General features: G+C 37.4%; 1 protein-coding gene across 2 annotated transcripts; it reads left to right on the forward strand.

The window, feature by feature from the left end:
* The first annotated feature begins 13,883 nt into the window (after window positions 1-13,883).
* On the forward strand, window positions 13,884-74,806 carry LOC149802307 (peroxidasin-like). 2 transcript variants are annotated; one of them, XM_089956733.1, is made up of 10 exons: window positions 13,884-14,011; window positions 15,735-15,861; window positions 16,698-16,867; window positions 23,850-24,059; window positions 27,939-28,037; window positions 28,469-28,744; window positions 45,187-45,382; window positions 48,827-48,862; window positions 53,523-53,555; window positions 74,108-74,806. In XM_089956733.1, exons 1-10 carry the CDS (start codon window positions 13,930-13,932, stop codon window positions 74,166-74,168), a joined length of 1,290 nt encoding a protein of 429 aa, XP_089812859.1. In that variant the 5' UTR covers window positions 13,884-13,929; the 3' UTR covers window positions 74,169-74,806. The 2 variants fall into 2 exon arrangements, with proteins under 2 accessions (XP_089812859.1, XP_089812860.1); XM_089956734.1 differs by having other exon boundaries at window positions 27,942-28,037.
* The last annotated feature ends 69,373 nt before the right edge of the window (window positions 74,807-144,179 follow it).

The following is a 144,179-nucleotide window of genomic DNA, read 5'->3' on the forward strand; positions in this document are numbered from 1 at the left end:
TTTTAAGTTGTATACAGTGCTATTAATAAAAACATGTATGCAGATGACATCACTAGCATCCATTAGCAGTGGCATGCAAAACACCCTTCACAAACTTAATTCATATCTAAACAGGTGGTTTTGTAACTGTAAATACCATTGAAACTTAAACAGTCATAATCAGTAAAGATTGTACACTTACAAGTGGCAATTTACAATAGAAAAAAATACATTGAGATTACCAGAGGTTTAAGTACCTTGGTATAACCATTAAAAGCACAGGTTAAATTTGTGAACTCTATTATTAGATATATTGCAAGTTATGGTTATTAAATTGCATCTTGCAAATTTCACAAGCTTTGTATGGTGTATGACATGTATCAGTCACTTTGAGGTGAGTTTGGGGAATATCCCCTAGACATATGCATCATCATGCAGACAATACAATACTGGCTGCTTGTATTAGAAAAAGCCCATCCCAGACTCTCTAGCATACAAATGTTTACAAGAAAACCGAGTGACACTTCCCTATTGGTCAAGGCACTCTAAAAACATATTCAAATAATTAGGATTGAACATGTTTTGGAAAACTAGAGTGTATTATCAAAAGATAAACAAATGTAAGCGCTAAAGTAAATGCAAGCTGGAACATCAGGACTATGTGTCCTGGATTGATCGCTGACCTACAGCAGATCGACGACGCACGGAAGACTGCCGTCATTGACAGAGAACTCTCCCGACTGATCATCGACACTGCCTGCCTCCAGTAGGCCCGACTGGCTGACAACGGCATCATCAGGGAAGCCAACTAGACCTTCGTTTGGCAAGGGATGCCCTCGGATGAACCTAGGAAGCACGATGTCGGCTTTGCTGAAAAGAACACACTAGTCGCCTTCATGGAACCTCCTTCATCAGGTACAGTCAACATCTTCAGCGTGTATTTCCCAACCCTCTGCTTCACCCACGAGGAGAAAGACAAGTTCTATGAGGCTCTGGATCAGGCAATATCCAGTATCCCCAACACTGAAGGCCTCAACTTACTAGGAGACGTCAATGATAAAGTAGAAGTTGACCACGAGGCATGATCCACCTGTCTCGGCTCTCATGGAAGGGGAAGATCAACGAGAATGGGCAGCGACTGCTGAAGATGTGCTGCTCTCACAGCCTATTTGTGACCAACACTTTCTTCAAATGCAAGATCCGCCAGGTGTCATGGAGACACCCAAGTTCACGCCACTGGCATCACCTAGACTTCGTCATCACCGGGCGTGCGGAACATACCAGTGTCCTCCACGTCCGCAGCTACCTCAGTGCTGATTGCGTCACGGAACATTCCCTCGTGGTCAGCAAGGTGCGAATAATACACAAGAAGCTGGACCATGCCAAGAAGAAGGGTCTCCCACACATTAACACCTGCTGTGCAAGCAACCCAGAGAAAACACAGCAGTTCGTCAGCAAACTCCAGGAAGCTCTCACGAATGCGACACCTGATGACTCCATCTACTCCAAGTGGTCCACATCCCTGACTCTTGTGTACAATTCAGTCATCACTGCTTACGGGAAGAAGAAGGGTGAAAAATGCCGACTGGTATGAGGCCAACTGGGAGGAGATTGATCCTCTGAGGCAAAGAGGAAAGCCCTTCTGGCATACAAGGCTGCACCTAGCCCCAGTACACTACAAACCCTCAGGACTGCAGGGAACAACACCCATGAGACCGCAGCTGTGCCAATACCTACTGGCTAAACATCTGCACCAGTATACAGACAGAAGCTGACACCGGGGAGGCAAGAAGATTGTATGATTGTATGAAGAACGCGAAAGGCCCCAACCTCCAAAACCGCCCCCTCAAGTCTAAGACGGGCGAAGTCATCACAGACCAGTGGAAACAACTGCAGCGATGGATCGAGCACTATCTCGAGCTGTATGCAACCCAAAACATCGTCACCGACAACTCCCTGGACGCCATCCCAGACCTGCTAGTCATGGAAGAAATAGGCACACCTCCCACCCTGGAAGAGCTCGGAAAAGCCATCGATTGCCTTGCCTGTGGGAAGGCACCTTGAGGCGACGGCATTCCGCCTGAAGTCCTCAAGAGCGGGGAATCAGCACTACTCCAGCCTCTACACATACTCCTCTGTCTCTGGTGGGAACAGGGATACATCCCTCAGGACATGCGTGACGCTAACATCATAATAATAATAATGAGGACTTTGTATAGCGCCTAATCTTTAGAAGCTCTAAGCGCTTTACAACATTAGACAACACCTATAAGATAAAAAACATAATGATATGATTACAAAAACAAACACCATGAAATTAGGAAAAATTAAAAAAAATATGCTGATAATATTTAAGGTAGGAAACATTATTAGGTCTTTAAGTTTGTTCTTGCAGTTGAAATAAGTGAGCTTTGAGAGACCTCTTGAATGTGATCACTGTGACTTTGTGTCTAAGTTCAGTGGGCAATTCATTCCACGTTGCTGGGCCCTGGTATGCAAAAGAACGCTGTCCATATGACTTTGTTTTCATACTTGGAATAATGAGTATACGATTGTCAGAAGAGGAGCGTAAGTATCTTGCTGGTTTGTACACATGGGTGAGGTCGGATAGGTATGTTGGACTAGAGTCTGACGGTGAAACGTAGCACAGAGAACAAATTTTGTGTTTGATTCTGGATTGAATGGATAGCCAGTATAGGGTACAGAGAAACGGGGAGGTGTGCTCTGATCGTGGTACTCTAAGTATGATCCGAGCAGCTGTGTTTTGAACTTTTTGAAATTTCTGGAGCAGATATTGAGATCAACCCGACATAACTGAGTTAAAATAGTCCAGTCTTGAAAGTACTAATGAACACACAATTGTTTTAGTGGCATCAACTGAAAGATATTTGCGAATTGAGCTGATGCGTCTCAGCTCAAGATATGCAGCCTTGCCTATGTTCATGACATGTTGGTGCAATGTGAGAGCACTGTCCAGAGTAACACCTAGGTCTCGTACTGATTGTGTGAATTTAATGTTGATGTTGCTGATATTTATTGTTTGAGGTAAAGGATGTGAATGAGAAAGTCTTTGTGTTGTGATCAGAATGGCCTCAGTTTTATCATCATTCATCTACAGCTTGTTACATGTCATCCATGATTTCACATGAGAAATGCACCTCTCTACACCTTGGATGGTAGCATCAACTGCAGTTGGGTGGCTAGATTTGTATATTTGGGTGTCATCAGCGTACAATTGGTGAGACATTTGATGATGATCTATGACACATGAGAGCGACTGAGTGTGCAGAATGAAGAGAACAGGTCCAAGAACAGACCCTTGTGGAACACCACAACATATATCAACTGGGCTGGAGTGTATTCCATTTGCAGATACAATTTGTGTCCTGTTGACCAAGTAGGACTTGAACTACAGTAAGGCTGTATCATGAATGCCAAATACATGCTGCAGACGGTGAAGTAATATATCATGGTCTATTGTGTCAAATGCTGCAGACAAAAATATGGCAAGGGCGATATGCATATTGTACATTGCAAATAAGACTGTTTGAATTTAGATGAGATACAAGCTGGGATAGAGCAACCTTTTTCTAAGATTTTTTTTTTATATGAATGGGAGATTAGAAACTGGGCTTTAGTTTTTTTTAAATCGTTATGGTTTAGTGCTGGTTTTTTCAGCAGAGGCTTTACAATGGCAGTTTTGAAAAATGATGGGAATTCCCCGGATGAGAGAGAGGTATTAATAACATCAGTTAGTGAAGGCAATACTGGATCTAAGCACTCAAGCAGCAGTGATGTTGGAATTGGATTAAGTTCACATGACTTTGGTGCACTCTTCATCAGGATTGTACCTACGAAATCCATAGAGACAGGTTCAAATGCTGCTAATGGTTGCCGCTAAAATTCTGTATCCCAACTGTATGGTGACGACGAGTCAATTGAAATTGTGGTGTCAAACTTATCTCTAATGGTTTGTACTTTGTCACGGAAGAAATTTGCAAAACATGTCCGGAAGGTCGACTGGAGAAAAGGTAGTTGGAAGAGATGTAGATTTGTTCCTTGACATTAGCTTGTTAGTAATCTCGAAGAGCTCTTTGCAGCTGAAACTTTCCATGATCTTAGTAGTGTAGTGGGCTGATTTCGCTGCATGGACTATATTTGTGACATTCTTCTTAGCGACTTCATAGATTTGCTTATGATTAGTGAGTCTGGTGGAAAGCCAGAGCCTCTCAGCTTTACGGCGGTCTCTTTTAGCAGTGCGAAGCTGGTCCCTTACACTGCTATACCATGGAGCACACTTTTGAATTGATACTCTGTACTTGGTAGCTGGTGCATGTTTGTCAAGCAATGAACGCAGACAGTTATCAAGTTGTTCTGCGGTAGGAGGTAAGCAAGTTGTTAGGTTATCTTGGATGTCGTGCATTAGTTTGGTTCTATTTATCATACGGAGGTTTCTCTTAGTAGCAGATACAGGTGGAGGGTTAGGGACTGATACGTCAAGATGGCATATAATGCAGGGGTGATCTGCTGCAAGGTTATGGGTTACCAGGGAGGACCGTAGAATGTTATCATCAGGTCTATGAAGAATCTAGTCTAAAATGAAACATGTTTATGGGTGGGATGGTTAACTGACTGTTTGAGGTTGAAAACATTAATGGAATCTATGAGTTTTGATGTATTTGAGTTTCCGGGACAGTCAAAGTGAAAGTTGAAATCTCCAAGAATAATCAGGTTGCCACCTATCGAATTTCCATAGTCCAGGAGATTCGGAAACTGCTCCAAAAAGAGAGATTCAGCCAGCTTGTTTTTTCTACTAGGAGGAGGGCGGTATAGGCAGAAAAAATGGACGGACCTTTGCTCCAGTGTGAGTGTGGTTTGGACTAGTTCAAACGATGTGTGGTTGAAATTGAATGTTGTGGTGTGGTTAAGACGTTTTATCATGGAGTTCTTTGTGATGATAGCAATTCCACCTCCGCGAGAATTACGGGGGAACGACTTGATGGAGTAACCAGTGGGTGTTAGATCCACATACTTGGGCTCATCGCCTGATGTTTTTAGCCATGTGTCTTTCAGGAAATAATGTCAATATTCTGGTCGTTGATAAAATTAACTATTTCTGTGCGCTTTTCCGGTGGTCCTATTGAATGGCATTGAATAATGCAATACGCTGAGGTATCTCTTGGACAGTTGACACAAAGGTTGACGAATTAATTGGGATTTGAATTAAGTTACCTAAATTAACGGTCGAACTTTTTTTAATTTGTTGAGCCGAAATAAGGGAGATAACTGGAATTCTTCAGCTTTGAAACAACGTTTCTTTTTCCGCTTCTGTTTACATTTAGGTAATGATGAATGTAGTCCTAGTTCGTTTAGTCTAGAGCACAATGTAGTGTGGAGAGCCAAGGAGTGATTATTTAAAGCAAATAATGAGGGTCCATCGTAGCAAAAACGGGTTGACTGGTGAGTATCACGTAAATGCGGTTTGTTCAAAAACAGTGGAGCAAGACAGCTGAGAAAAAGTCTAATTGTTCTCATTTCCAAAACAAGGAGATGAAGAAGCACATACGAATTTAACAGCCAATACATAATGAACACAATAACATAGATGAAAACAGGCAACAAGCACAGATATCATGAAAACGACACTAAAAAACGGAAGAGATGCTTCAAGCCAGTTGAGCGATAACATCCATCTTGTTTAAAAATAAAAAAGAAAAAAAGAAAAAGAAAAGAAAAACATGCACAGCACAGTGTGCTTTAATGGCGCAACATCGCAGGCTTTCCCAGTCATCAGCGGAGTCAAACAAGGCCGTGTCCTTGCTCAGACGGTCTTTGCCATCCTCTTCTCCGTGCTTCTCCAGTACACCTTCAAGGACTGCAGCGAGGGAGTATACATCCATACCAGGGCTGACAGCAAGCTGTTGAACATCGCCCGTCTCCGTACGAAGAGTAAAGTCAATGAGGTCCTCATCCGTGAACTGATCTTCGCCGACGTTGCAGCCTTGACATCACAAACGGAAGATGGACTTCAGCCGCTGGTATGCCGACTCTCCCATGCCAGTAAGAAGTTTAGACTGACCATCAGTTTGAAGAAAACGAACGTCTTGGCGCTGGACGCAGACTCCCCTCCCTCCGTCACCATCGATGGGTACAACTTCGAAGTTGTTGAGAACTTCACATACCTATGGTCCACCATCTCCAGCTTACTATCCATTGATTCTGAGGCGAACGACAGGATTGCCAAGGCATCAACAGTGATAGAAAGACTGAACCAGATAGTCTGGAAGAACCCGAACCTCACTGAGAAAACCAAACAACGCGTCTACCAGCACACTCCTCTACAACAGCGAAGCATGGGCCACCTATGCGAGACACGAGAGGAAACTCAACAGCGTCAACCTGAGATGCATGCATCGCAGTCTGCATATCCAGTGGCAGGACAAAGTATCCAGTACAGAGGTTTTGGAACGCGCCAACATGAACAGCATGTATTCAGTTCTCAGCGAGAGGCGCCTTAGCTGGCTGGGCCACGTCAAGAGAATGGATCTATGCCGCATTCCCAAGGACCTGTTATACGGGGAGTTAGCAGAAGGAACACGATCGACTGGACGACCACGTCTGCACTACAAAGATGTTTGCACGTAGGACATGAAAACGGCCAACATCAATGTCAACGACTGGGATAGCGGTGCTAACGACCGTTCGACATGGCGTCTAGATGTTAGACAGGGCGTTCAAAAAGCCGAGAAAAACAGGAACATAAAGCAAGCTGGAAAGAGAGGTAGAAAGAAGGAGAAACAACTTACTATGGAGCTACACCATTGTCTCCCGTAGACGGGCGGATGCCAAGAAACTCGTAACACTATTTAATCAGTCTCGATGCATGGAAGGTAATATTTAAAACTTACAGTCCTATATGTTTAATGTGGCATTCGATATAGCTGTTCAGTTCGTATTTCTGTATCACGTACCCAGATTAGAACTACGTAGGTGCCTTCCTTTTAATGATTGCACATAAATAGTTTTAGAGACAGTGAATCAAATGTTTAAAACACAAAGTTCGTTTTGAATTTCATTCATATGCAAAAATAAAATATTTAAATAGCGTAAAAGTGGTATGTAATAAATGCATAACTGCACCCATTTTTTGTACCGAGTCATGGGAAAGAAGTTGTTTGATACGGCACATGAACACGCCCAGGTCTGACTGCCTCAGCATATCTCGGTGTTATATCAAATTAGTTCTTACTACTGTCCCAGAACAAAACATGTATGCACTTTACTCTATATTTATTTATACCACATACTGTAAAAATAACACACATTTCAAAGTACTGGTATAAGCAATTTGATATACCAGTACTATTGGTATATCAAATTGTGATCCGCCCAATGCGCAATAATACGCATATCGCATATATAAACATTCTTGTGACCGTGTGCAAGTGATTCTAGATCAGTGATGAATTTCCACACATCAATCATTAGTGACGTATGAAAATTACGACAACAAGTATTAATAATCCCTATTTTCTAAATGAATTCAATATGGTACACATTTTCATCGTAATGCTTTCTGTTCTTCCCGCTCCCCTCTATGCATAACGGACAAACTACGCATAAATGTTGATTGAAAGATAAAAAGAATTTGGGCTGGATTAAAACCTTGAAAAAGAAATTACACTAAGTATCCTACAATACACTTTTCTTGGTATATGTCTAGTATTTATCAATGATACAAAGTTGCAAACATGTCGACATTACACGATAGATTTCTCAGTTAGGTGGTACACATACTGTAATGTATTGTATCTTTTGTTGTTCTTACTGTTTCCTTATCATATTATAATGTTCTAAAAATCAATTATTAGTAACTAAATATGAAAATGTTCAACCCTCCCTCTCTCTCTGTCTCTCTATCTGTCTGTCTGTCTCTTTTTCCAGAGTGAGTCTGGACCGTCGTAGCAAGATGCGGATAAAATTCATGAAATGATGAGCGAAGAGGATTTTCATTTTTCTTATCCCTCGATGTATCTGGACTTACGAATGATGGTACAAGTTAAACCAAATCGACCAGAGGATGTGCGTGTGTGTCTGCAAGAGAGAGAGAGAGAGAGAGAGAGAGAGAGAGATAGGTATGGTCGGTGGTACTGTTTAATTACCTCTTGATCGTTTGTCATTTCGCTTTGTTTCTATTCCATATTAATTTCCATGCGCCGGCACGTGAATGGCCTAGCGTTCATATGAATGGCATAGCTAACCATGTGCTTGCAGTGCTCTGAAACCATCTTTTACGTTTAAATCATAAGTGTGCATTATATTGATTTTATCAATATGAAGACAAATGGAAACTGAAAAAAAGAAAACAATCAACTTACCAATACTCAAAGGTGATTGTGAATAGCTACAGAAGGCACATAACTGCATTTTGTAGCGGAAAGACTCGGGGATGTGAGTTCATTCACTCCGTCAATACACAGCTGCCTGTAGTAAATCTTAATTTCGTTCAAAGGGCAAGTATATGTATTTGTATGTAATATAAATAAAATATATGTATAGTATGTACGCTGTATCAATGATATACCACTCGTATAAATTTTTCATTAGAACGAAACTAGGCAAGCCTCGTTTTCTTGTAATGAAATATTTATACAACGAAGTGGTATATCATTGATATATATGTTACATTTTAAAAACAATAATGTACTTTTAAAAACCTACCATAAATCAATGTCAAATAGTTAAAGCAGAGTTAAAACTATTGCAGTTTCCTTCAACATTAAAAGACGTCATCCGTTTCTTTCAAAACATTTCGTGCCTGAAGAAGCATAGATTAAATGCGAAACTAGTTGCACAGAATTTTCGGCGTTTGTGTTGTTTTTTTTTATCACAATTCTTCAACATTATGGGAATTTAGAGGGAGTGGCATTCTTCTAGGCAAAAACAGATGTTTGGAAATCGTGATAGGACAAATTGGGCATCAAATCTGTAGTCGTTTAATTACACTCAACTTTACTTGAAGTGTCCATGAAATACTTTCGAATGGGTTGAATTCAAAACTTGAAAGAAATTTATTACTATCATCATTAAGTTGGAACTTGTTATTCTCATGGTAGAGTACTTGGCTTAAGGATGCATGTTAATTTGCTTTTAATTCTGACTCTCACCCTCCTATGTATATTTCAACTAAGATTATTTTAATTACATATTTGTAATCAAATTATGTCAAATTTTCAAAGAGTTATGCATATGTCATATAATAAATATTTATTTAACATAAATTATATGAAATATGATAGTATCATTATAAGACAGCACGGATAATCGCTGTGAAGTTCGTGGATATATTGCGGATATCTTCTTTGATACCTCCAAAACGACCAAAAAAGTGAGCCAAAATCCCCTTTGATCTTCTTTGATATCTGAGATAGAACCTCCCTTGATACTATAAACATTAAGCCAGAACCCCCTTCGATCTTCTTTGATGCCATGTAAACACAACCAAACGTGAGCCAGAACCCCCTCTGATCTACCAAAACATGTGAGCCAGAAACCCCTATGATCTTCTTTGATACAATCAACACTGAGCCAGAAACCCCTTTTCACTGCATTGATACCCCAAAACTGAGCCAAATCACGTTCATCATTTAAACAAGTTTCAAAAAATCACTCTTCGATAACTCCAAAACAGCTGATGCAGAACCCACTTTTCTATACTACTTTGTATGGTTGTGCATTTGTCGACTTCATCTACGATACGCTTGAAGTCTTCTTTTGTGATCGGTTTGTCGCGTAGCAACTTTTGCACGTGGTCTGTGGTTGCTTTTTCTGTTATTCAGCCCAAGACACCGATTTATCACGTCCTTTAGCTTTCACGGATAGGCGGTGTCTAATAAAATTCCAATTACAGAAAACAGACCACTCCTAAGGTTGCGATCTCCAGGGCAATCACAATGGCAACAGAAGTAATTTTTATCAATATTCCAATCCCGATTCAAGTGGTTTAAAGTGCTTGCCTTTACAGATGACTCAAATCTCACCTCTCTGTGTGCTGACAAATGGTGCTAAAACCAAACCAATCTCTTCCACACTGGCGTTCGAGACACCGATGTAAATGAGCTGTCAGTCCTAGTAACCGCGTTTATTGCGCACTTATATGTTTTGTACAGAGCACGCCACTGTTTAGTCTCTGTCTAAAGGAAGGTTAAACCTCGCCTTTTTAAGCGAAAGGCATGCTGATCTTGGAGTTCTGAATAGTGTGACATTATACTTTCTCAATATGCAGGGCGATATCAATTTTAACTCATCTGGAGAGGTGATAGTGATGGAGGTGGTAGGGGGTTTGGCAGTTACACTGCGGAAACGCACCTCTAACCTGTTGCCGTGATGTACTGGTATGATGGCAGATATGTCAAAGAAGACATCACTATCCTTGAACTCACATGATTTGAAAACAGCAATCTTCAATCGCCTGCCAACACACTCAGCAAGAATAACAAATTACCATGCCTTCTGTTTGCAGATTCTACTACCGTTTTTGGCCGCTTGCTGAGAGGCAACAGAGTGCCTCTTTTTCGAGTATAACTCTGTTTATTTTTCTTCCGGTGAGACAATTGATAGTGACAGACCGAAAAAAATTGCCTGGGGCATTTTTGGCAAGTACCCCTTTGTCATTGTAGCAGCTATTACGCCCAAGTCTTCCTGAGGGAATTCATTTTGGCTGTTGTTCCAGAAACACAATCACAATTAAGACTTTGTTTGCGGGTTAGCTTCAGATTGTCTGGGTAGTCCCAGTGCTCGATGCCAAACTGCTTTGCATCCTCGTTCCACCCCAATCTGAACTGGTACATATAAAAAAAGCATTTGCAGATATTTTCACACCAGGAGTTTGTATTATTGTTCAATATCGTGCACTTTTGGTGTGCGCTATACTGCGTCGTCTATCTCTGAACTGGGAAGAGGCAATATTGATTTGAATTATTTGTCTATATCTGGTCGCTATCTGGTCGCTTCCACATGACATTATTTTCTTGCTTTAAGCTAAGCATAACAATAGTACTAACTGCGAAATCTGAAGATGGTTTGAACGGCCGAGAAACCCTACTGTTGTGTTTTGAGCACCTCAAACTGGATTGTGTCTCTAGTGGCAAATATAAGCGCAAAGCTAGTTGCAAAGTTTTCATGTGAGATGACATGTCATATTAACTATTGCAGTCATTATGTGCTTGTACAACCCAGTTTAAACGAAATGAAAGCGTTGCCCACGTTCCGTTACAACGATTGCCATGTAGGTTAACGAAGTAAAATCCTTTTCCCGGAATAGTGATAGCACCGTTGTTGTTGCAGTGGGTAATTCCCTTTACCAGAAATTGCTTTCAAACACAAAATTAAAGCTAGATGATGTTATTGGTTGCGTCCTCTGTATGATTACAAGCGACATAGAACTTTTTAAATAGGATGTTACTTTCCTGGGCTATCCAGCAAAATTGTTAATGCAAAATCAATATGCCTCTGGGTATTAATGTCAAGAAAAATGCAAAGCATAAAGAGGCTGCCTTTGACCATGCCTCCCCCCATGACACATCAAGTACAGCCTGAGCTCATGTACAGCAGGTCACAGAGCGAAAGCGCAGTCTCTGTCTACTAGTTAACACGCCAAGGACAGTAAGAGCTTTTCTGGATAGTCTTGCAGATTTGCTGCTTAGTAGATTTCGGCTTAACCTTGTCCCAGTTAGCTGGTGACTCATCGATACACTCGAGATGAGACAGGCAGTCCAAGATCAAATACACCAGGTTGGACCATTATTGGTAGTCATGAACAATCCAAACCTTTCGCCGGTTTTTTATGGGGATCCCCTGGGAGCTGTGAACAGTAATTTCATAGCCAACGCTCAGTTCTGTGTTTTATCAGAACGAGATGCTAAAAGCAAGATGGACAAGCGTGCCATGAGAGTGCTTTATGCGTTGCTCACATAAGAGTTGTTGGTCCCTTATCTCTATGCAAGAGCCCACGAGCGTATCAGATGGCTTCTACTGCTCATAGAACACCCAGCATCTGCCCTGTTGGAAGCATATTGCAATATATAAGACATATTACGAAGATACAACCAATTTTAGACAAAACCGTTTCCATTCAGAGGTCAGCTCTGATTTTGGCTAGGGCAAGTGGTACATCTGTAAGAAAGAATGATCAACTATTTTAACAACTAACACTCTTTGATAAGATTTGAAGAAATCGAGTATTGAGTACAAACAAAACTGGCATTTAAGTCGAAAAAATAAATCTAACAGGAAACAGTATGCAAGTTTATTGTGCACGAAAGGCTAACCATCAATATATAATGAAAATGCATATAGCATAAATTCAATAATTTAATGTCTGCATCACAGCATACATTTAGCATTGCCATGATGTAAGACACATTCTCCAATAATTTTACAGATTGTCCTTTGATTACTAACTTTGGAATTTTCAACAGACCGATGTAGAACATTTTATTACATTTCTTATTACAGAATAAATACATGATATGCGAATCTTTTACGTCAACGTTACAATGCGTTGAGGGTAGAAAGCAATTCGATGAACTAACATTTTTAATCTCTTCTCCACAAATATGGCTCCCCACGATGCCATAGCCATCACTATTTGTCAGACTGTTCCTTTGGTGGCATTCAACATTCATAACAGTACGTTGATTCATGATTTCTTTGAAGTGTATCTGTTCCTATGAAATAAAATTACTGTGAAGAGAATATGTGACATGTTATGAATTGTTTTAATGTCTGTAATTATATACGAATAATTTTCAATGGAATAGGAGCGCAGAGCTTGATACCTACTTAAAAATCAAGAAAATACATTACAATTCCGTTATTGTATCATCTCTTGGAAGGTGAACATAAAAATATGTTACTTCGTCCTGAGGTTAATAGTTATAACTTGGGGGTAGTAGAAGCAGTTCCTTCCTCTGTAACACGCGTCTCCCATGGAGCATCGTGTTGGATATGGGAGAAAGACAAAGGACGCAACTATATTGACTGTAACGCATACCTATCAATTATACACATACAAAGAAAAAGGAAATCACATCAGACGTGGATGACTGCAGCATTTCATAAATATTAGTTTTGTATAAGGGCGCAAGGTAGACTTTTTAAAAACAAATTTGGTATCACATGCCTGATATAAAAACTCGTAAAACTAGCCTACACAAGTGAAGTAAAAGGTCGACACTTTTGGATAGCAATAATAAATCAAAATATAATATCATTCATTTGACCTGATAAGTCAATGTAATCTCATAGCAAATAAGTTTATGCCTCAACTTTAACTTGATACATGCTTTTCATGTTCGAGATCGTTTTTGACACACACCGATGATCACATGGCCCATTCACTATGTGATAATTTTGAAAACCCCTGCGCACTAAATAGCTTGATGTAATTCAGAATAGTTCCCATCCAGGCCGTCCTGAGATATTATACTTGCCTTAACCCAAACGTGTCTGCGCTATGGGTGGCTAGCTCTGCTTCAAAGCCGACTATTGGTATTTCACTGTCTAGGTAATGTCTAGTAATTATGTGAGGCAGTGCTGTCCATCCTCTATGACGCCATGGGCCGCTGAAAAATGATATATAGCTGCTCGAGCTCTGGCGGGTCATTTCAAATCAACCAGCGGGCCGCGGGTTGGACAGTACTGATGTGAGGTGTAATACCTAACATAAATGTCAAAACAGTATGAGCCCAAAACACCGAATTCCGAATTCAAAATATACTCCTATCTATTAAAAGGGTATTAAACATTAATAGCTAAAAGGTCACATCATAGCCTTAAGTTAAAATATCTTACATGAGCCAATTTACGAATTATTCCCTGCCACTATGAAATATAGACGGAGTAAACTCCCTTTATTAAGACATACGCTCAAGTTTACAATTGGTAAAAATGGATCATATACGGTGTTTGAGAATTCTGAAGACTTTGTTTGTATATCTTCTCTCTAACCTGGTCGTCCTTATTACACAAGGTACGTCGTTATGCCAAGGGTATATAGATACATAGCTTGTATATATTTACATTAATGATCTTAATGAGGTGTGATTACGACAAAAACCGAACTGTATAAATCTGTACAACTTTCCACTAGTAAGGTAAGGCAGGGTAGCTACATGTACTTAAGGTCGGAGCAGTTGTCATTGTTTATTTTGTTAGATTTCGAGCTGAAAAGATCGTGATAATGTGCTTTCCTACACTACAAAGACACCCAAATTCAGGTAATATTTTTGGGTTGTTTTACTTTCACTTTCATTTTTTTAAAAAATTTCTTCAATGCTTTTATGTCTTCTTGAACTGGGAGTACTCGCACGCATGTATATGTGTATGTGCGTGTATGTGTGTCTGTGTGTGTATCTGCATACTTGAGTGGGATGCCCACAAGCTGGTGTCTGGGGAGTGGGTGCCTTTTTAAAAACCTGTCTGTACATGTTGAAGCGTTTCAAAACATTCCAGGTATAGATTTGTCATTACCATTGAATTAAGCATATGATTATACACATTAATTCACACAATATACCCGACATGGGCAATTCATTGCCAGAAATAACACGGGGCGTACATATAAGCGACGTGTATGGTGGGTGACTTTCTTAACTTGTTGGTATTCAAGAACCACACAGTGATAGTGGGAGTGGTTATTGATCTCGGTCGGTCGATACCATTATTTTTTAGACTCAATAACACTAAAGCCAACACAGGCAGTACAGTAGTAAGAATGATGAACGTACCTACAAAATGTTGCAATCACTTTCTTGGCCTATTCATAAAACCCAAACCTACTAAGATAGTCAGGATCCTCAATATAGAAAGGAGAACTTTATTTGCATTTACAAATACAATAACACTGAGATATTGTGAGACGCACACACACGCACGTAAACATCCATACCTGCATTCATGTGTACTCTCTCTCTCTCTCTGTGTTACTGTATCTCAGTACTCCTTGTAGTCAAAATTGTGTGAGAAATTTCTATATAATATTGCTTTATTAGATTCACTGATTTGTGATTGCCAGTTCTAGAGGAACTGGCCAGATATCGGTTGTTTAACTAAATATAAGACAATCGTTATGTTCCCAAAGCTTAATTTATCCACACTTCCCCAGGCTCAGACTGTTCAATAAATTCAGGACTAACGATGCCCAGTTGTTCTTTCCATTATGAATTTCTATGTCAGGAAAAGTTAGGTTATACATTACAGATATATTTTTTTCTATTATCTATTAGTCCAGTATTTCCAGTATTTCAGCATGCCGTAATATCTATTGATCTGTTGGTTAACTGGAGAATTATGTAACATCCCCTCCCAACACAGACACTCTTTGGTAAAAGTTTTATTAATTTATACAGTGTTTTCATTTTAAAGGTAAAACCGTTTTGAAAGTCTGGTTATTATTAATTTGGCACTAGTATAGATAAAACTTCATGCTCTTGTACAAACATATTGTCTTGTATTGACTTGACAACTATTAACATTAAGATTGATTTTGGTACATCTGTATAAAGTCTTGTGACTTGTACGTTATTAATAGTTATAAGAAGTTTAATTGACTACGCTACATGGCTGGGTACTTTTTAGGACGTCTTGTCTACACGTCCCAATCCAGAACATATCGAGTATCGGGGGATATGGGGTCAGAGTACTGAACAACTTATGTAAACGTTAGTGCATTTGTCTCTTTGTTGTTTCTTTAGGCTCCGATCTGTATCTCTCTCCGTCCCCTCCGGGAGAAGAATTAATACTACCGGTTGGCAGCAGTTTAACACTTGAATGTTTGGTCAATAGTTCCAATATAATCACTAAGGATCTGGTTTTCACAAGGTACGCAATCCGATCTGTATTATATACTGCACAGAACCCTATTCTTGCTTGAGTTTTTATGTCTCGCTATCTCTCTTCTTAACTAAAAAACTATCATATGTATGTAAACTATCATATGTATGTATGTATGTATGTATGTGTGTATGTATGTGTGCGTGTGTGCGTGCGTGTGTGTGTGTGCCCGTATGTATGTATGTACCCATGCATGCATATATGTATGTATGTATGTATGTGTGTATGTGTGTGTGTACCCATGAATGTATGTATGTATGTATGTATGTATGTATGTATGTGTGTGTGTGTGTGTGTATGTATGTATGTATGTATGTATGTATGTATGTATGTATGTATGTATGTATGTATGTAATTGTCAAATGAAAGTAACGAAAGCTGCTAATGGAACTTTAAATCAAGGTATACTAAAATTATCAACAGATGTTAATATAGGTTGGGCGGAAATAGCAAGTAAATAAACAGACACATATATATGTGTGGCTATTTTGCAGATCTTGAAAATGGTAGCACTGATTCCTGCATTAATTTACTCGCACATAAAAATATGTAAATATGACAACATTCAGGATTGGTTGTGTATTGTATCAAGGTACGATTATTTTATTAGATCAGTTTGGTTTTAGTCGGGCAAATATATAATGCATTCTTAAATACTATATGCAAAGTAATTCATCTGGGGTATATTACCATAAAAATCGTCTTTTTTTATTTTAAAAGAGAGAAAGAAAGAAAATAGATATGCTAACTGAGAGGTGTTGCTATTTAGAAGCAATTTCCAATAAAGTGCAAACATTGTTGCTATGTAAATTTGATTAATACAGGGATGGCGTTCAGCTGGACTCTGAATTTAAAATGTCGCACAGCATGAGTCCAGACGGATCAAGCAAGACTTTAACTGTACACAAGACAAATGTCACGTGCTCTGATGGCGGGACGTATCTTTGTACACTGGACACAATGTCGAAAAGAATCAACGTTACTATAGTAAACGGTATCTATTTTTGCCTATTGTTATGTTATGATGAAGAGAACTCATTAGTCATTACTATAGATTGATGTAAGTCTGTCGTGCATTATTCGACGAAATTTATATCATATTGTTCAGCCTGAGATCGGGAACCCGAATGAGATCGGGAACCTGGGGAGGATAAACATCACGGCGAGAGAACAAGGTTCGTATGTCCATAGTATTTTACTTCTGTTCATTTCTTCTCTTCAGAATCTTGAAAATTCTTTGCAAAGAGAATATAGATTATACGCACAGGTTTTCAGGTAGGTACTATAAGGCAGAATTAAATAACGAAAACATGAAACGGCTTTCACGTATTTTCATCACCACTTTGGGATTCGAAACATGATATTGATAACGTGGGTGCAAACTCTGATCCTCTAATGAACAACACACACAATCTCTGTTAGGTAAACATGTCTAACTGCAGGCAATATTTCAGTGTGCGAAGGGTTAAAGTTTTGAATCTAAATATTTACTATATCATCTTTCTGTCATCGGGAACACCTTTAAAAACTATTGGGAAGTCAAGTAAAATTGTCTTTATTTGCGTAATATTTTTAGAACAAATATACTTAATTTTCATGAAACCGTTTACCTTATGCCTATAATGTCTGAAGCAGATGACTTTTAGTTGTTTGAAAATCGTAATGCATGTGAAATCAAACTGTACAAAGAGATAATGTTCTCATTTCAACCGTCCCACGCTTTAATGCGCAAATTTATCGTAGTTGTTCTTTGTTTCAATCATTGCGACAATTTTCTTTTTTACGATACAATGTTTCTTGAAATGCCCGTCCTGAATTCAATTTTTCCTTGGCAAGGTTCTAAATTGCTGACAATGACTCTCTTCATAAATGGTTTCAGTTTATTTTTATTGAAATATTTATGTAATCACCTTTTCGAGATCAGTAAAGCGGGGTCTCCGATCGTGAAACCCTTGGAATAATTTAGTCGTTGCGATCTAAAACACTACAGAGACAGACTTCACCTTCCCACACGAGACCACTCTTTTCAGTTTATCAATTGCAGTTGACACAGTAGTAATACTCTAAGCACAAACGTCTACTATGCTGATGTTTATTTCTTTACTCTTTGGTGCTGCAGTCTTATTTAGTTAGTCATGTTTTCCAATGTCAGGCAAACGTGTATGGAAACTGTAAATGTTGTGAATATTAGTTGATCTACTGAAAAATGAAGCATAACCTTTTCTTACTTAGAGAAATAATCTCGTCATCAAGTTTTACCAATCAGAATACACCATGGATGTCGTTAATGATTGAACTTACATGAGATATGTATGATATAAGTGTAGATGCTGTGTAAAGAATTATCAAAATGCGTTCACAATAAAACTTCTAGTGTAGACGGCCTATTTCTGAAACTGACTAGGAGTAAGAAAGGAAGGTACCAGCTATTTAACATTGGACAATCAGGTGTATAAATCTTATTAATGCGTTTCAGCATTGCGTGAAATCCCAAACACTTAAAAGATCCTAAATAGCCAATCAGACGTTTGTAAGGAGCAAGTTTCTGCGATGACAGCTATGTTTGTACTGGCCTTTGATGAGGTTTTTTTCTCATTTAAAGTGGGGCTTCGACCTTTCACTAATTCTTTCAATGCGATATCAGATTACCTCATTTATAAGCGCAGATGTCACTCATAATACGTTTCATCTGAGATCTCGATGATATAAACCAGTATAGAATATTTTATCAAACCCTCTTCAAGAAACACCTCCACTGTTTTAACAAGGTTAGTCATTCAGAAGTCTGGTCATTTTGTCAATATTCGTAGATGTCGCCCATTACCAAACTCATTCGATATCTTCTTTATTAAAGCTTACATACTAGTCCTAATAAAATTATATTCCGAAATAATGCCTTTTATAGTGTAAATTACCAAACGTTAAGTACGAAACTGTAAAACGAAAACGTCGCTAGCAAAGATGTAAGCATCACGTGATTCACAAGCGCATAAACAGATTGACGGATATTAAGGCCTTATATCCGTTACATATCCGACTCGTTCTATATATCTTGTACAAATACAAATCGTTATAACAAAAATATATTTCAACTATTTCTCAAGAAATTTTCAGTAGACACTAAAATATGAACACTAATTCACACTGGACAAAGGTCAACATAAAATACTTTGATTTTATATGATATGTTATGCTAACGAGTTGGGCATGGGTATGATTGTTCTAGCGACAGGTCAGTTTTAGTTCTTTTTTAATTCTGGATGGAGCATTGATCCTTTTCAGAATCAAACGAGGATCCCATAATGGTTATTCATTCCCTAGTCAATGTATCAGTTGTAACTTGCTACTTCATACATCAAGGCTGGACATGATTAGTCATTACTTCATATACGTGGGGTGCATAAGTAAGATCTTGTATCCTAATGTCGTTTGTGATATTTCAGGTGTGTTTAAATTAACAGAATCAGCCCATGCCACAAGATATGAAAGCTGAATCATTTTTATTATTGCGTTTTCTTTTCTTTTTGGATTTATTAATTCTAGCTACTGTCTATTAAAAAAGGTTTTGTTTCCAGTTATTCCCGATTAGTGAATGCACATGTTTGTTATACATATAACAACGCAGGAGCCGAGCACACACAAAACGGGTACTATAAATATGTATTTTGTGCTATGCAGTGAAGTACTGTATTTACAGAGAGAAATAATCTTGATAATTCTCTAGAGTGAAATACGATAAATATTTTTTCACTGGGCGCTAATATAAATTGATAAGATTATGACCAAGAATTGTTTAATGATTCTCTTCTGGTCTGGTGGTAAATTTGGCCGTATCAAGAGTGGAAAATAGAAACTTCTAAACATTGAACGTAAGTCCTAGAGATAAAAAATGCCCAGAACTTAACAGAGATTTAAAACAAATGTAACTTCCTCGTATTTAAAATAAAAACTTCAATCACATCAAATTTATATATATATATATATATATATATATATATATATATATATATATATATATATATATATATATATATATATATATATATATATATATGGGATTTCTCTATAAATTGATGAGCGCCTATTTAATATTAATGTCTGTAAACTTCTCTGGACCTAGTATTTGTAGGTACTCAGAGTAATTAACCATCTGGTTACAATGCTGATGAACATAAATGTTTATAATAGCAAAACTGTGTAATCTATTTAACAAGATATGTGTGTGTGTGTGTGTGTGTGTGTGTGTGTGCGAGTTGGATTTTTACCATAACTTAAACAATTTTCCAGTCATATCGCTACGGAGTCTGCAGTGTAGCAGTTTATAGCTACGTCTAGCACTGGGGCATCATGGCGCAGGTATGTAGCATCGTGTCCCACCATGTCACATTATCCTGACACCAGGCCAACCAGTCCTAACACTAACCTCTTAATGCCGAGCGCCTAGCGAGGCAGCTGTTAGTACCATTTTTATAAGTCTTTGGTATGACTCGGCCGGGGTTCGAACCAGCGACCGCCCGCATCCGAGGCGGACGCTCTAGCTATTTGACAAGATGATGATGACAAACTAGCAACGTTCTGATCGGTTGGAGTTGACTGAAACTATAAACTAGGACTGTATCGCCATATATCTAAATAAATGACCGAGATGATCGCTACTTTCACTAGAAATAAAGACAACCTATCCTTCTACTAGACATTCGTACACTTTTTCCATGCTATGTTTACAATAGTACCCGGATCTAGCGCTATTATATCTCAAGACGATCGGTCTTATATATGTCAGTCAGATTTAGCATTTGTAATAAGAAACAAATAACAGAAACATAGAAGCTCTTATTAACATCCTATATTTCAGTTTTGTGAAAATTAACTTTGAGATATTTAGAGTGTATGGTGAATTACAAGGAGACTCGGTGATTACAAAGTCGAGGAACAGATACTTACGTTGTATTAAAATCTTTCAAGAAAGTGTGCTATTAGTTTCTGGATTTCTTGCAAAGAATAATACAATTTCGCTAAAAAGAAAGAAAGAAAGAAAGAAAGAAAGAAAGAAAGAAAGAAAGAAAGAAAGGAAGGAAGGAAGGAAGGGAGAAAGAAAGAAAGAAAGAAAGGAAGGAAGGAAGGAACACAAGTAGGGGAAAATGTAGAGAAAATAAAAAATTACCGACTAAACTGGATAAAGAAAAGAGAGAAATATACGAAAGGTAGGAGTAAATGAAACAAAAATGAAAAGAAAGGAAGAAACATACTGAACATCTTAGCATTGAGTCAGATAGAATCATCTATTTTGCTTTCTGTTATTAGTACCGATTTAACATACACTATAAAAAAAACCCCAACACTGAATATAATGATGAAAACTGTTTTATGTTTTATGTCGTGACTAGTACCACGCACAAGTTTTTTTTTTTTAACATAAATCTATTTGCTTCCAATCAGATCAAAGTTAACTTGTAATATTTAATTTTAACGTTTCAAAGTGAAGGCAATTAACGGTTGACGTTATTACTTAATTTATTGCTATGTAGGCAATTCATTGTTATGCTCCTTTTCAACAACACTGCTGTTGCTGATGATGGTAGTGATTATGGTAGTGACGATGATTCTTCTTCTTAGTAGTAGTAGTAGTAGTAGTAGTAGTAGTAAAAAACTAATTAGATGCAAATATTTAATCTTCATGCGCAAATACCAAATCGCCGGTGTTGCAGTTTCTTAATGAAGATTGAAATAGTAGCAAACATGCTTGCAATTAGACAACAGTAATATATGATATAACGTTTTGTACTGAATCATATTGTTTTAAATTTAAAGCGTTCGTATTTTGTGGTGTATTTCTCTTTGAAACGCAGAAATAGCACACACATACAAAAATAGAATCTAAAATCTGAGATGAATGGCTATAGTCTAGAATACCCGAAGAATACATGGAGAGATTTTATATATTTATTTGAAAACAATGATATTTGCTATATTTGCAAATCCATCTGTTCAGTTTTCGTGTGTTCCCGATATGTATACTTTGGCAAAGATGTATTATGAACCTTATGCTAACCATAAATAAACTGAAAATATATGAAACCTATTTGTCGGTGCTTTTATACCTAATTTGAATCCGCTTTAGCAAAAATGCACGAGAAGGCAAATGAGCTGACAGTTTAGATTTTACTGCGTAAACGGGGACGCAATTTTCAGACTGATAGACACAAAACGTTTCGTGTTGTGGGAAGTGTATATTTTTGTGCATGGTATGTTGTGAAAAATAATGTCAAGACAAACTATATACAAAACATTATTTGACTGTATGTATAATTGAAGTAATATTATTAGGCGTACAGTCGTGTAACGTTAAGCAAATTCTAAGCTAGCTTTTGTTTTTATTGTTTGTCTTGTTTATGTTTTGTAGTTGCCTCCGACAAAGACTAAGTGAGAGTCGTTAGTTGCATAATCATTGTGTACTGTTCGTTATCAGATTCGCCTCCATCTGAATATGAGAAGAACACTAACCGGTGAATCTTATTGTTGATGTTAAAAAGATAAGATAAAGTATGGGGAAAACAATTGGCGACAGACTCGTGTATGACAAGGCATTGCAGCCATTACATGGAGACTATTCGCGATCTCAAGGATCGATGATACACACTTTGGAGACCCATCCCACAATACGTTTCAATCCATTGATGTCAGTGACTCTAGTGATCGGTTGCTCCACTGTGCATGATCTTGTTGTTCAATACAGGAAATTGAAGTACACACTTTCATTAATGGAACTAATGGGCCCACAAACTGGACAATATTTAGTGGTCTTGATTCTCGAATGAGTATATTCGTAGGTCAAAAAAGCCCATCAGAAACGTTGTTTAAACGCTTTGATGACTTATTCGAGAAACAGAAATATGTATTCAGATGGCTCGAATACGCAACTTAGAGACGGCAAATCGGCTAGTTGGTTTTAATCTCAAGATTTCTCTCAATCATTTTCTCTTCGGATCGGGTATTGAGGACTTGAACCCGAACTTCGAAAACGTGACTCGTTTTTCTATCATGATAACGACAATGAACCAAAAGAGGACACTAATGCTGATGATTATCATAGATGTAGTAGTAGTGGTAGTAGTAATGCTAGCATCATCACCATCATCATTATTTTGTCCACTCCAGTCTCATGACGATGAGAAATAAAAAAGGGTCCATTCACTTTTCCGTGCGCAAGTACGTAAATAATGCAGTATCGTTATTTTATAGTTGAATTCAACCAACTCTACAGTGCAATCGCACCTCACCCACCCCACCCAAAAAAGAGGCCTCTGATGAATCAGGTTGTTGACTGAAGCTTTTTCCGATGCTCACATTTCCTACACCTTTCATTGAATCTGTTGAAATAATTGAGGGTAGTAAATATGTTGAACTCTCTAGATTTATCAGTAACTTAATGAATTAAGACTGTTTAATGACAATTATAATATGGCCTTCACCAAATTTATGTCTTTAACAAATGTACATTTAATGATCGTTTACAGTATCTGAAACCATTTATATATGGGAAAGAAATTATTGACTTGCTTAACGTATGTCAGTGTTTTCCTATTTTGATTAGTTGAGATCTCATATAAGTTTCAGCCAATGCTATATTTAAGTTCGCGTAGGAAAACAAAACTTAAATATGTAATATGAAAATGTGGATATCAAACGAAGAAATTTATGATGCTTCATTAGCAGGAAAAATTATTTTCTTAAACAGTTAAAGAGAGAGAGAGAGAGAGAGAGAGAGAGAGAGAGAGAGAGAGAGAATCCGTGCAAATGAGGTTATGTTAAAGTTTAAATAAATGTTTATTTACCAAACGTCATGTATTTTCCAGAATATCAAAAGTTCTAAAGGCGCCATGACACTGTGAAACTATCTCCTTTACTCTTTCCTGGGGACTTGACTTGCAGCAATACTATAACAAAACGTTTATGACGTCATTATATTTTTTCAGTCACTACAAGAGATTATACAATATCCAACGTCAGTAAATATGCCATTCTTGGGTGTCGTCCTGAAATTTGTAGTCCAAGTACAGCCAGGAGCAGTTCCAATCAATATCAGTTTCATGTCACGTGGATGTTTCATGATCACGAGGTTTTGTTAGGTGATGCAAGATATCAGATTGCCCCAGAGGTTGGCAACCTGTCAATTACCTATCCAGGTAAAAAAAATTATAACATTCACTTATTAAACCTTGAACATTATCGATTAAAGAAAAAACAAGGTTTTGTTGTGGCTTAGTTATCACTTAGTCGATTTAAAAACAAACAGTTCCAAGAAATAAAAGTTTGTTCTTCTTCTTCTTCTATCTATCTATCTATCTATCTATCTATCTATATATATATATATATATATATATATATATATATATATATATATATATATATATATATATATATATATATATATATATATATATATATATATATATATATATATATATATAGGACACGTTATTGTAAGTTATGAAAGCACAAATGCATCGATTGGGTTATGTAAAATAGTTACTTCTGTTAACGTCATTTGATGACACATCGTAACGGTTTTAAAGTCTAGGGTACCTTCAGGCTAACAGGAATTTCTTACAAGAAGGATAATCACTTCTCAATCAGATTTTGGCAATTTGTATTTGTTTTGCAAGTACAAGTGTATTCATTCATTCATTCATTCATTCATTCAGGAATTCAGGAATCATGAATTGTTCGCTGCAATCTCACCAAAATCGGATAATCATAAAACATAAACGCTCATATATGCTATGATCAAAAACACGCTTCATGATCGAGGGATTTAACGATTTCCTCACTCTGTCCGTCCGTCCTTTCGTTCGCTCTGATTATAAATTTAGTCCACTTGGCAAATCCGTGACTCCGTCATACAATACACAGATACGAGAGAGAGAGAGAGAGAGAGAGAGAGAGAGAGAGAGAGAGAGTCAGATGGCTGGAAGCAATCAGCAATATTCAGGGTACTAACCTACCAACAACTTATCACCACTGAACCAACAGAAAGTGGACACACACTGAGAAAGAGCTGACAACATCACTCATGTAGCTGTCTAGTGAAACTCAATACAAGAGGATAGTTGACACACCAAAGAAAACATGGAAATGTTATATTGAGGAAGAAGTAGATATGTCGGGAACCACCAGTGGAGAGGTCAAGAAGGCGGTACACGACAGAGTGCAATGGAAAAGCGTTGCTGCAACCCTTTGCTCCATGAGGAGGATTAGCGTTCTCAATTCGTTCATAAATTATATTCAGAGTTCGAAGATGATCTACCTGTCTGCATATAATAGGCATTGTTAATCAGACATTTAGCGACAGACGGATGGATGGATACAAATAACAAATGAAAATTCTCACATTGCTATCCGTGTATGACCGTGCTTTCCAATGTAGAACAATCTTTGGAAATTCATCCATCTTGATTGCCATCTTTCATCACATGCCCTTCTAACGTAATCATAGTGCATATAATATGACAAGCATTAATTGCAACGCATTTACATCCTAAACATGCAGCAGCTGAAGTTAGTGTCTCTCATGCCACCATGACCCGAAAGGCCTCAAAGACATCGACCAAATGAAGCGCATCAGTCATGAGGTAAAAGTCGTGACAGTCTCACATTGTCTTACAGCCAAAGGTATCCGATACTTTCTGGGTGTGCTGATACTGCTCGGAAGATACGCTCGTGCTGCTGCATAAAGTGTCAAAGGGGTGGGGCAGCTTTGACTCCTCAAACTGGTCCCACCCATCTATATACTCGTACGGATAGACACCCTTGGCGGTCGAAATGGGGGCATGATGTTCGTTATATAGACGGTTCATGTGGAATTATTTCTGAGGAGGATCGGTAGCCAGTTTGGCTATTTTTCACGGTAGAAACGGATAGATGTCTATAAAATAGAACTGGCTCAGGGAAAAAGGTAATATATTAGTGCGTGGGATGGGGACTTCGCTATATACTAAGAACCTTCATTTAATGCCGACGTGCCTTGAGTTGCATGCGTCTCAACCTGTCGGCCTGGTGGCCATCTCCGCATTTGATGCATATGCGAAGGAAAGAAAGAGTGCCTGTTCCACAGTCCAACAGGTCATGAGTTGGATCCCGTCTATCTCCGAGATTGATGCAAGAAAGATGGTCACACATAAGTCTCGGTGTTGTTTATGAAGACGTAAAGTGGCCACGTCAACGTTAATTTTCCTGTACCCGTGGTTCAAGAGTGCATGCATTAGCTCGAGTAAGGTTTCTGATATACCAGTTAAGAGCGATGCCTAAGCAAGACTGATTTTGTGTGAAAATGTGGGTCATTTTAGTTCAAAGAATGCCGTTTGGTTTGACTAATGAATCAGCAAGTTACCAAAGATTTCTACAATTGGCACTCCATGGGCTTCTGTGGAAAACCTGCCTTGCTTACATCGTTACTACAATAATGTTTTGAGGCAACTTTGAGGAAAACATCAAAATAATTGTGGAAATTGTGGAAAATATTTAATCAAAACGGACAAAAGCCAGTTACAGAAAACACAGTTATTACAAAAGGAATTTATCTTGTTGGATTTTATTGTTATCCAAATGGTATCGAACATCGTCTTGAAATAATATAGCAGCTTCCAAAGCCCTTTAGTGTCATTTAAATGCGCCGGTTCCTTGGTATTGGAAATTATTAAGAAATATTATCTTCTTGGTCGAATATTGTTTGTTTTCTGAGAGACCATGAGGCAGTAGTATAGCTTTTAAGTCATAAAAGAGACAAAGGTCAGAATAGCCCGTTGGTTGGAATCCTGTCCTCAAATGACTTTCAAACAGAAAATCACACTGGACAGAAACGCACGAATGCTGACTTCATGTTGAGATGCCGTCACCCATAAGACTGCAGATGCTCTGATATTAATAATCTAGAAAACCCGAAGTGTGGATTGTATAAGAAATGCAAGAAGTGGACATAAAATATGGTATTACTTTGGCTAGAATTGGACAAAATCTCTCTAATAAATTAGAGTGTTTTGCCAGTTTTGATTGTCAAAATTCATTTGACCAAAAGGAAGGGCATACCATCGGCGACCTTCCACCTTCAACTGAATGTAGAGAAGATGAGGCGAAGCATTGTTTATCATTTTATGTTATGTTTAAGTTTCCAAGGAGTGAAGCATCGATTACCTAATCTTCTGTAGAAATATCGCATCCCTTTGGAAAGATAGCCCTTTTATTGCTCTTTGTGGTTTTGTTTTATCGCTGTCTGACTGAGAGAGAGAGAGAGAGAGAGAGAGAGAGAGAGATTCAGTGAAACAAGCTACTAGGTATGCACAATACAATCTGCGTCTAGTAGCGATGAATAAAACAAAGCTTATGTACGATTAAATGTCCACCCTGAAAGCAAGTCATTTTCATATTATCTAACTGGTTATGATTTCGTACCGTTTTCTAGAGAGGCTTCCAATCAGTTATGTGCTGAGAACAAATACTACTAATACATCACTACCTGTTGCATATATCCAACGTTCAACTCTTTACGAATTGTTGGACTTTATGCGCATGAGTTAGGTGTCAGATTCGTTCATAATTCATTTGCATCATTATTACATATCTCATTGACGTAATTGTGTTAAGCCAGTTCGACACATCTAATCCCATACGACTTCATCTCAGAATTAGAACTGGACCTTACACATCGTCACTTACAACAGCTTTATCTTCTTTCCCCCGAACCCGTAGCAATTTCCCTCTGTAACCAAATTACTGATTACCATATAGACATTCTATTTAGTGTTATATGTCGAGTTACCTGGGCAAGGACCTCATATATACGACACATTAACTCTCGTTGTTTGGTTCGTATCGTATCTTTTAATCTTTATAACACTAATTTGGATGAAAATAATAAAATAGAAACAAAAATACTCGGAATAATTTAAAATAACTTCTAAAATTTGCACAAGACAGATAAAGATAGATGAATGAGGTGGGATGTGATGGGCGAGAACAACGTGAAACAAATTGTTTGATAATGTTCTTTAAATTATGTTATTTTTAAGAAGCTGACGACTATGGCATATACACATGTAAAGTCAACATAAAACGAGGAGGCATACAGCAAATGGAGACATTGCAGATAACCAAAGCACATCTTAAAGGTGATATATATATATATATATATATATATATATATATATATATATATATATATATATATATATATATATATATATATATATATATATATATAGAGAGAGAGAGAGAGAGAGAGAGAGAGAGAGAGAGAGACACACACACAGAGATCCTTGATTATGCTGATTGTGGTCATGTTTGTATGTCATTCTATATCAACACATATCAAAATCTGGTAAAATATAAAATCGGTTTTCGATATAAATTGCTTTATCGGTGCGTGTATTTTGACGCATGACAAGACAACATGTACAAATATGTCCTTTTAATTTTGCTTAAAAATTATAAGGTTAATGTTCAGATAATTTCTTAAGTTTATGTTGTGTTTTAATAGGAAGCTGTTTCTGATATTTGTTTCATTTGCATTGAATAATGAGTCATTCCTATCATAATTTAGGTCCTCCAAAGCTTAGAAAAGTGGACAGTGAAAAGAATGTATGTTTGAGTGACCACGTCACATTACTTTGCGAAGCCGCTGGATTCCCGTCGCCGCATTTGGAATGGTCTAAAAATGGTTCAGACGTGGGAACGAACAGTACAAGGATACGCTTGTTGCCAGGTGGACTTTACATTCAATCTTTCACTGCAGAAGACATAGGAGAGTACACATGTGTTGCGAAAAGCGTGGAATTTCCTGAAACAGATCGGGCCAGTATACGTGTGAATTTAAAAGGTGAGAATTACGGTGACTGAATGTATTTTTGTACGTAATTAGTATATTGATTAACATAGTGTCACGATTCTTAGGACTAGGAAATCTAGAAACCTATATATGCATTAATAAAGTCGGCTGCCTTGGTGTTTTCTTGGGAATGCATTTAAATTCCAATATCGTCAACATGATATAGCCAATAATAAGTGATGCTTAAGTCAACAGAATGTGCAAAGATATTAATTAGGCCTCTTTATACTGAGTCAACAGTCACTCGTAAAATATTGCTCTGTTATTGAATTAGAACTTATTTAAAACTTACAAACACACAGAATAAATACTATTTAAATTATTATTTTTTTTACAGTAAGCACACATTCATGTATACTGTATGTTTGAATCTCATGTGAAACCAAACGACATTAGTTCTCGTTTCTTTCACGGAACAACGGGTTATTCGGAAGGTGATAGAAGATACTTACATTCCCGTATTGTTGTCGCTACGATTGAACACCAGAACTGTGTTTTGGCTTACAAACTGCGAAAATCAAAATAGCAGACATCATCAAACTTTGTCGAATGTCTGTTTATATTACTATTCGCCCCTTGCTGGGATCAACATCTTAAATCTGGCAATGGCGCTAAAATAATGATAGATTCATTACCAGTTTGCTACTTGAACAATACAAAGCATCTTAGCTCTGTTGTTTTCTTAAAAAGGAGACATACTTATCACTATTCAGGCTGTGACAGTAGCGTGAATAATTTAACAAGTTGTTTTTATCATACCCCGTTCACTCAGGCGTATGTTGAAATTCTCTTGTACCATCATTCCTTCCATCCAGAACACAATGATCTTAACTAGTCCCACAGTTTTCGACATATTGCATGAATGTCAACAGTCACTTTGCTACATAAACATTGCAAAGAGTTATAGACCCTTTTGTAGTATATGGACACATTGTATTAGGTCAAACTGGTTCACAGTTCGACGAGATACATTTGCTATCGCACGCAACAGTTAACTGTACTATCCATGACTGTGACCCAGATCGGACAGTTACACTTGGTAAGTCTTCTCTGGTCGATCAGGCCGCTAAGCAGATATGCTCATTCCCCGGATGTGAAGGCAGATTGCAGGAACGGTGTGGACAGTAGATAACATTAGCTCAGGTGTAGTAGGACTTGGTGAGCATGGTATGCATTTGGTATCTTTTCCAGATGTTTCGTCAATGTTGCCCCACTGGATTCAGACAGAAATGGAAAGGAGAGAGAGAGAGAGAGAGAGAGAGAGAGAGAGAGAGAGAGAGAGAGAGAGAGTCAGGATGATTCGGCGCAACTTTCCGTCACTTTAATCCAATTAACGCGCAAGTTCTGATAGCATTTTCCTACCCATACCAGATACTTTGAAGTTCTGTGGCAGTGGGCGAACGGCAAAGCGGCACTATGTAACTCCAGACCAGCACACATGCAACTCAGGGTGTAGGGTCGCTTTTTACTGGATTGAAGCAGCAGTGGAACTCGGCAGTCCCTAGTATGACTAAGCGACAAGGTGTGCCATCGTATTCAGAATATACTGATTTGACCTCGACTTACCTGATGTTATAACTTTTGTCTTCGGTCTAACTTTAGATGTGAGAAATACAGCTTTGCATTAAGACAGTGAAAACTAATACCCATGTTAAGAACAAAATTATTCTATGAATTACCCATATAGTAGACGCATGCGCTTAAATATCATTACATTCTGACACAGGGCCGATTATAATCAAAAATGAGCCAGATCCTTGTAAAACGGAAGACCCAATGATAGTTTATAACAGAAAAAAATGAGAGAGAGGGAGACCAAACAGATGTAACAACTAGGTTGATCACTCCATTATAAACTGTCTGTGTATGTGAATATTTTATAAATACTTTACAAAGCATATTAAGACATATTTTGGTTGAGTGCTCTCTTTCTTACTGCGTGGTGTATATATGGGGCTATTTTGCATAAACAAACGCAGCCTAATTATTTGCCAAGTTTTCTTAATTCTGAAATCGAATAATAATCCTCACCCTTGTTACGTCAGATATCGCCTTATCGTATTCCAGCAGCAACTAAGGCTAATATAGGTCAGTTTGCAACCTTACGCTGATACACACGATCCCATTATCATCAGATGAATGTCAAACCGTAGCGGTTAGCCGCATTCCTAAATGGAACCATAACATAACTAAACATCTTAGTAAATAGTAATGCGGATTATTTTAAATGTTTTCTAATTTCATGGTGTTTGTTTTTGTAATCATATCATTATATATGTTTTTTATCTTATAGGTGTTGTCTAATGTTGTAAAGCACTTAGAGCTTCTAAAGATTAGGCGCAATACAAAGTCACCTTTATTATTATTTTTAATTTTTACTGTGAGCTATAAATCACTAACTGGACTACGACGCTCACCAGTGGTGCGATTTTCAGTTGAGAAGAAGTCACAACTTAACTACACAAAGGGATTAATGGACTTCATGTCTTGTGTTAATTACAGTACTTGCTAAGCAGCAATTCATTTCGAGAAATAGTAAACTCAATTCATAGTCCTTGATTTAAATAATTCTTGACCGATACATTCACATGTTCTTAGCATGAACTTCCTATTACATACATACGAGTAAATTTGAACAATCCCCTGAGAATTTAAGGTAATATTATATGACATTCTTAAAATACACGCGTCTGATAACATTCAAGACAAATCATTGCAACCAATTAATTTCCGAACTCAAGGAAAACTGATGGATGAATACAGACAAATTCAAAACAAATAATTACAAGCTTAAATAAATAAATATTTTATATGCAATTGAGGCCAACCTTGTGCTTTCCGAGATTCTCTTTTCCTATGCAACCAAATTTCTTTATACCTTTAAGGTTCCGTGTCACTCAACTCTTAAATACCTCTCTCTTGGACATTTTATTACGAGAAATACCTGTTATTTGGCGGAGTCAACTTCTTGGCTTCCCACAGAAACTGAGACTGAGTACTGTCGCGAGGGAAATTACGTACAACGGTATTTCGAACGGCCCAAAATTGTGACTGGATTGTCTCCACGTTGACATTTTCCTCTACTTAAAGCCCAAGTTAACATTGCGTCTATCTGTCTCACCATTATTACAGCGGATTCTAATTAAACATCAATCATGCTCCAAAAGAAGAACGTGACATCCATCGCAGGCTAACGATAGAGCCATGCATCAAAGTTAATTGTTGAGTGTCACGCTAACCGCGACAAGATTCCCTCAGTGATGTGGACATCTTCCAAAATTCCCCCTTTTGCAGTCAATACTCTGGAGAATACAAAGGGAAATGAAGAGAAATATGGAAATGTCAGTGATGTCACTGATGCTGCTTTTGAGGTCGGTGATGCCGATGATGATGCGATATTTGTTTTGCAGATGTAAATGCAGAACAAGATTCGGGCGTCGACGAAATCTATCAAGGAATTTATGCACAAAACAGAACCATGTTTGGCACACTCAGTAAAGTGCCTTCAGTGGAAAAATAAAATCACTTGATGTGAAAGATCTAAAAGATACTCAACAAGCTCTGTTTAATCTGGCAGAAAGGAAGAACCATGATTGCCCTGATGGTAGATTAGCGGCACATTTGTCGCAATCAAATAGTGCTCCTTTGACAAATATGATCTTGGAAGACACTATGTACTACTTCACTGTGAAGGAGAGAACAATTACAGTGACATGAAAATCTGCACATTCAAATGGGCTCCGAAGCGTAACAAGGAACCTATATCATACCAGAGTTTTTTTCTTATTAGTAGTGATTTCATGCTCCAAAGACTGAGAATTTCAGTCAATGATGGTGCCTTACAAAACACTGATGATTACGTTGACAGAACGAGCGAATCATTGGCTCAACTTGCACTGATGAATGAGAGGTTTGAGAAAGAAATGTCTCGGATGTAAACCTGCTAGGTGATATCACCACACGGAGAGCAAATGACTTTCAGTGACTCACGACCGATCTAAGCGGGAAAACTAAGAAAATTTAATGAGGGAAACGTGGTAACAATATGTACAAGACACAACCGTTTCAACGGAGAAAGTGGAAGAGCCTATATTTGCAACTGAAAGGAAAAAATGAAGTATCAACACGCAAAGAAAATAAATAACATCAGTCTCCTACAAATGATAAAGAAAATGTAGCATCCGTCCAAAAAGATACACGAAGAGCATGCCAGAGTTCTTACAATCAAATTGATCTATATTTTCATTGCAGGATTTTCCGACAAGTTCGCGGAATGATGTGATTAATAAAACTGAAAATGTGAATAAACAATGGCAAAAAACGCTGCAGCTCATATATATATATATATATATATATATATATATATATATATATATATATATATATATATATATATATATATATATATATATATATATATATATATATATATATATATATATATATATAAAAATCATATGGCAAATAACGGTCCTTTCAAGTGCACTTGATCTAGTAACGGATCACGTGTATAAGGGATTGATTAAGATAAATGCAATAAACTGACAACGAACAGTGTGCAAAAGTAGTATCTAGCTAGCCTGAGCGCTTGCGACTCTTAATGAGTCTTTTTCAAAGGCAAATACAAGACATAGAGAAGACAAACAAATAAGACAGAAAAACCGTTGTGTTTGCAAAACTTTACATGGCTGTTTCTACAGCAATTAAACCTTTTAATATATTATGTTTCAACTAGTTTATATCAACTTGATGAGGTTGCTGGAAAATAGGTCAATAGAAATTTTGTAAATTGAAATATAATCCTAGCAAGAGTAAAAGAATACTAGTCAATGGAAAAAGTGTATTCATCAAATGGAATTACATTGTGATTGGAGAATATGATAAGCACAACAAAGGTGAAATATGCAGAAGTAACCCTTTCCAAGACAATGAAAATTAGTCTTGAGTATCTGCGATAGGGAAAGGCTTGTAATAAAATCGCTATATTCAGCTGGATTAATTCAAACGGAATGAGCCCTATAATTCCTTTGAAAGTATGGGAGAAAGTTATAAATTGCTAATTTGCTTTGTGTGGCTCAGAACTCTGGCTTAATATGACACATAAGGAAAATGAAAGTACTACGATATTTTTCTCGAAGAGTACAAGGGTTCCCACAGAGATTGCCGTTAGGATTTACTACATCATGATTATACCATAAAACCAGACGTAATCTACCTACAGGAAACCCTCATAACACAAGAACACAAACGCCTGCCCAAACTACAAGGCTATACCCAGGGAATCTTTAAAAACAGACCCATGGGGCAGAAAGGGGGTGGACTAGCAATTTTTTTAATAGATACACTAATCTACTATGAAGTAATAGAAGTACCCCCTAACCTGAACATCAATAATAGCATCGAAATAATGTCAGTAATGATAAATATAGGAACCACAAACATTCAAATAATAAACGCATACGACCCAGGTGGTACCTTCTGCCCTACCAACCTAATCTCACTAAAGGCAATCACTAATAACAACAACAACAATCTAATGATCTGTGGCGACTTCAACGCACACAGTGAATTATGGGGAGGTAAAAAGAAAGATCAAAGAGGAAAATTGGTTGAAAAATGGATAACTGAGAACAATCTGGTCATCTTAAATGACGGGTCGAACACTAGATTAAACCCTGAGGATGGCGCTCTCTCAGCCATAGACCTAAGCATCACTACCCCAAAATTGGCTCAAATCACAAATTGGTGGGTGGATCAGGAAGATACGTTAGGAAGTGACCATTTTCCCATCACAATCAATATTCAAACAAAAATTCAACACATTCCTAACGAAACCCCACCTAAATGGAGGTACCAACAGGCAGACTGGGACCAGTTCCAATTATTACTAGCTAGAGTAAATCCAGATAACTTAGAAAGCCCAAGTATTGACATGTATTATGATAACATAACAGACACAATTATAGAAGCAGCTAGCCGATGCATACCAAAGACAACTAATATCCAAAATAAAAACCCTGTACCATGGTGGACTAAACAGTGCACTATAGCACATAAAGACAAAAAAAGGGCCTTAAATAAATATAAACGCACCAAAAATTCTATCTACTTCCAGCAATATAAAGATAAAGAAAAAGCACTAAAACAAACTATAAAAACTGCTAAAATTAATCTATGGCAAACCTTTTGCTCTAAACTGAGTCTAAAATCAAGCTCAAAACAAATATGGGACAAGATAAAAGCCATAAAACGGAAAGCAACTACCTCAGCCCCAAAAATTAAAAATGCCATAACAAATAAAGATAAGGCAGACCTCCTAGCGAAGCATTTTTCGAACACGAGTAGCAACAAAAATCACACCAAAAACTTTCAAGAACACAAAAAACTAATGGAGGGAACCCAACCTCAAATGTTTCAAGACCAAGGAACAAAAGAATCTCACCTAAATAGCGACATCACAGTACATGAATGGAAGATAGCCCTACGATCCAAAAACGAAACATTCCCTGGTAAGGATCAGTTAGGTTACGTTATCTACAAAAAGCTACCTATCAATATAACAATAGCCATAATCAAACTCTTTAATAGGATATGGGATAAAGGCCAACTACCCACCAAATGGAAACAGGCCATAGTAATACCAATCCCCAAGCTAGGTAAAGATCCCAACAACATAAATTCGTACCGACCCATCTCCCTTACAAACAATATTTGCAAAATAATGGAGACAATAATCGCAAATAGGTTAAAACACCACCTAGAAACCAATAACCTACTCTCCATAAATCAATGTGGCTTTCGGAACAAACGGTCCACAACTGACCAACTTCTCAGATTGGAAACAGACATCAAACTCGCTTTTAACGCACATAGGAAAACCGATCGCAACCTCATAGCGGTTTTTTTAGACCTAGAAAAAGCGTTCGACCTAGTATGGACCAATGGACTAATGGCCAAATTAAACCAATTTGGAATAACTGGACGCTTGTTCAACTGGATTGGCGATTTCCTCACAGGCCGGAAAATTACCACAAGAATAGGCAACACCCATTCGGAAGAATTTTCACTTGAAAATGGAACACCGCAAGGCAGTGTAATAAGTCCGTTACTATTTAACCTAATGGTAAACGACCTTGACCTCAATGTAGCCTCCACAAAAATAAACTTGTCACAATTTTCAGATGATAGTGGCATATGGAGGAATGGAAATCCTGCCAATAACACAGTAGTTAAAGAAATCCAGCAGAGCCTAGACAACATAGGGAGATGGGCGGACAAATGAGGTTTCAAAATATCTCATGAAAAAACTGTGGCAATCATATTCACCCCCAAACGAAATAACAACCTAGTCTATCCAAACTTCTATATACAAAATCAATTTATTAAATACGTAACAGTAGTAAAATTCCTAGGAATGTTCTTTGACAACCACCTCACATGGAAACAGCACATTGAACAACTCACCCAGAATTGTAACAAAGATCTCAATTTACTCAGGAACATCACAGGGACTGACTGGGGATCCAACCAGGAAACCCTCCTCACGATATATAAAAGCCTAATTAGATCAAAACTGGATTACGGTTGCCAAGCATATAACTCGCCTAAGCAGCCTGTACTACAAAAACTTGACACTATCCAGAGAAAAGCCTTGCTATTGTGCACAGGAACACTCCCCTCAACATCATTAGAAGAACTACAAACACTAACAGGAGAACTACCCTTAAAATTACGTAGGCAAGAACTGCTCCTCCGATACTCCATTAGATTAGATACCCACCCAGACAATCATCCCACCAAAATAGCTATAAATAAGTGTAAAGTTATCTTCAAACCCAAAATCATACCTATCACACCAAGTGGCAAAGTAATCCTTGAACTAAGAGAAAAGATACCTCTACTAAAAAAACAGGTAACAAACAATACAGACCAGAACAAATCACCATGGTTACAAAAACCACCAAGGATTAACATTGAAGCTACCAAATTAGGCAATAAAGAAGGACAAGAAAACTTACTAAAACCTGTACTGGTAAACGAAATCAACCAAAAATACCCGGACTATGTTAAAATATATACCGATGGATCAAAAACAAACAACCCACCAAGAACATCAGCAGCAATAATCATCCCTGAATTCAATATACAAACGGGATCCAGATTACCTGACTATTGCTCCATTTACACCACTGAATTCTGGGCTATACTTGAATCACTACAATGGATCAAAGACAACCAAATACCTAAAGCAGTCATTATAAGCGATTCCCTAAGCGTTATCAAATCGATCCAAAATCGCAATACACACTCTAGGGAACAATTCCTTGACAGAGCATGCCAATTAATCGACGATATCACCACAGCACATCAATTAGTCGAGCTCACATTGGAATCTCTGGCAACGAAACAGCAGACAAAGTTGCAAAAACCAAACTAGGAGATCAAAACTCTATCAAGCTTAACTATAGCTCTACAGAAGCAATAAGCTTCGCACAAACATATATAGACCAAACATGTCAAGATTTTTGGAACTCCTCCACAAAAGGGAAAAATCACCATGAAACCCAAAAAAACGTAGATAGGAACATACAGCTACCTAAGGGTACCTATTTAGAAAAGAAAACATAAACAGGATAATAACTGGAAAAACTAAACTAGCAATCAGTTTTGGAAGGTTTATAGGACCCAAACCAGCAACCATTAACTGCTTTAACTGCCACACCACCGAAGATCTACACCACGTATTCAATATATGCCCAAAATATCAACCCGCTCGGAAAATATTTATCAAAAACCAAAAAGAGATTGGATTACCACACACATACCCAGAGTTACTTATGGACTCTAATAAAAATAAACAATCAGCATATAAAAATATAAATCAATTCATAGACTCAGCAGGACTTAGGAAGAAAATATAATTACTATCCCCACAAAACTAAAAGACCCAGTAACTAGCTAAATAAATGTAGAAGCCACCACATAAAAAACCATAACATATCATTCAATTTTATAAAAGTATTAATAAATAATTCACTTACGAAGCACCTATAAAAAACTAAGGAAACCGCAAAATCGGATGTCCTAGATGTCCTTAACGAACCGAGTAATCAGCTAGGATTCCTGTCCTGGATGTCCTTAACGAACCGTGTAATCGACTAGGACTCCGGTCTCTTGCTAAATAAAGTATAAATAACATTCAATCTCGAAAAACATCAATTAATAAATACCTTAAAGAGGTAATATCTAAAAACTTATTAATAACATAACGTAGGAAACACACCCTAAACACCTCGACTAGTAATACCATAATAATCTTGAAAATCTCTCTTCATACATGATATCTACTAAGAACCTCTATAAACAGCATATAGAACATCCCCCCTCCTTTTAGAACATTTTGAAGAAGAAAAAAAAATCTCGAAAAAAAAAAAAAATCTCGAAAAAAAAAAAAAATCTCGAAAAAAAGAAAGAAAAAAAAAAGGCAAATGCAACAAGAAACCAGCGATGTAAAGCAAGCAGGACCGTTCCCGAGCTCTCCTTCCCACTAATGACAGCCAACCATTCAACTGTAGGGACCTTTATGGACCCACAGATTGAGGCCAAACTATCAGGGTTCCTTGAATCCGTAAAAGCCTGGGGGAGGTGGCACCATCCCCTTCCCCAGGAACAACTAGCAGGCTGCGGTGCAGTCAGAAAAAAGTGGCACATGCACAATTGTGCGAACGCTACTATAATTAAACTCAACAACAAAAAAATGATTGGGAATGATTTTATGGAAGTTCGCAAAAATTAGCAAAAACTTCTATCGTTAGGTCGTATGTACAGATCATCGGTAAACTGCACTGCCAAAAAGATTTTCCTCTGGACTGTTGGCAGTTTGATTGTTTATACCCGAAACAAAGGTATTATTCTTATGTATATGCTATCGATATTCTGACAATAAAGTATGATTGAGAAGATTGTATTGTTCATGTCTGTGTGTGATATCCATACTACACATCCAGTATTATTAGAAGATTGTATATTTGACATCTATAATATATTAATGAAGTATGATTTACAAACTTTTCTCATTGACTTTATTTTCGCTAGATGTTTCTAGATAAATTGACATGGAAAAACTTAATTGGGATAAGAATACAGGTATTAAAATTTTGAAAACTTTATCCAGAATTAAAAATGCACGATATAAATAAACTTGCTTACTCTTACTCATGTAGAACAAATGGATTATCCCACATTAATTGGTATTGGGGGAATGGAGGAAACATCAGGAATGTCGCCCTATAACACGCGATAACCGCATTTTGCGCATTTTAATGAATTATCATTAAACTTGGATAACATAAACTACATTATGGAGAAACTATTTCCATTTATCGTCCAGAGTTTTAGTCTAATTTCTGTGAGCAGTTTGATAACCATATAATGATCATGCTACTCCATGGTTTAAACCTGTTAAAACATTTGAAACGCAAGTCACGGATAAATGTGATAAGTAGAATAGTTGGACTATTTGGGGACAATGGAAATCCCAGTAAAAAGGTCGTGGAACCGTTTGGGGACAATATTTATAGGTACTATGGAAATCCCAGTCAAAATGGTCGTGGGACCTTTTGGAGACAATGGGACGTACCAGTTATATAGGAACAATGGGAATGGAAAAGATGAGGTGACGTCACGGTACTGAAGATTGGTAACAATCTTTCAACAATGCTGCAAGTGGCTGACCTCAATCGGGACCAAAGAGCGGGAAAAAACACATATAACGTTTGGCAGGACATAGACATATATAATACATACAACATACAGACATCGCTTGATGAGCAATCATCAATCACACAGACAACTATATAACCGACTAACAAACATTTTACGCAAGAAAGCAAATTTTTTCGAGGCAAATGAGTGGCTCTGAAAAGGGCCTTGGTGTTTTGTTAACATCATTCGGTTAACATTGAGGGCATTACATAGGTATTCTTCTCTTCCTCAAACTTCTTCCTACTTCTGGACCGTAGATGAGGACTTGTTTCAGACAGCCATGTTTTTTCACATAAATTGTCTCTCAAAAAGAGATATTATTCATTTTGTCAAAATCAATTAAAACTCAAAATCCCTTATTTTTGCTCCATGACGTACGTGTGTGAATTCGTGAATGTAGGTCCTTATTCTAAAAATTCAAAACCAAGAGACACTTACGTTTTCTTTCTTGTCTATTCTGGTACAAATTGTACAATCCAATTCACAACACAACACTTCAAAAAGTTCACTGACTTCTTCTGTCTTTCTTCACTCTCTCTGTTCTATGAATTTCTTCACTTTCACAATTTTTTTCCTTCTCTTCTTCTTCACTTTCTCGTCGTCTTCTTGTCTTCTCATTTTTCTCTTCTGGAAGTGTTAGGGTTCTTCTATTCGGGAGGGTACCTCTTCTTCCTGCTCTGAACCCCTCTTTTCCTCTTGCTCCTGTTGCTTTTAGGGCATTCTGAAGACCAATGTCCTTTCTCTTGACAGTGATAACAAGTATCTTAACTTTTGTCTCTTCTCACACCTGTCTTGATTTTCTGATTCAACAGTCGACGAAACAAGATCAAAAGACCCAGCACAATTTTATAACTGTTGGATCGTTTGCCTTTGTACATGTGGTTGCAAGATACGTATTTGCTGAACGGAGTGGATGTCCGCATGAGACTGAATCGTAACAGTGCACCTTTCCATTTAATAGCTGAGTCTGCCTATCACAAAACAGTCATCCAGGAAGCCAGACTCTACGTACTAGGTGTGGAAGTGGTACCAAATTGGAAAACTTAATCAGTTACGCTGTTAGCAGAACGATCGCAAAGTATCCGATACGATGCATGGAAGTGAAAACTTTTACCATTGCCGTTGGACATCAATCGATGATCGAAGATCATCTGTTCCAAGGACAGTTATCCAAACGTTTGATCATTTGTATCGTCAAAAATACAGTCTTCAATGGAGCCTTCGAGGAAATTCCTTTTGAGTTTCAGCATTACAACGCGTCCAAGATCGACGTCAGTCTTGATGGCAAAAACTTGTGTACCAGGCCTTTCGAACCTGACTTTAGTGATGAAAAGAAGAATTACTTGAGATAGTACTTGTCCTTGCACGAAGCCACGGGGCAGTTTGGAACCAACACCAGTCACGGCATTACGTACGAGGATTATACAGAAAGTTACACTTTGTGGGCATATGATTTCACTCCAGACCAAGGCAGCGACGAGGGACATTTCGAACCTATAAAATTCGGCCAAATCCGTGTGGAACTTTAGTTGGCAAAGCCAATTCCCGTAAACAACACGGTGAACGTCATCTTGTATGACGAATTCGTCAACACGATAGAAATCAACAGTTTAAGAGAAGTCATTCTAGATGATTAGAAATTATGGAAGACACTTATCCCTCTTTGAATGGTACAGAATCTATGGAAATGGAATGGGAGGATACCGTGGAAGCCAAAGCCCAAGACAAAGACGAAGTGGACATGGTGATGAGGTCCAGATGGCCAGAACAGGAACAACATTTAGTCTCCTGGTTTGCCAAACACCTGACAGAAAAAAAGTACGGAACTGATCAAGAAATATTGCTATGGTTGTCAAAACGATCATCCCAGTCAAATTCAACACGATAACTGTTTGATGATGAGTCAAGAAGAAAACTTGGACGAGTACCTGGAGGACGCATGGAGTCTCATCTTGAAAGAAGCCGTGTTGCATCAATGGTATAAAGACTTGCGTTATCGTTCCTCTCCTCAATAGATGGCTCTATAGATCCATCACAACGAAGCTCTTTCGGCTATGTGGATAGTAGATATTGTGCCTTTTTCCTTTTTCCGTGTGTGGATAGTAGATTTTGGGGTTTGTGGATATTATATAATAGTTTTTCTTCTTCCTATGTGTGGATAGTAGATTTTGGGGTTTGTAGATATTATATAATAAGTTTTCTTCTTCCGGTGTGTGAATAGTAGATTTTTGGGCTTGTTGTTTCTCCTTCCCGTGTGTGGATAGTAGATTTTTGGGTTTGTGGATAGTATATAACAGTTGTTTCTTCTTCCCGAGCGTGGATAGTAGATTTGGGGGTTTGTGGATAGTACGTAATAGTTTTTTCTTTCTTCGCATGTGTGGATAGTAGATATTGTGGTTTTTAACATTTCCTTTGTGGATAGTAGATAATATGTGAAGTTATTGTAGGGGATGTTTTCCTTTACGTCCGTGCTTGAAGTATACAAGGGGAAGCGTTCATCATTCGAGTCATTCAACATTGAATAAACCAAGATGGCTTCAAACCGCCTTGACAGAGGAGATGATTATTAAACTGGATAAGGATCGTTACTCTTATAGCCCCCATCACGTAAAGATGAAAATCAACAACTTACGAAAGTCAAATTAAATGATAAGATATCTCCTTAAATAAGATAAGGAGGAGAATGAGGATGAAAAGGACAGAATAAGAATGAGGTCATGGAATGAAAAGATAGAAAATGAAGAGGATAATGAGAAGAGGAAGAACGAGGAGGAGGAAAAGGAAAGGCAGAAAGATGAATAGAATGAAAAGAAGAAGAAAACAAAGAGTGTAGGGCAGAAATTAAGAAGCTGGTGGAGGAAAAGAAGAAACCAGATGAATAAAAAGAAGAAACCCAAAGGCCCTTTTCAGGGCCACTCATATGCCTCCAAAAGATTTGCTTTCTTGCCTAAGTAAACAACTTTTCTTCTCGGAGTAAAATAATTGGTTCTTATCAAGGACATACAGGGGCTACATGACTTTTTGTATGTAAACAAGATCAAGTGATCCTCTATTGCGCAATTAGGCATTTACAAAATTGCGCATTACTTAGTTTTAATAGTGATGCTTAGAGAGAGAGATCTCACAGTCTGGGCTTAAAAATGCTTGATGTCAAGTCGTTTCCTTCTGTTGTAGCCAGTTTTCGAGTTATATCTTTATTTTTCTTCAGATTATTTGTATTCTAAAAAATTAATTCGTTTCTCTGGAAATATTTTTATGCTCATACAGAATTCTTGATCAAAGACATTTATTAAAAATCTTATTCGGATTTCAAACACCGGATTACTTCTTGCGTTTCTACAAGGAACTGTAGACAATAACACAATACAGGATACAGCATATATCATCGCCTTCCATCTTGGATTTTTCGTCGGGACTAGAACTTGAATTCATTAGAACATTTCGTTATTAGGACTTCTAAACTTTTGTTCGTTAATTATTTTAGGATTAGTTTTGGATTTGATTTTTAAAACCGTAAGTTCTTATTTTTTCGTTTTTACAGTATTTTTCCAGGGAAATAAATTTTTTTGTTAAATTTTTCAAAGCTTTTTGTTTTCTCTCTTTCTTGTGTTACTGTTTATTCGAGCGTAAACACGTAACACTCTAAATTTGCTTAATATCCTATAATGACTAATATAACAATGAGATATCCGGGATATAATTTGCGCTTACATAAATTTACATAAAATAACAGATGTCGTTATAGCTTATCGATTTCTAGGTCAATAAAAAATATTTTCCAGAATCAGCAATAAATTAAAATAAACTAGCTGAAACATAATAAAGTTAAAGGTTTAATTACTGTAGAAACAGCCATGTAAAGTTTTGCAAACATAACCGTTTTTCTGTTTTATTTGTGCGTCTTGTCTATGTTTTGTATTTGCCTTTGAATTAGCGCCCAGGCCAGTTAGATACTAGTTTCGCACTGTTAGTTGTCAGTTTATTGCATTTATATATTTGATTGTTTTTGACTAGCATATTTTCTTGCTTTTACGTATTGCATTATATTTCTTTAAATTATCCTATAAGATTCAGTAAATGACGGAATAAAATAATCTGCCACACACACACTCCCAAAAAAGAATGAAAACAGGATAATCCGATCTTAAAATGTTTTAAGACTGCAGACCCTCTAGTATATATTTATGTAATCAATGAGGAGGTATCATCGAGAAACATCTTAAAACGAAATCATTACAGCACAATACCTGTTACACCCTACGACCTACAGTTAACATTTTTAGGAAACCTTTTCATTAAATATAGCCAAAAAAGATATTTTTTGTTGAAACGATGGAGAAATCAAAATGTATGAAAGGTGAGTGCAAAACAAAATTAAGTGACAATCAAAATTTTTGTGATACGTTTTTTACCTAACTAGACTAAGTTAATTTCAAACTCGTGACCTCTTGTTTGCCAAGCGTTCACACAGAAAGAAATACAAATGTTGGTGTTTTTATATTAGATTTCATAACTTCTTTTTATCGATGTAGTAACGCAACCGTTAATAGCATTGGCATAGAAAGGATAAACAAAGTCATACAAAGCGATGGGTTTTGGCTTATAAAATGTACAAGAAAAAGAAACTCCACGTGAAGTAGAAACATTTTGTATTGACACTAGTGGCTTTGCAACTTGTGACACTATAATGATTCTACTTCACTCGTGAAATGTTTCATTATATCGACTCCAGAAATCCTGGATATCCTCTATAAATTTACCAAAATAAGACTCAAACAGAGAATAAACCCAACGCATGAAAAATAGTTCTCAAGGCAGTCCGCTTATGTAAAATAGCCGCTATTTGCGCAGCTAGAAATTAAGTGTCATTACATTATAAAGTTACCTATGTGGTGTAGTCATTTACCTGGGTCTATCATAGCGCTTTAAACTCTGGTAGGGATTGGACTTAAATGACGTGGTTGTATCTTCTGTATATTATTAAACAATGGAGATACAATTATAACACAATTTTAATAATTGCAATAACAGTGCAATGAAAGAAAATTATGAAGTCCAGGAAAAGTATGAGGGTCACTTAAAATTTTTAATGATTTACGACCTGCTGTAAATCGGCCGCATATGATTTTTGTTGCAGCAAATTGATAGACCAGCGTATAACAGATAGGCCAAATAGGACATAATAACGCCAGACTTATACCATCTTGGGGACTTTTTCTATTCCAAACTTATAACCATCAAAGGGACTTTTTCTGTCCCAGACTTATACCCATCATATGGACTTTTTCTATTCCAGACTGTAGAGCGCAACACAAATGATTGAAATTACTCAGCCATATCCTTTTATGATTTGAATCAGTTTACTTGTATAATTTCATGTTTTAAATTTTCCACATTGATGCTAAATTTTCCTTCAAGTTTTTCCAGCCTTAAATTAAACTTTTTATGTATTTATTTGATTAATACTGAAAAACCTTTCTTTCTTTCCACTGTGTAGTACCGCTTCTTTAAATAATGGTTGATTTCAATAATTCTCCAGTGTCTTAGAATGAATGAATGAATGAATGAATGAATGAATGAATGAATTCGCAGAGCCGTTATTTTCTTTCTTTCTTTTGTATCTTTTATTTATTTATTTATTTATTTATCTATCTTTTATTTTTTTCCAGATACATCAAACTGTGTGGGTCGTTCTTATAACATTCTAATTATTGGGATTGTGGTAGGCTGTGGTGTCCTACTTCTTGTTACAGTCGTAGGAATCATTTGGAAACTGAAGCGACGAGGTCCAACACAGAGAAATTTAAACGATGACGCAACTATCTATGCAAACCTCGGGAGGAATAAACATAGAAAAAAGAAACGGTATGAAAAGGAGGCCTTGTTTGATGATATGGATATTACTAGTTAAAGGAATGATGACATCAGCAAAATATTTTTTGGCTAATACAACTTATAAATTTGACTTTTTATTTCGTTACAGTTAAATAAGACGAATAAAGACATCAGCTGAGAATTTAATAACTTCTTTAAGAATTATTTTATATGCTGTTTCAGTCTGTCTGTCTGTCTCTGTCTGTCTCAGGTAAACCAAAACTCTGCCCTCAATCATGGAGAAAAGTCAGGCAGAAAATATCAACTAAATATTTAAATCAGCATGAACATTTAAAGACATATATGACGATTGGAGTTAGAAAATTCATAAATAAAGTACTTTGTAACCTCACTTCGCAAAACATATATATATTTGCCTGCTTTAGTGTGCATCTCGATACGGAATATAACCGCAGCATTTATCAAATCCTTTTCTTACATTTAATACAAACTTATTCGTCTATTGTAAATGTTGCGATATTTCTTTGAAAATTAATGACCTTTCCAACATTTGATTTTGCATTTGAACTCGAGGAAACTGCTCAACAGCTTTCACACATTTGGTTTTATGTTTGAGAATGGGGAAACTGTTCAAGAAGCTTTCAAAAATTGGATATTACATTATAATTTGAGAATGGAGAAACTGTTCAAGAAGCTTTCAAATTTGTTATATTACATTTGAACACGAGGAAACTGTTCAACAGCTTTCAAACATTTGCTTTGATAGATTTGAGCATGGGGAAACTGTTCAACAGCTTTCAAACATTTGTTTTGATAGATTTGAGCATGGAGAAACTGTTCAACAGCTTTCAAACATTTGTTTTGATAGATTTGAGCATGGGGAAACTGTTCAAGAAGCTTTCAACATTTTGATATTGCATTTGAACATTGGGAAACTCTTCAATAGCTTTCAAACATTTAGTTTTACATGTGAACACGATGAAACCCTTCAATAGCTTTCAAACATTTAGTTTTACATTTGAACACGATGAAACCCTTCAATAGCTTTCAAACATTTAGTTTTACATTTGAACACGATGAAACCCTTCAATAGCTTTCAAACATTTAGTTTTACATTTGAACACGATGAAACCCTTCAATAGCTTTCAAACATTTAGTTTTACATTTGAACACGATGAAACCCTTCAATAGCTTTCAAACATTTAGTTTTACATTTGAACACGATGAAACCCTTCAACAGCTTTCAATCATTTGGCTTTACATTTGAGTACGAGGAAACTGTTAAATAGCTTTGAAGCATTTGAATTTACATTTGAACTCGAGGAAACTGTTCAACAGCTTTCAGACATTTGATTTTGAATATGAATACAATGAAACTGTTGAAACTTTTCAACAGCTTTCCAACATTTAATTTTACATTTGAACACGAGGAAACTGTTCAACAGCTTTCAAACATTTGGTATTATATATTTGAGCATGGGGAAACTGTTCAAGACGCTTTCAAACATTTGATATTGCATTTGAACATTGGAAAACTGTTCAATAGCTTTCAAACATTTGATTTTACATTTGAACACAAAAAAATTGTTCAGTAGCTTTCAAACATTTGAATTTGATTTTATATTTGAACACGAGGAAACTGTTCAACAGTTTTCAAACATTTGATTTTACATTTGAACACGAGGAAACTGTTCAATAGTTTTCAAGCATTTGATTTTACATTTGAACACAAGGAAACTGTTCAACAGCTCTCAAACATTTGGTATAATATTTGAGCATGGGGAAACTGTTCAAGAAGCTTTTAAAACTTTGATATTGCATTTGAACATTGGGAAACTAACTGTTCAATAGCTCTCAAACATTGATTTTGCATATTTACATGGAAAAACACTTTAATACGGTTTCAAACATTTGATATTGGATTTGAACAAGGGAAACCTGTTCAAAAAGCGTTCAGTGTGATCTTTGGTTTGAACATGGGAAACTGTTCAATAAGTGTTTAGACATAGACATGTGATATTGCATTCGAAGATAGGGAAAATGTACAGTAATCTTTTAGACATAGACGTGTGATATTGCATTCGAAGATAGGGAAAATGTACAGTAATCTTTTAGACATAGACATGTGATATTGCATTCGAAGATAGGGAAAATGTACAGTAATCTTTTAGACATAGACGTGATATTGCATTCGAAGATAGGGAAAATGTTCAGTAATCTTTTAGACATAGACATGTGATATTGCATTCGAAGATAGGGAAAATGTACAGGAAGCTTTTATACATTTCATTGTCAAATATACAGATGAAATATATTTTCTTTGGAATAAAATCTTTTGTAAAACAGGAAATATTGATATATACTAAATAATCATTATCATTTTAAGCAACTTCTTAATAGCGCTATGTGCCAAGTTGTAGCTTTAATCAAAATAAGATGTAGAGAACATCAAAAGGAAGGATGTTCAAAGGTAAACATTCTATATTAATGACCATACATTGTACAGTCTAGTATAATGTTATAGGTTACACAGAAAATGTTAAATCTGTATGCGGATTGGAATTAGATGAATGGACTGCAAACTGCATGATGTTCACGTGAAGATCATCTGTAGTGATTAACGATGTTTTTGCTGATTCGTCCAGTACAGTGTTCATAGTGATGGACAATGATAATGTTGCTTCAGCAGATTTTAAGAGTAATTACATACTTTTGTATAATACAAAATCATCACCATGTCTGTCTTTTTTTTATAAACTCCATACTGTACTTCTGTCATGACATTTGAGAAAAGGATGGATGTTTTTAAAAAAAATCTGTTTTATGTCTATAATGTAAAGGAGGGCGGTAAGCTGGTTGGTTGCCTTGCTGGTAGGTAGGTTGCTTGATTCCTTTAACAGTGTGTCCGCAAACCACTATCCGTAGAGTGCCGATCATATTTTACATTTTTTAAGATGACGCGTTAAAATGTATATCGAAGAAATGTATCTCCACCATTAACTTTGACTGGAAAAAGGATATTCCACTGCAAAGATAAAATTATTATCACTTTAGTTTCTGCATGATAGATAATGCCAACAGTGACTACTGGAGTGTACCAAAAGCTTTGTAGGGGTGAGCAATATAATCGTTGATTATATTCTGATTCCCATTTTACCTGCTCACTTCTCAAAATTGTAGATCATTTTATTGTAACCATTTATAGCATTGCGATAATTTTCGTAAAGTAGTCGTAATATTTGATTAGCCAGGTGAACATATGCCACAGGTCATCTAATTCACCTGTTGGTTAACCTTTGTATGTCTTTATGGTGGATCTATGAGAAAGATATATAAGTACGATAGTGGTAACACAGTGGCCGGGGGAACGTATTCCACTGACTTGTTAAAATTGTACGACGTAATGGAAAGGAAGGATAGATCACACATTTGTGATAGTAACACTACTGATGACGATCTGTTTCTTTCTTCCAGGGACAAGCCAGAAACAACTTCAACAAAGATACTAAAGTATGGCGTGAGACCAAGGATTGTTCTCTGTCTGTCTTTCTCTCTTTCTCTCTCTCTCTCTTTATATATATATATATATATATATATATATATATATATATATATATATATATATATATATATATATATATATATATATATATATATATATATATATATATATATATATATATATATATATAGCACGTATATTCACTGGCATGCGCTATAATCTGATTATCTGATTACGAACTGCACCTACTGAATATTAATAATTTGTAATGTTAATGAAATTGAAAATATCTCGACCTTGTAACTAAATGTATGACTCCGAAAAAATTGAACACACAAGCTACGAAAGCTAATGGTTACCTGCCCACATTAGTGGCAGATAGAGTGATCTCCCCTTGATATCGAGGTTGTGATTACTTCATTTACTACTGGGGCGGAAGGATCTAACTCGTTGGGGGAGGCTCGGAGGTTACATCCATATTATGATAGATTAAGTATTATCGAAGAAACGTATATTTACAAACAAATTGGTTTTTTCAGATACGTTGTCTGATCATAATTCTTAGTTGAATAGGTACGAAGTTGAGAGAGTTACATCTTCTTACCACGGAGAGGCCATTTCTGGTCCTCTAAGGTATGTGAGACAGCTTTTAGATAGATAACCCAGTTCATGCACTGACTTCATATGCCAATTCGCGACTTTTATGAAAGGGGAAAATACGCAGCGGAAAATCGAGCGGAGGTCGTCCTTAGTAAACTACCAGAAACGCTGCCACGACTGGCCCCGCTTGGTTTAACTGGGCCTTATAACATGAAAGGTACAGAAAAAGAAGCTTGATACTGGACTCTGCCATCCATCTCATTGTGTATAAAATGTCAGCTACAGAACAGATTATCTCTAATACACTGCTTGTTGCGAATTACCTACTACCTGAGCCGAAGTGTGTTAATTGATTTTAGATTATTTTTCGACATCTCGGAGCGGATATCCTATTTTTTCCAGGACGAAAGTACCTGCACCGAAATGTCTTCCTTTCCCGTTTGAGGCCGTAGTTTTATACCAGGATGTTGACAGAGAAAGAGAAGGACAAAACACCTGTGGACACAAACACAAGATTTCCTAGATTGATGTTCAAAAGGCAGAGTTGCTTTTTATCACTGAGAGATCTAACAAGAGCGATGAAGCTTGTGAGCATACCTTTTCATCTCTATGTGAATGGGGTGACGCTGATGCATTGTATGCAATATGAGACGAAGCAGCACAAACCTGTCTAAATTGGCGGCACACAATGCTCGCAGAACGTCATGACTAGGATACAGTTACTTTCAAACTACCATTAAGAAAGTTCTCTCTTAGAAGAAAAACACAGTGAATCCACATTCAATGTGTACTTGAACATTAAACTGAGCACCAGATGGATTGCGGCGAGAGATCCAAAGAGAGCTTGTGTGATGCGTGGTATGCAAACTGAACAAAGGTCTTCCTTATTTTGGCATAAATGGTAAGATGGACTCTGGTGATGACCTGATGCTATCTGAGATGTATGGCAGAGTCTGGTAATGACATAATTTTATCTTGAGTGATTGTTTCCCCAGTTTTGGTATTGGGACGGTTTATGGGATATTTGGTCCATAAAACCTGTCCATACTGCTATGTGCGACGTGTTATTTGAGTACGCTTGCTTTGATCTCAATCGTGTTCATATGTAGCCGAAAAAGACGATTTTCCTTCGAACCTTCTCGGTATCAGGCCTCTTGGTTAACCCGAAAAACGTTTCACAAGTTGAGTTGGTGAGGGTGGAGCATGGGCTGTTTGCTGACCGGAATAACTTGCATCGCTTCATGGCTGATAGGCCTTCCTGACTGCGAAACCCTTCGAAAAGGCAGTGACGTCAGAATTTAAGCTAATGGCATCCGCGTCGCACTATGTGCACTTAACCTTTAGCGCTCCTAGTTTTCCAGCTCACTGACATTCGGTCCAAGTAGCACATTTGACATGAATAGCAACTGGAGCAAGCAAGACCTGTTGAATGGTTCTCAACGACGTGTTGCATTTTTTGCTATATCTTGCACTTTATCCTGCCCGTTGTCTAAATATGTAAGACAAAATTAGAGGAGATAATATAGACAGGTGTAGTATGCACGCGTCTAGAGAGTGTACATATCGTGCTGCACATTATAAGAAAATTTATATGCAAGAAGGACCCACGTGGCAGACTATGCAGGAAAAGTATCGAAGTGTAGCTGTTAATACTTACGAAGTGAACATTATAGTACCAATTCTAATTAAAAAAACTTACATGTAGGAAAAACCAATTGATCGCATATGCAGGTAAAGTCATCGAAGCGTCGCTTATGATAACGACACCGTGGATGCCATGATTATGCTATGTGTAGAAAACTTACCTATATGTATCCCACCGCAGCCAATATATTTTGCGTTATCTGTAGCACACTCAATACCTGCACATAAAATAAAGCTAAACCAATGCGAAGGCACACACTAATGACCCGAGAAGATACCTACGAAGGGCGCCTATCTTGTGAGACGACAAAGTTATAATTCTGCAAAAGACAAAAATCGTCGTCGTCGAAGGAAAAATGAGAGAAAACGCATCCCTTAGAAGGAAAAATTATAGCAGCTTGCACTAACGTAGACTACTTCCACGGTATCTTGTAGGTTTAGATTGCGAGGCCTCTCGTCAGGAAAGAGCGTGCTGCTCGGCACAGGCAGTAGTGGTAACTGAAGTATTCATAGTTGGTGCTAATCCCTGCGGAAAAGGAGATGACTACAACTTCTTCCCATGTGGCCAGGGAACCTTTAGCTATGTTAGCTAAAGCGTTTAGCCTGGACGGGCTGGATTTACGAGATAGTAGTAGTTCTCCTAAGATAGTATTGTCGTGTAAAGTATTTGAAGAAAGTAGTAGAGCTGGTCCGAATATATTGTACTTTCCAAGGAAGGAATATACATTGTATATTGTGATAGGTTTCACTCAGCATGTTAATTTGTATTGTAAACGTAAATGAGGATTGTAAATATATGAGTGGACTGCCAGCTGTGTGTTTCTTATGTGAGGATTCATTTGTAGTGATTAATGAAACTTTAACTGATTCATCCGGTAAAATTTTGCTTATAGAAATGAACATTTGATAATAGGTTCTTAATCAGATTTGAATGAAAATTTAAACATCATTTCTGGTTTTTGTAAACTACCTACTGTACCTCTACCTTGATATGGGAGAAAAAAGTTGTTATGTTTTATTGTTTTATGTCTATTATGCCTTGTCACAGTTGGAAGGTAAGATGGCTGCTTCGCTGATAGGTTGATTGCTTCTTTAACAGCATGTCAGTACACTGCTAGCTATATAGTGTTGTTTTAAAGTTAAATTTTACATTTTAAAATGAGTAAATAGTAAAATGTAAAACTGCACCACCACCGCACAATTTTAATTAGAAAAGAGAGAAACCTTTTGTTGTCACGATACTATTAGTCTGAACTTATTTTCATGCATGATGATTAATGGCGACAATGGTTACTAGAGTGTGCTAAACGCTTTGTAGGGGTGAGCTACGAATGTGTGCTAAACGATGTGCAGGGGTGAGCTACTAGAGAGTGCTCAACGCTTTGTAGGGGTGAGCTTCTAGAGTATGCTAAACGCTTTGTAAGGGTGAGCTACTAAAGTGTGCAAAACACTTTGTAAGGGGTGAGCTACTAGAGTGTGATAAACGCTTTGCAGGGGTGAGCTACTAGAGTGTGGTAAACCCTTTGTACGGGTGAGCTACTAGAGTGTGCTAAATGCTTTGCAGGGTTGAGTTACTAGAGTGCTACACGCTTTGCAGGGGTGATCTACTAGAGTGTGCTAAATACTTTACATGAGTGAGCTACTACAGTGTGCTAAACGCGTTGTAGGGGTGAGCTACTTGAGTGTGATAAACGCTTTGTATGGATGAGCTTTTAGAGTGTGCTAAATGCTTTGTAGGGGTGAGTTACTAGAGTGTGCTAAACGCTTTGTATGGGTGAGTTACTATAGTGTGCTAAACGCTTTGTTGTTGTTGTTGTTGTTGTGGGGTTTAACGCCATTTTTCAGCACACGATAGGCTATACATGGCGGCCAGTATGATTGGTGGAGGAAGAACCCGGAAAACCCCGGAAAGAACCACCGACCCACGAGAAGCTACTGGCAAGCTTTCTCACATGCCCACATTGGCTGAATCTTAGACTCGAACCGCCGCAGACAGAGGTGAGATGGCAGTGATCCGTAACGAAGAGCGCTTTAGACCACTCGGCCACTCGGCCACTCGGGGCCCCGCTAAACGCTTTGTAGGGATTAGCTGCTAGAGTGTGCTAAACGCTTTGTAGGGGTGAGCTACTAAATCCTTGATTTCACTCTGATTTCCAACTCACGAACTCACTCAAAATTTCACACAACATTTTATGGTCTTTATTTTTGGCATTTATACATGGTTAGTAAAGTAGATGAGATAGCTAGATTACTTAAACTACCTGTCATCAGATTTTAAATTTTGTTTTATTTTTTGGCTTTTCCATATTAATAAATTAACAGAATAGTTGAGCCTAGTGGTCAGAGACAGATATTTCCCTGACTTGTTAAAAGGATCTATTCACATATCTATAATTCTAAGAATATATCGTCTCTTTTTTGCAGAAAGCCCGTTCCAACTCCAAGAAACACAGCGAGGTAAGGTTGGACTCTCTCTGCCTCTGGTTGTATTTCTCTGTCTTTCTCTCTCTCTCTCTCCTCTCATATATATATATATATATATATATATATATATATATATATATATATATATATACTGAATCAAGGAGAAAATAGAAATCTACATCAGGACCCTTCTGTGCGCACTATACTCTAAATACAAACCACACTTACTGAATATGAACAGATTATAATATTACTGAAATTGGAATTGTCTCCATCTTAACTAACTGCATAACTCATTAAACGCATTCTTTGTCAAAAACAGTTTATCATTTATGTGCCATTCGTGTTCATTATACATTGCTTTTTCGTCATATGACTCGAACAAACAAACTAGAAACAACGCGTTGTAAAAATTTCAAACAGATAAGTGTACCTATATTGTTATATTTACACATAGATTTATATAATTATTGTAATGTTATTGTAAAGATGAGGTTACTCGTCTGTAACATCATTTGCGACTTACGGGTAAATGCTACAGATAACACCACGAATGTATTCTGATAGCTGCCATTAACTGTCGTTAGCTGCCATTAGCTGCTGTTCAGACCACCTCAGATAATTAACTGAACAAGGGTTGACCGAGAAGTTGCAAGAGCATATACACATTTATCTTATTCGCAGCTTCTCAGTCAATAGTACGATGAATACAATTGTAGAAATAGCAGACATGGTCCCGAATCTTTCAATGTTCTTTCTTGTGAGGACATTTCCTGCGAACAAAAACATCGGAGGCATATTTGATCTTGCAGAAATAGCCGACGTGGTCCGAGTAATGTAACATCATTCACCACTATGATCTGAATAGATAAGCACAACTATGTGCTGTCATGTACATTTTTATTGGGATTGTATGAAAATAGTTTTGAAATTTTCTAGTGAAGTGCCCCTGTAATTATTCCTATTTTTATATTCTGCTTATAACAAGTAAATCTGCTTAATTCTCTTTTGCATGATCTGTGAAACTGGCTGCAGAGACTTTAGACCAGTGATGCAAATGATCATCACAGTACTCGAAAAGAAATTGTAAAATATTCTTGGAATGATTATATATATATATATATATATATATATATATATATATATATATATATATATATATATATATATATATATATATATATATATGAATCAAATCTTGATATCTGTGGTAAAACTGGTGAAAGTTCTTAAACATCTTTACAAATGTGTGCAGCAACTTTATAACATGTGGTGTAGGATTATGAGTGGTGTAACACAATACTTTGGATGTGCAATGGGTACTATTCCAGGCTGTCATTTGAGCTATCTGTTTTAATTTAAACGATGTCCTTAGAAAAAAAACGAAAACGTGAAATTTTTTAAATACCAAATGACGTATTAGAGCTATATTTTCTAAATGCCGATGTCGGCAAATTGCGAAGAAACCGTAGTACATGTAGGTTTAAAAAGGAAGAAAAAATATTTTCGAAACATGTTGTGAATCTACAAGAATGAATGGCAACCCTGATAAAACAAAGATTATTGTAGTTAGCAACTTTGATGAATTATAAGCAGTGTTCGTATAAAGATAATCCACTTTAAGTTGCATATGTTTAGGAGTAAATGGCAAGAACATCATTAATGTGAAGATATATACTTAATTTTTTACGAAGGTTGACTAAGCCTCGAATTTACTAAAATTCTCAAAATTTCTCCTCAAATTGAGGTTTTATCTTCCTTATCATACGTCAAACAATGTCAGTATATTTTAAACGTAAAGGGAGTGGAAAGGATGCAAAATCAATTATTTAGTTTTGAAATTTCACGTACCGAATCTTAAAAATGTATAAAGAAATTCCACAATTGTTTTAGGAAATCATAAACATTTCCACAGAGAAAAAGTTAGATACGTTTAACATTAACTGACCGTATTTTAATCTCCAATGCATAACAGTGTAAAAGAAATACAAGAAATTAAATTTGAGAAAGAAATTTTGAGATGATTAACGAAACCGAGGCTAGGTGTTTACAACCATTATGACACGAATTATTCAATGTCCCTTGTAAATGTATACGTCGTCCATGTATTTTGACTCGATGAAGTTGTAAAATGCTTGCAACTAATTGTTTGGAGTTTAAACTATTGTTCACCGAAATGAAATTGTAAAATGTACACGTAATTCAGACAATTTCAGACGTCTTCTATAGATGAGATAGAGCCTTTACATAAGTATTCCTCTCTGTATAACATGTATCTAAGTACAAACCACGCAATATAATATCGTCATAACTTGTGTAAAGGGGGCATTACAGATCGGGCAGCATAAATCCTTAATGTGCCGGCAGATCAATTTATAACTATATGCTAGAATTATCAGTAGAACGAACCATGTTTGTCAGCCGGTAGGCAGAAAGAAAGAATTTCATACGGCGGAGGAATGTCGAGCTGTCAGGCCGGAACGTATTTACTTACACCATATCAAACGAGTTATCCCCCACCCCACCCCGCCCTGATTCGGAACAAATCACTTCTGTAGTTTTGTATATGTTACATATCTCCTTTTTATTCATACATTCTTATTAAGTTTTTTTAATGTAAACCTTTTGAAAAATTGAATTAGGCATTGTGGCATTTTATGCAAGATATTGTACAACCCTCTGAAAATCCCCATGTAAATAACCGGGTCTAGGTCTAGATTATATAATGTGCAGCAGCAGCAGAGAGGGTGAACAGACCACTTAGGGGAATGGTCACCCTTGTGTTTTACCAAAAAAAATAGTGACCACTCATAGAGGTCAATTACCACGTCTACGATTATTGTTTGTCCCAAACAGAACCGTAGACGCCCCTCTCTGCTGCTATCAATATTGGGAATCATCATCTGAATCATGGGAATCTTCATCTGTTTCATCTTCATCTGAATCTTCGGAATTTGTTCTATGTTTCAAGTAATATTCAAGTTCTGATGGTGGTTTTTCTACTTTGGGGTTTATGTTCTTTCTGTGTTTATAATATATCATCAAACTTCGATATCGATCTCCACCGCAATTTTTGCAAATCTGATATAATCCTCTAACGCTGTTGTTACATCCAACACATCTTCGTGGACCAGCATGAGGGTTTTTCTTTATAAGATAATTATGTTTCTTGCAATATTCTCCACGGCACCTTTTGTTGCATTTATCTGTTGTTCCTTGACGCAGCCACGCACAGTTGTTCATTATATTAATGATATCTGTTTAATTAAATTTAATTTTATCATCACCCCTCTCTGCTGCTCCTCTTTTGCTGATATTAATTAAATTATTATGTTATAATAAAAATGGTACATCCAGAATCTCATACTGCAAGAACAGCTCGAGAACGATTAGAAGCAATTAAAAAATTTCTTCCTGTCAAAGACTCATTTAGAAAAAATCTACAAGCGCAACAAGAAGCAAAAGTTGAGTATGAAGAGGACACTAAAAAACTGTTTAAGCCCGTCACTGCAGCTACTGAGAAAGTTGCAACTGTCATCAAAGAAGATCTTCTTCAGGTATCAGAAAAAATAGCAAGAAGAACTAAACAGGCAAAGAAGATTTTACGAGACCTTCCAACTGACATAGCTGCAGCTCAACCTCCACCTGTTGGTGAGGAAATACTTGAAGGTATTGGAGAACTTCGTGCTGAAGTCGCCGATGTGAGAAAAAAACTTGCATCTGAACCCAAATCAGCAGAAGAGAGCTTAAGATTAATTGCAAGATTTAACGAAGGAGTTGTTGAGGAAATTAGAAAAACTGAAAGAGAGAAATTACCTGAGATGATATCAAAAAATATATCTAATAAATCTAATTTTTTAAAACCCGGTCATGAAAAAACAAATGATGATAATTTCATTAAATGGATATATCGCGTATATTACAACAGAAAACAAGCTAGAGGTCAAGAATTTAAAAGACTTAAAGAAGAAGTAGAAAGACTTAGAGGGAGACGGGAACAACCAAAACAAGGAGAGTCCTTCCAGTATCAGCTTCCTCCACCTCTGCAACAAATAGAACAACAACAACAATCTTCTTCGCCACAGCAAAGGTTGATGTCGAAAATTAAAAAGGCTAAAGAGTCACTTAAATTACCCTTCTCGAAGAAAATTTCTGCACCGAAAATGACATTTACACCGACAGGTTCACCACATGGATTTCGAGAAGGTGACTCACCCCCGGACACCACTGAAGTACTTACTCCGGAAATGCAACCACCACCTCAAGATGAACCTAAAACAGGACGTGGTTTATGTCCTGATAATATCATCAATGACGTATCACGGTTAGAAGTTCTCATAGGAGGAAAACGAGCTGGAAATAATTCACCAGAAATAACCAATGAAGCAGCTGATATTTGTCGGCGACTATTTCAAGGTGGTATCATGGATATCGGCGTTTACCGAGAACTTATTGATGAGCTCGTTGATGACTAGTTGTTAGATAAATGGTAAATAAAATAAGATGATTGTGCATGATAATCATCGTAAACCCACACAGGTTAGAGCGGTAAACTCACGATTACCAATCTATGAAGTAATTTACGGAGATGGACTTGGTGATGTCATTCGGGGATTATTCACGAGGATAGCTCCAAAAGTAGCACCTGTTGCAAAACAATTATCGATGAAGGCTATTGATATTGTTCGTGATAAAGCTCCTGGTGCAATTGTCAATGTTGCTGGTAAGGCGTTCTCGGCGATCAAAGAAAGACTAGCACGATTATTGCGACGAAAACAACAACCACCGGTGAAACTGGCAAGTACTGAGGTGATGCCTGCAGATGTCAGTAAAATAATAAATCAGGCTGCAAATCAAAAACTAGCGGCGATATCTGAAGAAGCGGAAAAAAATATAACAGCAAATTTAATAGCAGGAAGCGGTCTTCGTCGACGATGATCATCATTTGGAAAAATGGTAACTATAATAAAAATGTTCAGGCGCGAATCAGACCCAGCATTTGATATGGAGGCACCTGTCCTTAAGTACGAGTCAGTACGTGATTATCAATTTTATTCTTATGACGCAAGACTACCAAATCAGCGGGGGAGAATCGAATTACAGGTTCATGATACAAGTAGATATTTCTTGCCCGCTGAGGCGTTTATTGAAGTAGAAGGTAGACTTGTAACGGATGTTGTAGCTAATACGCCATATGCTGCTAATTTACGTGTTGGTTTTGTCAACAACGGGATTATGACATTATTTAGTGGCGCCACATATATGATTGATGGAAAAAATATTGAATCAATTCAGAATGATGTCGACGTTGCTACAACAATAATTGGTCTAGCAAGGATACAAAAAAAGGGGCGCGGTCTAAGATTACCGGGATCTCGTTGGGGGAGAGGCCTAAGGCTTCCAGGATCATTTCGTTAGACGTTCCATCATCAAATTTTGATTTACTTGATGCTGCTAAAAAATTAAAAATATCTGCCTTTAGAGGTGTTTTTATGCGAGATCAATTACCGAAACAACCAAACAAACTAGAAACAGGTATTATTAATCTTGACAAACGTTCCGGACCTGGTACTCATTGGGTATCATACGCGGTTGACCCGCGTGGAATTGTTTATTTTGATTCGTACGGGTTAGCTCCACCTGTTGAATTTATCAAGTATGTCGCACCAGTCCACGCAACAACCTCTGGTTACAAAGTTTGGTATTCAACGCTACCCACACAAACAATGACAGATCCGCCAATATGCGGCCGTGAAGTAATTAATGTACTCGACGCTATATCAAAATCATCCAAGCCGCCACATAAAGTCGTGCACGATTATACAAGCAACCGATTTGTTGCGCGTAAAGCATTTTAAACAACGGATCTTATTATAATGGTTGATATTTACGGAAGATCTTCTACTAGTAAGAAAATAAAATCCGACGTTGATCTGTCAAAGTATGCGACTAAAGATGACCTCGCTGATATCATGAACCTGGCTGGAGTTGACCCAGATGAAGTTGTTATTTTTCAAGATCGATATGGTAAACTAAAAACTAGCAATATCAGATGGAATGATATAGTCCGGCGAGTACTTGGTGCAGTTACGGATAATATTCCCGTGTTTACTGACGGTGGTAGAATCAGAGATTCAAGTATGTCACTTAAAACCATTAGAGATGAAATTGCAAAAAGTGTTGCTAATCGCGTGAGAAACACCGGTGACACGATGACAGGTGAACTCAGCATGAGCGGGAACAAAATAGTAGCTGTAACAGCTCCAAAATCTGACAACGACGTCGCAAACAAACTATACGTCGACGACGTGGATGGAAAACTATCCACGCTACGGGCCGAATATGACGTTCACACGGGCGCGTTTACAAGGCTTCGAAGAAATTTTCAAAAAACCGATGATGCCATAAATAAGTTCTTTGGAAATCCTTCCGTCATCGATATAAAACTCGTTGATATCAAAAGTAACCTAGACACGATCAAACGAACACAACTAGACATCGTAGCGGGAATTCCTGAGATTATCAATAAAATCAATCTGATTAAAATTTCAGCTGAAATATCTCCCGGGCATATCACAAACATCGTATACACGGTATCATCGGGATTCGCAACATGGTCAAAACAGAATAATACTATCGAATATACCGCAACAACCACTGGCGTGTACAGGCTGTCTGTGTTTAGTGCTGCAAAATTTGAAATATTTACAACGTTTCCATGGCGTCATTCCACCGACAGGTTTTCCGGGGTTGTATCTGTTACATTAAATATCGGATTCAAATAAATATTTATCCTGGAAGCAGATGATAAGACATTAACCGCAACATCCTTCTGGTGGTGTTTGGAATTTGTAGCTGAAACACCTCAATTGGTTACTGCATAAAAATATATATGGACGGTGCACAATACAGATACAATCAAGCGCGTGAATGGCAGGCGGCGCTAAAAGATCAAGTCGATCAATATACAGTAAAAGTAAAAAAATATCGACGACGATTGGTTATCGTTGATGTGATTGTTTATTCAGTATCCGCTGTTGTTGCTGGAACCGGTGTAATATTATCAGCGTTGACAACGATGGCACCAGTAGCTGTAACTATTTGTATTTCAGCAGCAACAACTATTGCAGGTGTGATTGGTATCATCACAAAAAAAATATGTACTTGCACGAACGAAAAATTATCCGATTACAAAATAAAATTACATACAGCGACGGTAGCATACTCGAAATTATCCTCGTTGTTATCAGCGAGTCTCAGTGATGGAATTATATCTGATTTCGAATTTTCAATGATAACCAAAATATACGATGAAGGTATCGGTATTAAAGATACAAGTATCAATAATGACAGAATTACTCCAGCAGATCGTGACCAACACAACTCCGCCAAAGATAACGATGATCTCGGTAAGTTCAACTAATCCTGAATTTAGTGTTAATTTTCCTACTGCAATTCCGGTAAAAGAAATAGCACTAGCACAATTACGAGTATATTACAGCTGGCCAAATATCAGATCAAAATCATTTCATGATACACCAGCAAATAATTCACTTGTATTTACTAACAAGAACAAACCCGATGGAACACCTGACTGGGTTGTTGTTGGAATACCAACCGGCAGTTACGAGATTGAAGAGATCAGTGAGGAATTTGCGCGTAGAATAAAATCAGTAACGGGAAAAGAATCAAAAATATCAATAAACGTTCATGAGCCGACGTTGTCCTCGACGGTTGAAATAAACTCGCCTGATTATGCCGTTGATATTTATCAATCTTCAATCAGATCAGTGCTAGGATGGCCTGAAATTCCCCCGGTGCATGAAGGACCACCAGAACCAACGAGGGGTGATTTTATCACAGATGAAGCAAAATTTATGATAGTTCCTGAATATAGAGGTAAATATCCGTGGAGCTGGGAGGGCGGCATTTACGCTTTTACAAGTGCTCCTGATGGTGAAAAAATTCCTATGATAATAGATAATGTACGTGATGGTCGTACAGGTGATAGAATATATCCACTCGTAGATGAAGAATTTATTAAATCATATTCTGATCCTGTTAATTTTGAATTTAAACAATCAATCAACAAACTACGAAATTTCTTTACTGATAGCTACAGCGATGACGTAAAACAAAAAATCATTGAGACGATAAAACATCTAAATCAGGTCATATCAGATATTAGACACGTTAATAAAACTATCATTGTGAACATGGTTAAATACGGAGATAAAATTATTGATAATTATAAAGCTAGACCATGGTTTCTCAATCATTACAAAATAACTGAACAACAATTACCAACATTTGTAATACCGGGGATTGATGCTAGAGAACTAGTAAAATTATTAAACGATCTTATCAACGAAAACTTCCCTAAAATACTCGATGCGTGGAAAAAACTAGCACCATATCCAACCATTCTCAGATATGATAATGATCCACATGGCGGTGGAAGACACGTATCTCCGGGAATCGTTAATATAACACCGACGGTCGCGGTCAATCTGGTTTGTGACGTAATCGATGGCAGCTATCAAATAGATCTCGGAAGATCAAATCAAGCTCAACAAGGATACATCCTGTACACGTTCACACCACAAGTTCCCCCTGGAAATTTAATCGTGCAAGAACCAACTAATCCCGTGTATTTGCGGTGTCACAATAATATGTTAACACGAATCAATTTTAAACTCACAGACCACCTTAATCGCTTGATTGACATACGTGAAGAAGAGCTTGTAATAAATCTTTATGTAAAGTCGTAAGACTTCCGTCGTAAGGACTTCCGTCGTAAGACTTTATCGTAGATCTTCATGTGGAGGAGGGTTTTTACACGCGAGGATTTCTTAACAGTTAGAAGAACATTTGTAACAGAGATCAGACTCAAATTCGATCAACTTAAAAAAATATTTTATTATTACTGGCACAAATTTGTGTTTGGTACAAATTAATCGGCCTAGGCAACTAAAAAAGCTAGTCGATGAAAGTAAAATTAAAATTTCTATCACAAAAAAAAATAATATTTATTAATTTTCCTGATTTTTACTGAAATTGTACAAATTACTTGATCTTGACTACCAACTACCCCCTCAGAAACATAAAAATGCACGAACTACTTGATTTTGACTACCAACTACCCCGTCAAAATCAAGAAAGTTCTAACCTTGTCAAATTGTTCCTAACAAATTTTATTTATTATAAATTAATTTTATTTATTAATAATATTATTTTTACTGAGATTTTTTTTTTTTTTTTACTAAAATACAACGAAATTGCTCAATTTTCCTGATTTTGACTACCAACTACCCCGTCAGAAATCAAGTAGTTCGTGCATTTTTCTTTGATTTTGACTACCAACTACCCCGTCAGAATCAAGTAGTTCGTGCATTTTTCTTGATTTTAGTAAAAAAAAATAAATTAATTCAGTAAATAAATAAATTAATTCAGAAATAAATAATTTGTAAAATTAAGAAATTTGTACAATTTTATGTTTTTGATGGGGTAAATGGTAGTCAAAATTAAGAAATTTGTACAATTTTATGTTTTTGATGGGGTAAATGGTACTCAAATTAAGAAATTTGTACAATTTTATGTTTTTGATGGGGTAAATGGTAGTCAAAATTAAGAAATTTGTACAAATTTGTTAAATTTCAGTAAAAAAAAACAAATTACTAACCCATCAAATTCAGAAATAATATTTCTGATCAAAGATCTCAGTCATCTTCAAAATTACTACTTTGGATCGTTTCACGATCTGACATTATTTTTCTTAATAGTCTTATGCGAGTACTAATCGTTTTCTTTGCCTCATACTCGTGGGATAATAACGACTTAATTCTTTCTACGGCGGTAGAAAGAGGAACGAACTCCTTCACATGATCATCTTCTACGGTAGCTAGCGACTGAAACATTGCCGATTGAATCCGTTTCATGAGCCTGTATTCAGATGATAGTGTGTGTGTCCCCATGGTTTTACGTTCTTGTAAAATCTCAAAGTCAGAAACTATTTTTTCAGGATTAAGTTCATCAGATATATTAATTCCATCTTTTCTTAATTTTTTAATAGCGACAATTACATCATTGATATTTTCATGGTTCATTATATAATATACAAATCTTTAAAATAAAAAAAAATATCCCAGAACACCTATCGAGTGTTTAGCGAGTTCGTCGGGATGTTTCAGGGACAGCACAACCAAGAACTCATAGCTTGCCACCGCAATCTACCAAGTTCATTAGGCAAATATTCCCTCTACGAGAGCCCCTAACCCGCCAAACAACGGTCTAGGGGCCCAAGAGGGAGGACAGCACAACCCTCATTAAACTCGTAGCTTGCCACCGCAATCTACCAAGTTTATCGGACATACACATAACATATAACTAACTAAGGACAGCACAGTCCTCATTAAACTCGTAGCTTGCCACCGCAATCTACCAAGTTTATCGGACATACATATAACATATATACAATGAATGGTTATATACAATGAATGAAGAGCCCCTATCGAGTGTATTAGCGAGCTCAGATTATGAATGAAACGGCACTAACTAAGGACAGCACAAGGACAGCACAGTCCTCATTAAACTCGTAGCTTGCCACCGCAATCTACCAAGTTTATCGGACATACATATAACATATATACAATGAATGAAGAGCCCCTATCGAGTGTATTAGCGAGCTCAGATTATGAATGAAACGGCACTAAGGACAGTACAAACATGTACGCTCAGCAAAATCACACCCACAATAATTAATCCAGTGGGTGATACGAAAATATGTATCAACCACAAGTCAATATTGTGGTTGTGAATTTGCTGAGCGGAGGGGTTCTTGCGGTTCCCCCTCACTATTATAAAAATCGCAATTATGCGCACCACCGACAAATTGTCAGCCATGGGGATTCGATCCTGGACCGCGAGCGCCACAGTCCAATACCATACTGATCGAGCTATCAAACATTGTTACGAACATATGTTTCGGAAGTTAATATATAGCTAGCTATATAGCTAAGGAACCAATATTTACACTAAACAGCGGTTTCTGAATAATAATAGTTTCTGTATTTGTAGCGGTTTCTGAATAATAATAGTTTCTGTATTTGTAGCGGTTTCTGAATAATAATAGTTTCTGTATTTGTAGCGGGTTTCCCAAGTAGACTGAGAATCAATAATAATAGTTTCTGTATTTGTAGCGGGTTTCCTAAGTAGACTGAGAATCAATAATACAGTGGCATTATTGCACCAGTCAAAGAACTTTCCAGAATGTAAGTTCAGTGAACACACAACTGCAGGTCAATTACAATGAGCAACGGTTTCTGTTTCACACACAGCTTCCTACGGATCAATAACATTATCATGTGTTGTATGATGGGAAAATATTTAAAAAACATAAATAATACTTCTCCGAGTAATTAGTTACGATGTAATTAGTTAAACTGACTAATTACGATCATAAAAAACCAACCATCTACGAAGAAAACTATATATTACAAAGTAATCTCCCCTTATATAATCAAAAATTCAGTAGTGTATGGAGGACCTACTGTGACATAAATTAAAAAAATTAATTCAATGTGGTGATGATAGTTAATAATGTGGTGATGATAGTTAATAATGTGGTGATGATAGTTAATAATGTGGTGATGATAGTTATTGATACTTAAAGATAATTTTCTGTTTATATTTTTTCGATAAAGCTGTTTTATATATATTTTCTGCGACTGTTTGTACTGATTGCGGGTGAATATCAAAATATTTCGCAGCAGAAGATATTGAACGAAACATAATTTCTTTGCCAGTTTCTATGTTTGAGGAAATTACCGCCCTCTTTCCGATTGTCTTACATCTTCCTGTATTACCGCGTGTATTATTCTCGCTGTGAGAGATAGCTTGTAAATTGGATAAATTATTGTTTTGAGTGTCCCCGTCAATATGATCAATAACAAGACCATCATTGATCACTCCGAAGAAACATTCATACGTAAATCTATGACACAGATAATGTTTCTTTTCCCCCCCGCATGTGAACATTAGATAACCAGCATTAGTAATATAACCAACTTGTTTCTTCAACTTGCAGTGTCTGATGATACCATTAATATTTGATTCATAGTTTGTTATGACAGGATGTGGGACAAATATATTTTGCTCCATTATAATAACATTATATGTTTAAATCATTGTTTGTCTGAAATCTTGATATATAATCCCTCACGGATTTTATAGCGTTTTCACCGCTATTATTTTTTTTGTCATAATATCTTCTGAGCTCTCTGAACCGTTTCCCGCCGCACTTCCCACATAATTCTGTCTTTCCTCGCACTCCAATACCACACCGTAGACATGGTATTGGTCCTAGACTTCCTCGTCGTATGTTTTGTGAGTGCATCCAACAAAATTCCTTTCTACAGGATTTGTTGCATCGATTTACTGAGCCGATCATCAACCATCTGCATTGAGACATTGTATATATATATATATATAATTTTCTTTATTTAAATATTTGTTTTAATTATATGAACGAGTTTGAGAGATTATCCCAAACTAGGCCTGTTAAGTATAAATTCAACCTTGACAGATTATCTTCTGACTTGCCAGTGCGAGATCTGGTTGATCCGAAAAATAAAAGTTTGATCTCGAAAATTCACGACGCCAAGAAAGAATTTTACACGGATGGTGCATCTCATACATGGTCAACGTTCAAGATTATACGCACTGACTCCGTCAAGGACGCTGTCACGGACGCCACAATGAACGACAAGCGAGCGGCAACTATCATTAACTACATCGCTGAATACGAGGGCAATCAAAAATATTTCTTCAGAGTAAAATTTATTGTATTAACAGAAACAGGTAGTTGGATTATCCGTGACAAATATGATCCTGTCCTTGGTAATAATAAAACTATCATATTAAGTAAAAATTCCAGACCGGGTCTATTGACAGGTATTGATAAACCGTATTATGAGCGAGCATATTCTGTAACGGCGGTTATTTATGGAATCTATGAGATAAATAAAAAACCCAACGTTGATAAACTAGCGCCGATGAAATTTTCAAGGTTAAATTGTGTAGCTGAACGAGTAATAGAACACTTTACAAACGCGATGCGTGGAAATGGATTAACTGATTTAAGGCGTGAAAAAATAAACTCGTGGGCTGATTCGGTTAAGGACACCGGTGCTACAATAAAAGATGTTGCTGGGTTAGGAAAAATATTAAAATTTCCAATAACTGTGGCGACAATAACGGGAGAAGTACTGTACCAGTCGAAATATAAATCGAAGGGAGCTCCAATAAATATTATCGATCATAACGCGCACGCATGGACTAACGCGGTAACAATATTTCCACGTGATCGAACTGTTAGATTTTACCCCACAGAATTATCTGTGGCAGATAATTCTGGGGCAGATAATTCTGTGGCAGATAGTATGTTTGATTTTATCAACGAAATAAGTAAAACCGATCCTGTATCGGTATGGTTATTCAAAAGTAATGAGGAGGGTGAATTTGATCAGTTTGTCAAACCGAACGGTGAAATATATCGCACAGAATCCCTCCATGACGAGATGAAAAATCTTGCGACGTTTTTACAGTGCAAGCACGCGGAAAATACTGACAAATTACTAACTAATTGTTTTACCGTTCCATCTGTTGCGGCTCATTTCGCCAGAGAACGAAATTCATGGAAACCAACACGATTTGATTTACTCGAGGACGTACGCGCAAGTTGCGTCGAATATGGACATGGCGGATTATGGAATACCAAATACAATTACAATGATGTTATTTCGGTTGATATGGTTGCATGTTATCCAGGAAGTTTTCTGGGATACGGAGATTGTTCTGTGTACTTTGAAAGATTTGGTCACCCTACAAACGAGATGACGCGAGTGGCAATTAATGGACCATTACCTGATTTTGATCTGACTGGATTCGCCTGTATTGAATCATTCGAGTTTAACGAAAATCTTCACAAGATTTGTTATCTTTGGTTTGGTAGACATTTTTGTGAAAAACGTTGGGCACCTATAGTTTTGTTGCGATATATGCTAGATTGTATGATACTGACATCGTTGGTGGTCAGTGAGGCAATTATATCATATCATGCACAGACCAAAGTTTGGTTGCCCATGTCAGATTCTGAAGTTATCAGCGAGTTTAAGGATATTTCCGAAGATGATATTCCTAATAGACTCAAAACCGCAAAAGATCTCGGTAGAAAAATTATAGGTAAATTTACTCAAGGTGGTGCATATGATTATAAAAGACATCACGCACGATTAATTTTAGATGATGCCGAGTACGATTTTATAATCGCTGATACAACGGCGAAAAATATATTTGTAAATCGAGAAAGTGTTTATTTGTCCGACGGAACAAAATTAGGTACGATCGTTAGTTACATAAATGACGTATCCCCGCAATATACTCATCTAAGATCTTCCATGTTGGCTTATGTTTCTATAAATTTATTATCGATGATTAATAGATTTCCTGAGACCGCAGTCAGAGTCGCAACGGACTCGTTTTATATTTCAAGTAAATATTTCGAATCTGTTATGAAATTTACAAGTAATGATGAATGATGGGGTTCGTGGAGAATAAAAAAGGAACTATTACACAATTATACAGAATCAGCAGATGTTCCAGTGAGAGATGTTTATCGTGAGGGTAATAAAATATCAGAAATGTCAAAGGCACCATCGTTGAGTGATCCAATAACTAGATATAAGACAGTATATCTCAATGGACCTGGTGGATGCGGCAAAACAACTCGAACGATTAATGTTTTTAGAAATTCAGATATAATCGTGCTGACACCCACACATAGACTTGCACGTGAGATGAAACAGCGGCAAGTACAATCGTGCACGTATCATAGTTTCTTCAGATGGCGCGGGGATACATGGACTCCTGAACGGATGGGAGAAAAATATATACCTAAAATAATTATTTGGGACGAGATATGCACGGTCTCATTGGATACATTAAAAATGTTTCTTGATTGGTTATTGACGAAAAATACCGCCATAATAATGTGTGGCGATCATGGTCAACCGCCGCCCTTTGTTGGACCATTTCCACATGATTGGTTAAAAAATTTCGTTGATTATTACGAAGAAATAGATGATGATCATAGAGCTCTTGATGCAGATTTGAAGGAGTTTAAAAAATTAATCAGATTACAATCAAACAAAATTCAGTGTGAAATATTACGTGGAGTGATCTCAGAGACATCAATGAGTGATTTTTTGAACTCATGGAGACCCACCGATTTGATCGTAGCAAGTAGAAAAATAATCAGAGACGCTTTACAACAACAGTTATTTCAACTGCATAAAGAACAATATTCAGAACTACCCGTTCCGTTATGTTATAGACCATCAGATACACGAAAACAGAATATTAATGTTGATATTCCAGGACAGACAGAGTCAAGGAAACAGAATCTCGTATTAAATGATATTGTCGCCGTTGATATCAGTGTGGTCGAAGATGCATTACGCGCTGACAAATCTCCATGGGTGTTGGGATACGCTATGACGATCCACTCGTCACAGGGATTAACTATTTCTGACACACGAGTCTGGATTGTAGACGATCGCATCGAGTGGTCAAATTTAGTTTATTTAGCGGTATCGAGGGTCAGAAATATATCTCAATTACGTAGAATCATAATTCCTGAAATCGTTGATAAATTTAACATCATCGATGATGATATAATAAGAAAAAAATTAATCGGATACAAACAATCTGACAAAATAAATAAACGCGACTTTGATCTTGATGTTGAATTTATTATTGAGTTAAAACAGCAGCAGAACAATCATTGCACCAGTTGTAATTGTATAATGTTATGGCGATATTCGAGAAATGATTCAAGACAATTTACCGTAGATAGAAAAGATAATAGTCGCGGTCATACACGAGAAAATACCATGTTAACCTGTCTTGAGTGTAATCGACGTAGAGGCGCCAGTTAAGTGATCGAAATCACCGGAGTGATCGCGGTGGTAGTTGTGTATCCGCGGGAATTATTTGTAGTTGTTCACGTGTAAATCCACGTTGAGGAGCAGCAGAATCTAATCTGTAGATTGCGGGTCTGGAAACGCCTACATTTCTTCCAGTGGATCTTGTCACGGTAGATATTTTGTGTGTGGTAACACTCCAAATAGGATCAGTTGCTCTCGCGCTACCACCTTCAAGTTCACCAGGCTCATATAAATATCTGACTGTGACATCACCTAATATTTTTTGTTTTCCAGCATCTTTCCGTTGTGTTGGTATATTTTTTTTTGTGACCGCGCTAATGGGTTTCATGTTGGTTGTTCGTGTGATCTCATTATTTAATGCAGCTATCACGATTGGTAATCTTGCAACCCATTCGCGAGATCTTTTATCCTGAATAAATTCCTTCGCGTATTGATATCCAAATAACCGTTCAGCAAGTGTTCGATTGAATCGCTCAACAATTGCCTGATCACGGTGAATTGCAGTATGACCTCGTCGTATTTTGGTATTATGTTGTTTCATCAACGATGATACTGGACCAAGAAATTCCTTACCAGGATCAACCTGTAGTAGCTGTGGCCATCGCAGACCACCTCGTGGTCCACCACCTCGTTGATAAATTCGTTCAAACGCATCGGCTACTTCAGATGATGTTTTCGCCGATAGCGGCTCTGCTTCTTTATATCTACTTGCAACATCAACTACGGTTAGCGCGTACTTGTACGTTTTTCCACGCACAGTATCATGCGGTAAAAACAGAATATCAGCTTGATGAACTTCATTAGGAACACTGACATCGAAATACGCGTACTGAATTTGTTTAGGACGTGGTAGATAAATTTGCCATATTGCTTGTTTAGATAACCACGTTTTAGCAGTAGAATGTTTAACCGATGCTGCATCAGCGAGTTTACCAATTGCTGCTTTGCCTCTCCAGTATCCTCTCGGTGAATAATAAATTGATTCCATTATTAATTACCAGCCCCAATCGCTAATTTACCTTTCATCGAGGATCTTACTAACCAATTAGCTAATGATTCTCTAATATTTTTATTTTTTATAGAATTTAATGAATGAATTAATTTTACATCTGCAATATGCCTATCTTGTAGATTTTTACTTTTATAAGCTACATCATGAGCATGACAAGCTCGATCAATAGCGTTTACTGGTTCCTCGCCTGGTTTTGGTTGATCTTGATTATCGAGCCTGATATCGAGTCGAGTACCAGGACCGCAATAATTATATCCTGGTAGATGTTTTTCTCCGCTGTATTTAGCCCATGGAGCACCTGGAAACTTTGACATCAAATTAGCAATATCACCACCGCGCTTATTAGGTAAAAATGAAAATTTCTTTCTACAGCATACAGAACATTTTCCACCGTACGCTATTTTTTTGTTTTTTGTTGTAACTGTAGCTAAATCAATAGTTGGAGTTTTAACTTTACAGCGTAAACAATATAAATTCATGTTATAATATATATGGATATAATTGATTTCTCAGCAACTCGGCAACGAGAGCCAGTTAAGCATCATCCTGCGCTACCGAACTCCATCAGAATGATTATCATAGGACCATCTGGATCGGGTAAGACGCAATTATTACTTAATCTGATAATGAGATGGTTGAAATGGGATAAGTTGTATTTAGTAGCACCATCCGTTGATGATCAGCGATGTTATGATGTACTTAAAGAGTTCAATGAAAACGCGCGATTACTGGATGAAGATAATGATGTTATAGAGTTTATAACCGATATTGATGAAGCACCATCCGTAGATTCCATAGATGGATTTATTAATAATTTAGTTGTATACGACGATGTGATGCTAGATAAACAATCAAATCCAGCCAGAATATTTTCCCGAGGGAGACATAAAAATACAGACGTGATCTATGTTACTCAACGATATACACAAATACCAAAAGTGATCAGAGACAACTGCAACATTTTAGTTGTGTTTAATGGCGTAGACACACACACGTTGCGAAATATTCATCAAACTTGGTGTGGTGGTGACATGGATATAATTAAATTCAAAAATTTCTTCTCACGAGCGCAAGCTACTCCACATGGATTTATAACAATAAATTTACATGATCCAAGAACAAGATATCGTGTGGGTATTGATAAAATATTTGGGTAACAGGGGTGATGATAAAATTAAATTGAATTAAACAGATATCATTAATATAATGAACAACTGTGCGTGGCTGCGTCAAGGAACAACAGATAAATGCAACAAAAGGTGCCGTGGAGAATATTGCAAGAAACATAATTATCTTATAAAGAAAAACCCTCATGCTGGTCCACGAAGATGTGTTGGATGTAACAACGGCGTTAGAGGATTATATCAGATTTGCAAAAATTGCGGTGGAGATCGATATCGAAGTTTGATGATATATTATAAACACAGAAAGAACATAAACCCCAAAGTAGAAAAACCACCATCAGAACTTGAATATTACTTGAAACATAGAACAAATTCCGAAGATTCAGATGAAGATGAAACAGATGAAGATTCCCATGATTCAGATGATGATTCCCAATATTGATAGCAGCAGAGAGGGGCGTCTACGGTTCTGTTTGGGACAAACAATAATCGTAGACGTGGTAATTGACCTCTATGAGTGGTCACTATTTTTTTTGGTAAAACACAAGGGTGACCATTCCCCTAAGTGGTCTGTTCACCCTCTCTGCTGCTGCAGTTTGCATCGGTCTGTCTGCATCGCTCATGTGATGATATAATCTTTACTTTTGATTTTTTTTAAAATGTTGCATAGGACATATGAATGGATTTAAACTGCAGTCATATGCAAGTGGATTTTGTTTTACTTCTCAAAAGGAACACTATTTTGAACCAGTGTGTGACCCTTTTGCTTATAGCGTAACTACTGAATACACACACTCTCCTTCCAAGCAAATTTCTGGACAAATTTCACAGACTAACAGTAAACGAATACATTCAGTTTTATACAGAACGATGATTAATTTACAGTGCTTTCAAACTATCTTCCTAATATTTCAATTAATACAGAAATGCATTCAACTTAAAGGTGATAATTTATGCGTACAGTTTTAAGAAAACGAAGACACGGTCTTTTCTAACTTGCGGACCAGACTTTTAATATGCAGTTGAATATGTTTTAAAAAGAAAATTCTAAACAATATTGGTTTTTTTTTCTTCACTTTTTTTTGCTTGAACAGTCGCAAGAATTTTAAATGTAAGCAAACATACATTTCCCTGAGTATGCACCTGTGATTGAATAGACCCATCAACATTGTAACAAGATGTAATTCTTCAAAATTTGTATCACAGACAAAACAGCTCCTGCACTCTGTGATACATCAACCTCTATGTTTCAAATGTTTGCCGATTTTATTATTAGATTTCCTAAACAAATGATATTTCTCACTAATATTAATTAAGATATTGAAAGTTCATCCACTTAAACTTGCTTATTAACAATACTATAAAAAAATATTCCGGGGACCATTTGTTGTAACTCTGAAGCTCAAATTGTGGAGTTTGGAATTTTATATGAGTTACATTGTGTAATATCTGCTCCCTTAGTCATCAGTGCTGTAGCTGGCAACGAAATCAACGGGTTCAGAAGTTTTTGTTCTTCAGTTTAGTAGACCTTTCTACTTATGGTCCTTGTGCCCAGAATTCAACATTATGCGGCAATTAGCATATTTATTTGAAGTTCAAATTTTGTAGCCGTAGTAAATGTATCTTAATTACAAGTTTGGATTTTTGAAGCTTTCAAAACAATATTTCAGCCCCTTTCTCTCTCTCTCTCTCTCTCATATGTTTGGTGTCACTTTGTACATCAGCTTCATCCGAGAACTCATTGTCAAACATTCTTGCCAAAACATTGTTGTCAGCCTCAACTAACTCTAATGTCTCATCTGTAGATTCCGTGAAAAGCCTCAAAACCGCTCATGGCTGCTTATGGTAATCCTCCATTATCCCCAGCGGCAACCAATTTGCAACCAATATGACTGAAGTTCCTAAAAGCACAAAGATGTGGTGGCATTTTATATTAATTTGAAATGTTTGCAAATACTTTATAAATGGACTATCATTAAATAATTCAAGTTGTAAAAGTAGTTCCAACATGGGTGTAATACGGAAACACATATTGAACATCTATATCTAGCGCCTGATCAACCATTTTAGATTAACTAGGATGCAATAAATTACCATCGGCGATTTTTATAGAACTTGTCCATGAATCTCGACAATGTGCGTATGCATTGGCATTTTTAAATTGATTCTCTGATTTTAAAAATCTTTCTCTATCGCATAGTTTCTTTAAATAGTGAACCGAAAGGTACACATATATCACCTAAGTGTGTAATCTGTAAGGAAGATTAAATGTTTATTTAGCTGACAAGAAGGAAATTCCAAGTACTGGACGCATCTTGTCCTATTAGTTTATAACAAAACTAAATGTTTTTTTTATATATCTATTTAAGAAAATTAGACATTAGTACTGACATCATAATTAAATAAAAGAAAGTGAAATCTTTGAGTTCTTATATGTGATTTCAGCAAGGAAAAGGAGGAAAGCCAACACCTTAGATTTCTGCTGGTTTCTCAAACCGAGACATAGTCTCATCAGACTAGGAACAAGTGTGAGAGAACAGATGATTATCTTCAGTCGCTGCAGAATAGAGAAACCAGAAAGCCAAGATTAGTAAAGCTGAATACGGGTCATTTGTATACCGATAATGATAAGAATGTAAATACTACATTTGGTGAATTATATAATCAAATTACAGAAGAAAGAGTGAAAGGGTTTATTCAAAAATTGAAAAGGAAACAAACAGTGTGGAAGTGACTTTCATTGGAATGAATATTTTTCATATGATAGAAATTGTCACCTTATACGTTGCATATGATAGAAATTCTAACAAATTATATGTTGCATATCATAGAAATTATAACACCTTATACGTTGCATATGATATAAATTATAACACCTTATACGTTGCATATTATAGAAATTATAACACCTTATACATTGCATATGATAGAAATTCTAAACATTATACGTTGCATTTGATTCAACACCTTATATTTTGTATATCTAATAGAAATTCAGACAAATTATATATCGTATATGACAGAGATTCTGATACCTTATATTACACAATTAGTTTCTTCCTCAAATCTCTGTCAGATAGTCTACTCAAAACATACATGTCATCTACGGTATTGTAACATCTTCTAAATTCCGCTTGTTCTTCACTTTGTGTATGGTTTTCTTTTACCCCTTGTGTGAGCCTTCTATTCCTAACAGGAGTAAAACAGACTTAATCCTCTGTAATTATGAGTTATTTTGGTCACCTTTTCTAAGAAATGGAACAATGGTAGCAATAAAGCAATCTTCTGGACAGTATGAGGCATTAACATTGAATGAAACATATATGTACGTAATGGGACAGTGTAATTTTGGGAGGCTTTTGAAGTTTTACAACTTATAACTTCACATACTGGAACTTTCCCCGATTTCATATTATTAATTGGTTTCCTTGCCTCTTGTTCGGTTACATACAAATCAAGATCATCCGGTATTGTATTATTCAAAGAGTACCATATATCAAATGGGCCATGGCTATGCGGATTAGAAACATCCTGAAAATGCTCTGACCATATTTTATGCAAGTCTGTTCTTGATAATGACATGATCAATATGTAATCTGTTTTTGTGAAGAGAGACTAGCCTATTTTGTGATGTAATTTCATATCTACCTCTCTTGTCTGCGGATGCCTTGTAAATATTATAAAGATTGGGATTAGTTTCCAAGGTTTGGGCAGATCTATTATACCTAAAGCTTCTTAGGGCTTTTACTACCGTTCATTTTACTCTTTCACATTACTTATCAGACCAATCCTGTGTTTGAACTGCCTGTACCGTGAAAAGGGGAATTCTTGACCTCTCTTTTCATATCAGATCTAGCTGCCGTTGATTAAATGGTTTGTACTAAAGAGTATATTTCTATACCAAAGCTCGTATTATCATTCATTTCAAAATATTGATCATAAGGGAAGAATAAAATTAAGTTATGTAAGCGTGAAGAAATCTGCGTCTCGTACTGACGTGAACACAAATTTGTATTGTTCTGACTTACAGTAGTCCTCTTTACTTTCTCACCCTGAGTTATATTTGGCATTAAGGTTTAGAGAAAGATGCAATGGCATATGTATTGATTCTCACCTCTCTGTGACATCACATTCTTTCATTACCTGCAACAAGAGATTGTCTACCAGAAAATAATGCTAGTGGCAGAATTATATACAATAACATGTATAGGATCCAACGCTTTTGTCCACTCCAGACCTTCCAATAATTATTCTCAGGATGGTGAATATAAAAACCTCTAAAAGAGCATACCTATGCTAATTGCGTTCCTTGTATCAATATTAATATTATCAAGTAATTGGAAAGCTTTATCAAAGTCTATGTAGTAATTTTTCTGTGCTGGATAAACATTAAAATCTACTCCATACAAACAATGAACATCTGGATGCAAGGATTTAAAATTTGCAACTGTAGATAAAGTTTCCCCATCCGAGTGCAGGGATGAATTTTTAGCAAGGTAGCCTATATTTGCACCGTTAAGCTTTAGCCACACCAATTATTATATTATATAGGTACGGGTTCAATTTATAATAAACCTACAAACAAAGGTATAGTAAAGCATACTATTTTACCCGAATTCCAAGTAGGATTCAGGTGTTTAGGTCTTAAGCATGCAAATATTTTGTACCGCACTATATTAAACGGATCAGTAGTGTTATTACCAAGTTTCCTTGTAAATTATTGTAACCATGCCCTCTTAGTAAGAGTGGTGGTTAATTGGGGTTGGCTGCGTTATCCAGAGGATGACCTCCCTCGATATTATAGCCCGGCGGGAGTGAAAGAAGAATAGAATTTCAACAGAGAACTGTGCAAGAATACTGGGAAGAAATAAAACGATGCGAGCCCTCTTTGACAAGAAAATAACAAATTTAATCAGGACAAATTAAAACGGTAATTCAAATTCAAGTTAGATTATATAAGTAGAATTTAACAGGTGTGTCCAATTTGGCTTTATTACATCATCATAACGAGAGGTGAAGAGAGCGCAATATCCACGATTGATTGCATCACCTTCATTCACTTTGATCGTATATCAACGTCTCCTAGTTCATCCTTCCTGAACTCTAGGTTCTGCCCCTTCATGAACTTCCTGGTCCCTTTATTCTGACCTCGTCCTTCTTTCTTTCTTTTCCCCCTATTCCTGTCTTCGGACTGTCTCTTTGTTCTCTCCGAAAGCTGTTCCTTAAAGGACAACTTTATATGTATAATTAAAAAGGTAAATTGTACAACAATTCTAGCAGCAAAACTTTCAATGAAATTGACTAAAATATATTGCATGATAACTCTAGCATCAACATATTTCCATGAAATTGAATAAAGTAAGTTGCATAACAACTCTAACAACGCATTTTCATGAATTGAATAAACGATACGTAATATAGAAACCTAGTCATAGCAAACACATTTGCATAAAACAAGCAGTCAAATAATATAATATTACGTGAAGCTAAAATTCCGTACCTCGTCGCTATAATTTCAGGACTTGTGCGTCCTAGCACTAAACATGCCTTTCTTTTTACACGACGACCAACTGGTCCCTTTCTTGTTTCACGAGGAAAGCACTAATCTTTAGGCTTCCACGGTGTTGACTAAGTTTCCTCTTCTAGAAAATTTCCAGACTAAAGAATTTACACTAGGTTCGTCACTTTAAAGTCAGATTACTCTAAAGTGTACGCCCTAATTTATTCTACCCAATCGTAGGCAAGGGTCCCTAATTATTTCTTTCATCAGATTTATACAGCTCGGAATCTGTGTACGACAGTGCGTGACAATTTTCCCTTTGAAAATATGATAAGTGGACATAGGTTCCTACCAAGCGGTTAGGGTTGGTAGCTCAAATATTTACCTTCAAAGGACCGTGTTAAGATACCCCGGTCAATTTCACTGGGTCGGAAATCTTGTTCCTTTGAAGTTTACACATGCAATGGGGGAAGGGAGAGATGAACGACGAAAGCTCTAAGTGACCTTTCACAAAGACTTATCTGGCTTAACTGTGATAAGACTTTAATTGCTAAATGCATTCAGCTTTACAATTTTCTGTAATTCAAAATTCGACACTTCACAATTATACTGTGTAAGAATTATAACAATATCACACTTATCTACGGATTTAGTATTTTGAACTAATTGTTTCCTAGTCCTGATGTATTATATATATAAGAAATTTCAACGTAGAATAGCAATTACCAATACGAAAATTATCAGCTCATATGATATAAGTGTTATTTCCACCCAGTCTGTGGTGTACTGGGCGTCAGATTGATTCCTTTCTAGAAGCTTAAATTGGACCCTATTGTCTTTCGTTATATAAAGATGCTGTAACATCTACAACAGTTGTAATTCAGTTAGAGTGGATTAACATCAATCAATTATTTATCAAAATTATTTGCTGGTAATATGAACCAAATATTAAATATTTTAGCAAACTCTTTTCATTCTGTGCCTGTAGATTATGACAAAAAGCGTTTTGTAGTGTTTACAGAAATGGAGATTGATTTTGCATTTTAGGGATGATTGTTACTTGAAAAACTTTAGTTATTCTGTGAGATTAAATAGATAGTGTAGTTGCCGTACATAGATACGTTTCGGTGACATCCAATTCGATGGAGAAGACTCCCCGATTTGTAGTGGCATAATGCACCGACTCATCGAAGTATACGCTGTTTCTTCCCTTGATCAGTTATATATATATATATATATATATATATATATATATATATATATATATATATATATTCAATTTTATGATATTGGATCCTTTGAATGTTGAAATACTATCCAAATTCTTCTGCATTCCCTGACCGTATCAAGCATTTTAAATGGCGTAAAGTCACTTCCAATGCTCCAAATGGAACAGTTTCCACGAATCTGGAGTAGATATGTTTAATTTCTTGACTTAAATCGGTAAATTCTATACAATATTCATCCAGAATTCACCATTGTCTTAGCATTTTCACTAGACCAGTTTAATTTCCATCAGGCAACACATGATACAATGTGGTTGTACGCTCAAAGTATTGCAATAATTGTTAACTCTGTCAGTATTAGGTTACATATGCAGGTTTTAATTTAAAAGTGGTTTTTTTTTGCGTTTTTTTAAAATTCATTTAAGATTGTTGCAATACATTTCCATCGCTGGTCAAAATTTGGAATTTGTGTAGTTTTATTGTGCTTCGCAATTGGAGAAACATACCAGAAACGTTCTAAATTATGTTTGAATTTATGTTGTTACATAAATGTTTCTGCTATACGCCATTTCTCTAAACTTTTCGTTTATAAGTAGAAAAATCGTGAAATGCTATAAACATTGATAGACCTTATACAAATTGCAGAACTTCGTCGCATTTCAGCACAAATCCATTTCTCTTAATGGTCGTACCTATGTTGAGGGACGCGAAAAGTAAGGCAATACTAATTATCGCTCTAAACCTACTTGCCAGATAAATATTGGTTTCGGTGCATATTAGCATTCGGCAATGTGACATTGATTTTTTGACGTATGCTTTTTAACTGGAAATACAGTTTCATTACAAATTACACTGGACAACAAATTTTTACAAAAGTCATGTTACTGAAATAAAATTAGTCAATTCTTATAAATTTTTATGTGCTGAACACGAATATGACAGTCAAATTGCAAAATTGGCTCTAGTTTTTTTGTAATCTGCAAGAAATTAATGTTTACATAACGAAATGCATTCCAATAGTAAAAGGTCAACTGTAATAGCCTACCTATAAAAAATCAAGTCATTGACTACATCTTAGATTTCTTCGCCTGTCTCTTGTACAGCTGTTCGGGAGCATCTCTGAGGAGTGTCCAGCAGTAGTCAGCCAGCATTGTAGTGGACCATTTTCCCTGGTATCTTTGTTCCATTGTTGCGATATCTTGATGAAAACGTTCGCCGTGTTCATCACTAACAATACCACAGTTGCTAGGAAAGAAATCCAAATGGGAATGAAGGAAGTGAATCTTTAGAGACATATTGCAGCCAAGTTTCTTATACTTCATCAACATGTCTTCTACTAGTTCCTTATAGTTTTCTGCCCTAACATTTCCGAGGAAGTTTGTAGAAACTAGGCGAAAAGCATTCCATGCTTGTTTCGCGTCACCTTCCAGCAAGTTGTTGAACCGGTCATCTTTGAAAAGCTCTCGAATCTGAGGACCCACAAAAACTCCCTCTTTAATCTTTGCTTCGCTGAGTCGAGGGAATTTTTCATGCAGGTATCGGAATGCTGGCAAAGTCCGGTCAATGGCTTTCACGAAGTTCTTCATCAAACCTAGTTTGATGTGAAGGGGTGGTAGCAAGATTTTCTGAGCCTCAACCAGAGCTGGGTGTTGGATATTCTTCTCTCCAATGGCTACATTCTGCCTGTGAGTCCATTCCTTCCTCATGTAGTGCATTTCCCTTGCTCGGCTATCCCACTCGCATAAGAAACACATGTATTTTGTATATCCTTGCTGCAGTCCCATTAAAAGGGCAACTACCTTCAAATTACCACAGAGGTGCCAGCTGTACTTGTTATACTCAATGGAATTCAGTAGCTGCCTTAAGTTATCGTATGTCTCTTTCATGTGGACAGCATACGCTACTGGAATAGGTGGAAGAATGTTTCCATTGTGCAAAAGCACAGCCTTGAGACTCAGTTTCGAAGAGTCCACAAATAGTCTCCATTCTTGTGGGTCATGAGTGATTTTTAAAGCATTCATGAGGCCCTCAATATCGGAACAGAATATCAGATTACTTTCCTTTCTGAAGAAAGGCTCCAATTGCTGGTGGCGCTTTCGATATGCAGTAATTGTGACATCTTCTTCTAGAAGATTCCATTGTTGGAGTCTTGATCCTAGCAATTCTGCCTTGTTCTTTGATAAGTCCAAATCACGAATCAGGTCATTTAGTTCTTCCTGTGTTATTCTGTGTGGGGTTGATGATGCACCACAGTGAAAATCTGGATCACTGCATGCTGATGGACCAGGAGAAGAACAGGTCGACTCACCTTTGTCTTCGTCAGATGAATCAAGAGAATATTCTGCTGGAGGTTCTGGAATAGGAAGTCCCTCACCATGTGGAACTGGTCTCAATGCAGACGGAATGTTTGGGTAGACTATTCTCGACTTCTTTCGCTTCGTTATTCCGCCGGAAAGAGGAGGAACCAAGCAGAAGTAACAGTCATTTAGGTGGTTGCTTGGCTCTCTCCACACCATTGGGACTGCAAACGGCATTGATGACCTTTTGCAATTCAACCACTGTGAAAGCTGTGTTGTACATGTAGCACAGCATATATGCGGAGCCCAAGGCTTGTCTTGGTCACCAACCTTGCATCCGAAGTAAAGATGATATGCCTTCTTCACTTGAGAATTGATACTTTTCTTCTGGTTGGCAAATGTCACTTCCCCACAAATATAGCAAAAATTGTCCGCGGTATTAACACACTTTCGAGGCATTACTGTTCTTTATTGTACGTAAATGGATAAAATAATAAGTTTTATGTAACAGTAGCTTGAACTGTCTCCCACAACGTCTAAAATATTTTAAATGCTGAACCTATCTGATTGGGCTTTATATAGTACACTGCTTACGTCAGCTTCAGCAGCCGCCTGGCATTAGTATAATAGGCCTACACATGTATAGTACACTGCTGACGTCAACTTACTTCAGCAGCCGCATGGCATTAGTATTGCATTGCATCAGAAAATGATGCAATCAACTGTGGATGATGTGAGCATGATGGTATTATGCAATGTTACATCATTATTCCGGATGTTGCTGCAGTCCTACTGGAGAAATTTACACAGTGAAACATAGAAAATGAGGTATATGAATATCTTCAAAACGAGAGCCAATACAAATTTTTCACGGTTATATTCGTGTTCGGCACACCAAAATACTACAGATTAGGGCCTTTTCAAGTCAGTAATGATTTCACTGTTGACCAGTGTTATATTAATTTTATTTTTCGCGAAGAAAAGTTAATTGCCTCATTAACTGTTTTGTATCTGCCGATGCAAAGTGTGAACATTGTGTGTTATTTCGATTGAGTAAATAAAGTCCGTTAATTATTTATGAGACTTGTTGAGATGTGGAGATAAATTTATTAGCATTAAATTCAAGAGTTCCAGCAGTTATTAGTAGCAGGGCTGGGGAACATACTTTTTTGAGAGAGTGGCAGGAGAGGTGATGCAATTGACCAGGTGGCGGAGAGGGAGGTGAGTTTTGAAACTATCTACTGCGTCACGCAGCGCAAACACAACAACAGGCATGTTTGAAGAAAATTCTTATCTTATGGATAGCCTTTATAAGATGTAAGGGACGGATCGCCCTCTACTTGCCTTCTTTCGACTCTATCGCGTCTATTTTTCCATAAAAAAGAACAAAAAGAAATATATTGCCCTACGAGAACAGACCTTGAAGACACTAAAAGAATTCGTCGTCGTTGTCATCAACTAGCAGTTAATACAAAGCACAAGCAATTTATTTGATGGGGGCTTTTTGTTGTGTTTTGAAGACATAGTTTAACTTTCTGTGGAATATTGTGGTATCAAGTAATGCATAATAAGCATTGTCAAAGTTCAGAATATACAAAATGATTATTTCATGCAGCTTGTTAATGTCTGTTTGCAAACTTAAACTTACGTTTTTGTCTGCGATCCACTACTTTATTACATTCATCATATGCATATTCATATTTATACACGAATAACCAAATGTTTGAACTCGGTCAAAAAGTAAACCTTTTGGACCCGGCTCTGTATACAGTTTTATTGATATAATTATCTATCCACATTTATTTATTTATTTTATTTATGTAATTATCTATCCACATCGGCACACACATTGCTTTTTTATTTTTAATAAATACACATTTAAATGAAACACAAAGCAAAATAGTGATTATTTGGCCCGTCGAACCACCCCTCGAGTCTGGTTCAGACGAGTATTCTATTTATTTTGCGCTTGTAACTATCACCCTTACTTTTGACTGTTTAATGCTGTCACAAAATCGACAGTATTTGCCTTGCTCACACTCAGTTTAAATATAAAGTGTCATGGATATTGAAAACGACAAAAGCAATGTTTTGCAATGAGTGTATCGAGTATGCATTAATCAGTTATACTTTGCAATGAGTTAGTCAGCAATAATTGTATATATGTTCAACCATTATGAAATATGGTACAATCCTGTTTGTTGATCACTATCAATGCTGGCAAGCTTATATGGAGTATCATTTGCGATAAACGATGACTTTTTACGACAAGAAGCTAATTCGGCATAGGCGGTGTGGTCTTGTTATTAACAAGAACCTAAACGCATGCTGGTGTGTACTGTGAATAGTTCTTGAAGGGTCATCAAGCTGCCGTTCCGACGATATCGTCTGGCAAAACGGCAACACAGAGCCTGGAATGAATTCTCAGCATCATATTTTGAAATGACGTCCTCGCGAACATTGGGCTTTCCCGCATGCCATGAGCTATTTGTTTGCCACTCCATTGATTATAATTGAAGTGTATGCTTTGCACGATGAAGCTCGTATTTCATTTTTCATATTTGTGTATTTGTCGACTTCAATTAGGATAAGCTTGAACTCCTATTCTGAATTGGGTCTGTCGCATACCGCTATAGATATGTGGTTCGCAATTGCGTTCAGCCTTGATTCAGCCAAGACATGTATTTCATCATGCTTTTTGATTTTCATAGATAGTCACTGGTTGATGAAATTCATAGCTACATAAGTCAGAATACTCTTGAAACTCAATGGCAATCGCAACAGGGGCAGCAATATTTGTTGACAATACGCCGATCACTGCCAGGGCCTATGATAGCGAAATGGTCTCAAGCGGTCGTCTTTGCCAATCGCTGATATCTCACCCATTGTCCACATGGGTTAGAATTTCAGTTCAACCAATGTTGGTCTGGAGGAAGGTTGCCAGAAGCTTTTCTTGGGTTGGTAGTTCTAACTGGGATCTTTCCAGGTTCTTCCTCCAACTCGTATTCTGACAGTCATGTATAGCCGATCAGTTACTGAAAAATGGCGTTAAACTCCACAAAACCAATCTAATGATCGCCACACCCATGCTATGCTCAGATATATTAATATCAGCGCGGTGTAAATGCCTTCCACGGTGTTTATTGCGCGCTTGTACGTTTTGTATTCTATTCGGCCTCTGCCCTTATGGAGGTTTCAACCGTGCTGTTATTTTAAGAGAAGAAGGTATAGGAATTTTGAATATAGCGACATTATAATTCCTCTATAAGCAGCGTGATATGAAAGTTTAATTGATATGGAAGGTGCTGGGGTGGGGATGGTTGTACCTCCCCTGCGGACACGTACCATTAACTTGTCGCTGTGAAGTACTGGTAAGATGGCGGTAATGTGAAGAAGTCATCAGTGTCCTTGAAATCAATAGATGCCCACCAAGAATCAAAATCACCATGCCATATTTTTGCAGCTTCAACGATTGTTTGGTTGTTTTGTTTTTCTTTTTTCTTTTTCATTTTTAGTTTCTGGCCTGTTTTTATGATGCGGCAGGGCGCCTGCTTTTCGAATATAACTATCTTGTTAATTTTTTGCTTTATTTCTGTCGGCGATACGAGTTATGTAGGACCCTACATATTCTGAAGGAAAGGTTATTGACAGAGGCGTTTAATACCGCGTTGTTGTTTTAAGGAACGGTTATTGCCAGAGGCGTTTAATACCATGTTGTTATTCTAAGGAAAGGTTATTGCCAGAGGCGTTTAATACCACGTTGTTATTCTACCAGCTATCGAGCTCACTACTTCGGGGGTGGGGGGGGAGGGAGGGCAGTACTTTTAACTGTTGCACCAACAATAAAATCGTAGTAGCCCTGGCTGTTCACGGGTTAGCTTAAGATGATATGTGTGTTCGCATAGGGTTTCTAAGGCGGTATCATCTAGAATCTTTATTCTGAGGCCCAAAGCATCATTTTAAGCTTTGTTGACAAATGTTGTACTTTCGCTTTGGGTACATCCAACATGAAGTGGGTCTGTTGTTGTACTGTATACTTGGATTAAACGCGAGACAATAAAGTCATCGGGAAGCGAACAGACATAGAAAAAGAGCACGAATCATTTGTGCCGCCTGCGAATCTAGAGATAGACGGTGGAGTATAGCTCACAAGAAAAGAAATACAGACCACTGTGCGAGATCTGCACCTAAATGGGGCGGTCACGTGCCGGTTAAAATTGTGTTGGATCGAGGATACAGAGCAAATAGACATGGAGCACCCGAGTAATCTGCGGTGTTATGTAATACCCCCCCCCCGCTCCAACCTACGTAGTTAAATAATCTACTGGTTGACAAATATATCACATTTGTATGAATCACTTCGTGTATAATGTCTTATAGATAACTGTTCCAATCCCTGATTAGTTCATATTTAACATTTTTTGATGAGCATAAGGAACAAGGACATCACTTCTAGTGTCATTATTCATGATCGGTTAAGTAATGTCCCAGTGAAATAATTGTATTTCTGAAGTTCACAAAACCGAACATATTCATCAAAATAATAATGTAAGTGCTAGTAATACAACTTTACATTGCATGTCACGGCTATATGAAGGAATCTCATAAAAACTGATATTTATTAATTGTGTTAAGGCAAGCCAAGATTATTGCGCACCCACAATAAAATGGACGTATATTTTAAATACAAAACTAGGTACTAAAAAAACACAGGCTGAATGGCCACAACAAAAATAAGCCTATATTCAAAAGATAGATACTTGTCTCTTTTCTAAATTATCATTTTAGCAGTTTTTCGCCAACTCCAAAAAGACACCCCCACCAAAAAAAACAAAAAAAAAAAATCTTAAGGGAGGTCTCACCCAAGCTGGATAATTGACTGTTTTGCAAACTATTCCCGAGAAAGTAACTATCTACACTCTAAATTTGTCAATCAGTCATTTAATCTTCGTGAGCAGTCCTTGGAGTTCTGAATATGTATTGACAAGAATCGTCAATCCTGCCACAAAACTCAAAATACATCTAAATCTTCATTTTTCTAATTGCTCTAAGGAAAGTCCAAAGCTTTTATTGTCGATGGACTTGAAATGTTACCTATACCTCTATAAACTTTTGTCTCACATGAACAGATTGTTGTACACAAATGGTTATGCATGGAACATGAAAAAATTTCCAAGCACAGGTCAGAAGCGCACTCATATACAAGATCATTTAGTAGATCGGGAGTACCCGCTGATTGTCTCATTAGTTTCAGCCTCAGTTTACCACACCTTTCATTCTCGTAATCAAAGTGTATTGGTGAAGGAACTTAAAAATGCCAATATCTGCATACAAATGAACAGCTGGTGCAGTATAAAGGTGGCGCTCTATAGTATCGTATTTTGCATAGGGTTAGAATTTTAAAGGAAATAATTTTCCCCCAGTTTCCTCACTGGTTATATATACTTGCTATTTAAAAAGACCTTGCATATCTTAGTTATTGTTCAAAGAACCTTTAATTCCCTTTATTTTGGAGTATGATTGATGGCTGTAATATCGAGTGTAGAGTATACAGCTTGATATATTTGTTAATTCATTCATTGCTCTTTCAGAAGCTGGTATTGTCTTGTCTGGCAAATTCATTTTCCCTATTTGAATAGCTGCGAAGGATAGTGTACTTTAGACATATTCAGGCTGATTTTTGGAGCACAAGGGAGCAATCATTTTAGTTAGCAGTGTGCTATGTCCACTTACCATTTCCAAAAGTACGAAGTGTCAGCCATGATATATCAAAGTAGCATAGAGGTATGCCAATATTCTGTCCACTGTGCATAGTTTAAATGCAAACAATATCACCTTACATACGTTACTCTCTCAAAAGTACATAATAACTGGTGAGCGCCCCCAAAGATATCATCAGTTGGTGGAAGCTTCCTAAAAGCAATTCGCTTCCCAGATTGTTTTCTTCTAAGCACATTCAGACATCCATAAATCTTACTTTCTCCAATGGGACAACTTGCAAACTGAGTTCTAGCAGCCTTTCCACTATCACTTAGTTCCGTGGTGTCTGTCAATGTTGCCATGGCTTATATCTATCTTCATCTTTCATCGTGATTATGAAGGATTATTTTCCATATCTAAATAATGCACTTACAATAGATGGTAACATAACATTGTGCTGTGGTTTTGATGAGATTCTTATAGATTATGTAGAGAGGAATGAACCTTTTGAGTGTTGCATATTTTCCTTGCTTTCCAGGCATGAAGTAAATTTCTTCGATCTCGATGGAAGAGGATAGTTAGAAGTAGAGTTAAGACGGCTATGTCTGAACTGTACAGAGCACTGACATCTGTTTCAGCCGCTGGTAATGATATGTCATAAGATTCATATTTGAGTATGCTTCTTCCTGGCTGGAATGCAAGTCAAAATGTTTACAACAAAGTGACACATTGAGTTGGAGAAGATGGTTATAGCTACCTCTTAATGTCCACCATTTACAAAAATTGACTGGTTTGCAACCAGATAATATTCAGTATTCTCTATGATGTAATGAGTATAGAACGATGAAAGATCTGACGGTGGTACCTTAAATTCACCCACACTCTATGGACACGGATGAATTATCCTTCAAAGCGTACCTCACCTGGTTGTGATTTGATGTTGTCCTCAATTTACATAACAAATTGAATATGAATTTGTGGTATGATTTCAGTACTAATGTGTCAGGTGGAATTCGTTACGTGACACAGAAAGTTCTTGGCCATATAATGGAATGTAACCTGTACAGCTGTACTGAAAACATTGTAAACCTGAATTACAGCATATCCATCGTCAATGACAGCATCTGCACAACTGGTCAGACTTGTGATTCTTTTCCAAGTTACAGCGTAACCCAGTTTATGCATGACATCTAACCTTGTGCAGGCTATCAATGTTCCATCTTCATTCGTACAGGGTATTTTCAAAGGAAAAGGTACATGCTGTCTATGGACAATTTCGAAAGAATTCACAGCTAGAAGACGAAAGTGTATCTCCTCTCCATTCATGGAGACATTCCTGGCCTTTATAGTGAAGTTTTTGTTCAACGATGAGATCAAAGGGATCTATATACATCTGAGTCCCGTTGAGCTAAACGATGCTGCTGCTCATCTCTCGATGTACAAACACCATTACATGTACTGCATCGAACGTCATAACGAGCTGTGACTGGGTATGTCAGGAACCATCTAATCAGAGCTGGACCTTTCATTATGAGGTCCATGATTACGCGTGTTCTCTTCAAGTCCGTGTTCTAAGTATTTTCAAGGCTATAGTCTAACAAAACACCCTTCAATGGGCCTATAGACAATTTGATTACAGTTTACATCCAGATAGTCACATTCATCTTTGCTCGGTAAGCGGTAGAGCAGTGGCACAGACAGATTCCTGGCATAACTTGTTCTTTTTGATGCAAAGAGTAGTGGCATGAATTCAGCTTTGGCAGATTGCTGAACTTGCCAAAAAGTGCTTAGCCTATATTTTAGGAGTGAACTATTCTATGGGTTTACCAAGAGCTTCTGTAACCATACTTTCCTTCGGCCATGTTCTTTTAGCGGCTGCAACATTTGGTTAATGTATGGAGAATAACATCTTTTCTTGTTGTACTACCATGCCACTACTGCCCCTAAGTCCCCATTGCTGATACCTCGTAAATGTGTACTCATTTGAATGTATTTACGCTCTTCTGCGGCTTCAAGAACTTTAGCGTACATGGTCTGCTTATTAGAATCACCATCAATAGCACTGACCATGCTTACGGTCATTTTATGTGGCACACGTCTCCAACAAAGCATTCACTGTTACAATCAAATATAGACTGACCTGTAAAAGGTCAAATTAGGTACGCACTAGAACCACTTGGACCACAAGCTTCCTCGCCGCTCTGCACAGCATCACTACCACCAAAATTGCAAGTTACATCTCTACGCTTTTATATGGCCTTTCGCACATGCGCAGGGCTACAATAAGGTGCTTAATAGTCTCTATGACAGTGGACAGTAACCTCACCATTTACAATGCCTGCTCATACCTCTAAATACTGAGCAGCATCGTGAAGTTTTTCTCTGCATGCTGAGAATAAAGTAGTCAATTGGGACGCATAGGAGTCACAACAGGGGATGTAGCAAATGTTTGTCTGGGAAAGAAGTATGCATTCTTGTTACATTCTGGTTTACATCTCTTCTGGGGGGGGGGGACAATATCAAATTCACATCCATTTGGGAGTCAAGGGGAAGTCAGCAAAACGCACCTTTAAAGTTGTATAGTTACGAATGCTTTATATTGAGTAAACTAGTTATACAAATAAGGACATCAAAGTAGTATTGACAAATACATGTTTGAGCGCAAATTGAGTCGAAAAAGATGTGACTTATTTCCACACGCAAAATGTCACAGATTTGGATTTTTACGATAATTATATTTACAGCTTGTTCCAAAATATGCACACGTTTTATGCAATGTCATCATCAAGAATCAAAATCTAGACAGTTAATTTGATACATAATAACTTATGTTGTACTGCCAGGTTGCTCCAAAAATATGACCCTTTTTGTCTTCTGCTACTGGGCTATAAGCATAAGTTCTAATTGCGAAAGCCGAAGATTCTTAGATTGGCCGAAAATCCCGACGTTGAGAGTCTTATACTGGATAGTGTCTATAGCGGCATACATAGACGCAACGCTGGTTGTAACGATTTTGTGTGAGATGGTATAGACTGATGACGCTGTTGATGTGTGCCTATATACAGATTGCCCACATTCACTTACCACGATTCCCAGGGAAGCTAATGAAGTGAAATCATGCCCCCGAAGTGGTGTTAGTGCTGTTGTTGTTTCTAAATGTAAAACCACCAATGTTTTGAAGTTTTGCGTTGAATCGAAGCTGTAGCAATCAGACGTATTTATTAAGGTGATTTCGCTGACCAACGTTATACTTTAGGACAGCTCCATTGCATGTACTTACACTGGCCATGTCAATGCTGCTCGCTATGTTGTCTGGGTGGCATTAAATGGGTACGTTGGTCCAAAGGTGCTTGCATCGCTGGTAGTAAAGAAGTCAGGACAGCGTAGATTCATAGTGTGCTTCTTGTTAGTGGTTCACATGCGCACTAATACAGTTTTATAATTTCAAAGGTGATAGTACATGCCAGCATATTGACCAGCGAATTTGTTCATCTAAATTATGCTGTGAGAGCTTCTGGATGCTGCCTTCACTTAGTCTGCGCTAGAGTGGTTTTCTATTTAAGACAGTTCGCGTCAGCACGTAGGACTCACCGTCAGTATGAATGACTTGTAGTAGGGTACTCTTTGTTCCATCACACAATTTCCCAGTTGCGTTTATTTGATAAATGTTGGGGCATTTGGTGCCGTGTATGTGCCACCTCCGAAAACCTGGGTTATTGTGAATCCAAACATGGGAAATAACTTTTAGAGAAAAGATACATTTCTTTTGGTCAGTAAGCAAGATTTTGACATTACCAAATGACGTGTTCGCTACCAAACCCAGCGGGATGGAGAAAGAAAAGCGCTTTTTCAAAGAGTACAATGTAGATAAAAATTCCGAAGCGACGAAAATCATCGAGAATAACGGTATTTCAAACATGGCAAATGAGGGACCAAGAGCAAAACATATTCAAAATTCTGTAATAACTTACCAGAAGTTGCTTTCAAACACAAATCAAAGTTGGATTACCTTTTTGGTGGCGGCCTCGGTATGATCCCAAGCGACACAGAACTTTTTTAAGAAGTTGTTGCTTACCTGGGCTATAAGAACAGAGTTATTATTAAAGAAATCAATATGCCGCTGCGTATCAATTTTCAAAATAATGCTGAAAAGATTCAGTCACAGTACCGACTATTCTGGCACATTACAGGGCATGACTTTAGTTTATCAAACAGATTTCAGCTACTGTAGAAAACTTTCCGACGTAAGTACAATAGAGCCGAATACTTCCATCATCACCAGTGTCAGAGTAAAATATATCATTCTGCAGAGGGAGAGGAACACTGAAGGGACGAAGTTGATCGGACTTGCATACATAATGAAAAGAAATTGGGTTCTTTCACATTTTTTTAAATATAATTTACAAAACACCTTCTGGTTGCTGAGGGACTCCTCTGACGACTTATGGATCTAGATTTTCAAGAGACATGCCAATATAAAAGCTAGTTAGGGAAGAGACGATTCGTTTATATCGTTTAAATCATGAACATAAATCCATATTCGATTTTATATACCATTTATTTTATTTTATTTTTTGTTTCTTTTGTTCAATAATATAACTATTTGAGACAACAGTGTTTGTATAATTAGCAAAATTCTTCGTACCCTAGAACAGATTTTTACTTGCTTATGGGAAATGACCAGCCTAACATCATCAAAGTGATAAGCATTTATACTTCTCACATTTTAGAAAAAGTTATATTTTGTTTATAGTTGTAACAATTATCATATCTCTAATATTATAAGTAGTAAAGTGGGGCGATGTAGGGACAATGGGACTTACCATTAAAAACAGGGTCGCGGCCCTCTGGGGACTATGTAAATTTAACATGGGAGATATTGTTGCGGCCCTCTGGGGACAATGGGAATTAACATGGGAATCTATTTTGGGTTAGTCTAGGGACAAGGGAAATTTAACATGGGAGAAAAAAGCAATTCTAGGGACAAGGGGAATTTAACATGGGATTTGTTTGTTTTTTTTAAAAAAAATAGGGTTGGCAATTGAAAGTAGATCTCTTTTCTATAAATTGGAGTGGCCCTGAAAAGGGCCTTTGGTTTATGTTAATATGCCCTTAACATAAAGGGCATCTGCGACATCTTCTTCGCCTTAAACTTCGTCTCAGTGTAGGACCGTAAACTAGCACTCTTTTGAGGCATCCTTGCCTCTCCACGTAAATCCTACGTATCCATAGGCTGGTGGTGGTCCTATGGACAACGGTCCACTTGGATCGAACATACATGGGTATGTCCGTCCTGAACATCATTGTTGACACAAGCGTAGAAGATCCAACGTCGGTCAACATCTTGAGGCGCCGAGAACAGGTGAATCAATGCAGTGAACTGCGTTTATTTATAAGGACAGAAGGGATTGAAACGGATTGAGTTCGTTGACCAATCCAAACACACGATACAAAATTCAGTCAGCCCACATCCAATCCGAAGAGAGCAGTCTGTGACGTCACGTAGTCTATATAGATTCGCTATCGCCTGTGTGCAGTCAATCCATGCGACAGTCTTTCAACATGACGGAAACTCAGAAAACGATCAATTGGGGTGCACCAACCGTGGAGACTACACAAGGGAACCCTGACTTACTTTCAGAAGAGGTGAATTGGGATTATGTGGATTTTCTTACCTCGCAAGAATTTGTTCCAGAACCTTCGTCACCTTCTACTTCATTACCACACGTGGAGAATTTTAGACAGAGACAGAAAGAAGAATTGGAGAAATTTATGCAGCAGCAAAAGGAAGCAGAACAAGCTTTTCTTCTACAGCAACAGCAGCAAGAAGAAGAAGAAGAGGTAAGAAAAAAAAAACAGCAAGAAGAAGCAGCAAAGAAACAAGAGGGTGAAAGTCAAACCATCACGGTACTGTTGGACATTTTAGCGGAGTTAAGAAGTCTGAAACAAATGTATCTGACTTATTTATCACGACCGAAGAGAATACGACCTTCCCGAGCTAAACACTCCAGCCCTGTGACTAAGCCTACCGTACCACCTTTAGTGATTTCAACCAAATCATCATCATCATCATCATCATCATCATCATCAGAAGTAGGCCTCGGCCGTGGCAAAGGCTTAAGGCAGTTAAAGTTGATTGCTTAAACTCATCCCTGCACCAAAAAAGGCCCTTTTCAGGGCCACCCACGTCTCTCGAAAAGAGATACAATTTCAATTGCCAATAACTAAAAAAAAAAAACCCAACCCATTTACCCCTATAGTACGCGTCTGTGTATGAGTGCATGAGTGTAGGTTCTTATTTTAAAATCAAAAACCCAAAGACACTTACCTTTTATAATTAATTTATTCCTTTACAAATATTAACAATTCAATTCACAACACAACACTTTAAAAAGTTCATACACTTCTTCTGTCTCATTGTTTAGTCTCTCTGTTTTTTAAATTTCTTCACCGTCACAGTCTTTTCCTCTTCTTCCTCCTCAATTTCTTCCCTTCTTCGTTTCTTTTCCTGTTTCTTTTTCTTTACCTGACTGCTTTCTTCCTCTGAAGAATCCCTCTCTTCTTCTGAAGACTCCCTCTTTTCTTCTGACTCCTCTTGTTCCTTTTTTGGGCAATCTGGAGACCAATGTCCTTTTTCTTGACAATAATAACAGGTATCTTGACTTTTGTCTTTTCTAGCCCCTTTTTTTTCTTTTTTGACGGTCTGGACACTCTGAAGACCAATGCCCTTTCTTCTGACAGATATAGCAAGTACCTTCACTTTTATCTCGCAAGGAAGGAGAGTAGTCCGACGGCTGGTCTGAAGAGAATTTTCTAATGACCCCTCGCAAAGCTCTGATGAAACGTTCGATTTGGGTAGTCTCTTCCATCGTTGTGCTCGGTTAGAGAGTGAAATGAATAGTGAAAGGACAAGACACATACCCTTTATATACGCTGGTCTGCCATGACTATAAAGTAGCCCATGGTGTTTAAACTTTAGTCATTTGACGTTTTTCACTCAAGATAAAACGATCCAATTCATTTGAGAAGAAAGAAGAAGAAAGTAAGAGGAAGAAACGTGGTCTATCGCCTCGTACCAGAGCTGAAGTCTTGGCACACATTCATGCCAGTGATTTTGAAGAGGACATGAGTGAACCAGAATCCAAACCCTCTAAACAAAGTTCACCACCCTTAGTTAACCCTGACAAATACTATTCCATTCGAGAGACAGAAAAGCGCTCCTCTAGAAAATTTAGAACCACGGCTTACAAATACACGGTGAAGTTTAAAGATTTCAAGGCCGACGTACCCTTAGAGAAAGCAGAAGGGTTCATCACCGGGGTGTGGGATTCTTTACTCACCACACTCAAGCGACAATGTGAACCCAAAGAAGACGATCGCTTGAGACTTTCCATACAACACGACAGTTTGAAATCCCCTGTTTGGATCGAGTTTAGCAGCCCTGCAGAATTGACCCCTTCCAAAGTCATGGACAAGATTCAACACGTACAACAATCCAATGACCAGTTTGACATCACCGATGGAAAAGTCACAATGGACATGACCCAAGTTTCACCTCCTCAAGGGACAGGACAACGCAATATGGTGTTATTGGTGAACGACCTTCGCATCACCAAAACGAGCCTCGTCCAAATTCACAACCCTCAAGACCAGATGTGTTTAGCCAGGGCTATCGTGGTGGGACGAACCTATGCCAACAAAAACGACACGGCAGAATGGAAAAGAGCCTGGGAGAACATTCGAAAATCGAACCGAGCCAAACAACGAAACGAAGCAGAACTCCTGTTACAACAAGCCGGCTTGCCCAAAGACACACCCTGCGGTATTCCTGAAATGCAAAAATTGCAAGATGTCCTAGCGCCACGCTACACCTTGAAAGTGCACCCTCAAGAAGTGCGCGGACCTCTGTTGTTTCGAGGGAAAGACTTTAAGGATGGAAAATACATTCACCTCTATCATCACGATGACCATTTCGATACCATTACCACTATCACCGGATTCCTGGGATATGCTTATTATTGCGAGAAATGTGACTATGGTTATAATAATCGAGAGCAACACAAGCATTGCGGATCGAAATGCTCAGGATGTTTGGCCTCTTCACCCTGTCTGAACGAAGGACAAGAACCAGTGCATTGTTCTGCTTGTCTGCGCACGTTTGTCAGCCCTGCCTGTTACCAACAACATTTGAAGACGCAAGGTTCACAGAAGAAATGTGCTTGTCAACTGCTGAGATTGTGCCCTACGTGTGGACAAGGCATGCTAACCAATAATGTCAAGGCACACGTATGTCGAGGAAAGAAAAAATGTCACATTTGTCACCACATCGTGGACTTGGAACACGAATGCTACGTGCAAAAATACCTACCCCAACCAGAGAAAGAGGATCGACACAAGAAGAAAGACAATTTCATCTTTTTCGATTTCGAATGCATGCAAGAGACCGGATTCACATTCCTAATTTCTGCGTGGCTCATCGAGCGTGCGAAAAGTGCATTCAAGAACCTATCGTGAGTCATTGCCCTCACTGCAGCAAGATTCCTGGAGGACGTGAAAAAATCTTTCGGGGACCGAACACGTAGCCGATTTTGCCCAATGGGTCTTAGATCCCATCGACAAGACGTGGAGCCAAGAGGACATCGAACGTTACGGAGATTGTCATCGTCATGCCACGGTGATGGCTCACAATTTCTCCGGATACGATGGACAGTTTCTTTTGAGGTACTATACGGAGCATGGCACCGAACGTCCTAAAGTCACTTTGAACGGAGCCAAAATCATTTTCATGCAAGTGGGACAAGTACAGTTTAAAGATTCCAAGAGTTACTTGGCCATGCCTTTGAGTCGAATGCCTCAAACGTTTGGAATGACAGAAATGGCTAAAGGGTACTTTCCACACTTTGTCAATACGGAAGCCAATCAACACGTCGTTCTACCCCATTTGCCTGAGGCTAAAGACTACGACCCCGACAACATGCGTACCGAACAACGAGAAGCTTTCTACGCTTGGTACCAAGCTCACGCCTCAGACCCTTTCGACTTTCAGGAAGAAATGCTAAAGTATTGTCGTTCCGACGTGGACATTTTACGGCATTGCTGTGGAAAATTTCGAGAACTGTTCATGGAACACGGAGGGGTCGATCCTTTGAAAGAAGCTTGCACCATTGCCAAAGCGTATTCCTTAGTGTACAGACAACAATTCATGCCGGGAAACACCGTAGCTGTCATCAGTCCTCAAACGACCGACTATGTCAAACGTCAATACTCGGTCAAAGCTCTACGCTGGTTACAGTACTTGTGCGACAAGGAAGACAACTGGATTCAGCATGCCCGCAACGGAGGGGGCGAAAAGACCATCGGAACGCATTCGGTCGATGGTTGGGACTTAGAAAACCCCAAGATCGTGTACGAGTTTAACGGTTGCTTATTTCACGGATGTCCCGTCTGTTACCATGATCGCGGCACTAAAAATCAGTTTTTGCAACGAACCATGGAAGACTTGTACCAGGTCACTTGTCAGCGACGCCTAAAGTTAGAACAGGAAGGATACCAAGTGGTGGAAATGTGGGAACACGAATACGATCACCGTTTGAAAACTGATCCGAATTTAAACCCCTCGTGGAAAGTTACCAGTTCATGGACCCCCTGAACCCAAGGGATAGTTTGTACGGAGGAAGGACCAATGCCACCTGTTTGCTGTACCAAGCCGACGAAGAGAAAGGAGAAGAAATCAAATACTTGGACGTGTGTTCGCTGTATCCCTACGTATGCAAATATTGTCGCTTTCCTGCAGGGCACCCACAATTGTTCACGGAACACATCCACCTGAAAAACATTCGACAATACGAAGGCTTGATCAAGTGCAAAGTTTTGCCTCCCAAGGACTTGTACCATCCCGTCTTACCTCACCATTGCCAAGGCAAACTGATGTTTCCTTTGTGCCGTACTTGTGCAGAAACGTGCAACCAAGATCAGCCTTGTCAACACACCCAGGAAGAACGGGCTTTGACGGGAATCTGGGTCAGCGTAGAATTGTTCAAAGCTCTGGACATGGGATACCAACTGTTAGAAGTGTACGAAATTTGTCACTTTCCCAAGACACAACAATACCACAAGGGTGACCCCACGCAGAAAGGCATTTTCGCCGACTACGTGGATGCCTTTTTGAAACTGAAACAAGAAGCCAGCGGCTATCCGTCCTGGTGTCACACTCCCGAAGACCAAAAGACATTCAAAGAGAAATACCGGGCACAAGAAGGCATCACTTTAGATCATATCGAGAAAAACGAAGGCAGGCGATCGTTTGCCAAAGTGATGTTAAATTGTTTGTGGGGTAAAATGGCACAACGACCGTGTTTACCCAAGACGGAATATTTGACAGAACCTTCTCGCTACTTCCAGATGATTCACGACAAAACTAAATTCATGAAACACGTGGACGTCGTTCGCGAAGATTTGATCTTGGTCAATTACGAAGAAGGTCCGGACTTTGTACAAGACGACCCCTTTGGAAATGTCATCATTGCGGCTTACGTGACAGCTCATGCTCGCTTAAAATTGTACGAAGCTTTAGAACTGTTAGGGGAACGCGTCCTGTACTTTGACACGGACAGTTGCATTTACATCGATCACCCGAGTCAACAACACCCTGACATCGAAGGAGACCGTTTAGGAGCCTGGACAGACGAGCACCACGACGACAAGATTCTAAGTTTCGCTAGTGGCGGTCCTAAAAATTACGGCTAAGAATACCGGGACAAACAAGGAGAAGTGCACACGAAGTGTAAAGTGAAAGGATTGACTCCAAATTATCGTACCAGTCGAGTGGTCAACTTTGGGGTATTGAAAGTAGCCTTACATTCTGGAAAAGATCAACACTTTAAAGTGACTACCTATCAACCGAACAAGATTGTACGTTTACCCACTCACCACATCGTCAGTCGACCCTTGGAAAAAGTCTATCAAATCGTTTACCAGAAGCGAGTGCGACTTCCCAACCACTTTGCTTTACCGTATGGACACGTTGGTATAAAACATTGGTTGTAAGAGGATAGTCACTCACTAGAAGAATGACTTCGCCACAACAAGAATCGAGTGAGAAACCGGATGAGAACTCCAAGTTCAAACCCCACCATTTTCCGGTCTTCTTACCTGACTATTGTTATTGTGCCCGTCGATTGGACACGTTTCAAAAAGGGCCTACGGATAGGAAAGGATTACCTTCTTCGAATGTTTTAGCTAGAACTGGATTTGTTTACTTGGGACCTGAGTCAGGATTGGGATACGAAGTACAGTGTTTCAGTTGTGGCCTGAAGTTACGAATGGATCTATGTATCTATAAAGATTCAGCTATTCTGGAACATACTCGATGGTCTCCGCACTGCCCTTACCTTTCTATGGCCTTTCCGCCCATGACACTACGGTACAATGATGACGGCACCTTAGAGACGGTACCTTCCAAAACAAGACATAAAAAAGGAACGATGTACAAGCTTGAGACTGCATTGCGACTAGTATAAAAAGGAACCCTAGGCAAGATCGATAGTTCATTGTGACTACCAAGACTAAGCGAACAAGATGAATACTTTCAGAGAAACACAAAACAAGTTCAGACAGGCACAATTCAAGTGTGGGGCTTCTGAAGTGGAATGCGATTGCGAGCCTTGCGATGGGAACGATGCTGTACGCTGTGACCTTAGCGATGCCGTAAAGCATCATGGGAACTTTGTTTTCACTACCCCTATCATGGAAAGTGATGCTGTGCGTGCCAAACCTGAGGGATGCGAAAGCGATGCCACTCGTCCTCTTGGACACTTTACTGGGTTTCATTTTAAAAGTGGATGTTCACCTTCACGTTTACCCCCCTACGGATGTCATCCAGCCTTGAGCAAACTCCTGTCCATGTCACCCAATCCTCATCGAAACGAACCTGTGAAAGACGAATATTCGTTTCCTGTGCGTTTGTCGGAATACTGCGACTTTGAAAATCGTCTTCAATCGTTCAAAGGAAAATGGCCTAAGTATCTGGGAGGACCGACCCCCGAAGAATTAGCCAGAGCCGGATTGTTCTACTTGGGCGAAGGAGATAAAGTCAAGTGCTTCAGTTGCGGTGTGTCACTTCACCACTGGGAACCACAAGATTCAGCCTACCTAGAACATGCTCGATGGTCACCGAATTGTCATTACTTACCCTTAGTGGGACCGAGACATTGAAGTAACTTACCATAATCTGTTTATGGATACTTTACAAGAGAACATTCGCGCTTTGCCTGTGGAGTTGAGAGAAAGGATTTACCGAGAGCTGGTGAAAATACAAGTGAAACGTAAAGAACAATTGCATCCGTTACGTCACCAGATGTTTAATCACTGGTACCTGAATGCTATAAAAGGACTGATTGAGTTGAAAGTGTTCCATTGGACAGACATTGATCAACAACCCCCTGGTTTTAAAAAGGATTGGTTTGCTATTGATGATTCTATATACTACAATGTAAACTTACTGCATCGAATTCCAGAGGAAGAGTTAACTAATTACCGACATCTTTTACACAATGTCAACTTAGTGACAGAGGAAACTTCTGAACGAATTGTAATGTGTAAATTAGTGACTAAACGATTTAAATTTGACACTGAAGTAAAACCATGTCTGTGCAAACGGTACATTTCTTCTGTCAGACAAAAGAGGATTTAGTATGACCTGTTTATGGATACTTTACAAGAGAACATTCGTGCTTTGCCTGTGGAGTTGAGAGAACGCATTTACCGAGAGCAGGTCAAAATACAATTCAAACGTAAAGAACAGTTGCATCCGTTACGTCACCAGATTTTTAACCACTGGTACCTGAATGGTTTAAAAGAACTGATTCTTCAGAAATTGTTTCAGTGGCCAGACCTTGTTCAATACTTCCAGGCCCCCGATGATCGACGTGTTGATCATTTTGGTTACTTCGAGATTCACCTAGTGAAACGAATTGAGTAAGACAAGTTAAAGGATTACCAACATATTTTACGAGGAATCTACTTAGCGGAAGAGGAAACATCTAAACGAACTCTGACGTTTCGGTTACAGTATGCAAGATTTAGATTCCCCATTGGAGAACGAAGATCTCTGGCTAGAAAGTACGTGGATTGTTTCCGAAACAAAGAGACTATAAAAACAGGCTGCCATGCCACGACTTATGTCACATGTGATTGAACAGATTCCGTGGAAGGAATTCAATGACCATATTCAAACCGTGGATCATTACCATCGATTATTACAAGAACTGTATCCATTCAATTTGGGTCGACACATAGTGTGTATCTTAGTGACTTGTTTTCTGGGATTTCGTTTACCAGCCGATTCCTTGTGGACTCTTTACGATCAATACTTACCACCCAATGGCCTTAAATGGTCACGAAAAAGCCTTGCGTTTTCATCTGGATACTTCTCGACCTTTACGGGAAAACATGATTCGTCAACTTTTAGCTACCCAAGACGTGTATGACGATGTGTGTGTAGCTTGTGACTTACACCCCGATTGGACAGATGTCCGTGCCTGGAAAGAATGGGATTTTGAGGCTTGGACCCAAGAAGTGGCCCAGTATGTACGAGAGTTGTTCAAGGAAAAAGTCACTTTTCAACCTGTGTTAGTAACAGTACCAGAAGAAGAACTCGTCACCCAGGACAGGACTGTCGTGGACATGCCTGAAAGATCCTTTCGGGAGGACACTTGTGTGACCTTACCCCCTATAGAACTGGTTAGAACCTTAACCAAAACGTGTTGTACAGACACTTGTTTTTATTCCACGTTGATAATTTCGATGTGCCTTTTATCGTTGTACTTAAGTCTTTGGCTTTTACGTATTTTTGTCTTTCGTATTCATGTTTAAAACATTCATTAAACGTGTCCTCAAAAAAGTATATAAACTCTTGTCTTGTTTGTTTTCGTGTCACAAGTGACATTCCTAACACTATGGCTACTTCTGCTCCCTCTTCCTCTACTGTCAAAGTCATCGACGAACACTTAGATCGTGCCAGTTGGGAGGCTTTGTATCTTCGCCATCCCTTTAACATGCTCATTGCTGGACCTAGCGGTTCAGGCAAAACCGAATTTGTCAAACGTTTGATCGAACATAAACATCATTTGATCGATCGTCCACCCCAACGCATCGTGTGGTGTTACAAAGAGTGGCAATCGGCTTACAGTCTCTTGCGAGAAAGTCAAGGCGATTCCATCGTGTTTGTGGAAGGCATTCCTAAAGAAGACGATGGCATCGTCTCTGACTCCCGTCAAACCCATTTGGTCATTTTCGACGACATGTTAGGAGAAGACGAAGAAGAAATTAGACTGTGGTTCACGCGCAAAGGGCATCATCGTAATGCCAGTGTCGTTTACATCACTCAAAATTTGTTTCAACAAAGTAAAGCCCATCGCACCATCAGTCTCAATGCGCATTACGTGGTCTTGTTTAAAAGCCCTCGAGATAAATCGCAAGTGCAAGTCTTAGCCAAACAGATAGGAACGCCTTGGCTGACTCAGGCGTACGACGATGCCACTCACACTCAACACGCCTATTTACTCGTCGATTTGAAACCTACGACTCCCGATGATTTGCGATTTCGTACCCACTTGTTTCACCACTGGTGCCAAGACGGAGGGCCTGTCCTGTACACGTCTCCGTCTTCGACTTAACTTCACTCAAAAAAATCTATAAAAACCTCAGACACTTTTCGTCTGTCTCACACAGTGTGAACATGACGTCCCTTCAATCACATCTTCCCGTCAAATTGATTCGTGCCTTGTATGGCATCAGTCGAGAAAAAATCCACAAATACGGGCTCGTGTCTTAGAAGCTAGTCTCAAAGAAGTCTTACGATGGTTCACGGTGACAGCACGTCAATTACTCCAAGGAATCATTCAGATTCCTCATCAAACCAAACGCTTTTTCGATCGAAACAAAGTCGCTTTGACCCAACTGGCCGATCCCCGCATCGACACTCAAACCAAAAAACAAATCATTTTGAAACCTGGAGGGAGCGGTACTCTAGGAGGGGTCAGCATTCCTCTCTCTTAAGATGGGATCCTAATGCTCCCAAAGTTCTCCCCAAGAAAAAAAAAAGAAGTCAAACGAAGCTCCAAGAAGAAAAAGAAAAAGACCAGGTCCCCAAAGAGACCCGTGTCTCCAAGAACTTCTCCAGTGGCGGGACCCTCCTCTTACCAGACACCACCCCGGAAAAAGAAAAGCCCCCAGAAAAAGAAACAGGGAAAAAGTCCCCAGAAAAAGAAAAGCCCACAGAAGAAAACTAGTCGCAAGAGAGGCACTTCAGCCAGGACGCAACCTTACACTCGCAAACCACGACCTGCGGTGACCGCGTCTCCGGTAGCCTCAGGTTCAGTCACTTCTCCGTTGATGTCACCAAGAACTGAACAGTACCTGGAGACGTTGATCACACCAAGAACTTCTCCGTTGATGACCCCAAGAACTTCCCCAGTGGCAGGACCCTCCCATTTAACGGCAGTGGCTGCGGCCCACAAAGTACCTGCTCCCAAAATCAAAGTCCAAGAAAGATCGGGCATGCTACAAAGTTTACTGGATTTGTCCAAGCAAGAACTGGCTCGATTTAGTCCGTTACGTACCCCTACACGACGTGTCAGCCTGTCCTCAAGTTGATACGCCGTAAAGACAATCAGTGGCGACGCGTTCCAGTATAAAAAAGGCCTGCGACCAAGGAGGGGTATCAGTGAACTTCCAAAAGATGTCACCTCCAAGAAGTCAAAAAAAGAAAGAGACAAAGGCAGACTCATCATCCGAGAAAGCGCTTAGCCAACATCGACGTTACCCTAAGAAAAGACACAGTCGTTCCAAGAAAAAGAGGCGTCAACAAAGGGGAGGATTCCTTCTCGATTTTTGAAAAAACGTTGTCACCTTTATGACCAAGTGATAATCCCCCCAAAAAAGATAAAAGGGCGTGTGTTAAGTCATCGATGTTAGTGTCTGTTTGGTGAATGTCCCGGAACCCACAAGCAAAGATGTCCCCCTCCAGAAAACATTCCTCTTCTAAACCCCAAGGAAAGAAAAGGAAAGGACTGCCTCCATGTTTAGTCAAACATGGGGACATGTTATCTGTCCTGTCCAAAGCTTCTCCACCCCTACGAAAAAAACTCATTCAAACGGCCTCCAAAGAGGTCATCGATACCGTGTGCGAATGTTGTTTGAACGTGTTGAAGGGCACGATCCCTTTGTCCAAACACCAGAAACCATGCTTAGGCAAACATCGTCACGTTCTTCGCCAAATGGTTCAAAAGAAAATCCCCCTCCGACAAAAGAAGAAGATGTTGGTCCAACGTTGAGGAATTTTACCCCTCTTGCTAGGTCCCTTACTGAAAGACGTCTTGGGAACCGTGTTGGGAGGACTGATGGGAGCAAGATAAAAAGGCCCTCTGGAGTCCCAAGATCTCAGAATCGACCTTTGACATCCCATGGAAGGACGAAAACTAGCTTTAGTACCTTACAAACGATGGATGGAATACCATCGTTGGCAAGAACAACGCACCCCGCATTTACCTCCCAATCCCAATTTGAACGAGATGTCCCAGTTACAACACGAATTGCAGTCCTTAATGGATCGCCAAGATCTGTCCGAAACAGAAAAATCGCAAAAGTACGGTCAACTCTTGCAACGACTGCAACTCTTTCACCAAAAAGCTTTAGACGAAACAGCTCTTCCCACTCTGAAAGATTTTAAGATATGGATGAAAAGTCCATCCCCCACATCATCACCACTACCAACACCACTACTACCATCCCCAAAGGTCTCCAGAGATGCTACCCCACGAAGGTCTGAGGAAGAAGAGATACGAGAACTGTTTCAAACACCGTCAGCAGCTCCCATGTCTAGTAAGATTACAGCATCCTTGTTGACCCCGTCCCCCACACCCCAACGAGAAGAAATGAAAGCTTGGGTTAAAAAGATGACGTCCACTCCTCCTTCGACAGAAGTAAAAAAGAAAGAAGGGAAACCAGAAGTGAAAAAAGAAAAGAAGACCAAAGCCATTCCATTGCCACCTCCACCACTACCTTCGACTTCTACTCTCGTAGCCCATCGGACACGTAAATCCGTTTCCAAACCAACCTTTCGTCCCACCCAAAGTAGCATCACCGAGGAGTGGGTGACTTATTAACACATACACACACAAAATGGAGAAGGTGTTAGCCAGCATTTACTACGATCCCTCCCATCCTGCAGGTTACGCAGGAGTACAAATATTGTATCGTGCTGCCAAAACTCGTCTGAAAAGTCTCCGTTTACCTCAAGTGCAACGATGGTTACAAGAAGAAGCTACTTACACGTTACACAACCCATTCGACTCAAGTTTTCCAGAAGTCGCACCCGAGTGGAAGGCATCGATCATCAATGGCAAGCCGACTTAGCCGATGTCTCTCATTTGGCTAGCTACAATCGCGGCTACAAATATTTGTTTTGTGTCATCGACGTCTTTTCCAAATTTACCTGGGTCGTGCCCTTGACTTCCAAATCGAGCAGCGATTTAGTGCGAGCCCTGCAACGAGTGTTGAAACAAAGCGGTCGTCACCCTCTTCGATGGCAAACGGACAAAGGTACCGAATTTCTGAACCAAGCTTTCCAAAAAGAATTAAAGAAACGTGACATTCATTTTTTTACCACCGAGAATCCCGAAACCAAAGCCAGCATCGTGGAACGTTTTCAACGCACTTTGAAAGAACGCATGTGGAAATATTTTACGCATCACCACACTCTGAAGTACATCGACATCTTACCACACCTGGTGCAAGCGTACAACCAATCTTACCATCGAAGCATCGGACGTGCCCCGCAAGAGGGGACTCCCGAGAACGAAGTGTTGGTGTTTGAGCGCCTGTTTGGTACGTCCCCGACGTGGGCTGTCCCCAAGAAAAGTGGAGTGTTGGCCGTAGGAGATTGGGTACGCATTGGCAAAACTAAACGCACTTTCGACTAAGGTTACTTACCTAACTGGACGACCGAATTGTTTCGTGTCACTGGACGAGTGCATGGCCGTCATCCTTGGAAGACATGAACGGAGAAGTGCTCAAAGGAACGTTTTATTTGCCCGAGTTACAACGTGTCACCAAACAAGAAGACGACGTGTACGACATCGAAAGCATTCTCGAACGCAGAACCCGTAAAGTGGGCAAACGATGTGTCAAAGAAGTCAAAGTACGCTGGAAAGGATATCCACCCAGTTTTGATTCTTGGATCGACGCTTCGCAAGTCATCGACTATAAAATGAAGTGACCATCATGCCCTTTCACACAGACGCAGCTACGTTGACCACTCCTTCACCCAGTTCTTCTCTGCAAGATTTACAAAAACAACTCTTGTGGGTGTGGTGTGGAGAACGTGTGCCTAAAATGCAAATTGTCTTTTTCTGCCAAATCTTCGTGGTGTATTGTGTCATCGGGGCAGCCATTGCCAATTTGAGTTTGCAACAAGGAGACAAACAATTTTGGACCATTTTATTGAGCAGTTGCATCGGTTACCTGCTTCCTAATCCCTCCCTGAAATTCACCTCGAACGGAAACAACGGGAACCTTGTGTCCAGTGCCAGTGCCAGTCACCACTCCAACAACAACAACAACAACCCTATTTTGGGCGGAGACACTCCTCTGACGTCCAGTAAACCCTTGGACAGCCACAGAACTCTGGAATTATGAGTCACACTAACCAATTTTACTTAACCTTACCCAGTGACAGTTCCATGGAGGTGTTTCCCCACAACACGTTGTGCTGTTACACGGCCAAATTACCTCAGGCCATCCCATTAGATCACGAAGCCCATTGTCAAGTGGCTTTAGTAGAAATCATTCACCCGACCCAAGTCCTCAGTGTCCTTCCCCATCATAATTCTTTTGAGGTGGAAGTTTATGACGAGCCATTGCAACAGTACTTGGATACCCATGGCAAATATGACAAGAAAACCACTAACTCAAAAACTCAAAAGTGGACCACCTATCAGTTGTTCATTCCCCCAGGCTATTATTTTAGTGGTCAACATTTGGTTAGCACCATAGCCTCCAGGTTTAATGTCGTGTTTCTGAAAGCTTTGGAAAGTGTCCAAAAATTATCACCCTGGAGTACTGGAGTACCACAAAGTAGCCCGTCGCCTCCTGAAGAAATTTTCTGACAGTAAAATCATGGGTTTGATATTTTGTCCTGAATTGTTTGCCATGTTGGGTGGGGACATGGAGATGAGGAAGCACGTAGAACAACAAAAAGACCAATCAGCAGTCATTTACGACAACGATTCTTTTGCCAAGTATTTTCGTACCTCGGTAGAACTGAATCAAGGACTGAATTTGATGTTTGTGTACTCCGATGTGGTGGAGTATAACGTGGTGGGACACACCTCTGTGCCGTTACTGCGTGTCATTCCTTTCAAAGTGGATTCTGTCACGGTCGCTGACGAGGAAGGTGGAAACACTTACCACGTCCACCGCGAATTTGTACATCCTCACTATTTGCCTGTCAGCAAGTCGTATTTGGACACGGTCAACATTGCTATAAAAGGAGATTTGGGACAAAATATTCCATTCACCAAAGGAAAAGTCACGGTGAAACTCCATTTTCGAAAACGGTTCACTCACGACTCGTAAGCCATGTATCCAGTGTACCGAGGGGTTGCTCGACAGCGAGGACACGGTTTAGGAGATATGTTAAAATCGGCTTTCCGTTCGGTGGCCCCCGTGTTGAAACCGATGGTGACACGCGGATTGCACGCCTTGAAAGATGCGGCACTAACACACGGTAAAGAATTTCTCCAAAATGTCATCATCGACAAACAAAACCCCAAAGAAGCTTTCTTAAGGGCAGGCAAAAATGTCTTGCTGCAAATGGGTAAAGACCTTTTGAGCCGACGAGAAACACCTATAAATGCCCTGCACGCTACCGAGTCAGGCATTCAGCAAGGACAAGGCAGAAAGAGACGACGAAGAAAATACCCTTTCACCAGACTTCACACGTCTAAAGCTAGAAAGGCAAAGAAAAGAAGAACCGTTCGAGACTTAGACGTTTTCGATTATTGAGACATAGAAAAAAATGATGCACCGAGAACCTTGCGCTTGTTGCAAGTCGGAACTGGATCTGTTTGCCATGCCCCCCACCATGATGACGATGCAAGAATCCCAGTGGGTGGAATTTCATCCCGTCTCCTCTTTGACGGATTCCGCTCCCATCGAGTTTGAAATCAAAGGACAACCCGAAGATTACATCGATCTGAATAGCAGTTACCTGTACTTGAAAGTCAAAGTAACCGAAGCGGACGGTGACGCTCTCATTGACACGTCCAGAGTAGCTCCCGTCAACAATTTCATGCGTTCCTTGTTCAGTGGAGTGGACTTGTATTTGAATAACAAACTGGTCAACAGCAGCATGGATACTTACCCTTACCGAGCGTACCTGGAAAATCTCTTGACGTACGGAAAAGAAGACAAAAACACACATCTGGATGCTTGCGTGGTATCGAAGCCTGACGCATTAGGTGTAAAGTTCGACAGCACTACAATTGATGGGGATGCTCAAAATTTATCGGGATTTATAGAACGAAGAAAGAAAATTGCACTAAGTCGTAGTTTAGAACTGATGGATCGTTTACATTTGGACATGTGGTTACAAGAAAGGAATTTGCTGAACGGAGTGGATGTCCGCTTGAGACTGAACCGTAGCAGTGCCGCTTTCCATCTGTTGTCCAATAATAACGATTACAAAACTACCATCCAAGAAGCCCGACTTTACGTACGACGCGTGGAAGTGTTACCTAAAGTGGGAAACGACATCAGTCAAACGTTGAGCAGAACGACCGCCAAGTATCCGATACGTCGTGTGGAAGTGAAAACGTTCACCATTCCTGCCGGAGAGCGATCTATGATCGAAGATCATCTGTTCCAAGGACAGTTACCCAAGCGTTTAATCCTTGGTATCGTCGAGAATACAGCCTTCAACGGAGCTGTCGATAAAAATCCTTTCAACTTTCAACCCTTTGGCGTGTCCAAGATCGAAGTCAGTCGCGATGGCAAGACCTTGTGTACCCGACCTTTCGAACCTGACTTTGGTGCCGCGAAGAATTATTTGAGGTCGTACTTGTCTCTGTACGAAGCCACCGGACAGTTAGGAACCAACACCAGTCACGGCATTACGTACGACGATTATGCAGGAGGCTATGCTTTGTGGGCTTTCGATTTCACTCCAGACCAAGGCAGCGACGAGGGACATTTCCACCCTATAAAATCCGGCCAGATTCGAGTGGAAATTCAGTTTAAAGAGCCAGTCCCTAATGTAACATTCGTTCGTTAGTTGGATTATAGTGGTTTTCGTTCTTTTGAACATGTACCACTTTTTTATTCACGCACTGCGTGATTTTTAATTACTCCTGGGAGAAGGAAAAGGAGCCTCATCCCCCAGGCTTTTATGTACTCAAAGAGTACTTTTTAATTTAGCCACTCAGGTGTAGGACTAACTAGTCCTTAACAACCTGACTGAAAGGCTAATAGACATGAGTGGGAATAGTCACACCACACACTCGTGTTTCTTAGTTAGATTGAAATGCCCCAGGTGTCAAACCAAGCAGTATGTGACTCCCGCCACGATTCGTCGGCAGCGATGACGTCACATTAGGAAACCCGGTCTTGTGGCATTGACGAAGTGGCCCGCTTTTTTGATATCATCAATTGCCTTTCCCAGTCCCATATTCCGGTAGACAGAGCCTTCCTTTTTTCCACTCTGTTTAGGTGGTGCAGGTTCATCAGCTTCATCGCCGCTGGATGATGATACTTCCAGGGCCGCTGCCAGCGTGGAAGTTTCAAATTCTTCAGTGTCGTCTGCCAACATTGCCTGGATTTGGCTGAGTATGTTAGTAGAAATAGCTGTGGAAGCTTGATTTGAAAGTTCAGCCAGATGTTGTTTAAGAGACAAGGAGACGGTTAGGAGTATTTTTTTTTTTTTTTTTTTTTTTAATTCATGAATTCCTTATTTATTTTGATTCCCTATCTTATTGGTTTGGAATGAAAACTTGTTTTATGGTTGTTTGTATGTTATTATGGAGTCCTGTTTTAATTAATTCCTATTTTCCTATTTTAATTTTTTGTGGCCTTAATTGGTTTTTATTATTCGGGGTATGAACGGCTGTGTCAGTTTGTGAACCTACGAGACCTAGCAGGCCGTCATAATTCCCAAACAGTGATTTTGTAATATTCGTCCTTAACTGGTTTTTATTATTCGGGCTATGAACGGCTGTGTCAGTCTGTGAACCCACGAGACCGAGCCGGCCGTCATAATTCCCAAACAGTGATTTGTTATATTTTTAACTGGTCTTTGATTTACTTTCTTAGATTTTTTTGAGTAGATTGGATTCGTGTATAAAACTTATGATATTTTTGAATGTTAGATTAATATTGGGGTTTGTGTTCATCAAAAATTCTGGGTATGTTGTAGGGGATCCAATTTTATGCTGTTTAACTTTAAACTTAGCCCTTTCTTTTTCAAGTGAATGGCAGTTGTTAAAAATATGCTCTATGTCTTCTGGGACCCTGCAGTGGTAACAGTTAGGGTTATGTGGTTGTGGTCCTATGTACTGTCCGAAGCTGTTAGCCAGCTTGGTTTTGCCCGTGAGTATTCTATTTATGAATTTTTGTTCACTGCCTTTTGTTTTGGGTGGTTTCCTATTTCTACATACTTCTTTAATGATGGTTTTTAGTTTCCTGCCTTGAGTGCTTGTGTTCCATAATTCCTGCCATTTATTATCAATGAGGGTTTTAGATATGCTATTGAGTTCGCATATGCTATAATCTAGGGTAACAGTGAACGTCATCTTGTATGCAGAATTTGATAATACGATAGAAATCAACAGATTGAGAGAAGTCATTCTAGACTATTAGAAGCCATGGAAGACTGTTATCCCTCTTTACCTAGTGGAGAAACTTTGGAGATGAAATGTGAGGAGACCGTGGAAGAATCCCAAGACAAAGACGAAGAAGTTCTCATGATGAGGTCGAGATGGCCAGAACAAGAAGCCCATTTAGTCTCCTGTCCAAAAAAAAATAATGTGTGAATGGAAAAAAATGTTTGGTATTTGAAAAAAAATGTTTGATGTTATATTGTTGGATTATTGTTAAAAATGTTAGAGTTGTTTGTTAGTGTTAAGTGATTTTGAATAAAAAAATGTTGTGTTTTGAAAATAATGCCTTTGTCTTTTGTTTTGGCTATAAGAATTTTGATTCATGCGCTTTGACTTCTTTCTATCTCTCTCTCTCATGACACTCATTAAACGTTCCGGCTCGAAAACGGTGTAGGGATGTTTTCCTTCACGTCCGAGCTTTGACTTTAAGAACCGGGGTAGTTTCCAGTCAAACCATTCATTGTCGACTCATCCTCCTACGAAGATGTGCTCCAAACTAGCTAAGCTAAACGAAGCCTAGGTGAATTTGCATAGGGTCAGACACAGTCTGATACCGAAAGCTGAAGAGATAGAGAATGTGAGAATGTTAAAAGTCACTGGAGACCTAATAGAAGAGCTCTTCAGAGAAGAAGTGAACAGAGAGAAGGAAGAATGGACAGAGAAGAACAGACTTCAGAGACAGCAGCAACAGCAACAACACCAGCAGCAGCAGCAGCAGCAGCAGCAGGAACCTGAACCTGACAGAGGCTTTGTCGATTGTCGTATCGACACCAAAGAGTTCTTCTTCTCTTTCCGAAGAAGCAGACCTATCGTCAGAAAGTCTATCCTCAGAGGACGTCGCATTCTTAGAAACTAAAAGATGGCCCTAGCTTCAACTTGACGCAAACAAAAAAACAGGGCTACCCCAATCTCTAGAAAAGAAATAACAATCGATTTGCCAATGTGTGTATGTAGAGTAGTGTGAATATAAACACTCATTCATTTCTGGTGTGATTGTATAGGCTAATATGCGTGAGTGATTGTAAGGGTTCAAGTAAGTTTGTCTGAATAGTAGATTATGATGATGTTTTTTTTTGTTTTTTGTTTTGCTGTTTGACGTGCGTGGATAGTAGATTTGGGGTTTGATTTGACTGCTTTGCGTTCGTGGATAGTAAATTATTGATTAAATGAAATTTTTTAGAATAGTGATGGGTTGTATAAAAAAGTCAGTGAGTGTTTCTTTTAAGTCCGCGCGTTGTTTGGTCATGATCTAGGTAATATCAATTTTGTTTTAGGGGATGTTTTCCTTCACGTCCGCGCTTTTAGTATAAATTAAAAATCGCTCGGCAGTCTAGCTGCCCTTGTTGATTGATCAACACCACCAGAATGAACACCAGATTAGCTAAACAGCTTGAACTTCATGTACACCTGGAATATGCCAGGCGTATAGTGAATGAGCTGGCTGCAGAGGCCATAGTAGAAGAGGGAAGGATGAAAGAGGAGGAGAGAAGAAACAAAGAAGAGGAGGAGAGAAGAAACAAAGAAGAGGAAGAAAAGGAGAGAGGAAATTTCAGAATCCCAGAGACAGAAGATTGGGGTTCTGAAGCCACTTTTCCCGCCTCTGCTCTCCCCCCCAAAAAAAGTGAAAGGAGACTGGGGAAGAAGATGTGTGTGTGGTGCCAGGCCTGGAAGGTGCCATCATTAACCATGTGTCATTGGAGTTCAAAAACAAACAGCCCTTTTCAGGGCTACCCAATATTCTAGAAAAGAAATAGTAATCGATTTGCCAATGTGTGTACGTAGAGTAGTGTGAATATAAACACTGACTCTTTTATTTGTGTGTGTGTGTGTGTGTGTGTGTGTGTGTGTGTGTGTGTGTTTGTAAGCGCTCACGTACGTTTGTGTGGATAGTAGATTATTGGGTTATGTAAGAACTTAAGTTGGTTTGTGTGATAGTAGATTAGGATTTAATTTTAATGCTTTGCGTGTGTGAATAGTAGATTTGGGGTTAGTTTATTGCTGCTTCACGTATGTTGATAGTAGATAATATGAAATGAGAAAAGTAGGGGATGTTTTCGTTCACGTCCGCGCGTTTTGTGATGATCGAGGTAATATAAATTTTGTGTCTTAGGAGCATGTTTTCCTTCACGTCCGCACTTTAACTATAAGAACCCACAAAGTTTGATGTTCGAACCATTCTGAGGAATAACTGAGACAAAATGACTCAAGTATCAGTTGTATTTAATCTATTGAGAGACATCTATTTTTGGATAATGGATGTAGAATATGTTGTAGGAAGAATAGAAGAGGAATGGAGGTATGGAGATATGAAAGACTTGGTAACCAGTCAAGTTCAAGGCCTAAAGACAGCAAGAGATATCATAGCAGGGATGATAGAAGAAGAAGTCAATAAGTCAAGAGGCTTCATTAACCCACCTTACTTCAGAGTGGGAAGTTTGAAGGAAGCACTGGATCATGTCATCCATGTCCGGTGCTTCCTAGAAAAGATATTGTACTGGACAGAGTGGAGGAATGTAAAATGGGGGTTGGACAAGATGAAGAAAGGGGAAGATCTGATGAGAAAAGTAATGGAGGAAGAAGTAGAGAAGATTAAAGAGAGATGGAGGGAAGAAAGAAAAGATGAGGAAAACAAAAAGAAAAAAGGAAGAGTTTGAGCGGCTTAACAACAATTGGATGAAGATACAGACCAAGTTTAGAGAGTTGGGCCATCCTGACTGGTTACCAGAGTCAGATATAAAGAAGAAGAAGAAAGGAATATTAGGAAAGATAAGGGGATAGATGAAGAAGTGGAGGAAATAGAAGAAGAAGAAGAAGAAGAAACCCAAAGGCCCTTTTCAGGGCCACTCAATTTATAGAAAAGAGATCTACTTTCAATTGCCAACCCTATTTTTTTTAAAAACAAACAAAAAACAAATCCCATATTAAATTCCCCTTGTCCCTAGAATTGCTTTTTTCTCCCATGTTAAATTTCCCTTGTCCCTAGACTAACCCAAAATAGATTCCCATGTTAATTCCCATTGTCCCCAGAGGGCCGCAACAATATCTCCCATGTTAAATTTACATAGTCCCCAGAGGGCCGCGACCCTGTTTTTAATGGTAAGTCCCATTGTCCCTGGATCGCCCCACTTTACTACTATTATATCTAACATTAATATTTATATTATAAATATATATTAGAAAATGGTCGTCTATGATTCAGAGTGCCATCGAATCAATGAAATTGCATTTGATATAAATTTCAATTGCAATCGTCTTTGAGGGATACAATTGAATAAATTTACGAACGGAACACCTAAAGCAAGCAAATGCTTTCCTTAAGTAAAATGGCATATCAATAATTAAGTAAAATTCAGTGTTCAAGAAGGTTTGAAATGTTTATGGTGTCAAAATCTTCTAGTGTTGACAATAGCCAGATACTCTCATACGAAATTGCCTAATTAAAAAGTAATTATCACCAATTTTTTTAAAATACTCCATCATAACCATGTATTGGTTTAATCAGTAACCTTTTAACTTGCGATGCTCATATTCTGTGTCAATTTTTGTCAGGTGATTTAAGCATCAAAAAACATTTGTAGGGTAAACAATTATCCTGCGTTTCTCAAAAGTGTATATAAATATTGTACAAATTTAGTATAATAATTAACAAAAAGCTCCAGTCATTAACATTTACCTAATGCTATACTATTTTTCATTAATCTCTTGAAACCCAGAAAATATTTGCAAAACTCAGGATGCGATGTTTTAATAGTATTTGAATATTCGTATCCTTGGTTGTAGGACCCGTAACAAGGGATGAATCTTATAGAATCAAGCCATTTTAATGCTTGGTTTCGTAGAAAGAAACCAATTGGGATGTTTTGGATCATAATTAAAGATGTTTTAGCTTGAGTTGAATTGTAGCTCGACACAAATACTATATTTGGAGTGAATAGAAGAGTCACGTATTTATAAACCCAGAATTCATCTAATAAATGCACCATGAAGTCCATTATTGTTTTTTTTTATTAATTTTTTAAAAATGTTTTTGGTAAATGGCCATCGTTTCAAAAATCAAAATTATTTATAGTTTGTTTCGGTTTATGGCCACGCTGGTACAATCGCATAATTTATTTATTACATTTAATTGAATTTTTTCGTTTTATTACAGTTTCGACACCGTTTGCAACATCGTCATACAATAATAGACATGTGTCAGGTATTTCAGTCGTGATAAAATTATCTGACCTATATCGTTCTAACAACAGGGCACATAAATCAGCAATAAATAAGGATAAGTGTATCGGATTGCTTATGTCCCCTAGTCTCGTTCTACAATTACAAGTACAAAAATCGGCCAGGCTCTTCGTTGTTCGTCAGTGCGATTTCATTTTATCATAACATACCTCGCACTATTTTATTACAAATTTCCTATGTATGCCTTTATCGCCTATTTTCTGGAGCAAGTAGACATGTTTAACTTAATTAATGGCCTGGAAAAATCAATATATAAGTCTCGATCCATCTTTCGTGGCAAATAGTTTTGTAATATATCTTGTAGAGAGAAAGTACTCTCTAAGTCTGTAGAGCCTGATCGAAAGCCAGCTCGGGCTTCGTTAATCTTATTTGTCTCATCCCAGGTATAAAATCTATAGGTTAGAATTTTAGAAAATATTTTGTAAATTGTATTAATTGAGGCGAGATCTCTGCAATGTATCACTTTAGTTTTATGTATTCGACAGATAATTGATTTATCATTTGGTGTTTATGAATCAGACAGATAATTAAATTATCACTGCGTGTTAATGTACTGGATAGATAATTAATTTGTCACATCAGTTTTATTAATTTGTCAGATAATTAATTTATCCCTTTGTGATAACAGATACTACTTCCGCTTGACCCCCACCACCTACTCGCCACACCGCCAAGATATTGAGGGAAAATACCAAAGTTGATTTTAGTTTTTAAAAAATCGTCAATAAAAGAGTTTGGCTGGTCTTTTCTTTTCTTAAAATCAGCTCTGATTCTATCAGGTGAAGCACCTGTTCTCGACAAGCATGCATCAGATTTCTCTGTAATTGGTTAATTTAAAATATATTGTGGAGCTCTCTCCCTTGTATCTAAATCCTCAATGGAACACGTTATTCTTGAGTAGAAAAAGCTCTCAAATAAGCAAAATAATCTCGAATTGTACTATACATTATATGGCAATAGATATACGTGGTTTCTTGATCAATGACCTGAATCGTGATAACTCTCTTTGTTATTCTAATAGTCCAATACGTTTTTTTTTGGCATCAGAAAATGCACCATTCGCTGACATAGACATATTAAGATTCATTTCTTTCAGCATTGTGTTAAGTAACATCTTCTTTGGAATTTGCTTGACGAATTTTCTTAGTAATGCTTATTTACTGGTTTTCAGCTTTTCACGATTCAAATTGTTTGTGACATGTAATCCTATTTCAGAAATGTTAAAAAAATCTCTCAAGACATTTCTCTTGCCACCAGTATTTAACAAAAGGCCATTTGACACATTCTTTGGAGCGATGATGTATGCAGTCAATTGCGGTCTCAAATTTTAAGTGACAGTGCATTAGCAAATGCACTGATTCATCACGCTTGTCTACACTAAGAAAGGACATTGAACAGAAAAGTTCACCAATATAGTTGTCTAATATGCTGGTCATGTCTTTTGCTATACAAGTAAGGCTGCCTTGCACGTTCTTTACCATGCAATCTAAATTCATTATATGTATAAGACTGGCACGATTCAGCGAGGTCTTTCTACACATGTGTTATGCATATCTATACTTTTTGTAACTCCTGGTACATGATTTTATCTTATTTTTATAATTCTTATCAATACATGCAATGTGTACAAAAATATATTTAGCTGCAATGCTTGACTTGAATCTGTTAGGAGTATAATATCGCATAATATCTATAAATAGATGTTTACATACGTGTTGATTGTTATTAATAATAATCTCAAATAAAGCTTAAATGGCACATATGGTTTAGTTTCTGAGTGACTGATGGGATGTCGAAGTTTCGAGAATAATTCTGTAGGTTCCCTTGGTTGAGCGAGGTCACGTAAATATGCTTGTTTCGACTCAAAATCAAAAGTGTATGCTGTCACGTGGGGTCTATTGTGAAGTACGGCGTATATAAGGAGAATATTAAGCAATTAGGTTCATTCTGATTTTGGAGTCATTCACACTTATTGTGTTCGTGCTGTAAGTCTGCAGAGTGCTTTGGTTTGTACTTCGATATTATTCGAGAGGAAAAACACGTGTTGGACTGTTCAGTAGTGATAGAAAGTGCTCATTGTTTGGACTATACTATTATTCTAGAACTGTTATAAATTATTCGACGGAATTCTGGACAACACCATATTGACAACGTCACGGTTCTTAGACCAGTACATTACCGGTATTGTAATTTATAAGGAACTTTTCTTGTATTTAGGACTTGTTTGGATTCATCTCATAACACTGTAAGTTCCTCTCACATTTTTCATTTAAAAATTCGATAATTAAACTGTTTGTTAAGTTTTATAAAACGTGTTGGTTCAGTTTCTTTTATGTTGCTTAAGTTTGTGATCATAGAGTTGTAACTCGTTTTATACCTGAAGTTATCGCGATTACTTCAAGATTTATCAACAGTTCATACACTTTTTAGATGTAAACAATACTATCTTCAGACTGATGACATTCTTTTGATGTAAACAATACTATTTTCCGACTGTTGACATTCTTTTAATCCTAATTCAGTTATCTTTAACAAAACAACCACAACTCCACACATTTTTTTTACGTGTTCTTTTCTTTCGTACTTTTTGAAAATAAGTTTATGACAGAAAGGAAACCGTCGAATTCTGGACAGTAATTACCCACTGTTTTACAATGTACAAAAAATGTCAAATTTGAAGAGATATTTTTATGCAATCAGTTTACGTGAACATTTTAATTCCATCCCCCTATGTCACAAGTCGATATATTAATGTATTCAATTCCTTTTTTTTTCATATAAAAAAATACTATTATATGAATTTTGTTACTGCTCAAAACCACCCTTTCTCTCTCTCGCTTTCGTTTCGTACTAGACGGAGTCTCTGTTTCCGTCCAACCCCACCCCGTCCACACATTCCTCGTACATAAAGTAGCGTAGATATGGACAGAGTATGAAGGCATGTTTTAAGGAACAGAAAGAAGCAAAAACCAACATACTTAACAATTAATTTAATTATCAAAGTCATACAATACATTTTTAAGAGGAACTTTAAGTGTTATGAATTAAATCCAAAATAATCCTGAAAGATTCTGCTCTAGTCCGAAAGAATCGAATGTTCCGAATGAATTCCAGATTCTCGAATGTGCAAGTCCTTCAACAGTACTGTTGAATCTAAAAGGCTTTGTCCAGAACTCCTTTGAATAAATTCACAATAGTCTTAGAATAACATTGTAGTGCCATGCGAACCTTGTAATTCAAATGATTGACCCAAACCAATGTAACCACTCAATTATATCTCAATTATTTCCAAACATTCCAATTTTATATGATCTATTAAAATTACCTACACCCCTTTCCCCCAAAAAATCCCTTTTAGAAGTTGTCGAGAGGGAAGCTATAACCATACTACCTTATACAATACGTAATTGGGTCCAACTGCGATTCCTATGATCAACCAGCTTACATAAAAAGTTTCTGCGAGAGTTGTGGCACTAAATGGATATAAGTTAGAAAACAAAGAGAATGAGCCAGATTGCGTGCTACTATCGTGTTATTGCCCGCTAACCTTTTGTACTGGAAGCTGCGAAGTTTACATTTAGGAAGAAAATTGATCATTCTTAGCAGCGTTTTCCTGTCTGAGGCCTATTTTAGTATGTACGTGTGCTGATGTATCCACATACTGCTGTATACTTCTAATTATGTTTATACTTGAAAAAATTCTAAGTTAGGTGTCAAGAAGATAACGTCATTCAGCAGGTCTAAGTGCAAAATCCGCATATTCGTCAATACTATAATGTAAGACCACATTTGTAGTCGTCTGAATAGAAAACACTACAAGCCAATTCTTACAATTAATCATCAGTATCATCGTCATCAACATTATTATAATTTCTTTCCTGTTCTTGTTCTTCAGTAAAGAGAAAAGAAAATATGCATAAGAAGAAAAATGACTATACTCGTTTGTTATGCTCTTGGACCACATATGATTGAATTATCCCATTTGTAGTTACAGCTATGCATGCTTTAATTATCTTTTGCTACCATGACAACTGAGATAGCTCAGTATTAGGCATTCGTGCATCGTGAAAATATCTGTGTTGTTACTGTTGTGTTCGTTTGATATTATAGCAACTCCATCAGACACAGCTAAAGACAACAAGAATTTTTCTTTTTAAATGTCGTTCCTAGTGCATGGACACCATGACCGGTAAAACCAGACTGAGATAACAAAAGAAATTAGCAAATCAAGTCGATATCTCTCTCGCATGGGTGTGAAAATAAACCTGTTTGTCGTGTATATGCAAAAAAAAAAAACAAAAAAAAAACAAACATGCAACTCATCAACGAAACTAGCTCTTAACATCAACAAAAGTACCAATTTATCGATCAATAAGTGATTTTTTTGGAAGAGAACAAACTTTTACAAGCCCCTGCAACGACTGGTTAAACAGGTTGCATTAGAAATGACGCAGCCACGGGCGAAAGGAAGCGAAACGGATTTTCGACCATAGTTGCAGTGATGATATTCGTATGACAACAGTTCCAGTTGGCCTGGCTATTTCAACAAGGTAGATGGTATTTATCTGGAATAGTCAACAGTATACTTTGCTCTATTAACCTTCACCGCATATAACATGCCAGCCGTGCCAATTGCTTTAATGTCAAAGGATGAAAATATTAAAGTCTTGAAACCTGGTGAAATGGTAACATTAGCCATCGCTAACTTGAACAGTTTCAACAAATTGATAGGCAAAGCAATTACTAATTGATAAGTAATTGTGAGTTTAGTTTCATTTCTAACAAATACAAAATCAACGCTAAATAAATTGACAGCTCAAATCAGTAAGGCTACATTACAACTGAGTCATCTCCTGAAAACGAAATGTTTAGCAAATCCACTCATTAATAAGAATGGCATATTTCACACTACGTTGCAATAAATTAATATTGTTCTTGGGTAATACAAAATAGTGGACAGTCTCTAAAGCAAAATATTTTAGTACACCGCTGACAAAAATGAACAATGGTGACAACTGTCTAGAATGTACACGACAAAGGTCAGAGTGAATGACTACAGATTGTGACAATGACGAAAATATTAACGTTGAATGTTTGAACCACAATGAAAAAATTAGAACAACTCAGGATTACAACACAGTATGCATCATCAGCTTCAATTTTAAATTCACGGGAGTTTAGAAGCTATATAACTATCAAGGAATCAAATTAATCAGAAACTTTCTTTAGTTTTTGAAACCCAAAATTCTATACATTTTCCTGGTCCAAATGAATATCCTACGAGCTATTATAATAATTAGTATCCTTTGTTTACTGGACAATTTACCCGCTTCACAAGGAGTTTCATAGATACAATGTTTATGGCAATTTCCAACAATTATAGAGATGTACACTGAACACACAAGATTCAGCAAGCGAAATGAAAATCTAAAAGAAATACATTTTGAGGGTATGCATGTAGCGAAATTTGTTCCAAGTATTGTAAATACACTGCTTGAAAATATATCACATCGAGGTCTAACTAAACTTTTAAACAATGGAATAAAACAAGTACAAACGGAAACGACACTAGGTCAAACGATTATCATAGACCGAAATAATTATGTATAGTCAATTTAAGTTATCTTGACAAATTAATCGATCCAGCAATTAAATAATTAGCACTGAAGAGAGTTGATAACCAAATCCTAGATACATTTAGTGAGAACAATTTTGAAAGATGCGGGGTGGACAGGTTGACAGTAAATGAACTGCCTTTGAATACAGTGAAGGAGCCAGAAAAATCACAGCGCTACAAAATCATGTTTATAAGAACACAAAACGAGATTATAGGAACTCAAGACTAATTTAAAAAGATATTCCATGCATTATCTACTGCTATTCAAACTTGACATTCAGTAAGCAAACGAGCAGATGATTTACCTAATGTTTTAAATTTTTAACAACCGATCAAGCAGAGGCGAGGAGCGTAATAGAAACTTTAGATAGCGGCATGGAGAAAATAAAAAAATTAAAATAACTCTGGAAAATTCTGACAATGTACAATCTTATTTGGAGCAGATACAGAGAGACTTAAAAAGGAAAATCAAGTAGAGAGGGTCAAAATGATAATGATTGATTGTAACACAAATTAAGGGTCTGAATCCCAAGATTACAATTAACACAAATACGTTGTCAAGTTGCGGACAAATAATAATTTGACACATTGAAACAAAACGATAGATGATGGGAATAAACTCACGATTAGATCAATGAGGATAACCAATGATCTGTCACGCAGAGGTAAAAGATGTTACAGTCGTCAAATTTTACAGCAAATTACACACTGGTTTTAAAAAATTGAAAACGGATATAAAACAGAATGTTGATCGAGGAGTGATCAATAAATTAAGTGCTTTACAATGTAACATTGATAAAATAGACAAAATATGGAATTAGTGTTTCAATGTAATATTGATAACATAGACAAAAGATTGAATTGATTTTACAATTTAACTTTGATAACATAGACAAAAGATTGAATTGGTTTTACAAGTTAACATTGATAAAATAGACAAAATATGGAATTGATTTTACAATATAACATTGATAAAATAGACAAAATATGGAATTAGTGTTTCAATGTAATATTGATAACATAGACAAAAGATTGAATTGGTTTTACAATGTAACATTGATAAAATTGACAAAATGTTGAACTAGCTTTTCAATGTAATATTGATAACATAGACAAAAGATTGAATTGGTTTTACAATGTAACATAGATAAAATAGACAAAAAATATTGAATTGGTTTTACAATGTAACATTGATAAATAGACAAAAAATATTGAATTGGTTTTACAATGTAACATTGATAAAATAGACAAAAAATATTGAATTGGTTTTACAATGTAACATTGATAAAATTGACAAAATGTTGAATTAGCTTTTCAATGTAACAATGTAATTGATAAATTAGACAAAATATTGAATTAGTGTTTCAATGTAACATTGATAACATAGACAAAAGATTGAATTGGTTTTACAATTTAACATTGATAAAATAGACAAAATATGGAATTGGTTTTACAATGTAACATTGATAAAATATACAAAATACTGAATTGGTTTTACAATTTAACATTGATAACATAGACAAAAGATTGAATTGATTTTACAATTTAACATTGATAAAATAGACAAAATACTGAATTGGTTTTACAATGTAACATTAATAAAATTGACAAAATGTTGAATTAGTTTTTCAATGTAACAATGTAATTGATAAATTAGACAAAATATTGAATTGGTTTTACAATTTAACATTGATAACATAGACAAAATATTGAATTGGTTTTACAATGTAACATTGATAAATAGACAAAAGATTGAATAGGTTTGAAGAAATCGTTTCATTCCGAAAAAAGTAGATTAAATTACTGACATATTAATGCCCACTGGATCCATGAACTCTTCCATGCGACTTCAGATTTAACATTAATCTCCCCAACACGTGGCAAGTGATAGATGTTGTTGTTGTGGGGTTTAACGCCATTTTTCAGCACACGATAGGCTATACATGGCGGCCAGTATTAATGGTGGAGGAAGAACCCGGAAAAGCCCGGAAAGAACCACCGACCCACGAGAAGCTACTGGCAAGCTTTCTCACATGCCCACATTGGCTGAATCTTAGACTCGAACCGCCGCAGACAGAGGTGAGATGGCAGTGATCCGTAACGAAGAGCGCTTTAGACCACTCGGCCACTCGGGGTCCGCGGCAAGTGATAGAAGGTGCTATCTTGAAACCGTTTGCCTTTAGCAGGATCTAGTTACCTCTGAATCATCTCAGTCGACGAATGTCAAGTGAAGGACTTACTCTCTGCAATGACTACGTTACCAGAGAGAATATAGAAGTCAATACACCTTTAAAATAGGGGGCCCCGAGTGGGGGCCGAGTGGTCTAAAGCGCTCACCGTTCCGGATCACTGCCATCTCACCTCTGCCTGCGTGAGTTCGAGTCCAAGGCTCGGCTAGCGTGGGTACGTGGGAAAGCCTGCCAGTAGCTTCTCGTGGGACGGTGGTTCTTCCCTGGGTTTTCCAGGGTTCTTCCTCCACCAGTTATACTGGCCGCCATGTATAGCCTATCTTGTGCTGAAAAATGGCGTTAAACCCGAGAACAACAACAACAACCTTTAAAATAACATACTTCTTAACCATCCCAGGATGATCTTGAATGGTGCTTTGATACTGTGCAACAGAGATGGAAATAATTGACCCTGAAAAGATTTACAAGAGATGTTTGTGACGATAGATCTGAAAATTTGGTAAATTTACATGGTTTTCAATTGAAGAGACAGTTCACCGAAACATCTAATTATTGTTTGAAAAGCATCTTAGAATAGCACATAAATGATCAACTTAAATGTAAACAATTATTACATTGACATTCATTGTAGCTGGATTGACACGAGAAGTACTCATAATAACAGAAAATATTGCAGTGGGCTTCAACGTGCTAACTTTAAGACTAACCCCATACCATTTCCGCCCATTAGATCCCTTAGTTATTATCGGATATTAATCAAATTAGTATGAACCTTGATTATCATATCCCTTAGCTGAGATGGATTGTTAGAGTTTTTCGGTATCCTTAGCGGGAATTAAAGCACCTGATTCTCAGACACTCCCCACCCTTACTATATTTTTTGGTGGTGTTAAGGTATATGATCAGGAAGCAATATCATCTTTCAGCTAAGTTATGGCCGCCTTTTATGTCCAACTCGCCCATTGTCCTCTATTTGCAGTAATTCCTTTCGTATTCAACTTCATGTTGATGACACCTTGGCTTTGTTAGATTGCTCACTGTTCGATCTTTATCACCTGTTACCAGAGTCGAGGCCACTGATTGTTGGACCCTTCAATTTTTCCACGCAATAATTCCCTTTATTATTATTCCTGTATTTCAAAACAATAGTATATGCAGATTCATGCTGAGAAAACTAAAGTGGAATTTGCCAATTAGATTCCTATATCATCGTTTAGCAGAGTTATGGCCGCGAATGTTTGAACCACATTTTGTATGCAGCTTTAAATTGAGGAGAGCAAGTCAGCGTTGATTCGTAGTATTTGCCTTTGTAAAGCTAATTTAACTAAATTACTATATCGACATTATCACTTAGCCATTTTCTCTACAAACTAGAGTCACCTACTTTCAAATAAAAGCGAGGCACACCAATACACAAAATCTGCTCGTTATAGTTATTTCGTGCAAAAGTAATCATATGTGAATTCGTAACTTTGTCAGTGCCCGTATATTTCCTTACATAGCCCGTTATTCGTTTCGTTTAACACATACCAGTGAATTGATAGATTTATTCGATATCTAGTTTAATTCTTACATGAAGACTGTATTACACAGTAAGACTAAATTTCCAAGTCGAGCTGTGATCATACGTTTGCTCTCATCATGTATAAAGCCGACGGGGGGTGGGGGGTGGGGTGGGGGGGGCAACCGGAGCACGGGCCGAACAACACTTTTTAATTTTAGAAAAGAAATTTTTTGCTTAAACAAGAACTATGAGAGGCCCGGGTGTTTCTTACCCCAAGGCCTGTGGTCGCTCTCTGCGACCCTGATTACGTATGATATGGTTACACTGTGTTAGCAACTTATTTACATGAAGGAAACAACAAACATACGAACCGCTCCGGTGGCCTAGTGGTTAGAGCGCCTTCCTCGCATGTGGGAAGTCGTGGGTTCCATCCCCGGCAGAGTCATATCAAACACTTACAAAAATGGTCTTAACAGGTGCCTCGCTTGGCGCTCAGCATTAAGAGGTTAGTGTTAGGACTGATGGGTCTGGTGTCAGGATAATGTGACTGGGTGGGACATCATGCTACATGTCTGCGGCATGATGATCAGTGCTAGACATCACTATAAACAGCTACACTTCAGACATCGTAACGATATGACTGATATATGATAACAACACCGATTGCTGCATAAACATCTTCAAAGTATCGGTGTATCCACTCAGGTCATTCACCAGTATAGGTCCTTTTACTCTTTAAAACAAGAAATAAATCCTCAAAGGACACCCAAATGTGATTTTCTTTCTTATCAACACTCATAGATTACGTTGTGTTTGACATTCTTTATTATTGACTCCGCACAATTTATCCCCAAAATGAAAGTTACAAATAAAGTTTGGTCCTAATGTATTTTCTTGTTTATTTTCCTTTTAAGATATTATTATTATTATTATTATTATTCACGGACCCTGCGAATCATTCTCTAAGTGATATCTTGATCTCATCTTTAATCGATGAAAGCACATGGATCACGTAATTCTGTCCATTCGATCTTGGATTTGTGCACCTAAGATATTCTGTGGATTTAGCCCCATAATTCGAATATGTCCTGAAAATGTCTTCACAACGTGTTTTTTTTTTCTGATTTATTTTTAACTTAAGTGTACCTGCTAGATTGTTTATCTAATTTAGAATCAAACATATGCGTGTCTCTTCTGCCCAGTAGGCAGCAGTTGTTGATGAGTATCAGCAAGTGGGCCTCTCAGACATGTGTCACTTCTTGGCAAATATTTACCTCGGAATTTGATATTTAGAAATATCGGACAGATTGCATTCATCCGCCTTAAATGTATTTATAATCAATTTTCTTTTAACAACAGGCTACTTACGTAAAAAAATGTATGATTAAAACTATGTCAAAAAAGGCATAGACTACGCAAAGGGTACTCGTACGATGATTGTTCCCAATCACCTGTCGTAGCACTAGGTGACGCAGAAATGGAAAGTGACGAATTTTGTTCCTCTTGTATAACACCAAGAGGCAGAGGATGTCGGATGCACCCTCCTGTTTGTTATAACAGGCGTCTAATGAGACAACCATTTTGCCCTAGGGTGTGTCCAGCGGTTATCTTTCAATCAAGATGGTCTGGGACTTCTTAAATGAAAGCAGTGTCAATGAAAATTTGTATTTCTTTGGAAACATTTTATATTTTCTTTCGTCAGCTTTCTTGTGATACCAAAACTTATTCGGCAATATATAGCCAGTATTGTGCTGATGTACCGTTAGACATACATACATGCATTACATACATACATACATACATACATACATACATACATGCATGCCTACATACATACATGTCTACATACACACACACACACATACATACATACATGCATGCATACATACACATATGGATACTTACATACATACGTGCGTACATACATACATACATACATACATACATACATGCATACATACATACGTGCTTGCGTGCGTGCGTGCGTACGTACGTACATACGCACGCACACACGCACACACACACACACACACACGTCGCGTTATATTGCATATCCATAAGATATATGAACAATTCCGACTTTGACGTACCAAGCTGCCAGTGTGTGCAGTATGATTCATTGACTGAGTGCACCAGGAGTTATATGAAAAATATAATGGTCAAAAAAGTTTATCATAAAAGAGCGAGAATAGCATAAAAAAACACAACAACAATATGATTTAAATATATGAGGATTCCCAAGCAACAGGGGATCAAAATGTTCTTAGTAAATTGTGATAAGATAATAAATGATAAATAAGGATGATTAACAGTACAAATGTTCGTTAAAATACTCATAATGATTGGAACTGCGCTTAAGCTACACTGTTGAATAAATGTTAACTTCTTTCAAACTTTTTTAAAAATACAAGTCACATTTACGGTTCTGTATGTTCAGTGTAATATTCACGTTCGTTCCTGTGATCTGTTTTCGTCATTTCTATAGGTGTTTTCACTGGGAGTACGAATTATTAACACGGTTAAGTATACGCATCTATTATGAATTTATTCCTAAACATTGTAGGTACTCAGAAACCCAGCATAGTTACCAGACATTATCTCACCCATGCGACAGAGAAATCTACCTGTTTTGCTAACTTTACTTTTCCTATCTCAGTCTTGTTATCTCAGACCTGTCGTCTCCTCTATGCGCATGGAGCTACTTTTAAAAAGAAACCTTTGATGTCTTCTGCTGTGCCTGACGAAGTTGTTATAAAATCCAACAACAACAACAACAAATATATAACAAAAAGGAATTCACTCATAAAGCAACTTATGATCTTTCCAACTCTGATAACACTATACAAAACATTTTGACCCCACCCCCACACGTCGAGTTATTTTATAGAGATCCGGACACACATTCAATGCATATCACTGACTACACAAACTAAATTCTCTCAAATGCTACTTTGTAAATGCTTAAATATACTGCAGATGCTCAAATGCCAGCGAAAACCAGAAATGTGTTATGTCAGACTGGGTTCTTTCAACTTTGTCGAACACCCACAATCCTCCCCAGTTGAATCAAATATAATGATGGGATTGCATATTAAAACTGCACTTACTAACCAGACTGGTTTATTCATCAGTCCACGTACTATTCCCAAAAAGATTTCCTTGTATCGTATCATTGCACTAGTGATAGCAACACTTGCCATATTTCTAAGAAAAGAAATATTATTTTCCAAGAAAGTCATGAATTAGAAATTTTCTGACGTCACTACCAACTTTCGTTGCAACTGTACCCATCAGACATATTGTACTGCACAGTATTTTACCGTTGCCTACCATAGAACGTTTTCCAAATTATAACTGTTGAAATTTAAAACTTAACCTATAAATAAATGATATTAATTATTTCTTGTCAATTTCATAGGACATGTATCATTTAAGTGTGATAATACAGTTATAATATCCAATGATTTTATGTTTCTATTTTTTCATTCGTAGAACATGTGTAGTTAGTGTCGAGAGGTCATCCCATTGCCCTCATTATTATATTCGTCTTAATGCGCAGTAATTGTATTTGGAAAAACAAAAGCACGTGACTTGAGACGCTCATTGCGCAATACTCCCAACACATAACAATTATAACATATTCCTTGATTTTTGTTCTTTTTCTAAGAGTAGCATATATATCTAGATTCTACATAGATACTTATTCAGATTTTTATAAAAGAGTGCAAAACCTGATGACCTTTATAAATAGTGCGTCGTAATAATAGTACTTGATGAATACTGTTTTGAATTTGCTAACTAAATTCCAACAATGCAGGGGTATTTTAATTTAGCTGAAAAAATTGGGTGAGAAAAATAATCTATGTCAGTTTCCGGAGAATGACAAGGAAATCCCATTCTCGGGATTACATTATTTGTCTCCACACGGGGCATTGATTCATGGGGGAGGTAACTAATGTAACCCATGACTTGGATTTCCCTGTCTCGGTCCAAACCCCAACATATATTATATTAATCTCTATTCAAATATCTTCATTTCAGTTTTATTTTAAACAATAGGTACAACTAATTTATACTCAGATTTGGAAGCATCATCCACGTGTGATTCCTCGAGTTTATAGTAATATTACAGTGAATACTGGTTTCTTTAACAATAAACTGCAGTCACTGGTGTCTCTTCATTTAAAAACGATATGGCAAAGAAATTATAGAAATTACTAGATGCCACTAAGAATTGTGTTTAAACTTGCGTTGATATATAATCGCGTTTGGTGCCTACATCTCTGCAAGAAAGTATTTTGTAGTATTTCAGGTCCATATTATTTTATCTGGAAGGCATCTGACGGAACGGAGAAATTCGCACTTGTTTTGGAACTACAGACATTTTCTTGGTCTCTGCTGACATTTTAATAACATCAAAACGGTTGAATAAAATCTATTTTTAGTCACTTTCAGTGCTTTGACATGAAAGGTATACATTGTTAATTAAATGACTGAATCAGATTAAGCAATTAAGTCGGCTTTAGCATTAATCACTATTAATGACAAACGATTGATATATTTATCTTCGCTGTCACATCCTTGTTCTTCACGTTTCTACTTTAGGTTATGCTTTTACTCAGACTAGGTTCCTAATCAACCCAAGATTTCTTCTCTGGGAACGATTAACATAACGATGATTAAAATGCCATGATTTATTAACAACCATGACCCTTTTTCATCATAAAAAACATGATGTCGTGAGTGATCTTTCCAATGGGTTTATGTTCGGATAAGATACATTAAGTTATATGTAGCAATTTTGTAAAATCACTTCGTCGTCTAGCGAGATCTTAATTAAGTAATTGATACAAACTTTTCGATGCAATATCACTCAGTGAGACTCATTAGTGTGCACATGATCTTTTACGCGTAGCATTTCCGATATTGGAGAACAGACACTAAGGAAAGAAAAATATGTGCATGTCAGTAATTTGGCAAGTAATGCCAACGACTGCAGCATAAAGGAGGAAATCTTTAAACATTTTATTGAGGCCATCGATTCACAAAGGTGGGGGAAGGTGATCATTGCACGAGAGAAAAACTAAATTTAAAGACCACTTTATATCCGAGGGTTGTGTCTTTACGCTTGTGTGTAAATTTTATGCGAAACAGAATACTGTTTTATTCCTTTGCTAAGATATATTTTGCCGTAAAATAATATGAACCTTATGGACAGATCAGGAAACAATTACTATATCAGCAATGGGTGACGACAAGGGAACAGGACAATTTTTGAAAAAGATTTATATATATATTTTTTGCAAAGTGAGGTTACAAAGTACTTTATTTATGAACGTTCTAACTCCAATCGTCATAGATGTCTTTAAATGTTAATGTTGATTTAAATATTTAGTTGATATTTTGTGCCTGACTTTTCTTCATGATCGAGGGCAGAGTTTTGGCTTACCTGGCTGTTCTCGTTATATAAAGAAGTTTTCTGCGATTTGAGTTCAAGGCCTAATATTAATTTACTAACTTAGAATGTTCTGGAAACTAAGTTGTTTACAATTTGATGGAATTTTTCATTTAAATCGACCTACATCCTTAGGTTAAGTGAAATAAGTATGTATAGGATGCGATAAGACCGCTCCAGTGACTTAGTGGCTAGAGCGTCCACCTCGGAGCGGGAGGTGGTGGGTTCGATCCCCGGCCGAGTCATACGAAAGACTTAGACAAATGCTACTAACAGCTACCTCGCTTGGCGCTCAGCATTAAGAGGTTAGTGTTATGACTGGTGGGTCTGGTGTCAGGATAATGTGACTGGGTGGGACATCATGATACATGTCTGCGGCATAATGCCCCAGTGCTAGACATCACTATAAACTGCCACACTGCAGACATCGTAGCGATATGACTAAAAAATTGTTAAAAGCTACGTTAAAAATCCAAATCACACACGCATATAGGATGATTTAAACAATTATTGATTTATGCTTTAGCTTTATACTCTGTAGTCATTTTACTGTTATGGTCGGATATAATTTTAGGGAAATCATTTATTTGAATTATTAATTGGAATTACAAAGTGCTCTTTTAGGACTAACACACTACTTTGGGATTATTGTGAATTCATTCAAAGACATTCTGTATAGTGTCACTGTGATACATCAAGACTACTGGTTCATCAGCGCGTTATAACTTGTAATTCGTTGTGAACATTTCAATCTTTTGGACTTGTGATAAGCCGTTTGGGTTATTTAAGAGTTAATTTGCAATATGGTAAGCTACTCTTAAATTTTCACTTTGTAACTTAGAGAAATAAATTATTTTTTAATTGTTACATAACTTGATGGTTCCGCGTTTTTCTGATTTTAAGTTAAAGATTAACAAGGGTCTTAATACAAGTTAGTTCTTGAATACTTCTACAATTTTGTTTTTACATTATATCCAAACCAATCAGCATTTTTTGGTAATCCGATTATTAACTGTTAACTGTTGTTGTGTAAAATAAAAATATTTTCAAACGAGGGAATTGCGCGGAACAGTACGGTATTATTATTTCATTCTATTCATTTTTGTAATGCATGTTGCATACCTCTTTCACGCATCTTCATATAATCAATATAATCCGTGTTTAAGTATTAATTTTAAGATTTGTTTTTGGACAGGGGGCAACAGATTTTAGTCATTAACAGTATGGTAAAAAATATAATGATTTAACGATAGTCGCTAGTGAAATATTGGAGCATTTAACCGAATGAATGATGGGTAGTTTTTTTTTACATTACTTAGGTCATAGCAATCCCAAGTCACACAATATTTGTTGCTGTGCATTTTCAAGCAGGGAAGTTACTAAATAACATGATAACATTCACTCTCCATATTTTACGAAGGATGTTGCTTTTGTTTTCATACATATGAAAACAACAACCATATGCTGTCTTGTGCTAGACAGGATGAACGATTAGATCTGAGTAATCCGAATATTTTATTTATTTGTCCACTGAATTCAAGCCTGTAAGTTTAAGTCATAAAAATATATTATGCTTTAATATCATGACCTTAAAACAGTCCTTGTTACATCTCCCATAACAAAGTTATAAATCTACCTCTATCTATTTAGTATGCAGAAAAGAAACTTGGTGTAAACGAGATCTAGGTATAGCCAAGTCATTTTTCTCCAGAAGGCAACAATTGGGTGATATTAGAGAATCTGTATTGGACCTCAGCAAGTGTTGGAATCCAAATTTATACCATGCACTGTGATGTATACTCTCTTTTCATCACAAAACATAGAACAACATGTCGGTGTAGGTTGCTAAGTATCCGTATTGTTATGTGTATTTAATTTTATATTGTGTGCTTGACATGTATCCCTGAATGAGGGCAGATATTTGACCTGCCTAACATTTGTAATTTTAAAAAAAAATGTTTACCTGGATTTAAGATCAGGACCTGATTTTTATTCCAAGGGAAATTCTCTTCACTACCTGGCTTTTATTCTGATGTAAACATGAATTTAAGTTTAAGATCTGTCCTCACTTACGAATTTGATGGAATATTTTTTAGAAATTCCTCCTGCGAGTCAGGTATTTTAGGATCGGTCCGAGCGTCCTCGCTTAACGTCGTAAGAGGCTTTAGAGTGGAGGTAATATGTTTGCCGTGGGTTGCAACCTATGTCCAGGTAGTAAAGGATCCTGATAGTCGAGTAAACGGGACACCAATGAGTAGCTTCCCGATGCAACCCATTACGTTGGGCTAATTCTTACTAGACGGGTGGCCGGGATGGGCACGGTCTCGACCAATCACTTAGTCACGCCGAGCCCAAGGAATTCTTAATTAATTTCTCTCACTTTCAATCAATCTTTTTTTCTGTAATCTCTCTTGTTACCACCGTTGCCCCTCACAGTTCACTCCTTTGTTGTTATTTTCTGCTCTCAAAAGACTTCCCAGAAGGCTGTGGCTTAACGGGTCAATCGCGAAGTATCTTTATCTCATGTGTATACCATCGGTTTATCCCTGGCTTTAAAAGTGTCCCCTTGTTGGACCATCTTGATATTCCTGTGACTTCTGTCACTCACTTTTCGCTGAATTCATCAAAGGACATGCTTTCTTGTCGCGACGTGGTAGAGGTCAGTGACACTGAAATCGTCGAAGGAATGAAGAAACAATGTGTAACAGCAATTCGTCAAAATCGTATATAACGGAGGTTTGCTTTTTAAAGTCGAGGTATGCATTTCTATTCCATTTCGATATTTCAAGTATCAGAATTACGGTCACCACAAAGATACGTTCCAAAAGCCTTGTTTCGGTTACTCTTCTGAACGAGAACCCGAGTGTAAAGCATTCCCACATTTTGCAAGCTGAAGCAGTGACCACCATGCACATTCCAACCATTGAGAAGCCTGGAAACTATAAAAGAAAATTTAAAGGGTGAAATTCACATCAAACATCCCCTTCCCAGATGACAGAAAGATATTAGAATCACGAACTTCCCTGCCTGACCAACTTACTCAATTGTAGTAAAGGCCAGTCTAAATATAATCATGAACGTGCAGCCCCAAACAAGCCTACAATTCTGCCCGATGAAACAATAACTTAAAATGTCCATACTATAAACTCAGAAAAGCATAATGTACACACATACAAATTTCAATAATCCCCAATACCAAATCGTCAAATAGAGAGAAGCAGAGCCCTAACATTCATCACAAGAGGTGTAATGACACTCTAAAGCTGTAATACAGGTTTGACGACTTTGAGGACACAGATGCAGAAGAAACTGCTCCTTGTACTCTAGGCGGCTGCGACCTAGGAATAACAAATTTAACCCCATAAGCATACAGATTTCCCTCGTGATAGGTCTAACCTAATTACTGCGCCGTTAATGCTTTTAATTCATGGAACTGTCGAGAACTTGAATTAAATTGCTAAATTCGTTGCTGTAATAACGAAAACAATATCATTATCTGCTATCTTTGGAAGTGTAAACTGTCCATAACTCACAACACTATAATTATCTCTATCTCCATATATTAGTGACGTCGCCTTACAATGTGGTAGCAGTTGTGGTATTCTCATATGCCACGTATATGTGGCCTGAGATTTATTTTTTATTAATACAAGTTTTGTTATTTTCTATTAAGTTCTAACTTCAGTGATATACGTCTCCTTTTACGTGGATATGATCCTGCAATGTTATGTCTACCGCAACCGTTTTTAAAAAATACATACAACATCTCACTTAAAAATGACTCCTTTTTCTTCACACATCCTCAAAATATGTTGACATTGCCGGAGGAGCCTCCGTTCTTGTGAACAACAGGGCTCCTCGTAATGTCATTCTTTTAAACATTAATCGCCGATTCAATTTACCTGCCACCAACCATCGAGTGAATTAGACAACTTCCGATTTGTTTTACTCAAGATTTCAATGTCCATAGCATTTTATGGTGATCAAAGTACACAAATGACAGAGGCGAAAAAGGTTGAAGTCTTCATTTGTGTCTTCATAACATGAAATCAGCGACTTATTAACAACGGGCACATATACGTAAATCTATCTGACAATTTGTTCTAGTTCACTGTGTTTTAGATTATGACTGGAAGGTCCCTTGTGACTTTCACAGCAGTGCCCACTTCCCATCTTAATAAAGACCATTAATTCTCTACCATCAATACGTCAGTTCCACGCTAAAGTTAAAGAAGGCCGAATGTGTCAACTATGAAACATTTTGTAAAACTAGACTTAACAGAGATAACATGATACTTGCTGATAGGTTTTCTAAAACTTCACCATGGTCTAATTATTCAGCAAATTTTTGAAGCTTGAAAAGTCAAAAGAGAAGAGATAGTTAGCAGTCGCATCGAACAACTCCGAAAGTTGTAATCAACCGTTTTCACTTTTGGAAGTTATGGAAGCTTTGAACAAGGACCAATATACATCAACCTGGATATTGTGGTTGGTGTGATTAACGAAGGCATACTGGTGTAAACATTGAACTTATACTAATGAGGTATTGAAACAAAATTATACATACAATATTGTAATAATGTTTGAAAGTAACTTATAAACATTTGAAATACAAGGATGTTACTATATACATGAAAAATAACAAGTTAAAAAATGAAAGAAGAAAACATAGGTATGTTTGCATCAATCAAGATTGAAGGAAGGGAGATAAATGATTTTGAACTCCCATTATGGTAGTACATATTTATTATAAGAAAATATGTGCCGTAGGTTAAGACATAAGTAGTCATGAAGCGGATCTCTTTTTCGTAATGTACTTATGAACAGCCTTAATGATCTCTTATTCATAATGTACTTATGAACAGCCTTAATGATCTCTTATTCATAATGTACTTATGAACAGCCTTAATGATCTCTTATTCGTAATGTACTTATGAACAACCTTAATGATCTCTTATTCGTAATGTACTTATGAACAGCCTTAATGATCTCTTTTTCGTAATGTACTTATGAACAGCCTTAATGATCTCTTATTCGTAATGTACTTATGAACAACCTTAATGATCTCTTATTCGTAATGTACTTATGAACAGCCTTAATGATCTCTTTTTCGTAATGTACTTATGAACAGCCTTAATGATCTCTTATTCATAATGTACTTATGAACAGTTTTAATGATCTCTTATTCGTAATGTACTTATGAACAGCCTTAATGATCTCTTATTCGTAATGTACTTATGAACAACCTTAATGATCTCTTATTCGTAATGTGTTTATGGACCACCTTCAGGATCTTTTTTTCGTAATGTACGTATGGACCGTCTTAATGATCTCTTATTCATAATGTACTAATGAACAGCCATAATGTTCTCTTATTCGTAATGTGTTTATGGACCGCCTTCAGGATCTCTTATCGTAGTGTACTTATGGACCGCATTAATGATCTCTTATTCGTAATGTGTTTATGGAACACCTTCAGGATCTCTTTTTCGTAATGTACGTATGGACCGTCTTAATGATCTCTTATTCATAATGTACTTATGGACAGCCTAATGATCTCTTATTCGTAATGTGTTTATGGACCGCCTTAATGGTCTTTTATTTGTAATGTACTCATGAACAGCCTTCGTGATTTCTTATTCGTAATGTACTTATGGGCCGCATTCATGATCCTTCTTTGACCTCAACCGGTTACAAGGTTTTATTCAATATAATATTGAAGTTATATCTATGTTTTTTTTTTTTGGTTTGTGGGGGATTCTTGTTGTTCGGTTTCTAAGGGTAATAACGTTTGAAGAGTCTAATATAAATACACTGAGGTTAATCTGTTCATTTCATTAATATATATTGCTAGAAGAAATTGTCTTCAAAATATTGTCCTTTAATAAGCAACAACCATATCTAAGTCTTTTCTTTTCTACTGATTTTAAGTATCAGCTTGGTTAGTTGGTTTATTTGCACCGCTCCGGTGGCCTAGCGGTTAGAGCGTCCACCTCAGTAGCAGGATGTCTTGGGTTCGAACCCCGACCGAGTTATACCAATGACTTTCAAAAATGGTACTAACAGTTGCCTCGCTTGGCGCTCAGCACTAAGAGGTTAGTGTTAGGACTGGTCGGCCTGGTGTCAGGATAATGTGACTGGGTGGGAAATCATGGTACGTGCCTGTAGCATGAAGCACCAGTGCTAGACATCACTATAAACTGCCACACTGCAGATATCGTAGTGATATGACTGAAAAAAATGTTAAAGCTACATTAAAAATCCTAATCACACACACACACACACACAGAGCTGGTTTATTTCATCTAAAACTTTACTACATTGTTCATCAATCTGGCACTAAACGTATTGTTATTTGCGAAACACAGAAGTAAAATACACATTAGAACTAAGTAGTTTCTAAATAAGTTAATCGGAGAGGGACAACAAATTGTGCGGTTTATTATTCCTTTTACGTAGATAATTACATCGTCTCGCTCACTCCTCCATTTGCCTGCGTAGTACCATTTTGCATTGCAGATGCTATGATTTTAACAGATGTACATATTAGCTCTTTTGTCAAAGGAAACAGGTAGACTGGCGTACTAATACGGCTCTAAATATATTGATGTATTGCACTGTACATTATTTTGCGTTATTATGGGTACCTACTCTTATACAAGTCTATATTATATACAGAACAGAAGGGAACTCAGTGGGTGAGACTAATGGACCAAAAGTAATATCGTTTGTTAAAGACTACAGTCCAGAGAATATTGGAAACCTGGCATAATAAATGTACTAGTACAAGTTGGCTCTGAATATATGCCAAGACTGATGAATTGATGTGTCATGGGATTTTACATTTTGTGTTTGTTACTCGTTCTTATCGTTGAGTACGCAAATTAAGCAATCAAATGCATATATAAGAACATGACGGCTATGAAATCAAGTTAACAAAAGAAACCTGAACAAAACACACATTCGTCATCACGCTATCTATCTAGAGTATTTACGTTATTTTTTGAATAGACATGACCCGTTTCGATTTGATGCTCCTGCGGACTGAATTCTCATTATAGCTTACGTCATTTATCAAGGAGTAATTGCATATGAGAAATGAATAATCGTACATTTCAAAGTATTGTTTCAAGAGAATAAATTGCTCTCTAACATGTTCATCAATATTTGAATCTCGCAACCTTTTAAGTTTTTTGCGGTGGGAATAACATTTTGACATAACAGCAGTGAAATATTTTATCGCGATTTTCTCAGCTTTGTTTCAAATAACTTTCACACAACTACGTTTGAGAATTTTGTCATAGAAATGAGGAAAGGGTCCTAAGAAAAATGACTTTACGACATGCTAGTAGCGTAGATTTAGCTCGTAAATTAAGGTTAAAAAGATCATTTGTTACTAATGGAGGTCGTCTTTAAGACCGAAGATATTTTATTGGCAGAAGAAAATAACTGATTGAATGAATGACTGTGGTTTTACGGCGCACAAGCATTGTAAGGCTAGTTTTACAGCCACATAAAAGGTTATGTGCTACATTATTTACTGCTTGTAAAAGGTTCATTCTCGACCAGCGATAATAAAAACGGACAATTAAAAGCAAGATGTTGATATGCTGAGGGTAATATATGTAGGTCCCCGATTAACGTGGAATGCAAATGGTGTCTGTAAATGAATTGATAAATTACGGTACTTTGGATGAATGGCACAATATATTTTGGGTTAAACTTACTTAAAGATATAGCACAAAGGCTTTATTTTAGAATAAATGTTTACTTCCATCAAGAAATTTAAAATACAAAACACTTTTACTGTCTTAAAAACTCCTTGATGTGCTAAACATTGTAGTAACGATAGCGTGAAGATTGGGGACCGAAACAGTCTATTACAAAGTACTTTACGGTAAATGGTTCATTGCAATTAATGCACTTTGGTGGATATTTCACCCTTTACCTAGGAGTGGGTTATATAAGTATGGTCGATTCTAATTCGTTCAATGACCACCTCATTCTTACAGACTATTCTGTAGGAGGAAGCCGTTCGCCTAAGCAAGGTTTGATCACATGGAGCATGTTGTTGACATTATGCCTGTCACCTACTAAATAAGAATGTTGATTTCAGGTTCAAAATAAGTGTATGGTGTTTTAAAACCAGTGTATGGTATTTTAAAATCAGTGTATGGTATTTTAAAATCAGTGCATGGTATTTTAAAACCAGTGTATGGTATTTTAAAATCAGTGTATGGTATTTTAAAACCAGTGTATGGTATTTTAAAATCAGTGTATGGTATTTTAAAATCAGTGTATGGTATTTTAAAACCAGTGTATGGTATTTTAAAATCAGTGTATGGTATTTTAAAATCAGTGTATGGTATTTTAAAACCAGTGTACGGTATTTTAAAATCAGTGTATGGTATTTTAAAATCAGTGTATGGTATTTTATAACCAGTGTATGGTATTTTAAAATCAGTGTATGGTATTTTAAAACCAGTGTATGTATTTTAAAATCAGTGTATGGTATTTTAAAACCAGTGTATGGTATTTTAAAATCAGTGTATGGTATTTTAAAATCAGTGTATGTATTTTAAAACCAGTGTATGGTATTTTAAAATCAGTGTATGTATTTTAAAATCAGTGTATGTATTTTAAAATCAGTGTATGGTATTTTAAAATCAGTGTATGGTATTTTAAAACCAGTGTATGTATTTTAAAATCAGTGTACGGTATTTTAAAATCAGTGTACGGTATTTTAAAACCAGTGTATGGTATTTTAAAATCAGTGTATGTATTTTAAAACCAGTGTATGGTATTTTAAAATCAGTGTATGTATTTTAAAATCAGTGTATGTATTTTAAAACCAGTGTATGGTATTTTAAAATCAGTGTATGGTATTTTAAAATCAGTGTATGGTATTTTAAAATCAGTGTATGGTATTTTAAAATCAGTGTATGGTATTTTAAAATCAGTGTATGTATTTTAAAACCAGTGTATGTATTTTAAAATCAGTGTATGGTATTTTAAAACCAGTGTATGGTATTTTAAAATCAGTGTATGGTATTTTAAAATCAGTGTATGTATTTTAAAATCAGTGTATGTATTTTAAAACCAGTGTATGGTATTTTAAAATCAGTGTATGTATTTTAAAATCAGTGTATGTATTTTAAAACCAGTATATGGTATTTTAAAATCAGTGTATGTATTTTAAAACCAGTGTATGGTATTTTAAAATCAGTGTATGTATTTTAAAATCAGTGTATGTATTTTAAAACCAGTGTATGGTATTTTAAAATCAGTGTATGGTATTTTAAAATCAGTGTATGGTATTTTAAAACCAGTGTATGGTATTTTAAAATCAGTGTATGGTATTTTAAAATCAGTGTATGTATTTTAAAACCAGTGTATGTATTTTAAAATCAGTGTATGGTATTTTAAAACCAGTGTATGGTATTTTAAAATCAGTGTATGGTATTTTAAAATCAGTGTATGTATTTTAAAATCAGTGTATGTATTTTAAAACCAGTGTATGGTATTTTAAAATCAGTGTATGTATTTTAAAATCAGTGTATGTATTTTAAAACCAGTATATGGTATTTTAAAATCAGTGTATGTATTTTAAAATCAGTGTATGGTATTTTAAAACCAGTGTATGTATTTTAAAATCAGTGTATGGTATTTTAAAACCAGTGTATGGTATTTTAAAATCAGTGTATGTATTTTAAAACCAGTGTATGGTATTTTAAAATCAGTGTATGTATTTTAAAACCAGTGTATGGTATTTTAAAACCAGTGTATGTATTTTAAAATCAGTGTATGGTATTTTAAAACCAGTGTATGGTATTTTAAAACCAGTGTATGTATTTTAAAATCAGTGTGAAATCTACACAGATATGTTTACATTGGTAGCGCGGTCTGCTCTTTTTTACGTATGACACCGATATGACCAGGCAACCAACAATATATGCTATTGTGAGAGACACACCGCTCATTATGTTTAATGATGGCATTGCATTGGTCAGTATTGGTCATCCAACTTCCTAATTTGTAGTGACGGACGTTCTGATAGTGAGTCTGAGATGATGACAGATTATGACATAATTGTGGATTCGATATATTTCAGTGCAAAATCTATTGCCCTGATTTATGTTGAAAATGTCGATGCAGCATCAGGCAAAACATGTTTTATTTTGTGGTTTCCACAAATGAAAACCTCAGCAGCATTTTCACCACCTTTTGAGACATTATTATAAATTCTTTTGCAATTGTCATATTTGGAGAGGAGCTCGTTATAAGAGTTATGAAAAATGCAAGTATTTGTCTTCGATTTTTTTTCCTTCATGTAGCGTAAAAATATTTTGTGTTGTTTTAGAAGTCACAGAGGTGTTTCAGGTTCAGAAAATTGTTGTGTTTTAAATGGTCCATTTTTGTATTGTCAAGGCTGGAAGATATTCTAATGCCAATTGTAGGAATGACATTTGGTCTATTTTCGTTAAAGTAGATACGAAAGCAGGTTTAAAGAGTTCATCTTGAGTTTAATGCTAATTGTAGAGACAGTGTTTTTCTGCAATGTGATAGAGGCGGTTAGTTCGCTTAAGCCAAAGGCTATCACATGGGGATGTCTTAAACGCTTCCGAACCGAGTAGTAAGGTTTGATGGTGAAATGAGTCAGGCATCTTTAAATATGAGTGTCTTCCTAAGTCATTAACAACAAAACCACATTCAATTATAGATATTATAAGGATTCTATGTAGGTTAAGAAGTACAGTTCTATCGTCACTCCAGGAAGTTCGTGCATTCATCTTTCCATTGCTTAATGAGTGGAATGACGGTGAGTGAGAACAATACCAAAAAAGCTGCGTTTCCTCAACAACCTGTACAGGTAGTCCGTTCAGTGTTAGTTTATGATCATCATGTTGTCTTCGTAACTGATATACATGGATGTATACTGTTGTCGTTTTTGAGAATTTAGAACCACTGGTAAATGCCAAGGTTTGAGTCATCTTTATATTGTTTTGTAATTGCCTTTCACGTGTCTGTATACTAGTAAGTCATCAAAAAATCGTGAGCAACCCAAACTAGGAGTCAAATGCTATTTATTGTTATCTTTGTTGATGTTATAAATCTCTGGTTTGTCTCAACTCTGTCATTGTCCCTTATTTAACCTTATATTAGCATTCGCATCTTCCAACTGTCTGACTATTATCGAACGGCTCAATTTAAAATTCTATTCATTTACCAAACAGAGCAAATCCCATCCTCGCAGTCACCAATTTGTTTTGGAGCCTAGCACATACGTCAGTCGTAATGGTTAGGTACCACGCTGATTACGACAAAATATACTGTAAAACTGTCTGCAAAACATATGCAACATTTTGGCACAGTAGGGAAGGTCTAGCTTGAAGAACTGCTTTAGCCTCTAGAAGGGGGATATCGACGTGTATTTTACCTTTTGTATTTCGTTTTCCTGTTTCCATGTTTCACGGTCTTTCAATTGGCGTGGTGCTTCTTTCCGCCACTGATGTAGTGTGAAGTGGCTTTAGACTCGTTTTACAGATGAGAGGGTACCCACATCGGCCTCATAATGGTTTTTTGGATCATTGGGCCTTCTGGTTGCCTTACTTATGACGCTTGAAACATCGAAGTGAGCTTGCGACATATATCTCTACCATAACTTGTGAAAATCCAACTTTTATTATTTTGGATATTGTTGGTGTGTTAAAGGTAGTATAATGGTATTGGTGCTCTGCAAATTGCTGGTACGTTTGATACGAATTCTCCGGATTTTTCATGCCTTCGATGATTTCTGTGTCGCTGACTCCAGCAAAGTCACGACTGCGAATCACGATCTAGGATGAGTTTAATGATATGTGAGTAAAGGAGTTTACTGGTGTATCAAAGAAAGTCTTATGTTTTTATTGTTCTCAGTCTGTTCTCTTCCCTGTGTTATGTATATTTGATTTGTTTGTTTGTTAGTTTAATTTTCCCTTTTTATTTCATTACATGCTATTGTAATATAACATTGTATGCTGGACTTGACCTTGTCCAAAACTGGGTTCATTTCTGCTTTACCCGATTTACTTTCTTATTTATGCAAACAGCTAATAATAGCTTCATTATTATCTATGTGTATAAGCTTTATTAACAGGATTATTATTCAGGTAAACAAGAAGGAGTAAATACGTTGATGTGGGTCAAGGGTTTGGAGATTCCCATGGGAAATTTTCAGGTTATTGTGTTATAAATAAACAAGGCTCATTAGATCATTCTAGAAGGTTATTTTCCATTAGTCAGTGGTTGTTTGTAGAAAATGCTAATTGTGACCTGAGGTCAAGCAGAAATTTAAATATCTTGTGACTGTGAGGATTTTACCGATCGTGCTTTAACATCTAGCACTTTCAGTTGTGTTATGTTATGACTGGTTTGGGCTGAATTTTATTTTCTTAAAATTATTGCATTCAAGTGATTATTTTCTCTGGAAATACAAAAGTGCTCTGATAAAATTCTTGGATAAGGACATTCACTGGAATGTATACTGGATTCAAACCTGAAATAATATTTATGTGAGTCAACAAGAGACTGTTGACTCATAATCACTTCGTGGGCTAATACATCGCCTTCAATTTTGGATCTCTTCGGGACTTGAACTGAGTTTTATTCAGCACTTTGTAATACTAAGACTTGTGTCTATAATTCTTGGATTATTCTGGGATTTAATTCACAATACCGTAAGTTCTTTCATTTTCACTTTGTATTCTGGGGAAATAAATTATTTGTTAAATTTTGTTGCTTGTTGTCTTTCACTCTATTCTGTTACTTATTTGAAGAGCAGAGACTCGTAACACCTCACATTCAACAAGCAATCAACCCGATTTAATTTTTCAAACACTGTTTTTGTGTGCCGTCTAGACCAAACATAGTCTTTACGACTTTAAGTGGTGATAGTGCGGAAATTATTATAGAGTCTTTGGATTCAAAGACCAGGAAGCGTGGACAAGACTCCACCCTACATGGCCCCTGGTCCGAAATTGATAATGTTTTGCTTCTCTTGAGCTGATTTTTAAAACTTTTCCTTTATGTTTTGTTTTGTTTTCTTCACAAGTGTTTTTCCATCCAAGCCCAACCAGTGGACACTTATGAAATGCCCATAATACACAGGTGGTATACCCAGTAGGTAAAGATACCTCACGATTTACCCGTTAAGCAACCACCTTCTATGAAATCTTACGAGTGTAGGTACACGGGAAAACAAAGATAATAATAACTATAATATTAAGCTCGCCAAATATGCTTTATATTAAGAAAAATCAAACTGGAACATGCTTTATTAGCAACACTGAATAAAGTGAAGACTATTATGTGGACTTGTTGGTGTCGAGTCTATTTTATTCAGTCATAGGTTCAGTTTATCTCCTAAAACAGAAGACAGAACACAATTTGTCATTATTTTATGGTTAAATACAGTTACATGTTACATTACTGACAAATCGGGTAAAACAATGCATTCATCTTCTTCTTTCTTTAAAGTCGCAACCTTGCCATAATATTAAAGGACATTATTGCTGTCTCAAATCAATATAATAATATTTAGTTCATTTTCAGAGAACATTTCAAATTATCGACGGCGCCTAGAATACATTCTTTTTCAGATCAAATCTTATCATAACTTGTTGATAATACACTTTCGCCAAGTATTGATGGACGTATTCTGTTAGCCGCGCTGAAGCAAAACAATGCACTAGCATAACAGTTCACTTAGTACACCAACTAAACTTTGGAGTGCGTAGCAGCATGCTACTGTATTCCTGTGAGACTCTGGGTACGAATGGAATGGAAAAAATTGGGAAGCAGTCTGGAAATTGGTGAAGATAAAATATAGTATATCTTGGTTTGGCTAGCCAGGATTGGTTGAGAAAGAAAGTTAGATTTTAGTAAAATAGTCTTCTTAGAGCTTATCCTAGTACTAACTAGAAAAAGAGACATTGTTTTATTGATGGAATTTTGATGCGGAATTGAAAGTATATGTTTCAAACGCACACACAGAACCAGAAACTGCCGCGGCTTATATGGTTTTCCCTACACATAAGCTGTCATATGGGATGCATCTACACTGATAAATATAGGTTGATCATTAGCTCTTAAAATTTAAAGTTATTGATTTTTTAATACCCTGGTGTTCGCATAGATTTACTATGGGAACTATATTAGTACCGCGAGTCCAGTAAATGCTGTTATGTGTTTAGGCTCTTACAAAATGTAACAAGAAAAAAGTAAAGACAACAAGCTTTGTAAAATTTAACAAAACAAGATAAAAATGAGAAAAAGAACTTACGGTTATACGAATCAAATCCAAAACTAATCCAAGAATTAAAAAAGAGAAGTCCTAGTAATAAAAGGTCCTAATGAAACTGAGTTAGAATCCCGATGAAATACAAAATGAAAGGCGATGACGTATGCTCTGGTCAGCGTCGTGCTGATGTGTCAACAGTTTTTTGTTGAATCACAGAAAATAATATTCCAGTGTTTGAATTCTGTGCAAATTTCGATAACTGTCCTTGTCTAAAAATTAATTTAGAGCACTACTATTTCCAGGGAAAACAAACTTGTAATCCGAATAAATTAAATTACACAAAATAATTAGCCCGAAAACTGGTCACAACATAAAACACTTTAACTTCTCAAGTGTTAAGGCACCAATGCCTATTCTTTCTCAAAACGTCAATAACAAATCTAGCTACAACGCAAAACAGATGCCCGGATGTGGGTCAATCCTCTGGAAAAACATAATTGATACATGTTATTTGTCACGTACTCAAATTATGGCCTCGATTTTACTTTATGAACCATACTCTGAGAAAGAATAACAATAATATAAAAAGTTGTTTACCACAGCTCTAATTGGTTCTGAATCAAGGTCAGGAACTAGGTCAGCATTTGATACAATGTTTCTATAAAGTTGTTTACGTCCAAAAAATCAGTCAGAACTGAACTCTTTTCCAGTAAATAAAGTTACATTACAATAGCAAGTAATGGAATAAAAAAATTAAAACTTACAAACAAACAATTCAATTAAATCAAATATAAATTAAATCAAATATACAAAGCAATACACTGCATTTTAAGGCGCATGATTATTCTTTACACGTGTTGGGTGAATTCGCAGCATGAAGCGGATATTATGTCCCCAGGCGGTGGTACTCAACCAGGAATGGCTACACACATATACAAATGCAAATATTTTTGACATAGTCACACATACTCTCCAAGAGTTATGATTTGCTTTGGGTTCTGAGTCCTTTGTAAAACTTGCCGTAGTCACAAAGTGATTGATTGACCGATTGATTAATTGATTGATTGTGGTTTTACGGCGCATCAGCAATTATGGATATTTAGAGCCACAGAAAATGTTATATGCTGATTATTTTCAGCTGATTAAAACTCCATTATTGTCAAGCGATAATAAGACCGAACAAACAAAGGATAACAAGATAATGAAATAGCGAGGGTAATATATGAAAGATTTCGATCCATTGGAAATATAAATAATTTTTCTTTGTCAATGAATAATTAGATACATAAAGGTATTTCGGATGAATAACGGTACATATACTGGGTAAATAGTACTCAAAGATATAGTACTACATATATATTTTAGAATGAATGTTTAGTTCCTCCAAGAAATTTAAAATGCAAAATAAGTTTACTGTATTAAAGGCTTCCTTTGTGTGCTAAACATTGAAGTAAGGATCGAGTGTAGGTTGGATATCATAACAATCTATTAGCTTTGCGGTAAATGGTCCGTTGTAAATAACGCACGTGGGTGGATCTTCATCACTTAGTGTATAAGAGTTGGTTTTGATCGATTAATTTAGTC

Source organism: Sinohyriopsis cumingii, chromosome 4 (genome assembly GCF_028554795.1).
Source record: "Sinohyriopsis cumingii isolate HCF-2022 chromosome 4, ASM2855479v2, whole genome shotgun sequence".
NCBI classification, from domain to species: Eukaryota; Metazoa; Mollusca; class Bivalvia; order Unionida; family Unionidae; genus Sinohyriopsis; species Sinohyriopsis cumingii.

What these genes read in the sequence shown, in the direction of transcription:
- LOC149802307 (XM_089956733.1), top strand. Translation starts at nt 13,930, where the DNA reads ATGGATCATATACGGTGTTTGAGAATTCTGAAGACTTTGTTTGTATAT. An exon ending in AAGGATCTGGTTTTCACAAG is followed by an intron (nt 15,862 to 16,697) that starts GTACGCAATCCG and finishes TGATTAATACAG; the next exon opens with GGATGGCGTTCAGCTGGACT. An exon ending in CAACGTTACTATAGTAAACG is followed by an intron (nt 16,868 to 23,849) that starts GTATCTATTTTT and finishes ATATTTTTTCAG; the next exon opens with TCACTACAAGAGATTATACA.